This window comes from Eleutherodactylus coqui, chromosome 4 (genome assembly GCF_035609145.1).
Source record: "Eleutherodactylus coqui strain aEleCoq1 chromosome 4, aEleCoq1.hap1, whole genome shotgun sequence".
Classification (NCBI taxonomy): domain Eukaryota; kingdom Metazoa; phylum Chordata; class Amphibia; order Anura; family Eleutherodactylidae; genus Eleutherodactylus; species Eleutherodactylus coqui.
In genome coordinates, this window is record NC_089840.1 from 239,948,478 (window position 1) to 240,092,656 (window position 144,179).

Here is a 144,179-nt window from a genome sequence, read left to right on the forward strand (position 1 = left end):
ATTCTGGCCAACACGGATTACTGGATGTTCACCCTTCTCGACCCACGGTATAAGGAGAACCTTTCCATTCTCATTCCCGAAGAGGAAAGGAGTATGAGAGTGATGCAATACCACAAGGCCCTGGTGGAAAAGCTGATACTAAATTTCCCATTTGACAACGCTAGCGGTAGAGGATGTAGTTCAGCTGGCCAACTAGCAGGGGAGATGAGGGGAACAGGCAGCATGTCCAGCACAGGCAGGGGAACACTCTCCAAGGCCTTTGCCAGTTTTATGGAACCCCAGCCAGACTGTGTCACCACTCCCCAGTCTAGGCTGAGTAGAAGGGAACAGTGTAAAAAGATGGTGAGGGAGCACATAGCCGACAGTACCAATGTCCTCCGTGATCCCTCTGCTCCATACAACTATTGGGTGTCAAAGCTGAACATGTGGCACGAGCTTGCGCTGTACGCCTTGGAGGTGCTGGCCTGCCCTGCTGCTAGCGTGTTATTAGAGAGGGTGTTTAGTGCTGCTGGGGGGTTTATCATGGATAAGGGCACCCACCTGTCAACTGACAGTGCCGACAGGCTTAAACTTATTAGGATGGGGGGCGTGGCTAACCGGCAGCCGGAGCACACGCACTTAGCAGAGCTCCAGGCAGCAGGACCGCGCCGTCGGCTTTCTCGCCCGAATAAAGGCACCTACGATGCCGATAACGGCACCGCTGACACCGCCGGACCTAGAGCTTTCATTAGAGACCTCCCGCGGGTCTCTAGCTGGCGCCGCGATTTTGCAGCCTACAGGCCCGGGCGTAGCCTCGGACTAAATTAATACTCGCGGCCGACCGGAAGTGAAGGCCGGCCGCGGAAGACGGGAAAAAAAAAACGCAGCAAGGGAGCGGCGAGAGCGGAGGAGCAGCTGCTGGGGACCTGGATTATGCCGGGGAATGGGCAGAGGAACCAGCGGAGGCAGCTGCAGGCCTACAACAGTGAGTAGGCCCACAGCACTCCTTGACACTAGAGCAGGAGGGAGCTCCTGCCGGAGCGAAGCACATCCCCTCCCTCTCCCCACCTCACGGTGCTGTCGGTCAGAGGAGTGGGGAAACAGAGAAGTGGTCCGCAGCCCCTGCTCCCCCCTCCTCCCTGCAACCACCAACAGCCCGAAGGGCTACAAGCATCAGTGTGGGGACAGAATAAGGGGCAAGACGATCACTGCACTGAGCCCCCAAACCCCACGCAGAGGACCCCCGGCAGGACTAATTGCACAAAGTGGGACTAAAACCCCACTGGCAGGCAGCCTGCAGCCTGCACATCTACTGGGCAGTAACATTAGCGCCGCTAACAGAGGGCACCGGGACGGCACCAGAGTTTGGATGCCTGAGCGGACAACCGCCATATTTTCCTCCCTGGGAGAATCATCCCCTGAGTAACAACGTAACATAAACGCTGCCTCCCACCTGCCCCTCCCGAACAGCGGACGCTGCCAGACACAGAGAGCCGTCTCTCCCTAAGCACCGAGGTGCAACCAAGCAGAACGCCCAAACCGGGCAAGATGGGCATTTAACGTTCACCATGTAGAGAGAGACCCCCGGGACCCATGTAACCACTTCAAATCGAGCTGGACGGACCGCCGCGCAAACGAATAATTTCGAGTTAACAGTGTACAACACAATATCCCAATCTGATGACGCGCTATGGTGAAAATTGGGAGAGACAAAAGCAGGGAGCACGCGGAGGCGCCCAGGGTTAATAAAAGCCAAGCAGAGATGGATAAATTCCTAAAGAAAAAACACATCTCTCCGGCAGCACAGCGCCAGAGAGCACCAAAAGAATGCGCTACTGGCCAACACAGAGAGGACTCAGACATAGAAAGCACCTCTATTACTTCGGACCACAATGAGGACATGGACAGGGACCCGATCTCACGATCTTTCCTTAAAGAAATCCTGACTCAGACAATCTCTCCGGTAATGAAGGAGTTGGCGGACATAAAATCTGAAGTCAAGCAAATTGGCCATAGGGTAGAGGACTTGGAGAATGCACAACAAGAACTGATACAACATAATATAGCCCTCCAAGATTCCCTAACAGAGCAACAAGACCAATTGAACCATGCGATGCTCCTTATTGAGGACCAAGAGAACAGGAGCCGCAGGAAAAATATCCATTTTAGGGGGCTACCAGAATCAATAACCGCAGAAGCACTAAACTCGACTGCTATGCAAATATTCCAGTCCCTGCTAGGTGAAGATAGAACTGATAAAATCGTGATTGAGCAGATACATAGAACTCTGAGACCAAAACCAATGAACCCCCAAGGGACGTCGTCTGCGGTCTCCTGAGCTACGTAGACACCTCAGCAATCCTGCATAAGGCCAGAGAAACAAGTGAGATCCTCTTTGAAGACCATAAAATCCTTATTTTTCAAGATATCGCTCCCAGCACTCTGGCCAAAAGACGCTTACCTAAACCCCTGACGGAAGCCCTACGCATCAAAAAACTCACGGTCAGATGGCTTTTCCCGTTTGGTCTTGCGACCTTTAAAGATGGACAACAGATTACCATCAGATCACCAAAAGACCTCGAGAAGGCGTGGGAGAAGCTCGGAATAACACCTATTGCAAATCCTGGCTGCCATTCCAACCTAAAGCACGTTTGCCCCAATTGAAGGCTTCTGAGCAATGGACAATTAACAAGCCTCCGAAAATTCCTAGGCAAAAGAAAAAACAGCAGGCGGAGGCCTGAGATCGCCCCCCCTCTCTTCCTTTCTTCAGATGACTCGGAACGATATCTCTCTCATTCTCTCCCCCCCTCCCCCCCTCTTTACTTTTCCACCAGTTAAACAAGATAACGGACAGATTTATCGAGGAGATCGGAGGGGCCGGGATGCAGGAGTGAAGGAGGAGGCAACTAACTATTTCATGGTGAATATGCGGGGGTCTGGTCAGGTGGCGGGTGCTGGAGGCGGGGGGTGCGCTGGGGGGGACAGGGGGAGGGGAACTTCCCCCCACCCTTCCGCTCTCCCCTTATATGTTGTTTATATGCTGATTAGATACCGCAGCCCGGCCCTGCCGGCACTCCGCACGTTCGTTGCATGGCCTAGACCTACACAGATTGTTCTATGCGATGTAAATGTACACTGTAATTTTTTTCTCCCAAGGTGCGCTGATCCGTGTCCAGTCCAAAATGTTTGCCAGTTTTATAACTCAACAATGTCGTTACAGTTTGAAAATGTTTAACAAAATTTGAATGATTTAAGTTTGTGTGGTTACCGGGGGTCGCACCAAACCGACAAGGTGTGCGTCTACCCACCCCCCAAGTACGCGAGGGCTAGGAGAAGCCATGGGGTTCACGCCCTTCCCTTGACCCTGAGTGAGGAACAGGTTCAGGGTCCCTTTGGGAATGGCCCTCCCCCCACCTCGTGTCTAACAAATTTCCTCTTTTTCCCACTTTATGTGGAGTATGTTTTTACCCCCAGTTGGAACAGCAAGATGGTTAGCAAAATTTTAGATGTGAAAAAGGCAGACCCCCTACAGAAAATAGTTCCCTTATGGTCGACTAATGGCGGAAATTAAAATTGTCTCATTTAATGTTAGAGGCTGGAATAATCCCCAGAAGAGAACACAGACATTTATCCTTACTAAAAAACACAGCCCGGACGTGATGTTCCTACAGGAAACCCACTTCCGCCACAATCGCATAGCCAAACTCCCGACTTACAACTATAATCAATGGTTCCACAGCACGCATTCCTCAGCCTCAGGAGGGGTCTCCGTCGCGATCAGCAAAAATATTCCTTTTATTCTCACCAAGTCTGAATCAGACCCGGGCGGCAGATTCATATTCTTGAAAGGCACGGTGGCACACAGAGTGATCTCTCTCGCTAACCTGTACGCCCCAAACAAAAACCAGGCCCAGTGGCTAATACGCATTCTTTCTAAATTCAAAGAATTTGCCGAAGGCTTGGAAATAGTTGGAGGTGACTTTAACATAGCGTTAGACCAAACAATAGACACCACCTCGTGCGCTACGCAGACACCCAAGACGTTGACCCGCAGACTGAGAAGCCTACTAGCTGAATCAAATCTGCGTGACGCGTGGAGGCTGAGGAACCCCGGGCTCAGGGAATATACCTACTTCTCTCATATGCATACAACCTACCACAAAATTGACTACTTGTTGGTCTCAGGTAGATTTCTGCACGTGGTTACCTCAGCGGATATTGGCCCCATCACCATCTCAGATCATGCCCCTATCTTTCTCTCTCTGATTGTGGACAGCCTCTCGAGGAGGGAATGGAATTGGCCCCTCAATTGCACATTGATTAGTGGAAGGGACAATGTCACGAGCATCTCAGAGAAACTGGAGGAATTCTTCTGGATTAATGACTCCCCGGAGGTACCGGTTACCTTCATCTGGGAGGCCCATAAAGCTTACATTAGGGGGGAGCTGATATTCCTGGGCACCAGAGTCAAGCGGCGGAGGGAGGAGGAGGTCAATACCTTACTCACCCAAATCTCAGATAAAGAGGCACAACATAAAGATGGTCCCAATAACGACATACTAAAAGAACTTAAAGACCTGAGGGACAAATTGAAAAACACCTTAAATATCAAAGCAGCTAAAACTTTATTTACCTCCAAATACAAGATATATATACATGGCAACAGAGGTTCTAAAACGATGAAAAGATTAATCCAAAAACAACGAGAGAAACACTTTATTTCCCAGGTCAAGACATCGGCGGGAGTCACAGTAACATCTACGGAGGAGGTGGCTGCGGAATTTGAAAAATTCTACACCACCTTATATAACCTAGAGGGGGACACCGGGGCCCAACAGGACACCGCGCGCAACTTTCTAAATAATTTAAAATTACCGGGACTGACTGAGGAGGATGCCTCCTGGCTCTTAGACCCAGCTACTGAGAATGAAGTAGCCGAAGTCCTAGCCTCCATCCCGAACGGGAAAAGCCCGGGCCGGATGGGCTCCCCATTGCCTATTACAAAAAATTTGCCAATATACTTGTCCCACAACTGACCAAACTCTGCAATTCCCTTTTCTCAGGCTCAGCACTACCCAAGCAAGCCCAAGAGGCTTACATAGCGCTTATCCCCAAAGAGGGTAAGGACCCAGAATCCTGTGGAAATTACCGCCCCATCTCCCTACTGAATTTAGATATCAAACTTTAGGCGAAACTGCTCGCCCATAGGGTGGCTCCCCTGCTGACTAAATTGATAAGCCCAGACCAAGTAGGTTTTGTGCCAGGCAGGGAGGGGAAATTTAACACAACCCGAGCAATTCAGGCTATCCACTACGTGAAACACAATAAACGCCCACTGATCCTAATCTCCACAGATGCTGAGAAGGCCTTCGACAGGGTAAGCTGGAACTTCATCAATAGCACCCTGTCTAAATTTGGATTCCCCCCGCCGTTCATAAAAGCTATTTTCATCCTTTACTCTGAGCCGACGGCGAGAGTCCAGGTCAACGGCACGTTATCCAAACCCTTTCCCATCAGGAACAGCACTAGGCAAGGTTGCCCACTATCGCCCACTCTCTTCATCCTAGTGATGGAGACGTTACTTCAAGATATCAGACAGAACCCAGATATTGAGGGCCTCCAAATAGGAGATGCCAGCCACATCACCGCAGCCTACGCTGATGACCTCCTGGTGACCACTGGCCACCAATCCCAGGAGGGCCCTGCCGGCGCTTGTAGAAACGTTTGAACACTTCGGTAGGTTGTCCAACTTTAAAATTAATTATGATAAGTCGGAAATACTAAATATAACGGCTCCACCCCGCACAGTTAGCAACCTGATGGAACAGTTCGCATTCAAATGGCCCACATCAAAAATTAAATACCTAGGCATCACCTTGACGGCGAATCCCTCCCTCCTATATGACACAAACTATGCCCCGTTGATTAAAAAAGTGAAGAACCAGCTCGACCAACTAAAAATACCACTTATTTCCTGGCTAGGTAGAAAAAACCTTATTTCCACATATATTCTCCCGCCCATCATCTATATCTTGCACTCAGTGCCAATCGACCTACCCATCATCTTCTTCTCACAAATTATTCCGTGACTATATCTGGGGAGGGCATAACCCGAGACTGGCCTTTTTATTTCTGAGCCAAAAACGCCCCCAAGGAGGCACGGGACTCCCAGACCTCCAGCTATACCACAAGGCGATTCACATCGCCAGATGGATCCTCTTAATAGACAACACAATTACCTCCCCAACACTTTGTATGGACAGGACAATGCTTGGGAAGGATAACCAGGGTCCGCTCTGGGTCAATGGTCTCACACAAGATAAACATGTGCACCTTAACCCCATCACAAAATGCACTATCAAGGTACTGAAACATGCACGGATGGGAGTGACAAGTGCAAAGTCCCTCCCCCCCATGACACCAGCTTCTTTAATACCCTCTATTCTAGCCAATAAATCACGGGGAAGTGAAGGAATATGGGATAAACTCCAATCCACCACAATTTATGATATTCTTAAGGGCCCCACTTTGACAAACCCGATGCAGCTAGATAGCTGGCTCCCACAACCTCCCCGCAACTTCCTGGAAAGGGCTACTCTATATCGCTCACTGAGACAGTTCCAGTCCACCCACCTTGAGACCTTGAGAGACTCGACATGGTTTGAGACGTATACTTCCCTACCCTCTCGACCGAAGAAGTTGGTTACCCATCTTTATAAAGGACTTCTGTTGCAAAAAGCCTCGGAAAGGCCCTAGTTTTTGAGGGAATGGGAAAGAGAACTGGGACTTACTCTCAGTTGAGAAGATACCCTAAAAGTCCTGAAAAACTCCCACGGGTTCTCAAAATGCGTTCGCATACAAGAAAACTCTTACAAGTTGTTGACCAGGTGGTACAGAACCCCGGTCACAACTTCCAAAACGAACCCGACATCCCCAGATGTCTGCTGGAGATGTGAGGAAGAAAAAGGCACAGCCCTCCATATTTGGTGGGAATGTTCAAAAATTAAGCCCTACTGGCGGTCAGTCACCAACATTATCAATAAAATATGCCATACCTCATACTCCTTTAGACCAGAGGAGATACTTATCTGGCTCCCCACAAACCATTTCAAACCCTCAAAAAAAAGCCTGCCTACAATCCTTTTAACGGCAGCTAAGCTCCTGATACCCCTCTTCTGGAAAGAGAAAGAGATTCCACAAATCCGCAAGTGGTTAGACAGGATTTCGCAAATCTTCCGGTTTGAGGAAATCCTGGCGTGGGAGGCCAGCACCAGGGACGACTTCACGGCCCTTTGGACCCCATGGATTTGCTTTCAGGACAACCCAGATCTCGCCACAACCTAGAATTAATAATCTGCCTATGCTCACACCACAATATAAAGACAACATCTTGCTGTATGTTTTCCCAAACTGTTTTCCCAAATTGTTTTTCCTCAATCTACCCCACCTGATCACACCTGGTTCCCCTAGGTGTATTTCTTGTTACACCTCTCTCCCCCTGTTTACTCTTGGTAAACAAATGTTTCAGGGGTTCGCCGATACTCTTGGTAAACAAGTGTTTCAGGGGTACACCTATACTCTTGGTAAACAAATACCCTGCACTCTTGCTCAAAAAATCTTTCAGGTTCTCACCTGCAATGTTGGTAAAAAGAATTTCTTCTATTTAAAATGGGTTGTTTTCTTCATTAAAAATGTAGAAGTACTGGCCTCTGATTCCCCCCTATGCTGGCGTTTGGGGCTAATGAAATGCTGCGACGGAGGTGGCATGGGATGGCACTTACAATCATACATTAATTTGTCTGCAATTTGTCAGCTATGAAGCACAATTTTAAAAGGGTCACACGGCGTACGGAAACGAATCCCAGCGCGGTGTCCATCTTTGGCCACTAATTTCTTTACAATTCATGCTGTCTTTTCCTGGGGCACTGGTTAACAAGCCCCTTGGGGACAGGCAGGGGCTGGGACAGGCGGTAGCTTGTCTGTCGGTGGACTGCCACCTGGATCCCATTAAGCAAGTACGAGCTGTCGCTTTGAAAAATCTTTCAGGTTTTTACCTGCACTTTTGGTAAACAAATTTTTCAAGGGTGCACTTATACTCTTGGTAAACAAATCCTTTCAGGGGTTCACCTATACTCTTGGTACACAAATCTTTCAGGGTTTCACCTACACTCTCGGTAAACCAATCTTTCAGGGGTTCAACTACACTCATAATAAATCTTTTAAGGTTTCACCTATACTCTTGGTAAACAAATCTTTTAAGGGTACACCACTCTGGGTAAAAAAACCCTTTTGTTTTAGAATGGGTTGTTGAATTGTGGAGATGTGTAGAAGTACTGGCATCTGAGTCCCCTTTATGCCCACGTTTGTGGCTCATGAAGTTTTGTGACGAAGGTGGCATGGGATTGAAATTATGATCATACGTTAATTTATCAGCAATTCCCAAGGGAGGCGGCAGAGGGGAGGCTACGGTGCAGTGACTGAGTGCGTACCCGCTCCTTCTCAGCACTTTAAGGAAACTCTTTCCCATTAGCCCCGACAAGGTGTTCGTCATGACGTTTTGCGGGGCCTTATTTTTCCTCCGTCTGCGCTATCAGGGTAAACAAGCCTGCTCCTTCCGCCTTCCTGGAACCGGCGCTCGGCCTGGACCTGCCAGGATTTTCCTTATATCGGTTCTCTGACACCTTCTTAGCCTCGCCTCGCGGCCGGGGACACTCCGTCGAGATCGGCCTCCGCCGCCGCATTTTTGGGTTTGGTCCTTCCATGGGGTGTTAGGTGATTTTTTTTCTCTTTGCTCACTTCCTCAACCTGCAGAGGCATCTTTGTGTGCCCGGGCCGCTCGTAGTGGGTGCCCAGGTCAGACGGCTGCCCGACAGCTACCACAGCCGGACAGGCAGAGTGGGGACTTGGGGACTCCGTGGCTCTTCCCCAAAGGGAGGCGGCAGTGGGGCGGTGTGCACATCCCCACTCCTTCGCAGCGCTTTGAGAAAATAAGTCAAAGACTGCCAGCTCTCGCCCAGTACTTCCGGACAGAGGCGGGTTGACCCGAACCCTCAGGATGAGAGGAGAGGGCTACTCCTCTTTTGTGTGCCGCTCCATGCGGGGGCGGCGTTGGTCCGTCGGTTGTCAGGAGCCGGAAGCTCCCGTCGGCGAAGTAGGCGAAGGGGTACGCCTTACCCGGTCTGGAATGGGGACAGCTGGAAATAATTTCAGTATGCTATGGATGCAGGCTCATGCCTGCATCCTGGGGGGATTGGACAGCAATTCCAGCATATAACACAGGAGAAGAAGCAGTTGTGTCACCCGCGGGTGGTAATTGGCCTTCGTTGCACCTAGTGTGGTGCTTAGCTAAGATGTGCCAGTACGTGTGCCTTGCTGATTATGGTCTGGTACAACTAAATTGTTAGGGAGGTGACCACCTGGCTCTTGCCCCCAATTTGGCTTAATAGTGTGACCTGGGAGACTCACATGCATCCATGCATGCTGCCCCTGCTGTTCCCTATCCATTTCTGTGGTGTTTCCATCACTTTCTGATATTTTCAGGTGAATCACACACCCTCCCCTATGCAGAGCATGGGTCACCTTGAAAAATGCTCGAGTCTCCCATTGACTTCAATGGGGTTTGTTACTCGAAACAAGCTCTCAAGCATTACATAAAGCTCGGCTTGAGTAATGAGCACCTGAGCATTTTGGTGCTCTCGGATTTCTAATTTTTACCAAATCACTTCTCAATCATCCGTGTAAGTATATCCTTATTGTATCTTTTTTGCAAACAAGCAAACGCATGCTTGCCGGCAACACACCTCCACATGTAAGGGCCCTTTTACGCAAATTATTATCGTTCAAAAAATTGTTGGATTGTGTGAGACTGAACGATAATTATCATTCGGTGTAAACATGGGCAACAATTGAATAATGGATGATAATTCATTTGCTTTTCATTCGTTGTTCATTTTATCGCTCGTGTAAAAAGTGATCATTCAGTCGTTCCCAATTCCTGGCACACTCCACTGAAAATCCAACGTTTGAGAGAACAAGCGAATGGCGAAAAATGTAAATGATTATTTTCACATGTAAACTGATGGCATTTTTAAGCAAACGACTCTTTTGCTCATTCCAACGATTTCTCACCTGTGTTAAAAGACCCTAAGCGGGAGATGTGCAGCTGACAAATATGCACTTGTACTAACGATCATTTGTCCCCATACTAGCGGTCATCTGCCATATGTAAACGGCAATAACATGCACCGATTGACATGCTATATTGTAGATCGACGCTCGAATATCTATCTTCACTCTCCCCTGTCCTGATATATATATATATATATATATATATATATATATATATATATATATAAAGCAGTACTCATGCTGCTCTTACTAGCCAAATATTAGATAAGGAAGCTCAGATTACAGTTCTTCTAGACTAATTAGGTGATAAACCCTCCATTAAACAGCAATTATATAGAAATTCTAGATTATCAACACTTTGCATGCAGCTAATCCACGCTCAACCAGATTGTGTTGCTTTTTCTCAACTCTTCTCAATCTCTTTCAGTTTGATAGGGAGTTTGTGAAACCTGCTATATTCTGATTTATGTCTGGATGACTGCGTACTATCCCTATCAGTGAATTCCTCAGCCAGATTCCCATTTAGTACTTTAAGGTCAGACCTACAAAAAGTTATTTCCCACCCCCTTGTGTGCCCCAATTTTACGGTCCCACCTATATAAAGTGACTGATCTCCTGAAGGAGCTATTCCTTAACATGCGGGCTGTCCACAAACAGATGTGTTACGCAGAACACACACCATGTAAGAGCACAACCACATCTGTAACTTCTCTTTAAAGTCAGAAAACAAAATTCTTCATTATTGCAGTTTAGACCGCAAAAGTTGTAACCGTAAAACAAGGACCCTGTATAATCTGTAAAAACCTAAGAATAATATATAACAGCTACGGTATGTCAGAATGATGGTCCCACGGTAGTAGAGAAAGACGTCATGTAGTAAATGTAGATATAGAAGTAGAGTTTATTAAAGGGACTTGTGCAGGGTTTAAGGGAGGGGTTTAACATAGGGATTTCCTCTTTGATGGTCTTTGAATCTGTGTAAATAAGGGAGATGGAACAATACCTCTGTAGCGCTACCTATTGGAAGACAGCATCCCTGCCAGTCAATATTAGACTCTTTATACAAGTCTAACAAGAGTCTAACATTGACTTGCAGGAATGCTGCCATCCAATAGGTGGCGCTGCAGAGGTATTGTTCAATCTCCCTTATTTGCATATTACCCAGAGGAGCATGAATCTTCACTCACCTTCTTGGTGCTCTCCCTGAGGAGGAAAGATAGCGTTGCTGACTTGAATCTGTGTGTCATGCTCCACCCTCGTTGGTCCTGCTTTAGACATGACTAATATAGTATATTATTATGTAACAGGTAATCCTTGGAACATGATTGTTGCTGTGATATTTTTGACTGTAAAACTGGTTATTAAGCTACTGTCCAGCATCCAAGAGTAAAATAACATTTTTAAATTTATTAAATCATGTTAAAAAATCGCTGCCCATGTGCACACAGGTACCTGAAAATTGCTGACGCGTTTCGGCAGAATGTCTGCCTTAGTCATAGCATGTTAGATAAATGAACATCATGTCTATATATTAGCACAGGAAATGACATCATGTATGGAAATGACTCCCATCAGGTATGGATTTAACCCCTATATGTCATTCACAAAGAGAACAAACAATCAATGAATGTGAAGCAAAGCATAATTATAGAAAAGGCCCTTAGACGCGCTTATGTTTAATTAGTAGTAAAAGAAAACATTAACGATGTATGAGGATGACCCCCATAGAAGAAGATCCACCCCCACTATGTGTTCTAATGAATACAATAGGGAATTAATCTGTATGAAGCCAAACATTGTTGAAATATATACAGTATTACCACATTCAACCAGGGGCAAGGTGTCATAGTTTGTATGAATTGTTTCTATCAGGTGATTTTTCAGCAAGTATTCTTGTAATTTAAAAGAATACATTATTATGGTGACTTCTTTTTTTGTTATTGCAGAATTTATGGGGGTTCGACAAGAAATTTTACTTACAATTATGTGGATGCCCTATGAGCTTGGCCTTTTCGCCGTCTCTGGCTAATTGATATATTTTTTTCATTGGTACATGTGGAGTCCAGGGCTTCAGTCTTTTCTGTGCATCCGCTGTGGAATATACCTGTCCATTTTTCAAACATATACATAAGGTAAGCTAATTCTCTTTTCTTTGTGTTTTTTATCATTAAGCTACTGTGCCTTTAGGCATTCGCGGTGCCAATTCCCACTCTAGAGGAGAGCTTGTAGCTGTACATAAGGAGATAAAATTAGAAGCCTAGGAAGAAAGTACACAGAGAACAATGCTTTTAGCATTAGGTATTAGGGTGTACTGCTGAGATCTACTGTTTTATATGGGTTTCCAGCAGCGCAACACCACAGGTGGGGGTTGATTAAGCTGGCTGGGTGTGGATTTCTCCAGTCAGCCAATCCCCCAGGTCTGCTGCTCATATATACCAGCTCCTCTGGTAGAGGTTGCTGGGATTTCCTCTGTTTGTTCAGTGTGAACAGTGTCATGTTCCTACATGTCAGTGCATGTGCCGGACATTAGGTGTGAACAGTCCGGTTCAGGGTGCATGGTGTGCTGTGTTGTATGCAAATCCCTGGTGTGTTGGTGCTAGCTTTGTCAGTTCTGCTGTGTTTCGTTTGTCATCTAGGTCTAGGTAGGTCTTTAGGTTCTAGCGGACGTCCTTGTTGAGACAATCATCCCGCATGCAGGCAGGTTTCATGTGGAAGTTGTCTCGTTAGAGTAGCGACCAACGAGACAATGAGGACCCTTAATGTGGGCTTGCAAGCTTAAGAATCTTGGCCAAAATACGAAACAATACCTCGCATCTATTTAGATCTTTTCATGCATGCGATATGCTTGGTCGTGTTTTGGACGTTTGTCAGTCAGTGTGTTATGTCTGTCTGTGAGTTATGTCAGCTGTTTCCGAGTTCTGACGGAGTTTTGCCAGTTCGTGAGTGTGAATGACGTAACAGAATATACACGTATTCAGGTAGTAGTTACTAGATGTGACAGAATGTACACATTGTAGGTGGGAGGTATGTGTGTTGTTTGGGTCCCTCCTCTGTGTGTGTGTTATGTCTGTCCATGAGTCCAGTTCACAGTTCTCCGTGTTCCGTCTGAGTTCTTGTGTGAACTGGACATAAAAGAATGTACACATACTCATGTAGGAGTGACTAGACCTAACAGTAGGTGGCTGATGTAAAAAGATGCGGCTCCAATGGAGTAAAAGCAAACTCTACAAAGGAGGTCAGACAGAAAAGAAAGTGAGAGCACTAGAGATGAGCGAACGTACTCATCCGAGCTTGATACTCGTTCGAATATTAGCGTGTTCGAGATGCTCGTTACTCGAGACGAGTACCACGCGATGTTCGAGTTACTTTCACTTTCATCTCTGAGACGTTAGCGCACTTTTCTGGCCAATAGAAAGACAGGGAGGGCATTACAACTTCCCCCTGCGACGTTCAAGCCCTATACCACCCCCCTGCAGTGAGTGGCTGGCGAGATCAGGTGTCACCCGAGTATATAAATCGGCCCCTCCCGCGGCTCGCCACAGATGCATTCTGACATTGTTCATGGAAAGTGCTGTCTTGCTGGAGTTGCTATAGGGAGAGTGTTAGGAGTTATTTTAGGCTTCAAGAACCCCAACGGTCCTTCTTAGAGCCACATCTGACCGTGTGCAGTACTGTTGAGGCTGCTTTTTGCAGTGTTGCACTTTTTTTTTTTTTGTATATCGGCCGTGTAGAGCATTGCGTCCTGCAGTAATTTTACATAGTCCAGGGCCAGTAGTGTTGAGGCAGGGACAGATGACATATACAGTCTATATAGGCAGTGGGCTTTTCCAAAAAAATTTGGGAAAAAAAATCTATTTGGGCTGCCTGTGACCATCCTGAGTGTACTGCGTCTCTGCTGGGGGTAGTTGTCCTAATTCATACGCAGCCAGCTAAGTGTTACAGCAGGCTTGCGCAAAATTCTTTCCTGGCTCTGCGTTGCCCGTCACATCACCGCTGTATTCCTGTCCAGAGTGAAACAGTCTGCAGTAATTTTACATAGTCCAGGGCCAGTAGTGGTGGTGAGGCAGGGACAGAAGACATATACAGTCTATATAGGCAGTGGGCTTTTCCAAAAAAATTTGGGAAAAAAATCTATTTGGGCTGCCTGTGACCGTCCTGAGTGTACTGCGTCTCTGCTGGGGGTAGTTGTCCTAATTCATACGCAGCCAGCTAAGTGTTACAGCAGGCTTGCGCAAAATTCTTTCCTGGCTCTGCTGTGCGTTCCGTAAGCGAAGTCAGCCTCCAACCACAGGCCAATAAGCGGCACATTTAATTACAGCGTTCTGTTTTTGCACTACTGGTAATACAGCATGCTGAGGGGTAGGGGTAGGCCTAGAGGACGTGGACGCGGGCGAGGATGCGGAGGCCCAAGTCAGGGTGTGGGCACAGGCCGAGCTCCTGATGCAGGTGTATCGCAGCCGACTGCTGCGGGATTAGGAGAGAGGCACGTTTCTGGCGTCCCCACATTCATCTCACAATTAATGGGTCCACGCGGTAGACCTTTATTAGAAAATGAGCAGTGTGAGCAGGTCCTGTCGTGGATGGCAGAAAGTGCATCCAGCAATCTATCGACCACCCAGAGTTCTGCGCCGTCCACTGCTGCAACTCTGAATTCTCTGGCTGCTGCTCCTCCTTCCTCCCAGCCTCCTCACTCCATTACAATGACACATTCTGAGGAGCAGGCAGACTCCCAGGAACTGTTCTCGGGCCCCTGCCCAGAATGGGCAGCAATGGTGCCGAATCCTCTCCCACTGGAGGAGTTTGTCGTGACTGATGCCCAACCTTTGGAAAGTTCCCGGGGTCCGGGGGATGAGGCTGGGGACTTCCGGCAACTATCTCAAGAGCTTTCAGTGGGTGAGGAGGACGATGACGATGAGACACAATTGTCTATCACTCAGATAGTAGTAATTGCAGTAAGTCCATGGGAGGAGCGCACAGAGGATTCGGAGGAAGAGCAGCAGGACGATGAGGTGACTGACCCCACCTGGTTTGCTAAGCCTACTGAGGACAGGTCTTCAGAGGGGGAGGCAAGTGCAGCAGCAGGGCAGGTTGGAAGAGGCAGTGCGGTGGCCAGGGGTAGAGGCAGGGCCAGACCGAATAATCCACCAACTGTTTCCCAAAGTGCCCCCTCGCGCCATGCCACCCTGCAGAGGCCGAGGTGCTCAAAGGTCTGGCAGTTTTTCACTGAGAGTGCAGACGACCAACGAACAGTGGTGTGCAACCTTTGTCCCGCCAAGATCAGCCGGGGAGCCACCACCACCAGCCTCACCACCACCAGCATGCGCAGGCATATGATGGCCAAGCACCCCACAAGGTGGGACGAATGCCGTTCACCGCCTCCGGTTTGCACCACTGCCTCTCCCCCTGTGCCCCAATCTGCCACTGAGATACAACCCCCCTCTCAGGACACAGGCACTACCGTCTCCTGGCCTGCACCCACACCCTCACCTCCGCTGTCCTCGGCCCCATCCAGCAATGTCTCTCAGCGCAGCATCCAGACGTCGCTAGCGCAACTGTTTGAGCGCAAGCGCAAGTACGCCGCCATGCACCTGCACGCTCAAGCGTTAAACGTGCACATAGCCAAATTGATCAGCCTGGAGATCCTGCCGTACAGGCTTGTGGAAACGGAGGCTTTCAAAAACATGATGGCGGCGGCGGCCCCGCGCTACTCGGTTCCCAGTCGCCAGAATTTTTCCCGATGTGCCGTCCCAGCCCTGCACGACCACGTCTCCCGCAACATTGTACGCGCCCTCACCAACGCGGTTACTGCCAAGGTCCACTTAACAACAGACACGTGGACAAGCAAAGGCGGGCAGGGCCACTATATCTCCCTGACGGCACATTCGGTGAATTTAGTGGAGGCTGGGACAGAGTCAGAGCCTGGGACGCTCACGTCCTACCCACCCCCAGAATTGCGGGCCACAGCTCGGTGCTGGTATCTGCGGCGGTGTATGCTTCCTCCACTAAACCACCCTCCTCCTCCTCCTCCAACGCAACCTCTGTCTCACAATCAAGATGTGTCAGCAGCAGCAGCACGTCGCCAGCAGTCGGTGTCACGCGGCGTGGCAGCACAGCGGTGGGCAAGCGTCAGCAGGCTGTGCTGAAACTACTCAGCTTAGGAGAGAAGAGGCACACGGCCCACGAACTGCTGCAGGGTCTCACAGAGCAGACCGACCGCTGGCTTTCGCCACTGAGCCTCCAACCGGGCATGGTCGTGTGTGACAACGGCCGTAACCTGGTGGCGGCTCTGCAGCTCGGCAGCCTCACGCATGTGCCATGCCTGGCCCATGTCTTTAATTTGGTGGTTCAGCGCTTTTTGAAAAGCTACCCACACTTGTCAGACCTGCTCGGAAAGGTGCGCCGGGTCAGCGCACATTTCCGCAAGTCCAAGACGGACGCTGCCACCCTGCGGACCCTGCAACATCGGTTTAATCTGCCAGTGCACCGACTGCTGTGCGACGTGCCCACACGGTGGAACTCTACGCTCCACATGTTGGCCAGACTCTATGAGCAGCGTAGAGCTATAGTGGAATACCAACTCCAACATGGGCGCGCGTAGTGGGAGTCAGACTCCTCAATTCTTTACAGGAGAGTGGGCCTGGTTGGCAGCCATTTGCCAGGTCCTTGGAAACTTTGAGGAGTCTACCCAGATGGTGAGCGGGGATGCTGCAATCATTAGCGTCACCATTCCTCTGCTATGCCTCTTCAGAACTTCCCTGCAAACCATAAAGGCAGCCGCTTTGCGCTCGGAAACAGAGCCGGGGGAAGACAGTATGTCGCTGGATAGTCAGAGCACCCTCATGTCTATATCTCAGCGCGTTGAGGAGGAGGAGGAGGAGGTGGAGGAGCATGAGGAGGAGGGGGAAGAGACAGCTTGGCCCACTGCTGAGGGTACCCATGCTGCTTGCCTGTCATCCTTTCAGCGTGTATGGCCTGAGGAGGAGGAGGAGGATCCTGAAAGTGATCTTCCTAGTGAGGACAGCCATGTGTTGCGTACAGGTACCCTGGCACACATGGCTGACTTCATGTTAGGATGCCTTTCTCGTGACCCTCGCGTTACACGCATTCTGGCCACTACGGATTACTAGGTGTACACACTGCTCGACCCACGGTATAAGGAGAACCTTTCCACTCTCATACCCGAAGAGGAAAGGGGTTCGAGAGTGATGCTATACCACAGGACCCTGGCGGACAAACTGATGGTAACATTCCCATCCGACAGCGCTAGTGGCAGAAGGCGCAGTTCCGAGGGCCAGGTAGCAGGGGAGGCGCGGAGATCAGGCAGCATGTACATCGCAGGCAGGGAAACACTCTCCAAGGCCTTTGCCAGCTTTATGGCTCCCCAGCAAGACTGTGCCACCGCTCCCCAGTCAAGGCTGAGTCGGCGGGAGCACTATAAAAGGATGGTGAGGGAGTACGTAGCCGATCGCACGACCGTCCTCGGTGACGCCTGTGCCCCCTACAACTACTGGGTGTCGAAGCTGGACACGTGGCCTGAACTCGCGCTGTATGCCCTGGAGGTGCTTGCTTGTCCTGCGGCTAGCGTCTTGTCAGAGAGGGTGTTTAGTGTGGCTGGGGGAATCATCACGGATAAGCGTACCCGCCTGTCAACCGACAGTGCCGACAGGCTTACACTCATCAAGATGAACAAAGCCTGGATTTCCCCAGACTTCTCTTCTCCACCAGCGGACAGCAGCGATACCTAAGCAATACATAGGCTGCACCCGCCGATGGAAGCATCGTTCTCTATCACCATCAAAAACCGGGGACCTTTTAGCTTCATCAATCTGTGTATTCTATTCATCCTCCTCCTCCTGCTCCTCCTCCTGAAACCTGACGTAATCACGCCGAACGGGCAATTTTTCTTAGGCCCACAAGGCTCAGTCATATAATTTTTGTAAACAATTTTTATACATTTCAATGCATTAAAGCATTGAAACTTGCACCTGAACCAATTTTTATTTTAACTGGGCTGCCTTCAGCCCCAGTTACAAATTAAGCCACATTAACCAAAGCGATTAATGGGTTTCACCTGCCCTATTGGTTGGGCATGGGCAATTTTTCTGAGGTACATTAGTACTGTTGGTACACCAATTTTTTTGGGCCCTCGCCTACAGTGTAATCCAATTAATTTTTTGCCCACCTGCATTAAAGCTGACGTTACATCAGCTGTGCTGGGCACTGCAATGGGATATATTTATGTACCGCCGGTGGCTTCCTGGCACCCACCCATGCTGTTGGTCCACACGGAGTTGTAACTGCATGTGTCCACTTCTAAAGAACCCCAGTCTGACTGGGGCATGCAGTATGGGCCGAAGCCAACCTGCATTAAACATGACATTACCTCAGCTGTGCTGGGCACTGCAATGGGATATATTTATGTACCGCCGGTGGCTTCCTGGCACCGACCCATGCTGTCGGTCCACACGGAGTTGTAACTGCATGTGTCCACTTCTAAAGAACCCCAGTCTGACTGGGGCATGCAGTGTGGGCCCAAGCCCACCTGCATTAAACATGACATTACCTCAGCTGTGATGGGCAATGCAATGGGATATATTTATGTACCGCCGGTGGGTTCCAGGGAGCCACCCATGCTGTTGGTCCACACGTAGTTGTAACTGCATGTGTCCACTTGTAAAGAACCCCAGTCTGACTGGGGCATGCAGTGTGGGCCGAAGCCCACCTGCATTATACCTGACATTAGCTTTGCTGTCCAGGGCACTGCAATGGGATATATTTATGTACCGCCGGTGGGTTCCAGGGAGCCACCCATGCTGTTCGTCCACACGGACTTCACAATAGGGAGTTGTACCTGCCTGTGTCTACTTATAAAAAACCCCAGTCTGACTGGGGCATGCAGTGTGGGCCGAAGCCCACCTGCATTTAATCTGACGTTAGCTCTGCTGTCCAGGGCACTGCAGTGGGATACATATATATACAGCCGGTGGGTTCCAGGGAGCCACCCATGCTGTAGGTGCACACGGAATTCCCATTGCGGAGTTGTACCTGCCTGTGACTATTTATAAAAAAACGCGGTCTGACTGGGGCATGCAGACACCTTGACAGAATGAATAGTGTGTGGCACATAGGTTCCCCATTGCTATGCCCACGTGTGAAACTCCTGATGGCGGTGGCACAGGATTATATTTCTCACTGCTTCTGTACAGCATTGTGGGCTATCGTCCTGCCCCTTTTAAAGAGGGTCGCTGCCTAGCCGTGCCAACCCTCTGCAGTGTTTGCCTGCGGTTCCTCCTCATGGCAGACGCACTTATAAATAGACATGAGGGTGGCGTGGCATGAGGGCAGCTGAAGGCTGCGCAGGGACACTTTGGTGTGTTCTGTGGACACTGGGTCGTGCGCGGGGGGGGGGGGGGGTGTTGGGCAGCATGTAACCCAGGAGAAGTGGCAGCGGAGTGTCATGCAGGCAGTGATTGTGCTTTGTTGGAGGTAGTGTGGTGCTTAGCTAAGGTATGCATTGCTAATGAGGGCTTTTCAGAAGTAAAAATTATTGGGGGGGGCCACTCTTGCCGCTATTGTGGCTTAATAGTGGGACCTGGGAACTTGAGATGCAGCCCAACATGTAGCCCCTCGCCTGCCCTATCTGTTGCTGTGTCGTTCCCATCACTTTCTTGAATTGCCCAGATTTTCACAAATGGAAACCTTAGCGAGCATCGGCGATATACAAAAATGCTCGGGTCGCCCATTGACTTCAATGGGGTTCGTTATTCGAAACGTACCCTCGAGCATCGCGAAAATTTCGTCCCGAGTAACGAGCACCCGAGCATTTTGGTGCTCGCTCATCTCTAGAGAGCACTTATCATCTTTGACCCCTCTCAGCGAGACACCACGCACGGTCATCTGCAATACAGCAAAATAAGGTACAAAGGCTTCCCGCATGTGGAATCTGGTTCACCCATGTGAGCATGGCCTTAAAAAAAGCACTTAAAAATAAACCTTAAGGCCGCCTGCAGACGAGCGGGTCGAATCCGGTGGCGAGAATTCTCGCCGCGGGACCCGACCCGAGCGCCTGCAGGGATGAGCGCGTACTCACCCGCGCCCGGCGGCCCCGGCTCTTGCATGCGCAGACCGGAGCGGCCGGCTGCGTGAGTGACGTTTCTGTGCGAGGCTCTGCGAGCCCCGCACAAAAATAGGACATGCCGCGGTTTGTTTGCCGCGCGAGATTTTGCGCGGCCAAACAATGGCCGTCTGCATAGGATTTCGTTTGTTAACCTGCAGACGAGCGGGTTGGATCCGGCGGCGAGAATTCTCGCCGCGGGACCTGACCTGAGCGCCTGCAGAGACGAGCGCGTACTCACCCGCGCCCGCCGGCCCCGGCTCTTTCATGTGCCGGCTGCTGGGCAGCCAGCGCATGCGCAGACCGGAGCCGGCGGCCGGGTGTGTGACGTTACTGTGCGAGGCTCTGAGAGCCCCGCACAAAAATAGGATATGCCGTGGTTTGTTTGCCGCGCGATATTTCGCGCGGCCAAACCGCGGCCGTCTGCATAGGAGTGCGTATTGTAATGCACTCCCATGCAGGCTTTGAGCGGCGGAAATCCCGCGGGAAATCCCGCCGCGGGATTTCCGCCCGTGTGCAGGCGGCCTAAAGCTTCTAAACCTAAAGGGGTTGTCTGAGATATATTTCTTTTCAAAACCAGGTCACCTATGGCAGAAAATAAACAACCTTATATTCCTTGCTTCTGGAGCGCCATATGCCTCATGCTGATAGCTCCAGGTCTCCCCTGTGATGTCATGTTTTTAGGCTGCAGCAGCCTATATAGGGGACTTCACAAGCTGCAGCAGCCAATAACAGCCTCAGAAATATTGGTATGCTATATGTGGGGCCCGGGAGAGGGGAATATAAGGTTGCATTCATACATCGATGATTTGTTGCAGATTTTGGTGTGGCTCTGCAGCAGATTTCACCCTTTTCAATTGAAGTCAAATTGAGGATACTAAATTTGTACCAAAATCTGCATCAAATCAACAATGTATGAATGCATCCTAAGATTCTTTATTATTGTCTGTCATGAGGGACCTCTTTCTGAAAAAAAAAATCTCAGACAACCCCTTTAATTCTGAGAATTTCTTGGCTGCAGTCATGCTAATTGGTATAGAAATCTATCAGAGGGCAGCAAGCCAAAACTGACTACTTGGGAACTTGAAGTCAAAAGATGTATTATGAGTCATAAAATCTGTTGCAATATCATATACATAGTCAGGTAAAGCTGTCAAGTTACAGAATGTAAGACCTCATCAATTTCTTAAGGTTGTTTGCTTTATCTAGTTCAGAAATGTGCCAGTCATTTACACAGATGATAACTCATTAATTCCAGATCATTTACATTAGTTTTGGCAAGAGAGAAGAAACATATATGCTATAAAATACTTATGATCAGTTAATTTCTGGGGATCTTCATTAAGCTACATTCATCTTCAGAGTCAATCAGTAGTTATCTTGGGTTGCAAATAATTTCAGCAAATGTTTTGGCACTAGCTGAGAGCGACAACTTTATATCTAGACTGTCCAGTAGATATTCAGCATTGTCACTGAAAGGTAGTGAGCAAAGTAAGAATGGGATGCCTTGGCCATCATTGAAAGTAAGTGAGGCCCAACTAGTCTACTATTATTGCACCCACAGGTCATATCATTAATATGGACCAATGTGTTATTTTTGGAAAGCCCCCAAATCCCATAATCTGCTCAAATTTAATTTCCAAATGGGGATCTCCATTGCTGGGCCTTATAGTCTTATTATGGTTGGGCCTACAGGACTAGGATGGGTGAGTCCCACCATAGGTTGGGATGTGTATTAATATGCACCTTTAACACTGCTTGCATTAAGCCTCATGTCCACAGGCAAAAGAAGAATTAAAATCTGCAGCGGATTTTAACTCTTCTCCTGCCCGCGGATTCACATCCCATAGGGATGCATTGACCCCCCGCAGGTAGATAAATACCCGCGGATGGTCAATAAAAGTGATTTTAAAAAAAATGGAGCATGAAAAAATCTGGACCATGCTCCATTTTCGTGCGGGTCTCCCACGGGGACGGCTCCCCGGAATTTACTCACCCGCTCCGGTTTTTCCCTTCACCGCGGCTCCATCTTCTCTCCGTCGCGGCCGTATCTTTTTTCTTCGGGCCGGCGCATGCGCGGGGCACATCAGCCGGGCCGAAGACAGCAGATCCGGACGCGACGCAGAGAAGATGACGCCGCGGCGAAGGAAGGATCCGGAGCGGGCGAGAGGTAAGTTTATTCTGATTTATTCTTATTTTCAGCGCTCATGTCCGCGGGGCAGGAGGGACCCGCTACGGATTCTCCATGGAGAATCCGTAGCGGGCCTGATTTTCCCCGTAGACATGAGGCCTTAGAGTATGAAATAGGGCTAATAGTTTCCAGTGATGGAGTTTGAATAGTCAGCTATTTTTTTCATGATGAGAGAGAGTAGAATTGTCAGGGAGAAGTACTATCTCCCACCTAGCACTTGTTTAATTAATGGTAGTGTTCTTGTAATGACTGCTGCTCATGGCCGATGGCGTCTTTCACCTGTCGCAACCATGAGTCATAGCTGGCATCCAGTTCCCCAAGTGGCAGGTGATGCATCTTCTCTGTGCTCTTCCTAGCAGTCCTCTTGCCCGTAAGGAGCACATCTGCCTGGCCAGCCTCCAAAGGAGCCAGTGCATGCACCAAGCTTTCTTTTCCCCAACCTATCAGGATAGGTTCCAGACTACATAGGGCATCCTTCCCCACTGGAGGGTCCCTAAGTATTCAGTCTTTACTGTGCAAGTGCTAATAGTTTCCTATTCGATCTTCTGGTAATTGACCCGAAATGCAACAGTTAGAGCCTTTTCACATAGCTTTTTTCTATTTAGCACAGGCTTCATCTCAGGTTTTCATCTCCTATGCAGAAGATGGAACCAAGATGGAATCATAGGGTTCAATGCATGATAGAGAGACCTCTTTGGTCTCTAATTCACATGATTTCCATCTCTGTCAGTCTTTAAAGTTGGATAGAAAAGTGCCATCCTCTGTATCATTTCATTGGGTCTGCTGGAGATAGCCGAGTACTTGAACTAAGCTATCTCTGAAGTCCCATTTAAATAAATGAAGCTATGCTGCACCATGTGCGACTGCCACTCTGTTTATTCAGGGATGCTCCGGACCACTATTCTTGGAATTGGTGGGGCACCCAGTGGTTGGATAGCCATTAATTAGCTAGCTCTTATTCTTTTTATTAGTTTAGTTTATTTTGGCGGGATAACCCCTTTGTAAGTTTCAGAAATTACACCATAAGAAATTTGCAGACAAGTTTCACCGATTCTTCAACGCAGAATTTTGCCTCTACTTTTGCTACCTGCTTCTAGCTTTGCTACATGACCTCACTGCTGCCCACGGATGCTCCAATCACAGCCATTCATGGATGAATGGCTGTGATTGGAGCATCTAGCGCTAGCTGTGATTGGCTGAGTGGGCTATCACTCAGCCGACTCAGCCAATCAGAGCAATCTCTTGCTGGAGGCGGGGGATTTTAATCCCTGTCACTAACAAGATGCTCTTCTGGTTTGACAAGTGCCCAGCAGCCTGCAAAGAGGTCTGGAGAGCAGCCTCCGAGACACCAATGCCATCTGCAAGGTGAGTATTGATTTTATTTTCTCTCAGGCAGTGTAGCTAGGGCATTTAGCGCTGCCAAAAATGTGGTACCAAGTTGTGCTGCATTTTCGAAAGTGCTAAAACCGCGGCCCATTCATTTTAATGGGTGATGATTATGCAACGCTGTCAAAGCGCAGGTGCGCTTTGACACTTGTGTGAACAGCCCTATTAAAATGAATGGGAGCATTACACAGAGTTTAGCGCTGCGCTGAAAAGCAGTGCTAAACGCTGTATAAAAATGTGGTTTGGTGTCTTTTTTGGAATGTCTAGAACAAATTAATTGGATTTACTTTGATTCCTATGGAAATAATTGCCTCTAGTTTCATTGGTTTCAAGTTTAGCTGATTGCTAACGGATTACCAACTAAACTAGAGGTTTGACTGTATACAGGAATAGCAGGGAATGTGGTCAATAAACAGAAAAGTAGTTATATCTGCTCTCTGTGTGGGAGAGCAGAACAGATGTGGTTAGGGACATCTGCACATTGCGGTCTTAATTTCTATGGAGGGAAATATTTAAAAATCCAGGTAGGGTTTTTATAATCAGAGCCCAAGGGTGCAATGCCTTTAGAAATTTGTCATGAGATCTGTCATTCTAGCTGAAGAGTTCTGGTAGAAACTGGTCAACCTTTCACACCTAAGCCAACATTTACACCCCTTCCAACATTTTGGAAGGGGTGTAATAAACTAACACATTTAGGGCTTATTTTAATGGGCGTATGTGTAAAACGGAGAGCTGGCAGAGACTTAGTATGGGCTCAGTATGCACTGCGCATGTCCAGGAATCTGACGTCATGAACATGTGCAGTGAGATTTTTGTTTTCAAATTCACCGCTCTTGCAATGCTTGTGCAGGGGGCAGCTTTTCAATACGAAGCCCATAGAAGGGCTCCGTATCATATGCAGAGAAATAGGGCGTGCTGCGATTTATTTCTCTTGCCTATGTAAATGCTGTGTCCACATTCTGGTGTGCATGGAAGAATGACAGTCCATTGACTTTCATTGCCTCCAATCACCATGTATCACACATGCGTGCAATGCGCATGCAATATGTGGTGAAAAAACGCCCGTGGACATTAGCCCTTATTCTAAGTCAAGAGTCAAGCTTAGAGAAGGTGAACTCAACCAATTTCCAAAATTTGAATAAAACTGAGCAGTGCTACCAAAATGCTCTGGACAAAACAAAGTGCTTGGTACTGGCATTGGCACTACCTCAACTGTCATCTCTAGCTATAGGGTATATCTGTAAATACAGTATCCTACCAAAAGTAATTGGATACCTGAGCAAGAATCAAAAGTAGTTTTTATTTCCATATGTTAATACTATGTGTGGCCTCCTTTGACCCTAATGACATTGGATACTCTCAATGCTATACTTTCTACTAATGTCTGATACACTTCAGCTGGTATTTCCCTTAATTCATCCTGCAAATGTTTGTCGACATGGATGCTGTTCATATTTCCTGATTTGATGTTCCAGTTCATGCCGAAGATGTTCAGTAGGGTTCAGGTCGGAACTCTGTGCAGCCAGTCCAATCGTGGAACATCTCGAATATCTCGTACCAATGTAAAACAGTGTTGGATTTGTGGCAAGGTGAGCTGTCTTGTTGGAAGCATTGCTGACCATTCCCAGAGTATTGTCACATTGTCAGCAGCACATTATTGTCTAGCATGTCAGGGTACACCTCCATGTTCATGATTCTTTCCACTACAACCAATGCACTGAGACCGTGCCACATAAAACATCCCCAAACCTTAAAGCCACCTCCGCCATACTTAACTGTTGGCACAACACGCTTAGGCAAAAAGGCGATCCACAGACATCTTCCACACCAAGGTACATCCATCTGATCTGCAGATGGAATAACATGATTCATCACTCAATAGAATGTTCCTCTATTGCTCTACTGTCCAATGATGACGCTCCTTGTATCACTGTAATCAGGCATGATGGATGGCTTGTGTGCAGCGGCATATCCTGTATTTCCAAAAGCGTGTAGTTCCCGTCACAAACTCCAGCTGAGAACTCCAATGTTCGGCATTTTATATAGCGTGGTTTAGAACACGTGCCACGTTCATAAGACATGATCCATTCTACTGATAGGGGTGCCCAAATACTTTTGATAGGATAGTGTATGAGAGATTGTTTAAAGGTAATCCCTGTATGCTTTAGCTCTGTTGCTATGTTGCAAGTTGTTGGAAGAATACAAATATTTCATCTGACAATGTGTAGGAGTGATTTCAGTAGGTAAAAAAACCTAGAAAAATGTGATTAGGGAACGTGCCGACTAAATCCAGCTGTACGTTAAAATCGGAGCATGCCAAAGCTGTTAACTTATCAGTGCCTGAGATAGTTCTAAGTACCTGCTGGATGCAAAAAGCATTTGACAAGGTCAGCCAGAGACTTAGAAAAACAGAACTTAAAAATAGACCCAGGATTGTAGAATTTGATTTGAAGCAGCAGCATTGATTTAGTTATAATGCCAGAATTCTTTATTGGTTTCATGTAAGGCTGGTGCATTTTCTGAGAAAGTATGTGATAAGTCTGACTCTGTAAGAATAAACAGTAGCATGGGAGTCATTGTTTGTGCATGCGTTAGCAGGATGTTTAAGACCTGGCAAGTTGTGCCATTGCAAGTCTGCCCTCTAGTGGACATTATCTTTATTGACATTGCCATTGATTGGTCGGTGTATCATTTAGTGTTTCGTAATTGTAACAAAAAGTGGTTTTATGTAAATAAAGCGAAATCATTGTATGATGAAAAGTTATGCAATAGCTGTATACTTTCTGTATCATTTCTTCACTTTTTGGATTTTTACCGTTAGCAACTAACGTTGCAGTTCAGATCTAAGATGAAAAAAGAATATAACAGTATTTGGGGGACAACTGCAGGGTAAAAAGCATAGTATGCCCCTATATTTAATGGGGGTTTTTGTGACTCTAATATTAGTGACCTACCCTCTAGATAGGTAATTGATATCTGATTGGTGGGGGGTTGCCGCTCTCCAACCTTGCCAAACAGCTGTTTGAAGAGGCAGCAGAGCTCATGAGAGCGCTGCCTCCTATTCTCAGGCTTGTGATGTCACATGCATCAGTCACATAGCCTGAGAGCAGCTCAGTCCTTTTCAAGTGAATGGCACTTAGCTGCTATGCCAGGCTTAGCCACTACGAAATGTATGGCGCTGTGCCTAGTATGCAGACAGCTGATCATAGGGCTCCTGAGTGGTGGACCTACATCGACCTGATATTGATGACCTATTAGTCACCACTATATTAGTCTCAAAAAAAACCTTTAAAACACAGTTAAAGGGGTTGTCTCGCGGCGAAAGCGTTTTTTTTTTTTTTTTAAATGGACCCCTGCATTATGCCCTGTGAAAAAGAAAGCATGTGTTAGTTTTTAACAAGCACATTGCACTTACCTGCATCAGCGTTCTGCAGCTTCTTCTTTTCTTCTTTTAAAGATGGCGCCGCTGGTCTTTTCCCACGGTGCACCGCGGGTCTTCTCCCATGGTGCACCGGGGAGTTTCTTCTTCTGTCTTCCGCGTTCCACTGCCGATACAGCCACCTCATTGGCTGATCGGCACCACGTGACGGAGGCGGAGCTACGATGACAACGCGGTGACCAGCTCTCCGGCACGAGCGGCCTCATTCACCAGGCAGAAGACCGCACAGCGCAAGCGCGTCTAAAAAAGCAAGAAGCCAGCGAAATTAGACGGAGTCATGGAGACGGGGACGCTAGCAACGGAGCAGGTAAGTGAATAACTTCTGTATGGCTCATATTTAATGCACGATGTACATTACAAAGTGCATTAATATGGCCATACAGAAGTGTATAACCCCACTTGCTGGTGCGAGACAACCCCTTTAAGCATTTTTACAGGTTTTCTTGGTGCCTTAAATGGGTTTTCCTTAGAGATGAGCGAACACCAAAATGCTCGGGTGCTCGTTACTCGGCACGAAATTTTCGCAATGCTCGAGGGTTCGTTTCGAGTAACGAACCCCATTGAAGTCAATGGGCGACCGGAGCATTTTTGTATTTCGCCGATGCTCGCTAAGGTTTTCATGTGTGAAAATCTGGGCAATTCAAGAAAGTGATGGGAACGACACAGAAACGGATAGGGCAGGCGAGGGGCTATATGTTGGGCTGCATCTCAAGTTCACAGGTCCCACTATTAAGCCACAATAGCGGCAAATATATAACCCCTTCCCTGCAATTCATCCAGAAATGTGATACACTAAAAATATATACCGGCGTATAAGGCGATGGGGCGTATAAGACAACCCCCCAACTGTCACCTTATACGCCGGCAATACAGTGGAGCAAAGAATAAAAATCATTACTTACTTCTTCTGACGTTCTGCGCCGCTCCTGCAGACTGTCACTCCTTCCTGGTCCACGGACTAAAGCTTTCTCTATGAAAGGCTTGAAATCCCCGCCTCCAGAAACACAGCCAATCACAGCAATTCAATGACATCACTGTCATTGGCTGTGATTGGCTGAAGGCACGTGTGTTTCTGGAGGCGTGGATTTAAAGCCTTTCGTAGAGAAAGCAATGCTCTGCCGGGAACCAGGAGGGAGCAAGAGCCTGCAGGAGCACCGCAGAACACCAGGAAGGAGTGACAGTCTACAGGAGCGGCGCAGATCGTCTGAAGAAGTAAGTAATGATTTTTATTCTTTGCTCCACTGTATTACCGGCGTATAAGGTGACAGTTGGGGGGTCGTCTTATACGCCCCGTCGCCTTATACGCCGGTATATATTTTTAGTGTATCACATTTCTGGATGAATTGCAGGGAAGGGGTTATATATTTAACCCCTTCCCGACCATTCATCCTGCGATCGCCGGCAGCCCATTGCATTCAGTGGAACCTGCTGTATTGCTGGTTCCATTGAATTCAATGGGCAAACATCGTTCTTCTCTGCTACAGCTGTTACAGCTGTGGCAGAAAAGAAGGATTTGTCTTCTATATGTTCTCAATGGGGTCGGCGCTGCTGCCGCCGGCCCCACTGAGCGCATATAGAGACGATTTATGGCCTTTAGAAGGACCGTTGGGGTTCTTGAAGCCTACAATACACCTAACACTCTCCCTATAGCAGCTCCAACACGATACCACTTTCCCTGAACTAATGTCAGAATACATCCGTAGCGAGCCGCGGGAAGGGCAGATTTCAATTCTCGGGTGACACCTTATCTCCCCAGCCACTCACAGCAGGGGGGTGGTATAGGGCTTAAACGTTGCAGGGGGAAGTTGTAATGCCTTCCCTGTCTTTCAATTGGCCAGAAAAGCGCGCTAACGTCTCAGAGAGGAAAGTGAAAGTAACCCGAACACCGCGTGGTGCTCGTTAAGAGTAACGAGCATCCCGAACACCCTAATATTCGCACGAATATCAAGCTCGGACGAGTACGTTCGCTCATCTCTAGTTTTCCTATAGATATGCTATAAATCATGAGGAAAAACCTTTAAAATGGTTTAGGGAATTTCAGGGACTTTAATATTGATAGTCTCTCCATAAGAGAAGCCATCAACATTAGGTTAATGGTTGTCTGACTCCTGGTACCCCGACCACCAGTTGATTGAAGGGCCCATAACTATTAAAGGTATATGGACACCCATAGGATTTCTTGGGAGTGGAAGTCATCTCTAGGGAGTTCTCCAATGTTAATAAGTAATCAGTGCTCTAGATACATGGGCCAACAGTTGGTTTTTAGGTGAGCTGAAAATCAAGGGAGTCCAGCAAGTGGGTGATTACTGCCCACTTGCCCTGTCGGGTCCCATGTTTCATCCGTAATCGCTCTTTTGAGTGATTGCACAAATGACTGTCAGTCAGTGTAAAAGTACCCTAATGGCCCTTTTACACGGGAAGATTATTGTTCAGATTCCTGCGGAAGCATGGGAATCTGAACAATTCTGAACGATAATCATCACGTGTAAACGTGTGCAGTGACTGAACAATAATTCTTCAGTCATTTAGTTCCTGCATGGCGAATACTGAATAAGGTGTCATTCAGTGTAAACAGCAGTCATTCACTTTTGAGGGAACAGCACAGGGACGAGTGACGGGCATCGTTTGCCAACAACTCGTCCCATGTAAAAGGTCCACTAGACTGCAGTGTCTAAATACAGTGCAGCTATTAGAATCTGCAGAAGATAAATGGTGCAAAATTTTTAATTAAACCCTACTTCAAAAATGATTGTCAACCCAAAATACATGCGCTTAAGTGGAAAAAAAGCCCCACAAAGATATCCATAGACTTTAAATTAAAAAAAAAAAAAAAACTCTTAACTCATTGTTGTTAAGCCTTAAGAAACAGAAATGTTTCAGTATTACAAAAATTAAAGTTTTTGGGAAAAAAAAGAGGCCCTTTTACACGTAATGAGTGTCGGGCAAATGATGGAGTGCTTTCTCCCGCTGTCCCCTGCCCATCTCCATTCACTGTAAGCAGTGGCTGCTCAGTACTGAACGGCTGCTGTTTACACTGAACGATCATCTTTCAGGATTTTAGGCATGCTGAAAACTGAACGACTGGTGGATTCTCCTCCAGTCAATCACTTTCCGCGGGTTTTAGTACCGTTAGGCGGCCAGAAAAATAACTGCTGCATAACAAGATGAAACAAAACCACTGATTTCAGTGGTTCCTTCTCCACTATCAGTACTCTCGCCCATTAATACTACGCACGAGAAAAGAGAGAACTTGCCCTATCTTACTTGCATGTACTTAACCCTTTGCAATCCAATTTTGGATTCAGGGTTTCCTAGGGGGGTTTCTGTTTCTGCCATTATAGAGCCAGTATTGCAGTATTGGACATGCTGGAGAGGCCCCCCGACAACAGAGCAGACAGTAATATAGAGTAAGAGTACCCTGCCAGACATCTTCCAACATCGGAAACTGTACAGCCTTCAATCAGAATGTCTTTAGACATCAGACAGTGGATTGGAAATGGTTAATACTGTGTGTAAGAAAGATAGGGCAGGACCTATCTTCCTGCTTTTTTTTTTTAACTCGTGTGCACTAGCGCGGAGTTTGCATAGTCCAAACTAATACGTCTCATAGCATCAAGCGTATTAGTGCATGCCCCATGTGTTACTTCCCAAAGACTAGATACCCATATATCCCGCAATCCACTTTTTTTTCACTACCACTATAGACACCAGACAGAAACACAAAAAGGGCAGCAAAGTGACATTGGCTGTGTCCAGCTCAGGCATAAAAGAACTGACTGGATACCAATGGTGCATGGGAACTCGTCTTAAGTATGGTACATAGTGGTGAATATTTGATGAAATCAGCCACTTGTAGTAATAAAAACCACCTTACACAGAGAGCTGCAACCACGTAGTTGTGAACAGTGACACTTTGATTAATTTGTGCATGAAAGCTTCGTCCGAGAACAGCGCTTGCCGCAAACTTCCATCTATCAATCCTTGCAGAGTGAAATGATATATTGTATCCCACCTTTTGTATTGTTTGTTGTATATAGCTCCTTGAGACACATACCTGCCAGCTCCATTGAGAAACACCAACAGGTGATTTGTATACAAAGGCAGTGAGGCGTGCGCAAACAATGCAATGAATCATAAAGTAGAATCAGTGCAGATCAGTAAATTGTTACCCACTACAAACACAGCGGATTAGGTTTCCATTGACAATGCTTTGACTCTACTTTTATGGGCTATAAGCAAGGTATTTCCCCCCAAGCCATGTTGGACATTTATTAATTTCCATTTCATCATCTATACTTTTCTACATTATGATATATGTAAGTTGCTGGAACTTGTATCCGCTACCATTGTTCTAAAAAATGTATATACAGCAGTAAGGGAAGTGTATTAGCTGGAGGCACTGTCTGCTAGGTGTGTTTTGAATAGGCAAAGGTTTCATAGGTTTATTTTCTGAGTCTGATTATTCTGTGCATAGCCAAAACAGTGACGCAGTATGATATCCTTCCCCCCCTCCATGAAAAATATGGAGCCGGGGAGCTGTTGAGTTGGTTTGGCTACTATTTCTGCACCTCCTATAGTTTGGCACTGGCCAAAAGTTTTGACACCTGAACATCATTCTGTGCCTAGTTGAATATCTAATTCCATAACCATGAGCAAAACTTTTTATGAACCTCAGCTGGTGCACCTGCTGAAATAGTCAAAGACCTTTCCCAAACAGCCACTACAAAGTAGGAATATTTCTCTTTAAGGGCATCGAAAGCCAGCAAATTACCACTACTTCTCTATTTCCTAACATTAGTTGGCACTACTCATTGTGGACGTGTTTTAGCACCATCTGTCAGATCTTTCCTAGACTGGTTTGTCTTATTCTCTATCAGACGGGGAACTGTGATTCGAAACTCCTTGGAACACATTTCTACTAGTCCAGATTCTAGAGGTTGTGTGATTTCAACCATTTCAGCCAACCTTTGGCATTGGTTTTCTCTAAGTATGGTGTGTTTTCTGTTACTGCATTGTACTGTGATGTTCTAGAAGACTATGGCTTGGAAGAGGTTTTCCGCATCCACTGAATTTGACACAAGCAATGGAGGTGGAATAATGTTTTCTTGGTGCACCTCATGTCCAAAATTCCTGCAGAAAGACATTAACACTTAGTGGAATTTAAGTCACAATGAATAAGTGTGGTTCTGAAGGCCAAAGGAGATTCACCGTTTTACTAGATGGGTGTCACTAATAAAGTGACCATTCACTGTAAATGCTCATTTTACAATGCAGCATTCTATAGCCCCCATTTAAATGAGGGGAGATGGATTATTTTAAATGTGGTCACTAGTCATAAGCAAACTTTTGAAAAATCTGGTTTGCAAACAAATTTCATTCAGTCTAAATTAGTTCAAACTAAACCAGAAGTTCACAAATATCCCATAAAACTGGTGTATAACATTGTCTAAAAGCCATAAAAGTTGAGTTCTGCTGGGTCGGTTTGCTCAACATTAGTGTCATAATGGTCATACTTAGCTTAACCTAAATCAGAAAGATCTCAACTAGGAGACCTCTTTTACTAACTTGGTAGACACTAACAACAAATAGTGGATAATTCCTTTAAGCCAATTGTTGTGGCAGTTCTGGAATTGCTGCCTTGCTGAGAAGTTTGGTGCTGGTTATGAAGAGGTTTCTACATTTCTTGGCTCAGTGGGTGTAGTATTAGGTGTCACATGCGTAGTCGCATCTGTGGGTAATTACTAGGGCTATTTTACCTGGCCTGATACTGAGCTGAACTGCGGTTGATTTTCAGTCTCTGGCTGAGCTAGCACTCAGAGCCTTGGTCCTGGATCATTCAGTTACCTGCTGCAACTCAAGCTAAGTTCTGCACTTGTTTTCACTTCTAGTTTTTAGTTTTCTTGGGTTATTTCCCATTCCCATATTGGGTCAACTAGGGGACGAGGCATGCAGTCAGGGCTGTCCTTATTGGGGAGATCACCCTGCATGCAGACAGGGTCCTTCCCTGTGTTTGATTATATAGGAACAGTGTTTCCCATATTTTGGTTCCATCCCTGTTTTCTTATTTGTTCATTTGCATTTGTGTGAAATCTGTGGGTGACAGATCTAGCGCGTCCTGGTTGGACGTAACACCAATGCCCCATTGCAAAATTGCATTATAATATAAATACACAGTACATTCTGTAATAACATACCCTGCCATTACTCTTTCTATGCACTTTATTTACTTCAGCACCTTTGAACAGTAAAATATTTTATACAGTCTGCACATCTTGATAAATTATAGTAACGAGTCCAACAAGAGGATAACTCTTTAGTTGATTGGCAACACTTACTGTTTCTGTTTTTGTAACTTCTTTAATTATTTTTGTTCCACATTTCTGCTGCATTTTGCATGTGTTGTTTAAAAACAAATGTACTGTAGCTTGATAGGGACTCACGTTCCAAGTTATTGCATACCCAATTGTTGTCTTGGACAGAATGATTATTAACGATGTAGTATGAGGTTGTATAAATAACATCTGATCCAACATTTTGTTTCATGTTAGTTGCAAAATATTTGCTCTTTCTTCATTTAGGGCTCCTTCACACGAGCGTAAGTGTGTTGACACTCGCGAAAGGAGAACATGATTGCACTCTGAATGGAGTCCGATCCCATCCTATGTGATCCATGGTACTTATTGAACTTTGCCCCGCTGCTGGCCCTGTTCACATCAGCTCAGGCCACACCCGCGCCATGTTGGAACAGGTGGGGCAATTTAAAGATTAGGCGGGCTGATCTACTTAGTAGGCAGGCCAGCCTAATTAGTTGCTGGTCTTAGTAATTAACACAGCAAAACTGTGCAGGTATGAGCGTGATTTTGTGCACATGGGCGTGCATTTTGCCTATTGAGCCTCAGGTGTGCAAATTCACACAAAAAAGTACAGCATGTTGGATATTTTTGCCGCTGGCGAAAATGCATGCAGAAAATCGATTAATGTGAATCCATTGAAACCTATGGGCTTTAATGGTTGCGGTTCCTGGGGCCGAATTTCTGCATGTAAAACTGGGTGCAAAATCACCCATGTGAAGGAGCCCTAACTTTCATTTTGCTGGTGTATTAAAGCTTATCAGGCATCGTTTTAACGTACCTCTACACAGGGCGATTATCACCCCCAAAAATGATTGAAATAGCAATTTTTGCGATAGTCGTCCTGTGTGCACACAGCCATCGGCACTGAGCTAGAGATCATTCGGTAGTCACTTTGTTTCAGGTCAATGAAAGATTGTCACTCCTGTAAATAATCCCCTTTATATAGCACATTCATATTACACAGCATTTTAAATCACTTGATATTGGATTCTGTCTCTATTGAGGCTCACAATCTATATTCATCTATCTATATGTTTTTGGAGTACTGGAGGAAACCCATGCAAACACAGAGAGAACATACAAACTCCATGCAGCTGATGCACCCGACTGTTGTCCCATGTAAAGGTGCCTTTAGAAAACCACTTAATGTAACTTTTCTCTACTGAAATATCACGAGGACAATATTAGTTTCCTAAAACTGTGGATATTTACATATCATCACTTCCATTTACTCCTGAACTCACTTTACACTGGGAACAATTAATGAATATCTGATTCACAAAAATGGCCCTTATGTTCAAGTATCCACAAGGGTGGAAATGAATGGTCTACATAACTGTCATGAAAAGAGAGATCATTCCCATGTTCTTTGCATTTGTGACACAGGTGAGATGAGAAGGGCTTAAAGGGGTTGTCCCGCGCCGAAACGGTTTTTTTTTTTTTTCAATAGGCCCCCCGTTCGGCGTGAGACAAACACAAGGGATGGGTTAAAAAAAAAAAGTTTAGTACTTACCCGAATCCCCGCTCTGCGGCGACTTCTTTCTTACCTTAGCAAGATGGCCGCCGGGATCTTCACCCACGATGCACCGCGGGTCTTCTCCCATGGTGCACCGTGGGCTCTGTGCGGTCCATTGCCGATTCCAGCCTCCTGATTGGCTGGAATCGGCACATGTGACCGGGCGGAGCTACGAGGACCAGCTCTCCGGCACAAGCGGCCCCATTCACCAGGGAGAAGACCGGACTGCGCAAGCGCGTCTAATCGGGCGATTAGACGCTGAAATTAGACGGCACCATGGCAACGGGGACGCTAGCAACGGAACAGGTAAGTGAATAACTTCTGTATGGCTCATATTTAATGCACGATGTACATTACAAAGTGCATTAATATGGCCATACAGAAGTGCTGAACCCCACTTTCTTTCGCGGGACAACCCCTTTAAAGGCTAGCTAAACTTTTTACAAACTTCCATCACTCTTCCATTAAGAGTAATTTTCCATACCTTTAAAGTATAACTAAACTTTTTGCAAACTTCTAACATGTCGTCAAAAGTTTGCATTACTGGGGATCTGGGTACTGAGACCCTAACCAATTGCTAAAATGAATAAGCAGAAGGGCTCACGTTTATGGGAATGTGCACGCACAGCCTTTTCAAAAGAGTCAAGCTTACTGTGCGCAATGACTTTCCATTCCCCCTGAGGAAGATGCATGTAAAGGAGCAATACACCGTGGGACTGGGGTGCTACTAGAGGCATATATTTTGTGGCTATTTCAGAATGGATTTATCTACATTCACTTTCTGGAGCATGCATGGTATTTCAGACTTTTTTCTACTTTCCAATACCAGATCATTCTATTCAATTTGGAATTTTTCAATTCTGATTATCTAAGATGACCAGATGTCCCGATTTAGGCGGGACAGTCCCTCTTTGGGATCATGTATCCTGCTTTCCGCTGGGACCCAATCGGGACACCCATTTTTGCTTCTGTCCCACTTTTTATTGACGACTGGTCACCATTAAAGTGATTACCAGCTGGTCTGCCGTGGCTCCCTGGCTGGTAATCACTCTGCAGCGCCGCAGTCCTGGATACACACACTCATGGCAGTGTGTGCATCCGGGATCCTCCTCCTCTCACCTCTCTTCTTTGGTTATGCAAGAGAGGAGAAGGAAGAAGATGCTGCTGCGGGTGCACACACCCACACGCCGGCAGCAGCACTGAGAGGAGCGTTGGCGCTGAGAAGACTAGGAGGAGGGTAACTGTGGGTCACTGTGGGGGTCACTATTAATGCTGGGCTGGAATAAGGGCGCACTAATACAATGGGGCTACTGTGGGGGCTTCCAGTTCCTAGCTACCTGGTCAGGTGAGGCTGGTTAGGTGAGGTCACTACAGGCCACTGGGAATCAGAAGCCAGGTTGACAGCGGGAAGCCTACAGAGAAGGTGAGGGGGAGCACGACAGAGTATAAAATCAGCTGCGGATATGCGGCTGATTTCCAGTCAAAATCCGCACCAATGGTATGGATTTTTACTGGTTTTTGGATGCAGAAATACTGCAGAATTTGCTCCCTGTCTTTTTTTGAACCAACCCTGTACTTTTTATAATGACGGAGGTAAAATCATACATCGTGATAAGCCCGGCCCCTAACCACACCCCTCTGTCCTGCTTCCACCCTTGAAAAATCTGGTCACCTTAGATTATCTTATGCGCTTGCACTTTATTATACATTTTTGTCCTATTGCATTGGACTGTATATGCACTTTGATCATTATACTATGCTGCTCTTGTTAGGAGGTCTATCTTTCTCCTTGTAAGTTGCCAGTAATGACTGTTTGGCTTATTGTAGCATAAATGGTATGTCTGAATTTTTTAAGTGTTTTTAATGAGTATATTAAACTGAAAGTACATTGAACTGAGTACATTATCTAAAAAAAGTGGTCAAGGATAGGAAAGGATGGAGAACTAGGTTCCATAGAGTGACCGAAAGTTGGCCTCAATTGAACGGATCATCATCATCATCAATGAGTACATGTGTTTGCTTATTTTCTAAATAAAAGCCGTTCATTTTATTTTGAGCGTATTATAATTTCCTGGATCTGACGTCTTCTTGTGTCATGGTTATGTTCACATCCTTTTTCGCACCTCTCTTTTTCTCATAATTGCAGTGCCCGTCTGTTATAGATTACTGACTTTTCCGGGGGACACTACAGGAATAGGGGGAGTATGAAAAGAAGCTCCCCGGACTCCACGTCACCTAAACTATAAGCTCTATAACTTAGTTTATGGTGCTTCTAATTGATGACAGCTTCCCTTTAAGTCTAATCCACCACCATAGGATTATTTTAACAGCCTCATCTTAAATCTGACGTCAATGTAAAAAATAGATATTTAAATCTAAAAACCTGATTTGCTTTGATTACATTTGATTTTGCTATCTGAAAGTTCCTGAGAAAACGTCACAAATTAATATCCGGCTTGAGCATCCAACAATGAAGGCTGCTGACTTTAATTTGCACACCAAGCGGTAATCTTATGAACAACCAAAGCAATAACGGTCCAAAAAGATCTCATAAAGATAAGATAGCAAATGACAGATAAATTACACGAAGAACCTATTTAACCCTCTACACAAAACACACACATAATCCAAAAAATGAGTGTAGTATTGAAATAAACATAACTAGAATATACCTAAATACCTAATAGTGTAAAAAAGTTCTGTGCATGGACCGTTCCTGCAATGTAGCATAGACCCCTTTGTTACTGCAACACGTCTACTTCAAAGTTGGTCCTTTTATGTCAAGATTTCTACACACAGTTTGTTTTAATGCCTTTAATGTCATTAGGTACAAGTTTCTCACTGCAATAATTAGGAGAAAAGAAGCAAGAATTACAAAGATCAATGGCCTTCGAATTGGAAGGCATCACCCCTGAGTGACCTGGAACTGAGTCTTTTGTAGTCTGGTACTGATGCATACAAGGCCAGTTGGAAAATGCAAACTCATTTAGAAAATGTTGTATCCTAGTTGTATCTTGCTGCCAAGAGGATGCTACAAAGCACACGTGGGTGACATCAGAATAAACGGACGCGACATCTGACGTTACGTTTTTTTCTTATTTTCAGTTATAGTTGAAAGATGAAGTGATAAAAGCTACATAAGGAATAGAACTTGTGGCGCCACCATGGGTGGGTGCAGAGATTGCAGCCCCATTTGGTGCCATTAGATTACTGTGCCACATAAGAGAATAAGAGTCATATAAATTATGTATTAGTTTAATTAATAGTACATTTAGTCGTTTTAAAATGTTTACTTTCTTTATGTAAATTAAGTAAAATATACAGTTTGCTCTGAAGAGTAATGTATATTATGTAAATTAGACCACTGGATAGGTAGCTGTGCATAGATTTACAACTTGCTTACCACGAAGAGCCACCAATGATATACATATACTGAGAAAAAGAGTATATAAGAACATTTACACTGAACAGCCACTTTTACAATTAGAGCTCCCCCGTATGGAGGTTAGACCCGTGACTCTAAAGTGCTCATAGAATCAAGTGACCATTTTCCATGGATCACTTTCAGTGAGAATCCACGTTAGAATGGTTATTGGTGCTAGACTAGCTCGGGCCAGGGTTTCACTACCAACCTTGTGGTTTCTACTTGTGTAATGATGTGGAGAGTATACAGAGAATGGCATGATTGAGAAAAAGATCCAGCGAAAGGGGATTATGCAGATGTAAAGAATTTGATGGTGAAAGGGGTCAGTGGAGGACGTCAGGAATTGATGAACCCTGTCATGTGTCAACAATTGAGGCTGCTGGAGTTGGAGTAATGGTGTGGTAATCGTTTTCTTGGATTGGGAGGAGTACAGTTTTTCTTTGTGGAGACCACCTAGTAAATGTTAGGAGACTTAAAAGTCCATGCAATGCTCCTCTGGGAAATTTGGTATGCAAATGTGGGATGTTATGATGACTTTTGCAGTGACACCTATTAGGGGGTAGCTTTTCTACAAGTCAATGTCAGACCTTTTCACAAGCCTTGTAACATGACTGGGAATGTAAGACAAAGCCAGAATCTTCTCCATAAGGAAAAGATAGCCATGTACAGACAGACTGTTTGGGGTTTTTTGTTCCTCATCAATGTACAGTAGGTTTCTGGCTGGCTGGGTGAGCGGCCTATGATGTGGGTCAGAAGGGCAATCACCCTGAAACAGTCTGTCTGTACATGGTTATCTCTTCCTTCAGGTTTTGGCTTATATTCCCAGTCATGTTGCAAGGCTTGTTGAAAGGTCAAACATTGGGGTACATTTAGGGACCTTTTTGCGCCAGCTTCTGGCGTAAATAAGTTGCAAATTTTTGTGCAAGCGGGTATCTGCACAAAAATTTACTGACTTTTCTTCTTTCTGTGCTTACCCAGCCACATTTCCAAAATGTAGGCATGGCTTGTCAAGAGGGGGAGTGGCTGTCCAGACTGACAGATTTATGTGTCATTTACGCCAAAAGCTGGTGTAAATTATGCCAGAAATGTACGTCTGATCGAACCTGGCATAAATTTCTGAGGAGTTGTCGGGATGCACTTAATACATGAAGAGGCCTGTGCATATTCATGTATTAAGCACACTGTTTGCCATGGAAAATTTTACTAAGTCCAGCGTCAGAAATGCTGGGCTTAGTAATTTTCCCCATTAACTTTTAGGGGGTGCTGCAAAGGCATTGTAACATGTCCCTATTTGTATACCAAATTTCCCAGAGGAGTATTACATGCTACTAGGTGCTCTCCCCAAAGAGAAACTGTATCCCCCCAACCCACATCATAGGCCTCTCGCCCAGCCAGCCAGATACCAACTATACATTGTTGAAAAGCTAAAATCCCGAAACAGCAGTCTGTATGTGATTATTTTTCCTACTGAGGAAGACTTTAGTTTTGGCTTATATGCCATACTAAAAGGTCGGAAATTGACTTGTAGAGAAGCTACCTTATAACAGGTGGCACTGCCAAGACATTGTAACATTTCCTATTTTCAAACCAGTTGCTTTCTTGGTACACCTTGTGTCTTCTGATACCTGTGGATGAACACCACAACAAATTGCTGCAGTTTTGAAGGCCAAAGGAGGTCCAACGTGCTACTAGACGGGTCTCTATAATAAAGAAGCCATTTGATGTATGTAAACAGAGGTATAGCAAAAAGTTACAAAGCTGTTTGGAGTAAGCAAAAACTGAATTGGAATATTCATATAAATGTTCAAAAGGAACTCTGCACTTAATCATACATTGTAGTAAAAGACATCGCTTACTCCTCACCAGTGCTCTCGAAGAGAAATGTGCTGTAGTCCTGAAAATGATGGTTGTATATTGCAGTCATGTTGAGTAGACGGGCCACCCACCAAGTGTCTGAGCAAAAGCCAGATATAAAAGCAACACCTTGAAATGAAGAATACCTTGTAATGAAAAAGTAGGTGCTGGAATGACAAGAAACTCATCCTAATTGATGATTCTGACTCTGCCAGTTTCTCGACTTAATAAGATGAATAGCACTTGAGACTTGGGGACTGAATAGAGGAGAGGAGCACTGCCAAGGAAAATGGTAATAGATACCTCAGTATCACAAACATCTGGCTCACATCAATTCTTTCTAACCCTGAACGTTGCACACTGCACTTTGATGTTCCTTGTCTTGTTATGTAATTTAGTGTAAATTAATTTTAACTTGCTGGTAAAGTGTATTTTCTCCTCCTTGGTTGATGGTCATCATTACCTGCAGAGGTTTACTTTGGATGCGAATGTCTGAAGTTGACAAAGTGTAATTTACAGTGTATTTATTAATGTGGTTAACCCAATGGTTTGTCAAAATAATATGATCAGTATGAAGTATTGTTAAAGAAATTCAGTGTCTGAGTCATTCACTTAGGGTTTAAGTATGTTTTTTTAATATATGACAGACGGCTCTTCTGCAGTATAGAAAGCAATACTTGCGGACTGCATAGTGATTTGGAAATGTGATGGTGCCGCCTGCATACTACCAAGCCAGTTGCAACAACCTGAAATAGCATGAATTACAAATAGAGATGAGCGAACGTACTCGTAATGAGTACTTACGCACCCGAGTACCGCCATTTTCGAGTACTTCAGTACTCGCGCGTAAAGATTCGGGGGGCGCCGGGGGGCGGGGAGAGGCGCGGCGGTGCGGGGGGTAGCAGCGGGGAACAGGGGGGAGCCCTCTCTCTCTCCCTCTCCCCCCCACTCCCCGCTGCAACCCCCTGCGCCGCCACGGCGCCCCCCGAATTTTTTCGCCCGAGTACGGAAGTACTCGAAAATCGCGGTACTCGGGCGAAAAAGGGGCGGGGCCGAGCACGTTCGCTCATCTCTAATTACAAAGCCTTAGGGTATCCGATGAATAATGGGAAGTACTTTCTGTTAAATCAGAGTTTCCCTTTAAAGATGTCTGCACCTACAATGTCTACATGGGTACCATTAAAATAACCATAACATGTGGATTGGTGAAAGTATTCAGAACCATGAACTGGATTCAGGCTGAGCCTGGCTTCACTTGAGCTTTCATTCTTTTAGTGACTTAGCTATTAGTATATAGTGAGGTATGGGGCCATTTGCCACCTGCTGCCTGATCTTAATATATTAGTAAGATGTTAAATATTCTTGTATAAGAAATACTAAAATATTAAAGAGGTTATACCTTTATTGGCTATCCAGAAAAATTATATTTGCAAGCTTTTGAGGCTACTTAAGTCTCTTCGCCAGGCTATAGTACCTTAATGGGTTACCCCAGCCTGACAAAGAGGCCTAAGTAGTCTCAAAATCTTGCAAATATAATGTTTCTGGATAGCTAATAAAGGTATCATCACTATAATATGTTTGCCCTTTTTTAATACAAGAGTTTTCAGCATCACACAGATTTTTCTGGCTAAAACAATATATAATTTAGAACCCTTTACACGTAAAGATAATCTTTCAAACAACTGAAAGATTGAAGAGTTTAGTGATCTTTTTGCATAAAGTGTTAATGGCCATTAACACTTTATCCTCTTCATTTGCATGTAAAAGGGCCTCCAGGAGCTTTTTGCAGAGCCCAGCTTGTGATTAATTATACACCCAGTTGTGCACACAGCCGCATTGTTCTAAACATGGCTGCCTGCAAGTTACAATGTTATCTGCCGACTCCCCATGGAGATCACAGCTTGCGGTCTACTGAGAGATAAATGTGTTTGCTTTATCTCCATTAGCTGAACGATGGATTTTAAGTTCATCTTAAAATCATCGTTCAAACAAAAAGTGCACATTGCTCGCATTTACATGCAATGATTATCACTTGTTTTCGGAGTAAATGAGGCCTAAGGCCCCCCTCACACAAGCGCATTTTACCACAATCTGCACAGCGCTTTCGGCACCGCGCTAATCGCGGTACAACATTTCAATTTTCTTTATTGAGACTGCTCACAGAGCCACTTGAATGAGGTGCTTTTCAGCACTGCAATTTTTGAGCATTGCATGTTCTATTTTTCGTCGTTTCAGCATTTTTAAATGCTGTGCGTCGCCCATTGAAATGAATGGGCAGCATTTTCAGCGCTGCTCAAAACGTGGCACAACTTGGTACTGCATTTTTAACAGTGGTAAACACTCTAGCTACACTAACGGAGGGCAAAAAAGCAATACTCACCTAGCAGCCATCGTCCGGGTCCATCCCGCTGCTCTCTGGTGCTCCTGTAGGCTTCCCATGCACTTGTCAGAACCTACATTATCTAACGGTGATTGTAAAGCGTGCCTCCAGCAAAGAGATTGCTCTGAATGGTTCTTGAGTGCCGGCTCAGCCAATCAGAGCTGGTGCTCGATGCACCAATCACAGCAATTTAGAGCAATAGCTGCTCTGTCAGCGCTCATAAGTGCATGGGAAGCCTGCAGGAGTGCCGTAGAGCAGCGGGATGGACAAGTTTTTTTAAAATCGTATGCAAGGTATACGTTTTGATCCATTTTTTTAAATAAGTAAAAACATATATGCTTATCACTGTAAACTGTTTTTTTTTCTAATAAAGTTTTGTAGTTCCAAACTTTTTTCTCCCCCCTGATCACAAAAACATACATTAAGTGTATAGTAACATACAGCAATACACTTACATATGTTTTTAATTGACTGCAATGTTAAAACGTGTATGTTTCCATACGTTTTTTTTTGTGGGACAGAAAAACATAGCAGGCCATGCTTTTCAATCTCACAAATAAAATGCACAGAAACATATGCTAGGCTCAACGTAGTCAAACGTATGCATAGTTTGACTGCATTTAAACCATTATAGCCCATGGATCCGTGAAACGCTACGTTTTCATCAGCTTTTTGGACAAAAAATGTGTGTGCTTCACGGATGAATATATGCCAGTGTGGATGGCCCCTAACCAGGGAGTAACTAGTATGAACACTATATCCCACGGGAGCCAAGAGCAGCATGCCATGGCATTTTTAGTGCCCTTTATGTTGATTCCTGCCGTTTTGGCTTTCCGATAGTAAAACTGCAGCTACACGTGCCACCACCTCACAATGTTGTTGTCACTCCATTGCACCTGAAAATCACATTTCACTACACACCAATAAAAACGCAATGGGCCTCATTTATCAAAAGGATCAACAAGAATAACTGTCTTTGTTAGCCTTAGCAACCAATCGGAGCTCAGCTTTCATTCATTAAAGGCCCATTTAGACAGAATGAATTATTGCTCAAAATTCGCTCAAAAGCCATCTGTCATCTGCATATAGCAGGAGCCTTCATTTACACGCTAATGAACTCTTAAGTTGCTAATTAGCTACCTAAGAGTTTATGCAAAGTGATCACTCAAAACTGTCACTCAAACTGCCATTTGAGCGAATTTTGAGTGATCATCCTTCAGTGTAAATTGGCCTTAAAGGGGTTGTCCCGCGCCGAAACGGGTTTTTTTTTTTTTTTCAACAGCCCCCCCGTTCGGCCCGAGACAAACCCGATGCAGGGGTTAAAAAAGAACACCGCACAGCGCTTACCTGAATCCCCGCGCTCCAGTGACTTCTTACTTACCTGCTGAAGATGGCCGCCAGGATCTTCTCCCTCGGTGGACCGCAGGGCTTCTGTGCGGTCCATTGCCGATTCCAGCCTTCTGATTGGCTGGAATCAGCACGTGACGGGGCGGAGCTACCAGGACCCGGTCTCCAGCACGAGCGGCCCCATTCAGAAAACAAGAAGACCGGACTGCGCAAGCGCGTCTAATCCGGCGATTAGACGCTGAAAATTAGACGGCTCCATGGCAACGAGGACGCCAGCAACGGAACAGGTTAGTGAAAAACTTCTGATAACTTCTGTATGGCTCATAATTAATGCACAATGTACATTACAAAGTGCATTAATATGGCCATACAGAAGTGTATAGACCCACTTGCTTTCGCGGGACAACCCCTTTAACCTTCTCTGATAAAATGAAAGCTGCCCTGTGATTGGTTGCTATGAGCAACGAAGACAATTTTTCTTTTAGACACTTTTGCTAATTGAGGCCCATTGTTGTACATATACAGAGATATTTTCCTTTCTTTTACATCCCTTGCATACATTTTTAGGGTACATTTAGCAGAAATGGTGCAGATTTCCTCCTGCGGAAAGTTCACACAATAACCCACATAATTTCCATGTCAAAAATGGCATCAAAATTCACAACATTGGTCCAAATCTGATTTTGACATGGAAATTATGAGTATTTTGGTGTGAATTTTCCACCAAGGAAAATCTGCACCATTTCTGCTAAATGTGAACATACCCTTAAGATGGTTAACCATGCCCAGGCTGCATGCTTGCAGACTGCTCTATAATTTGTCTTATGAAGAGAGTGCAGCCAACAGTATCTGCATTGATTGTATCACTCTACCGTTTGTGGTTGGGGGATTGGCCACCTGTCTTCACCTTGCCTCTCCTTCGATCCACAGGGATAGTCACATGATTATCACCAATGATGTTTGTAATAGATGTCAGATCCCCAAACCACAAACAGAGTGATACACTCAATGCTGCCGCTATTGGCTGCATTCTCGTCGTGAGACAGACTATAGTATCCGTGCAACCAGTATTCCTCTATATTTGTATGTAAATGTAGTTTGATATCACAGTTATCTATCTGTTTCACAAAATATCCTCAAGGAATAAACTGTATTACTGAATAAAAAATGTGACAGATTGTACTGCACATGGCCAGACAGCCTAGCGGACATTTAAGAAGGATCTAGAAAGAAGAGGGTGGAGCTCTGTTCTGAGACAGCTGAGGTGATGTGGAAGGCACGTGTTGTCATGGTAATCTGCTCCTGCTCTAAGTAAGGACTAGGCCCTAGCAGAAAAAGCATTCCCAATGAGAAGGACTGAGACTTTTGGGAACCATTTTTGGTGCAGGCTGTGGCTCCAGGTCCCTCTGATAATGTATTGTTTACAAGCTGCAGTCAGCCTCCCATGTCCTGTAAACCTGCCACTACAGCCAAAGACAGCGATGATCGTTGAGCTCTCTCATTGGCTGCAGCAGCCTGTGTAGTGGCCTGGAGGGTCCTCTAGAATAGTCACACTGATTTGCCCTGTCACGCCTGTCTATGTGCTCCCAGGAGGCATAGAAGGTGTTGTACATTAGATAAACCTTGTTTGCCCCTTAGAGCTTAGAGCTGGCAACAGCTGGCTGCCTATTGGCTATATGTCATGCCTCCACTGATTGGTGGGAGAGCCCAGAGCGGGAAACAAGATAGTGAGTCTCTATGCAGAGGGGAAGGAGAGCAGAAAGTGTGGGAAGTGGAGGAGTTAGGAGTGAATCGTGAGAAGGGTCTGCAGCTAGTTGGAGGAGGTTGTGTTTTAGGAGTGCAGCAGAGCGTGGAGTGATTTACAAATCTTCAAGGGAAGTGAGGTCCTTTCCGCTTCCAAGCCTACCAGCAGTGAGGAGAAGAAAGTTTGAGGTCAACCTTCCACTTAAACAGTGAGTTAAACTACCCAGTGAATTCAAAGCCAGGAATAGTTCAGAGACCATTCAGACTCCAATCCAACACCTGCATCTTTCACTTCCAGTAAGCTCATTAGTTCACAAGTCCTGTGGGAATTCATTACTGAGTAACCTCTAGGAAAATAGAGAGAGAGAGCGTTGAAGAAAAGTGTATGTTATTTTCAAGTTTACTGCCTTCAACGTGTTTATCAACTGCATCATTATCAGTGGTGCTGAAACTTCTGTATTGCTGCATTATTGTAAAAAGGGGATTCTGTTCATTGAAAAGCTTAGGTAAGTCTGCATACTCCCAGTTTACTAGAAAAGCTAACTGGACTCTTGTCAAGTTATTTCACCCTCGTTCAACTTGGAGTACTGGCGTCACCGGTGAGAAAACTACCGTTCAGGTTTAACATATTTACTATCATTATTTTGCTACTGTACGAAAACCGAGTAGAGCACCATCACTGCCACTACCAGGAGAGATTGCAGAGCCACCCGTGACATCCATCTTGCAATCCCCGTGGTCTTCCCCACTTTGGTGCGCCATTGCACTTGTTTTTCAAGACAGCTCAGGCTGACTGCAGTATGTAAAAATAATGCGCTGCGGAGTTAGTTGGCGCTATACAAATAAAGATGATTATTATTTATTATTAATGTCTCCAGGACTCGTTGGAGAGGTGAGAATAAACGCTATTTTACGTTTTCTCCACAGTCTAAGCCCTTTTTAGATAAAACTGTTATCTTGGACAACCTCTTTAAGTTTGGTTACCGTTGTTGAAGAGAACAACAAAGTTGTACTGCAACTACATCATCTACTATCCCACCTCTCCTTCCACACTGAGGGTTGCATACGCCAAGAGGGGCAGGGCAGGAAAGACCATAAGTACTTCATATTTTATCCTCCAAATAAGTAAGATTAGGGAATGACTAGTCATCAAGTTTGCATTCTTGGAAGTCCATAATGTTCTATAAACATGCTTTTTAAAGAATCCATTATCCAGCTCATTATTGCGCTTTGTTGAAGAGCATTCTAAAGTAAGAAGCCGAGTTATCACACGTAAGGCCAGGTGTTTGACAGTACTGAAGTTAATTATGTAAAAGCAGCAGCTCACTTTATTGTGGCATTTATTTAGCTGGCGTTCGGCCCATTTTGTAAGCTACAAAATAAAAAAAAAAAGAATAAGGCTGGAATTTTTAAGTCCTTACAAGTTTTAGAAATGTTTGTACCAGTTTTGAAGCATTTTCTTTCCTGGTTATAAAGGATTTTTTTTAGCAGTCTGAAATTTTTTTAACACCTGGGATAGTTGGCATCAGATCTGGTCAGATGTTACATAAATAAAATTGAGTTTGAGGACTCAAGGACATTAGAGAAAATGAGAAGGAGAATAGTATATCCACCTCTGAAAACATTTCCACTCCACTTCTTTCAACACCCTCTGTTTGATCTTAACCTCAAAACATGTTATTAAAAATGGTGAACTCTTTTTCCAGGGTTGATTTTCGAGAACGCATTAAGCTTCATAGCTGAAGTCTAGCTTATTATATCCAACCTAATATTGCTGGATTTGCTTCATAAATTTATTGCTTTACGTCCATTTAAAATGTGAAATTAATACTGCATTATCAGCATTCTAGGGAGCATCTACTTATTTAACTAGTCAGTATATAAGACATACACGAAGGTCAATCAAAAAGTAATGCCTCCATGTCTGTAAATTTTAACTATTTGAGTGAGGCCGCACACGACAGAGTCGGATTCGGCATTCGGGATTCCGTTGCAGGATCATACACTGTGCCTGATGATGACCCCGCTTACCTGTCCGGATTCTTCTTTATCTGTACTGCCGAAGCGCCGTCACTAGGTGATGACGCGGATCCCGCGACCTGTCCGCAATGATAATTGCGGAAGAGCCGCAGGACAGATGGCTTCCATCGACTTCAATGGAAGCCGTCCAGGGGGAAACCGCATAGCATGCTGTGATTTTCCTGCCACAAGCAGAAATCGCAGTTGATTTCCACTCATGTGCAGGAAGCAGCGGTTCTCCATTGGAGGCTATGAACGGAATTTGCTGCGGAACCTGGGGCAGCCACCAGCCCCGGATTCCATAAATCAAATCCGCCCGTGTGCAGTAGCCCTGACTGTGAATGTTTATGAACAATGTTATATACAAATGTAGTAGCGCCATCTTTGTATGCTACATTTCAAGCACAGACCAACAAGCACCGCTATAATATTTGCATAATGTGGCAGCTACCATTCGGTCTAAATGGCGGCCATGCTTTGCAAATAGTGCAGCGTCACAAAGCCGAGCTTCATTACCTCAGTAGCGGCTAATATGAGATGCATCGGTTGATGTGCTTACATTACTAAGGTATGCTTTACTTTTTCAGACTCAATGATTTGAAATGATGGATCTGAGGCTAAAACAAAGAGCTGTCATTGAATTTCTTCAAAAGAGGGGTGTGCACCAAAGGAAATCCATAATCGGTTGAAGAATGTTTATGAGGACAAATGCAATGAACTTTGCTGTGTCTCTCACCTCGAATCAGCACATTGCTGGTTCTCATCGGTGACTGATGTTGACGGATGGCCAAACCTCGACTTATCTGCAATTTAAGTTTCTCCTACTTAAAACTTTGTCACCCAATGCCAAACAATGTAAATCTTTATTTTAGTGTCCCCATATGCATTCTTTAACCATTTAGGTTAAAGACCCCTTTTCACGAGAAATTCAATGATTTGCTCTTTTTCTTTAATTTCAGATCCATAGTTTTAATCACTCAGTTTGAAAAAGAAAAACTTAGGACCTACCGTTCTGTACATATTCACAAAAAAATCGGAATACAAATGTAAATATTAAAGGGGTTTCCTGGTTACTGGACAATCCCTTTGATATAATTAAAAGAATAAAGTGAACTATAGTTACTCCTTTGAAGCTGCCCGGATCCAGCGCTGCAGCCCCACTGTTGTCTCGGTGATTGCTGTGACAAATGGTGCCACAGGAAGTCAGGTGATCGGTGCAGGCAATGAAAGGCTGCTGCAACACCGCTCATTCTATTGGCCTTGGTGCTCATGTTGTGTCATGATGCCAGCAGAGTTCAGGAATGTGATGTTGCAGCGGTCATCTGATTTCCTGTGAACATTAGCTGTCACCACAATTACGAAGACCACAGTGTGGCTGCAGAGCTGGACCTCGGTGTCCGTAAAGGAGTAACTGTAGTACACTTTATTATTTTAATACAGGGGGTCCTACTGAAGCAGGGTTGTCCAGTAAGCGGGTAACCCCTTTAATATTTGTGTTTGTATTCTGCTTTTTTGTGAATATGTAGAGAACGGTAGGTTCTAGAGAGCTGAAACCTAGTCTAAAACCTTCAGAAGTGCCTGGTTTGTCTAGGTGGCAAATTTGGTGCATATAGAACAGATAACAGAAATTCATTTTTATATTTCTAAAGATATATAAAGATGTTCCCTAACCTGGATTTTACAGGCTGTTCTGGAACTTTGGGGTTTCTGGCTTTAAAAGGTGTTCAGCATGGGTGCACAATACATTCAACAAGTAGAACCATTAAAGGGGTTTTCTGAGATGATAAAAAATTAGGGTCAGATAACAGTTAAAGGGGTTGTCCCGCGAAACAAAGTGGGGGTATACACTTCTGTATGGCCATATTAATGCACTTTGTAATATACATCGTGCATTAATTATGAGCCATACAGAAGTTATTCACTTACCTGTTCCGTTGCTAGCGTCCCCGTCTCCATGGTGCCGTCTAATTTTTAGCGTCTAATCTCCCGATTAGACGCGCTTGCGCAGTCCGGTCTTCTCTGTGTTGAATGGGGCGCTCGTGCTGGAGAGCTGCTCCTCGTAGCTCCGCCCCGTCACGTGTGCCGATTCCAGCCAATCAGGAGGCTGGAATCGGCAATGGAACGCACAGAAGACCTGCGGTCCACCAAGGGTGAAGATCCCGGCGGCCATCTTCACAAGGTAAGTAAGAAGTCACCGGAGCGCGGGGATTCGGGTAAGTACTACCCGGTTTGTTTGTTTTTATCCCTGCATCGGGTTTGTCTCGCGCCGAACGGGGGGGCTATTGAAAAAAACAAAAAAAAACGTTTCGGCGCGGGACAACCCCTTTAATTAGAATTGAAAAAACTTCCCTTTTAAGTGGTTTCTCTAGTCTAATGCCTCTACTGTAGGCCCTGTCAGTGCTGTCCCAGAAGAGACTGCAGCCATGAAGTGTCATTCATTGCTCATAAGGTCACTCATACAATCAGTGGCCTTAGCGGTCATGTGCTGGTCATGCATGGATGCTGCTGAGGCCACTGATTGGCTGAGAGCTCGCGTGACCACTGGAGTAGCTTCTAGGACCAGACCAGAGGGAAAAGCCAGTGGGTTCATTTAAAAGGTAAGTCCTGGCTTGGAGGATATGGGGGATGATGAAGAATGTGGAGGATGCCAACTCCTCATCAACAGTGTCGACCCAAACCCTTTGGAGAGTTGGGTCATTTGCATATATGATGGAGGGCCCTACACCTTTTTAAATTACAGATATTTACAAAAATACTTACTAGAGATGAGCGAGCGTACTCGCTAAGGCAAATTACTTGAGCGAGTATTGCCATTTTCAAGTACGTCCCAAAAGATTCTGGGGCCGGTGGGGGGCGGCGGGGGAAAGTGGGGAGGAATGGGGGGGAGATCTCTCTCCCCCCCCCCCCCCCCCCGCTCACCCCTGCTCACTCCCGCAACTCACCACTCACCCCCGCCGGCCCCCGATTCTTTTTTCATGAGCGAGCATGTACTCGAAAATGGCAATGCTCGCTTGAGTAATTTGCCTTAGTGAGTACGCTTGCTCATCCCTAATACTTACGTTTTAGTGGGCTCTCAATTGTTTTTCCTAAAAGCAGACCTATTTTAAGTGCTAATACCAATACCCATTTTTTCTCATGAATTAAAAAAAGTGCTATGTATAAGTTCTTCTGCTTGCTTGCAAAAGTAAGTCACAGGGCAGATAGGTAACCCTACTCATAATATTATTGTTGAAAGACAGCATGCATGGCCATTGTGAATCAAAAGTCTACAGTTAGGGGAATCATGCATATAAGTTCAAAGCTCCAAATCAGTCCTAGAAATTGTATACAATAAAACTGACCTGACAATTGCCTGTAATTTGAATTAGAATATCACCATAAACACTTGGTGTATAGGTGTGAATTAAAGGGGAAGAACTTTCATGATTTTCCTGATGTGTAAGGTAGGAGGTCACAAGGTTACAGGAAGGTCCAGAGAAGTTTTTCAAATCTGTGCAAATTAACAAGCCAAAATGACAAACCATACTTGGCATCATTGTAATATAAGCTGCGGTCTCGGAGAACAAATCACTTCCACATATCCCATCATGAAGTAGTAGGAGCATTAATATTCATAACAACCTGAACTTGCTCCCTTTAAGAGCTGAAACAATCCGATATTCCTGTAACTCCATCAGCATAAATCCATCTATGCAGGAGCAGCCGGTTGTGTAACCCTTAAGGACCAGAGTGTTTTGAATCCTAAAGGACCAGATACTTTTTAGGGATTTTACCCATGTGGTGGTTTTACTTCCGTTGGAGATGTCAGTCATAGTTTGTAACGGGAACTGCACACTCTTGGATATACGGGTTATCCTGCTGCAAACAAGCCGTCCATCATGAAGCACACTGCAATGTCCCATCTACAATGGTGTAAGGAGCGTTGGCATTGGACAGTTACTCCATCTTCAAGTCACATGGACATACCTGGGTGTGGAGGATACCTGGGGAACGCCCTTTACCTGAGTTTGTTGTGCCAACAGTTAAGCACAGCAGAGGTTCCATTATGGCCTTGGGATGAATTACGTGGCATAGTCTCAGTCCATTGGTTATAGTGGCAAGAACCATGAATATGGAGGTGTACCTTGACATTCTAGACTATAATGTGCTCCCGGCAATGTGACAAAGCTCTAGGAAGAAGGCCGTAAGGCCAAAAACGTTGCTGCTTGAGTCTGTGATGGGGCAATAAACTATTTTTGTCTATTGCATCACTGTATGCTGCCACTGCTATTTCTTCACGTGGGCTTTCTATAGGAGTTTTCTGGTTTGAACTCCATTTCTGTCTGTTGCATTCAGTTGCCTGACCCAGTGTGGGACACTACTTGGTGCTGCTGGTACAAAACCTTTTTTTTACCCAAAGCTCTAGTAATGGTCAGCAATACTTCCAACAAGACTATGTGTCCCCTTACAAATCCACCTTTGCTTTACATCGGTTCAGGATATGGCTGTTCCTTACTGGACTGGCTGCACAGAATCCCAGCCTGAATCCTATGGAACATTTTTAGGATAAACTGGAACATTGGGTCAGGAAATATAACCAGCATCCATCTTTTTTGAGAATACGACAAATGAATGCAAGATGAATGGAGAGAAATGCGAACTGAAGTGTATCAGACATTAGTAGAATGTATGCCACAGAGAGTACCTAATGTCATTAGAGCCAAAGGAGGCCGACAAAGTATTAACATATGCAAATAAATACTACTTTTTATTCTTTCTTAGATGTCCAATTACTTTTGCTAGGATACTGTACATCCCATGCGAACATATATAGTACTAAAGGTAGTTTTACAAAAAAACAATATGTGTATGATAAAGGCACCACCCAGAAACGCATGTAAAAAACACATGAAATTCATTTTTTTCCAAGCCTCAAAAATGCCATAAAACTAGCCTTATTGAGTTTCTCCTTATAAAAGGTGATATTATGTTAATAGGAGTTTATTAAAGGAGTTTTCTAATTACATGAAATTGCTCCACAGCCACTTGTACTTCCTGGTTGCTGTTGACCAGGGCATGTGACTGTTGCAGCCAATCATGGGCTATAGAAGGTCAATGCTGTGACCAGTGATTGGCTGTAACAGTCACATGTCCTGGTAAACAGCAATCAGGAAATACAGAGTGGTTATGAAGAAAATTTAGATAGTGGAAAAACGCCTTTAAAGGACTACTCTTTATTCAATCTTTTAATTAGGCAAACTTTTCCCTTTAATGAACACTTTGCATTAGTCCTTGGCTTTTTATAAAAACTTATAAGACCTGAAAGAGGTCCTAGCAATTTATAGCGCTGAAACTGGGGCTACGGCTAGTTTCAGATGAGCATATAAAATCAAGTCCCTAATACGGATCCGTATTAGGGACGATTTTCAAAGGATATTAGTTAGATCTGTATGTCATTAACTTTTCATTAGCACTTGCTTCCGTATTTTAGTTATTTTCTATTGGGCAAATACTGGTCTGTATTTTCCAAATAGAAAAGAATACAAATACGGAGGTAAATATACAAAAATGGATCCGGCTTCATTTTTGAAAAGCGTCCGTAAAAAATAGGACAATGTGATTATAAATTCACATTAGCTCCATATTACAGCCCCCTCAACAGGGACCTAATGCAGAGCAAAAATAAGCTTGTTTGAAAGAGGACTAAATTATAATCTCGCAATTTATACAGGCCGACAATCCTTCAGATTCTCACTGGATCACAGGAATTTGAACAATTACAGCTCATTGCTAATGCATGCATGACTGAATGGCGAATGGATTTGTTTGGTTATCCTCCCAGATACAGATACAACATCTAAGACAAACACAAAAACAAACCAAAAACATACAAATATTTCAAATGTAAAGTACTGTATTCCTATTTAACATATAAACAAAAAGCAAAAAAAGGTCTTTGGAGAAAGGTTGATAGTGGCAATTAGTAAGGGCCTGAAGGCAATCTTAGTAGAACTACAGAGCATTGTTGTGAAGGCTGCAAGAAAGTGTGAGGTTAAAAGGGGGGGGGGGGGGGGGAAAGTGAGGCCTATTCATATTCACAGCCCTTATTTGGCTTTATGACTGCTTGGGGCAAATTTTCAGCTCTTTGCTATGTTACAAGTAATTGCGAATTAGCCTTCTTTGTTCTGAATTTCACAGGTTCCTTATGTGAGGCATTTGTGCCCCCCACCTTAATTCTTTTTTTTCTCAAAAACATCTTCGCACTGGTCTGCTTGATGTACACCTGCTGGGAGAGGGTCAATGGTAAGATGCAGTAAGACCCTTTTCGTGTTGTTTCAGAAACTAAACTTTCTAAGAACAAGAACAGCTGTCATTAGGTTTGCCAGGGTTCCTTTCATTTTGCCATGGGGTCCCATGAATTCTAGTTATGTTCTTCATTCCTGGAGGTGTGAAGCGAGAAGAACTTGTCCAAATGCACAACATTGAAAAAACAATTCTCAGAAGAAGTTCACATGAAGCAATATACGTCTGTCAGGTGTCTATCAATCCACAAAGTCTGAGTCACTAGAATATACAGTTTGATACTATCTGTCTTTTTGAAATGCTAAATAGTAGTTTTCAGAAACTTGGAGGTGACTTCAGAGTGGTCAGGTTGGTTATGTTAAATCCACCAGCATGTAAAAATGGTGGTCACTACTACATTTTCAGAGTTAAGGTGTCTAGCTTCTCTTTGATGCAATTCTTCACATACTTGTAAACTTAGTACTTATTTGGTACTACTTTTTGAAGGTCATTGAGTAAGGTGGGCATGAATATTTGTATTCTTTAATCCGAGTAGCTCATGGCCTTCTTTTACATTCTTCTCCTTTCCAGACATGCTTAGTCTGACAAATTCAATAATATTAAACTGTCCAAGCTGATATTTCTTAGAGAGACAGCATAGAAAGAAAAAGTCTGAGTCAACATCACATTTTCTATATAGCCAAGTGATTTGTGGTGTATGAAGTTCTGGAACAGTTCCCATCTGTAGTTAGACAAAATTTCTGCTGGCTGTTTTCAAAACAATGCCATGTACTCTATGGTAAGTTAGGCATGCTAGGTACCTGACTTTGAGTGTATGATAAATTCCTAAATGTGAATTGAATTTCTTGACGAAGGTCATCTGAGGACAACGGGTATGGTTGTGCTGGGTGATTTACCCTAGATGTTACAGGAATCCAAGTCCAAAAAGAAAAAATCTCTGCGTTTGTTTCGTCTGGGAATATGGTCACCACCAATATTCCGTAGTATACATTTATTAACCCTTTGCAATCCAATTTCGGATTCTGGGTTTCCAAGGGGTTTTTCTCTTTTTGCCATTATATAATAGCGCCATCTGCTGGCTAGAGCCAGTACTGCGGTATGGGACATGCTGGAGAGGCCCCGGACAATAGAGCGGCCAGTAATATACAGTAAGAATACCCTGCTGGATGTATTCCGACATCGGAGCTGTACAGCCTTCAATCAGAATGTCTGAAGAGGTCAGACAGTGGATTGGAAAGGGTTAAATTCCAAATGACAAGAATCAAACAATACAATGAGTTTTGATGCTGCCTAGCGACTTTTTCAAGAGTGAAATGAGCGCAGAGAATTTTTACTTTTTCGACTTGGATTCTTGTTTATGCCCACTATTATAGCGGGGATATATCTTCCAGTGACTCTCCTGGAATACCAGGATATGGGCTCGAAGGACAATAATTTATTTTAAAGGCGAACCAGGACTTCAGGGTGCTGGTGGGGGACCTTGTTATAGGACCCCACTGGTAAGTCCTTTCATATTATTTATGAAAATTCAGATGTTAATAGCATTGAATTACGAGGTGCTGTCCAAACTACAGTAGTGCCTAGCCATGCGAGTGCAATTTGTTTCGTGACGGAGCTCTTAACCCAAAACACTTGTATGTCTAATCACTTTTCCCCATTGAAAGGAATTGAAATGCCATTAATACGTTCCGGATTAATGGCGTTTCAATTCATTTCAATCGGGAAACTTACTACACCACATGTAAAAGAAACAAACATCAATACTCACCTACTGCCGGCGTTCCAGCCCTCGTGATGGTCTGCGGCTCTGCTGCCGGCTGCCGCGTCCTCCTTCCAGAGCATTTCTTCCTGGAAGCGGGGCTTGAATACCCTGCCTCCAGAAAGCTAATGCTCTGATTGGTTAATCCAGCACAGCGTCAGCCAATGAAAGCCAGCACTGGGTTAACCAATCACAGCCATTCATTGACATCTCCGGAGGTAGGTGAGTATTAAACCCCCTCCCCCAGAGCCTCAGCTTGCAAGCTTCTTAACTTGCGAGCAGGCTCGTAACCTGAGTTTTTATAATAAATAAATTACTCGAAAGCACTGAAGAATAAGATGGCGCTGTACAACAGGATTTATTTATCTATTTTTTTAATCCATGGTATTAAAAAAAAACTATTCTGCACAGTATTAGGCTAGGTTACATTAGGTACACTACACTAGATTATTCTGAGGGCCCATCGGTCAACTATACAGAACAGGTGCAGTAGTTATTCTCTGTCTATTGCATTGTAAACCATGTGATTTGCCTAACACATTTGTGTACAATTTATGCCAGAAACGAATGTAAATTTTACCAGAAATGTATGCAGACGTACATTTCTGTGTAGGTGTATGGAGGAACTAAGATGCACCTAATATCTGAAGAGGCATGCATATCATTTATAAGTTGCATTGTGCATCGGCAGGAATGATATTAAGACTGGCATTTTAAATTGAGGTCTTAACATATTTACCCCATGCATTTCTGCAAGCCCCTTTCAGATTAATGGGAGAGTCACAAAAATCTCTGCAACAAATCTGCCTCATGTGAATGCACAGTACCCTAGAAAGCCAATGCCAGAGGAAGGTGCATTTGTCAAAAATGTTAATAATTGAAGCTGATAGGCGCAGTAGGGTGTGGAAGAGGACAATGGTCTCCTAGCCTATTTTTGGTTTTACAGATGAGTAGCAGCTCAGGAAATGGCAGAAAATAATCAACCGATCTGATGTCATAGAGCTACACTGCCAAAATTTAAAAAGATAAAGTATTGTATTTTCTGTGCTTTTGGGAACGCATTGTATAAAAAAGTAGAAAAGTTGAAAGTTGCGAATAAATAAAAACTTATGCCCCACCCAAATCTCTTAAATCATACATGTTAATCACCAAAATTAAGGTATTGCAGAAAGAACTCCATTTTTGGAACTTTGTGCTAATATAAATTAAAGGGTTGTCTCATCACAGCTGCTACTGCAGTGGAAATGTAGTAGGTGTGTTACAATGATGACCATTCGGATGTATGGAATGTTGCACATGGACAGCTCAAAACCTTAAGTCCACAAGAATGGGAGCCACTCTTACAGAGGGTGTGTACCCCCTTCTATGAAGTTGATATGGTCTAAAAGATCTATGGAAAGGGGTTCTCATGATGAGGCAATCTTTGATAATATGCACTGTACAAGTACAGTGGATGTCCGGGGAATGATATGGTGTTGACTTAAAGGCTGAGCTTATTCCTTATGGGAAAGATGCCAACTGTGTTATACAGCTGATACCCACCTGCAGTGGCTGAGATTGAAGATAATTCCGATCCCAGTCATTTAATGCCTTAGATGTCATGGTCAGTAGCATCCATGGCATGCAGACAGAAGGAGGGGAATTCCTTTGTCACCCTGTCTGCAGAATTGCAAGCAGTTGTCATGGCAGCTGGCAGCATAGTGAAGGCCTCCAGACCTGCCATCATAGTACTTTAGCCCTAATACGACTAAAAAATGAAGGCAAAGTTTAGTACTTTTTTAAAGCATATCTATAAAAAAAAATACGAAAAAATTTTTCATCTTCCATGTAAAAAACCAAAACAATGGAAAAAAAGCCCAACCCAAATGGCATCACCACATGTTTAAAAGCGTGAACAATTAAAGTATCATACTATTTATCTTGCACGGTGAATGCCATACAAGGGGAAAAACAGGAGACGCCAGAATAGCTACTTTTTGACCAAACCAAAAAAAGCAATAGCCAAATTGCATTTTTTTTCTCCATTCCACCACATGGATATTTTTCTTACACGTTTCTCAATACATTACATTTTAACTAATTTCTCTTACATTAAAGTAGTTGTTCAGCTGTAAACTATTAATGTTCTATTCTCAGGATAAGGATAGTTGATCCGCAGGAGTCTGTCTCTCGAGAACCCTGATGACCAGCTGTTTGCTGTGCTAGTGCACTGAGCTGAATTCTGGAGGAAGCAGACAGCTCCATTTCAACTCCAGTGGCCAGGCTTGGTATTGCAGGCAGTGTTCCCAAGTGAATGGAAACTTTACCTCTAAAATCAAACATGACCACTGCAGTGGAAATGGAGCTGTCTGCATCCTGCGGAAATCAGTTCTGTGCATAAACACATGGGCATAGAGAACAGCTGAACTGCAGGAGTACCTGGCGATGGACTCCTGCCATCCTACTGTTGATAGCCTATCTTGAGAATAATCAATCAACACTTTACAATTGGGCAACGCCTTTAAACAGGGGAAAAAAAGCAACCAACTAAAAACGAGCCAACATACGGTTATATCAATGGAAAAATAAATGTTTGGCTCTTGGAAGAAGAGGATGAAAAAAGCAAAGGGGTTAAAGGATGAGGAAAAACATAACATCTTCTTCTCTTAATTTCTTTTTGTAAAACTTACCAACATCTTTCTCTATTGGTGTTTAAAAGGAAAGCAAAAAAAATATAGTAATTGTAAAAAAATTTTTTTTTACAAAGACTTATTTATTACAAAAATAGTGGCCGGAATGATTTGGATAGGCACTTTGTTTTTACTATAAATGTAACATAATCTTATTTTGGATTACTAAACTTTATTAACAACCCTCTTCTCATTAGGAGTCATGAGCGAAGTCTTTATAGTCATTATTTGGCATATAGGTTAATTGTCAACACCTGAACTAGAGCAACTTTACATGTTATGGTCTAAACTTCTCTGGGAAAAGCTGTGCCAATTGTGAAGTAGCATGGAGTGTTGAAAAGTTTCTACAGGATGTCATCAATCAGTCAGCCAAGAACTGTAAAATAACTACTTTTGTTTTTAACAAGATGTTAAGTAGTGCACTAATAGGTGTTAATCTTTAGATTACACCCGGAGAGATGTGCTGTTTTTCTCTTCTAGACCAAGAGCTGAAGAGGAACACTATGGGTTCATGTAAAAGCTGAAACCAACACCGTACACTGGAGGGACAAAATTATTTGTTGCCCCACTATCGCTGTGGTAGGTACTGTAACTCACATTAACTTTTTTTTTCTTTTCTACGGCACCAAAAATTTGTAAGAAGGATTAGATCATACTTGGAGATTAGACATCTCCAGCAATGTCTAGGAGGCTCCTGAAAAAAGGGGAGACCTCCTAGACTCCCAGAAGAGTTGGCAAGTGTCCCGGGTACTGTTGAAGGCTCCCGAAAAGCAGTGCTCTATTAACATCAACTGTGCATCGCGCCAGAATACTGTGTTACTAGACTCCATCAGAACCTCTAAACGTACACACAGATGGCTCGACATTTGTGAAAGGGGGTACAGCATTCAAAAAGGAGGCACAGGGTCAGAAACGCTATCTTTCTTCTTAGGGAGAGCACCTAGATGGTGAGTGAGGAGACTCAAAAGGCCATTCATGCTCTTCTGGGTAATATGCAAATAAGGGAGATGGAATAATACCTCCACAGTGCCACCTATTGGAAGGCAGCATTCCTTCAAGCCAAAGTTAAACTCTTTATACAAGCCTTGTAACAATGACTGAGAATTAAAGGAAGCACTGGACTCTTAAGTCTCCATGGGCAAGATTTCACAAACGTGGCAAGTTTTGGTTAGATAGGCATATGTTGTGAGATTAATTTATCAGAGTGATGCACCATTCCTCAGATTAGATCTATCAATCACTTTATAGCCAAAGTTGCCACAATGTAATTATGGACCACTCTTGTGTCCAGGGCAAATAAGTGTCTAGGATTGAGTAAGACAGTACTAGCTCTCCACTACATACTTTAAATGGGTTGTGCAGGATTATATAAACATGTCTGCTTTCTTCTAGAAATGCATTCATGGATTGTGTCAGCTGCATTGAAGTAAATTGGGCTCAGCTGCAATACCATAGACGACCTGTTGAAAGGTATGGCACTATTTTAGGGAGAAACCAATTTTTCTAATCTTGGACAATTACTTTATCTTAATGGCTGTCTACATTTTAGTTCCTGTCTTCCTGTTAGAGTACTAAAGAACAATATAGGATCATTAAAGGAATGAGTTGGTGGCGTTATTCTTATGTGAAACATTGAATGAGCGATGTTTAAATGGCACAATAATTGCCTGAGCCGTTGCTGATTTTTATGCCAGCTGAAATTGAATGACAAACGAGACCCTCACGATTCTTGCTCGTCGTTTGGCCGCGCATAAACCAAACAATTATCGTTCAGTTTAATTCTATCTAAACGGAGTATAATTTCAATTTTCTGGTGTTCTTGTTTCTTACCAGAAATATAAACCTGATGGCAGAATAAAGAGCCAGTAGATCAAATGGCTATTCCTTTTCCCTCTTTCATTTCCGTAGACTTCTATGGGCAGCATGAGACAGCAACACCTACTTCCTGTAATCTGTCTCAGAATTTCTGTTACTAGAGACTGACTTCCTATTACAACAGGCAGTGGACAGCAAATTAGAAGGAAGCAAGACCTCTAGTGGCCAGGACGTTAGATTAATTTGTCAGTAAAAAATTGTCATTTTAGGTAAGCAAAGTGATTTTGCACTTTTTCTAGTTATCACATTGGCTATCACATAAGCACAAGTCTGTTGAAAAGTTGTTATTTATATATACCCTATTCATACAAACATTGAATAGGATTCTCCAGCCAGAATGCTTTCCTGAAATATACACTAATGTGTCCATAGATTTTAATAACCAAACTCATGCCAAAATGGTGTCTTTTTGGCATGCATTGTGCCTGTGTAGGTCAGGATCATGCAACCTTAACTGTGTAGTCGACTGCACTTTTAATACTGCTGTATAAAAAGAGCCCATTATAAGAAAGAAGTTCTAGATATGATATTGATACGATTATGCCAAAAAATACCCCAAACCAAAAACCAGTCAGGAATGTCCTGATTATATTTTTAACTAAATCCCATTTAAAAAATAGTAATATGTACAATGGGGACCGTACATTCTGCTAATGATATACAGTATATACTGCAATGATCCACTTTATAACTCTGAGGCCTTAGTCAGACGGGCGTTTTTAGCCGCGATTTGCGCATGCGCATGCGTCCGGCGATTTTTTAAAACCATTGCTTTGCAATGGTATCGGACACATGAGCGCTTTTTATGCGCTCGTTCGATAAATTATAGAACAAAAAATCGCAGATCGCACCTATCTGCGATTCCTGTTCTCTTCTGTATATGCGCTCAATGGGGCCGGCGGCAGCAGCGCCGACCCCATTGAGAACATATGGAAGACAAATCATTCTTCTCTGCCACAGCTGTAACAGCTGTGGTAGAGAAGAACGATGTTTGCCCATTGAATTCAATGGAGCGGCAATACAGCCGCCTCCATTGAAAGCAATGGGCTGCCGGCGTGCGCGGGGTTAATTGTCGGGAAGGGCTTAAATATATAAGCCCTTCCCTGCAATTCATCCTAAAATGTGTTAAAATAAAAAAAAAATTGTATACTCACCTTTCCGCTGCAGCCGGAGTCCAGCCGCGGCCGCTGTCAGTTCTCCTGAACTGCTTCTCGGCACTATCAGCCGGCGGGGCTTTAAAATCACCGCCTGCTGAATGATCTGCCTCTGATTGGTCACAGCCCTGACCAATCAGAGGCTGAAAACACTCACACACCCATTCATGAATTCATGAATGGGTGAGTGACTGCTGCCTCTCAGCGCTGAGCCAATCAGGGGCAGGTCTGACTCACATCCATTCATGAATTCATGAATGGGTGTGAGTGAGGCATGCCTCTGATTGGCTCAGCGCTGAGCCAATCAGGGGGCAGGTCTGACTCACACCCCCTTCACACCCACTGCAGGACGGCCAGAAGGTGAGTATACAATTTTTTTTTATTTTCACACATTTTAGGATGCATTGCAGGTAAGGGCTTATATATTTAAGCCCTTACCGACAATTCATCCCGGGCTCACCCGCAGCGCATTGCTTTCAGTGGAGACGGCTGTATTGCCGTCTCCATTGAATGCAATGCGCTGGACAGCTCCGGCCCGTTTCTAATGAAACGCGGCTAGGAGCAGATTTTCGGGCGATTTGCGGGCGACTTGCTCGCACCGGTCACGCGATTTGCAGATGCGCATCCGTCATGCGATCCGCAAATCGCGCGAAAAAACGCCCGTCTGACTAAGGCCTCAAGATGCAACTTTCCATAATAACCAGCAGGTGGTGTAAGTCCTACATATATAAAACGTAATATACAGCAGTAGCCAAAGTTCTCATAGTAATATACTTTGATAGAAAACTACCATATACTACCATATATGATTTGTAAGGATATTCATACCATGGTTCAGTGCGTCTCAAATCCAGTCCACAGGTCAGGATTTGAGGATATCCGATAGAACTAGGGAAATCCTGAAAACATGACCTGTTGGGTGTACTTGAGGACAAGTACTGTGTTCAGAAAGCCCATGTAGCTGCTATGATGGGGCAAATTCAGCCCCTGTTGTATATGAACCTGCAAAGGGCACTACCTCTCCACCACCATAGCGAACAAGAAACAGCCAGAGGTTCATGCCACCCTTCTCTCCAGCAAGGGATTAATGTATGTGGACGATCAGCTCTGTCCCTATTGTCCTGCATTGGAGTTTGTGCCGAACTATTAGCATCAGGAATATGCATCTACTCTATGAAATATGCATAAGAAATTGTAATATTATTATTGTTCATAAACTCCCCTCTTCAGTTGAAAATTTTATTGCATTTCTTTTTCTTTAACTAACTCTAATTGGATTGCGCACTCCACAAAAATGTATGGAGAAAGGATATGAACTAAAGGATTCTAGTGCCCTCTAGTGGTGGACAGATTTTCTTTTGTTGACTGTTCCATTAAGCAATAGGATAGACAGCGTTCTGAGCAAACAGATACACGTTCCAGTCTTCACTGAATATTCCTGCCGTAGTTATAAATTAAACAGGATGGAAGTATATTCAGCCACTGCACAATGTGATGCTCTGAAGTAGCATAGATCGTAACATACATATATCTCTATTAGATTCAATAGTACAAAAGACCAAAGCAAAAAACAGGAAAGAAACCCTTATAGTGAAAGGCCGGGTAAACACTTCCCAAGAGGCTTAGACACAACTCCCATTGGACAGCACTACGGTTGCCAACCGGCTGGTTACTCACTGGCCCGGCCAGTAATTATGTCCGAAGGCTGGTGCCAGGATTTATTTTTTAGGGGCCATCTTAATGGACGATAAAAAAATAATTGTCAGCTGGGAGCAGAGACAGCAACCCTACAGCATCTAGTATTTCACTAACTGTCTCTTTATTTAACTCTCATCCGGCCGCCATAATCAGAGCTGTGACCCCAGACTCGGAGAGATGAGGTCAGGGCTCATAGCTCTGATTATAGTGGCCAGACCGGAGCTAAAGAGAGAAATACTAGATATGGCATGGCCACAGGTTCAGGGCATGGAGGGAACCCTATTACTATTGAGGCCACTAACAAAGTCACTATTACTATGGGGGTCACAACTGCGGGCACTATTACTGTATCAAGACCGGAGTAGTACCATTGGACTGGCGCATTGCCAACGTGGTCCCAATTTACAAAAAAGGGAGCAAAAGTGAGCCTGGTAACTACAGGCCAGTAAGTCTCACTTCAGTAACGGGAAAAATTTTCGAGGGGATTCTGAGAGACGCAATCGATGAGTACCTCAAGGAGATTAAGGGAATAACTCCTCACCAACATGGATTCATGAAGGGTCGCTCATGTCAGACAAATCTGATCTTTTTCTACGATGAAGTAAGCTCTAAGCTGGACCAGGGAGAATCTATTGATCTTGTATATCTGGACTTCTCTAAAGCCTTTGACACCGTGCCACATAATAGGCTAATATACAAAATGAGGCAGCTCGGACTGGGCGAAAACGTGTGTAAGTGGGTAAAAAATTGGCTCAACGATAGAAAGCAGAGGGTGGTAATAAATGGTTCGTACTCTGATTGGACCACAGTCGCTAGCGGGGTGCCACAGGGTTCAGTATTAGGCCCCACTCTGTTCAACATATTTATCAATGACCTGATAGAGGGGCTGCACAGCAAAATATCAATATTTGCAGATGACACAAAATTATACAATATAATTAATGCAACGGAGGACAATGTGTGGCTACAAACGGACCTGGATAAGCTGGGGGCTTGGGCAGAAAAATGGCAAATGAAGTTCAATGTTGAAAAATGTAAGACTATGCACATGGGCAGGAGAAACGGATGTCACCAATATTCACTTAATGGGGTACCACTAGGGAAAAGTGATATGGAAAAGGATCTGGGGGTACTAGTGGATAATAGACTAAACTGGAGTAACCAATGCAAGTCAGCCGCTGCAAAGGCAAATAAAGTCTTGGGGTGCATCAAAAGAGGTATAGGGGCGAAGGACGAGAACATTATCCTTCCATTATATAAGGCACTTGTCAGACCTCACATGGAATACTGCGTACACAATTCTGGACACCGGTGCTCAGGAAAGATGTCACAGTGCTTGAGGGGGTTCAAAGAAGAGCGACTAAACTAATACATGGAATGACGGGACTGGAATACCCAGAGAGGCTGTCCAAATTGGGACTATTTACTCTAGAAAAAAGAAGGTTAAGAGGCGACCAAATAACCATGTATAAGTACATGAGGGGACAACACATGGATCTCTCCCGCGATCTGTTTACACCCAGGACAAGAGGACATCCGCTACGATTAGAGGAAAGTAGGTTTCATCACCAACACAGAAAGGGGTTCTTTACTGTAAGAGCAGTTAGACTGTGGAACTCTCTACCGGAGGAAGTGGTGATGGCAAAATCCATAGAGAAGTTTAAAAGGGGACTTGATGTCTTTCTGGAGAAGGATATTACAGGATATAAATTTTAGTTTAAGTGTCAATCCTGGTATATAGGCAGGTAGGAACTATTAGGGGTTGATCCAGGGAACAGTCTGATTGCCATTAGGGAGTCGGGAAGGAATTTTTTCCCCAAAAGAGCCAATTGACTTCTGGCCTTGGGGTTTTTTGCCTTCCTCTGGATCAACACAGTAGGATAGACAGGCTGGACTAGATGGACAATGTCTTCATTCGGCCTTACATACTATGTTACTATGTTACTATGTTACTATGTATTGGGGCCACTACTAGAGGCACTATTACTATTGGGGTCACAAGTGTGGGCACTATTACTATATTGGGGCCACTACTAGAGGCACTCTCACTATTGAGGCCACTAAGGGGTGCGCAATTACTATTAAGGCCATTACTAAGGGCACTATTACTATTGGGCAACTACTGTGAGCATTATTAATACTGGGGGCACCGTTACTATTGGGACCATTACTGGGGGCACTATTACTATTGGGGCCCTTACTAAGGGCACTATTACTATTGGGGCAACTATTTTGAGCATTATTACTACTGGGGGCACTATTACTGTCGGGATCATTACTATTGGAGCCATTACTGCCATTACAGCCACTAGAATAACTGAGGTAAAAACATATGTTGTGATAAGCCATGCGCTAACCACACTCCTTTTATATTGCCCAGTAATTTTTTGTGGCAACACGTCTTTAATTGTAAAGAGGTTTTTGCACAATTTCATATCAGACTAAATCTAATTTTTCAAAAATCAGCACTAGAGATGAGTGAGTATACTCGCTAAGGCTAACTACTCGAGCAAGTAGTGCCTTAGCCGAGTATCCTCCCGCTCGTCTCTAAAGATTCGGGGGCCGCTGGGGCGCGGGGAGCGGCGGGGGAGAGCGGGGAGGAACGGAGGGGAGATCTCTCTCTCCCTCTCCCCCCCCCCCCCTCACCCCCTGCTCACCGCCGCAACTCACCTGTCACCCACACCAGCAGCCGAATCTTTACAGACGAGCGGGGAGATACTCGGCTAAGGCACTACTCGCTCGAGTAGTTAGCCTTAGTGAGTATACTCGCTCATCTCTAATCAGCACCATTTTATTGCCCAGCCGATCACGATGCATAATGGCCCATTTACACATGATTATCGCTCAAAATTCATTCAAATGAATGCAATAAAATTGCTCACTTTTCATTCACAGGTTGTAAAGCTGACTTTTCAAAAGGGCTGTAACACTACTGAGTAGTAGTTATATTTGTGCAGCAGCTTAGGGAAAGGGACTTATTCCGCAGCGCTTTCAGGTAATTTATTTATTTATTACCTCTCACCAAGCTGGGTACTCATTTTACCGACCTCGGAAGGATGGAAGGAGTCGACCTTGAGACGGTTACCTGAACCAACCTTCAAGTCGTGAGCGAGAGCTTAGGACTGCATACTGCTGCCTTAACACTCTGTGTCATACGAGGCTTAGCATTATATGATAATGTAAATGACAAACAATACTTTTGGGGAGACTCACAGTTGTTGATATTAAAGATGATGAAGTTCTGGAAGATCTGAAAGGCAGCTGCCGCTCTGATGGGCACTCTAACGAGCTCTGAGAGTCATTTACCCCTCTGTGCCAGAATCGAAGGTCTCACCCATGTTGTGACGTGGGTAATGAAACAGCTAGTGCGTGACCAGCCTAGAAGATAAGGGAAGTTGTAGGTAAGTGCTACCCTGCCATCTGGCGATGTGGCTAGCATTTCACCAATGGTGTCTAGAAAGGCGGAAGTTGCTCCCTCCAGCTAGCACAAGAGAGAGTAAGACCCATGTGCATGCATGCTGACAAGGGTCCACATAAGGGTCTGTCTAAAGTCAGCTGCCGTCAGAGTGAAATGTTCACATAAGAGAAAGAGAGAACCAGTAAACCAGAACCAAGAGAAAAAGACTAATGTTAGTGCTGTGGGGTCAACTGAAGTATACGTTATTGCTGCCAATGAGAGACAAGTTACCGTCAGGTTGAAATAAAACCAAAGTCAGACCAGTAAGCAATGACTGAGTGATAAATGTTCCCATGTACAAGACTGAAAGCAAGGAAAGCAAGTCAGAGAACATGTGTTTAAGTGGAGGAGGACTGAAGGGGAGAACCAGTCAGATACCATGTGTGCAAGTGGAAGAAAGCTGGTATGTAAGGGAGAGGCATTTATCTCTCGCTCCTCCTTCCAAGATTCAGCAGCAGCCATTTGGATCAGGTCCCCAGTGGCTGTCAGGAGTTGGTTGCACCCTTTTGTCCAAGATTTATTAGAAGAATAAAGATTCACTATTGTTATGGCATGGTGCCCTAGCTCCGGTTTAAGAAATAAGTATCTCCCCTCGGGATTTATTCTTGATGCTACAACCTGGTGTGGGAGGCTTCTATGAATTGCCACTGGCACACCACAAATTATTTTCTCAGGGTGAGCACTATGAAACCATTTGGTAAAATATTTATTCGATCCTTTGGGGAAGTGGTTGCATTTTTAGTGCATTTTCTGGAAAAGAGCAATTAAAACACGCTTTTTATGCATGTGTGCCAAAATCTGGCCCCTTTTAGCCGGGCTATTCAGGCCTCTCGCATTAAAGATGCAAAACGAGAGGTTGATCATGGTGGAAACTGACAACTACAGCTATTAACACTGGGGTGGTCAAGGCCAGAGGCATCAAGAAAAAAAAAAGAAAAAAAAAAAAAGAGGGAACAAAAAAAAAATAGACAGAAAAGAGAAAATTCTATCGATTGGGATTTAAGAGCCCAATCTTCCAGAGTCGGGTCCTGACCACAGTCAGGAACAGAGCACCACATTGTGGCGTCAACCCACCAGGGCAAAAAAGGTAAAAAAGAAAAAAACTATGGCTGTCAAGCATTCTAACACCAACACCATTCAAGTCAATATCAATAAATTATTAAGCAAACAACCTATCTAGAAGAAAGATTGAGGGGAAAAAAATAGGCAAAGTTACAAAAATCAGAAACCCCATAATGATTAAGCTCCCAATTAATAACTAAACCTAAACATAGTAAGACATAGAAAAACATGCTATAGAATATTATTAAACGCGCTTACACCTCTAGGAAATGCACCACATAGATACAGAAAATAATCATAAAATATCTTAATAGTGAGCAACTATGCATAGAAAGAGCAATTCCTCATGTGGAAGGGGGAGCGGCGTCGCCTTTATTATTTTGACCCCTTGGTTTAGCCTCCTGTCATTTCTCTCTGGATGTCATAGTGGGGAGCATTTGTATATTTGGCCAATCTGGTATTGCCATCGATGGAATATCCAGGGTTCCAAGGAACTTAGATAAGTCAGCTGAGGTTCTGAATATCGCTGTTCTACCCTTTCTCGATGCCACAAGCTGAAAAGGGTATCCCCATCTATAATTTATGTTGTGAGCACAGAGGACTTCTAAAATTGGCTTCACTGCTTTGCGCAGCTGTAGTGTGTGCCTTGCTAAATCCGTAAAGCTTCCTCCTGACTACTCTCCGATGCCGCACGGCTACTTTACCCATGGCTCCAACCTAGCGGCTGAAATGCTACAAAATAATCGTGCCCACAATGGAGTTCATAGTACCCACCCTGAAGAAACAAGTTACAGAGCTCTAAGAGTTTTGTGCCCCTATCAGGAAAAGTTTGCTGCTCTGCAGACACTGGTGCTGGAGCAACAGAAGGAGATAATCAGCTTACAGAGACAGCTTCTGGATTTGCATCACTCAGGCTCTGATGTCCGCATGCCACTGCCTGCAAAATTTGGTGGAGATTGTCAGCAATATAGAGGTTTCCTTAAACACTGCTGGATTTATTTCCAGATGCAGCCACTTTGTTTACCAACAGGAAGAAGGCGTGTTTTTCATCATTTAACTTGTCAGGATTCGAACTCCTGCACCCCAAGTGGCAGCCCTTCATACTGAGCTATTCAGCATGCTGGATAGCGCCCTCTGATTCTTAGTCTCATGTTTCTTGTCCATCTATCCTGTTCTTTGTTCCTGGTTCCATGTCTTCCCTGTCTAGTCCACACTGTCTTGTTCCTTCTACAATTAGCCCTATATATAAACCTGGCCCTGCAACTCTCTCCTTGCGTGAGGATTCTGTTTCACAATACTATTTGGTCAAGCTTCACATTACCTGCTCCTCCAGTATTTCTGCAAGACTACCCGATAACGACTCCTGGCTTTCATCTGACTATGCTTTCCACCTCATCCATTGAATTGCAACTGTGACTACCTGCTGACGATGTCCAGCTTCCTCCTGACTACTCTCCAATCCCACACGGCTACTACACCCGTAACTCCTATCTAGTGCCAGTAAAACATTAAAAACCTCCTCACTGATGAGGCACTCACATGGGCCTCACTTCACATAGAGACCAACAGTAATTTCCTTGTTATCCTTACTGCCTTCATGCCCTATGGACTAAATGTTTGAAAATCCCAATCACTGTACTACAACTGAAGGTAGGTTACACAACCTACGACAAGGGCGATGTTCCATTGCAGAGTACACAGTGTAATTTTGTCACTGGGCAAATGATACCACCTTTAAAAAAGCAGCACAACAGAGCCCATTCCATCGAGGATTATCTGAGTGGGTAAAGGATGAACATGCTAGAGTGGAGACCATTGATAACTTGAAATATTTCATTCAGCTATGCATCAGAATTGACCAGAGGCTTTCTTCGTGGCAAAAGGAGAAACCCTACCTATCCTTTAGTTGGTCCTCCTTGACCCCTCAATCAACCCCTTCAGTCAATCCACATTGAGTCCCTAGTTGAGGGCTGAACCTGCACCAAAACCAATGCAGGGTAATGAAATCTGTAAACCCTTCTCCACCACTGAAAAAGATAAGCACCGTGCTGAAAATCTGTGCCCTTACTGTGGAAGCTCGGGACATTATGCCTTAAACTGTCCAAATAATTCCCAAAGGACTCTCCCTAACATCAAGACTGTGACCAATCCAAGAATATTGGATTCAGAGGAAAAGTGGGACTTGTTATTTGTATAATACCAACTTATTCCACAGTGCTTTCAGGTTTATCCCCCCCCCCCCAGCAAGCTGGGTACTCATTTTACTGACCTTGGAAGGATGGAAGACTGAATCAACATTGAGCTGGCTACCTGAACCAAAGAGGGGTGGAACCTGCAACCTTCAGCTGTTAAGTGAGAGCTTAGGACAGCATTCTGCTGCCTTAACACTCTGCGCCACACAAGGAAGTTTCATAGACTTAAGATTTTTTCTTGACAAAAACATCACAAGCAGACTCAAACCAATACTAATTGATATGGAAACAAACAATGGGTCAACCTTGTCTTCAGGACCAGTCACACAGGAGACAATTGAGTTGGAATTCTACATATGACCTGACCATAAAGAAATAATCAGCTTCCAGTCTATCTCATCCGCTAAATTTCCAGTGATCCTTGGAATCCCCTGGTGTTCTACTCATAACGCCTTCCTCAACAGGGGAATCAAGGACCATTGCCTACTCTTTATAGTACTGTGGAGAAAACTGTAAGATAGCTCCATCCGCCCCCAGATCACCACAAGACTTTGGGGGCTCTCAGCAGAACTTTGAGAAGTTACCGGCTCCATACCAAATGTTCAGGGGTATTTGCAGCAAGAAGAAAGCAGACCAACTACCACCTCATTGGCCATATGATTGCTCAGTGGAATGGCTCTCCGGGGCTTCTTTTCCATTCAGATGGATCTACAACCTTTTGGAACCAGAATTAAAGCATGAAAACATGAAAAAGGGGTTTATTTGACCCTCTTCTTCTTAGGCGGGGGCACCCATATTTTTCTCAGAAACGAGTAACTCAACCATGCGACCATGTATCAATTACAGGGAGTTAAATAAAATTATGGTAAAGTATTGCTCCCCCCTTCCCTTGATTCCACTTAGAATCTAATAGCCTGTCAGCGAGGGGAATATCAGAACAGGTATCTTCAAAAAGCGCATCAATGGAGGTATAGTTATGGAGCTTAGTGACAGATAGGGAAATAAGTTGCCCTTACCTAATGAGGCAATTTATTGAATAAGAAGATATCTAGTACAATGTAACTGACCAAATGAGGTTGTATTATAAGCTGTCTTTTCAAATATAATGCCTATCTATTTTGAATGGACTGAGAGACGCTTACAGGGTGGTGTCATACGACTAGAATCTCGCCTTCCATATCGTTACTATGTACCACCTCATGTTGGGACAGAAAATATAACAATATAGGAATTAGTTTATTGGGGTGTGAAAAGCATGAATTGTGGTTTACAGGACCACTCATGTCCTATGTATTGAGGCATATCTAGGTCCCTGAAGATCTCCTGAGTGGAGTGAAACGCGTCGGTCCAGACCTATTTAATACTTTAGCAGAGTTTTTCTGTTACGGTGATTGTTAGACCTAGACCTGACTGACAGTTTTGCAGAAAAAAAAATATTTTCTGTTGGAGTGATTGTCAACACAAACTCCCTTGTGCCTCAGGGAGTTATAAGATCAATCATCTATTTTTCTTCTGATCCTTAATAACCTATAGTGGCACCCAATATAATCAGATAAACCTGAAAAATCAGTTCATACATAAACTGATTAAAATTACTCCATACTTTTATCTCTATGTACTATGTGTGTCCGGTAAGTCTTTGTTTTAATTTTAACTATCCTATTAAAAGATATGTTTCATTGTCCAAATCAGTGAAAAGGTTCTGAAATTAAATTTGGACTATTCTTGCCCCAGTAAAAGATACTCCTCTCCTGCAAACCGTGACTACCTGTTAACAACCTCTGGATTTCTGCCTGGGAATGCTACCTGCCTCCTCTGTTGTACTGCAAGCTGTGACTACCTGTTAATGACCTACAGCTTCCTCCTGACTACTCTCTGGTCACGCCTGGCTACTACAGTGGTGGCTCCAACTTAGCACCTGAAATGCTTCATTTTTATTAATGGCAACAGCAGAGAAGAAGAACTCGGTATCAAACTTTGATAGTCCACAATCGATAGCACTTGGAATGTCAGTGCTGGAGCATGCTTTCACAGGTACTGTCTCATGGAATACTTTTACAAACCACTTGTTTAGCAGCTTCTCTAAACCATGTTCAGCTTGTCATGCTGGGCGAGATAGACTCTATCACTGTGCTACAATCTGTTCTGCTGCATCACAGTCAGCCACACAACTTAGCTGTGTTTGATATTGGCTCTAATTCTAACAGAACATTGCTTTTGGGGGGCATATTTTGAAAACTCTGCTTTTGGCACTAAAAGACCATGTTCTATCCTTGCTGCTACCATTGTTACACTAATTTAACTTTTCCTTTCCATCCCATCAATAGATTGTTAGAGGTTGAAAACACCCCTTTAATTCCTCCTTCTGGAGATTATACCTGCTACAAAGTGTTACCAAAATCCAGCTTAGCTGCCATAGTTGGGTTACATGTTATGCATTAAGGGGTACTCCAAACCAGATAACCTCTTTATGCTAAGATCAACAGGAATTCTCCTACTGTATTGTCATCTTCTCTATGCTAGTCTGTTATTGGAGCTGTTGCTATATAACTTTCCCACAGCTAATTCATTAGTGTGTGTCAGATGATCACACTGCTGCAGTCTAGGCTTGTTTGGAGAGTAGTTCCTGATTGGCTAGGTTCTCTTCAAGTATTCCTGGCTTCTGTAATAGGTTGCCATTTATAATGCCAGCTATGGGCATTTGAATCCATTATTCCTGTGTTGCTTCTTGTATATCGTTCCTAGTCTACTTTGCTACTTGCCAGCATTCTAATGGTTATGTCCAGTCCAGTAATCACGTCTTAGCCTTGTAGTTTTTGTTTTGCTCTTCACCTGTTTATACCTACCTTTTCTTCCATAATTCAGTTTTGCTCAAGTTCAGTTTTCTTGTCTTTGTGTTTTAGTGTCCTCTATTTGTCAATGTGCCAGATATGGTTTCCATTTAGGTTACCTTTAGGGATACTCAGGGACAGTGGTGTCTGGTGTTAGGGTCAATGTCAGGAATAGATTAGGGGAAGATTTAGGGAAAGTTAGAGTTAGGGTCAGTTATTGTCAGCTTGTTATTATCTCTTCACCATCATCATTTGTTCCATTGTCTGATACCATCAACATCATAATGATCAGCTGATTATCATCACCATTCTGTTCCTTTTCATCTATTAATGAGTTCCTAGTTTTGTATTTTTGTTACCTACTAGTGTTGTTACACACTCCAAATTATTGGTCATTTGACTGCCTGATAGTCGCATAATTTAGCCTTACTGTAAGTCCTAGGTGTATTTGAGTGCTGAGAGACACTGTTGTAACCTGGAAAAGGTGACCTTTGTAGATAAGGTCCAGTTCTGCCAACTTGTGGCCAGCTGGTGTCATTACACTTGTTAAGTGAATAAAAATGGGGATATTTTTGAAAGCTGGATATATGACTTTGAAGTGGGCCATTGGCCTGTTATTGGAACTTACATTTAAGATGTGTATAACTAGGTCTGATTTCCAGACGGCATTGAATTGGGATGTGTTTTTCCATTAATTTACTATACTAATATTTGCCATAGAGGTATAGTATCGTGGGATTAATTTCTGCATAATATGAGAATCAACAAGCAGCTTCAATTCTGTAAGGACTTACTCCAATGAGAAATGCAATGAGTATTTATGTTAGCTTATACCATCTCATTCCAATCCACTGCCATCACCGTAAAATCAATTTGTGATGTTTTTCCAAGTTCAGTATTACCAAATAAATGTGATATTTTTTCACTTTTCATGTTCTGTTTATTAAACTAAAATTTAACCAAATTTTTAAAACAAGTACAAAATTATCTAAGAAATCACAAACCAGCTCTAAAAGTTTATAGTGCAGGTGGAAGCCATTGAACAACTAATCACTATCATCAATGCAAATTCCTGTATAGCTGTAGATTGCCATTTTGGCAATTGCTGAATTGTGATGATGCTTCATCTTAATATTTTCTTTTTTTTTTTTACATAGAAAAATATACCAGAACAGATGATATTGGAGTTCCAATCTACACACACCGCAGACCCCCAAAGGTATAGTACTGTGCAAAGTTTTAGGCAGGTGTGGAAAAAATGCTGCGAGTCAAGTTTTTCTTTTTTAAATAGAAGGCGTCGTTTTTGCTCCAAATTTATTCTGCAACGACCCTGAACATACAGCCAATGTTATTAAGAACTATCTTCAGGGGGCACATGGGCGGAAATTCCGCGGCGGGATTTCCCACAGAATTTCCACTCGAGCCCACTGCCATAGGATTGCATTAGATAACGCAGTCCTAGGCAGACCGACGTGATTTGTCCATGTGAAAACAAACGCAGAAAACAAATCGTGGCATGTCCTATTTCTGTGCGGGTCTCGCAGAGGCCCGCACAGAAATGTCAGTGGTGACGGGCCGGCTACTCACTGCGCATGTGCCGGCGGGGCGGCAGCCGTCACACAGCGCAGAGAGGGGACGCCGGGAGCGGGTGAGCCACAGGGCTGTGTTGAGGCACGAGTCCGCATCCCACTGTTAGAATTCGACCGGGCCGTCTGCAGACGGCCTAAAGAGAAGGAAGAAGTCCTTGAACTGATGATAAGGCACTAACAGAACCCTGATCTCATCATCATTGAGTGTGTCTGGGATTACATGAAGAGACAGAAGGATTTGGGCTGCCTACATCCACAGAAGATCTGTGCTTAGTTCTCCAAGATGTTTAAATGACCTCCCTGTCGAGTTTCTACAAAAAACATATGAAAAGTTTTCAGTTTTTTGTTATAAAAAAGAGCTTTTCTTTTGTTTTTTTAACTTTAAGGAAGCAGAAACATTAAGAACATTGAATTTAGTAACATAGAGGCACGTTTATTCAGAATGACATTTCATGCACCTGTCGTAATAAACAATGCACTGGAGAAAGATGCACCTATTGTAAAGTGTTAAGAGATGCCTGATGAATTAGGTGCATATCTGGCCTCCTGGGCACCTCAAAGTCAAATCTATGGCAGTTATGTGCTAGCATGGATTTCCACTATGTTACACCAGTTTCTGACAAGTTATAGTAAATCTGATGGACCGCGAGAGGTCACACTCCTCTCACTAACAAACGTCCCCATTTCTAGCTACTTTTTAAGGGCTCAGTCACACGGGCATTTTTTTGACCGATTTGTAGATGCGCTTGCGATCTACGTCTATATATACCCAATTCTTTGCAATGGGATCGGTCACATGTCCATTTTCTATGCAAATGTGCCAAAAATTATATGACACAACGATTTGCAGAACGCATTTAACTGAGTTCTGCGCAAATCGTTGTTCTGGTACATGCGCTCAATGGGGCTGCGGCAGCAGCCCCGACCCCATTGAGAACATATACTGAAGATCATTCTCCTCTGCCACAGCTGTAACAGCTGTGCCAGAGAGGAACGATGTTCACCCATTGAATTCAATGGAACCGGCAATACAGCCGGCTCCATTGAAAGCAATGGGCTGCCGGCAAGCGCCGTATTCATTTTCAAATATAAGCCCTTCCCTGAAAAGCATCCAAAAAAAGTGTAAAAAAAACCCAATAAAATATACTCACCTTTTTGCAGCTGCCGGAGATCAGCCGCGTCCAGCCTGCTCTTCTCCTGAACTGCTTTCTGTAGTATTCACCAGGCGGGGATTAAAAATCCCCGCCTGCTGAATGGGCTGCCTCTGATTGGTCACAGCCCTCAGCCAATCAGAAGCAGCACTCACTCGCCCATTCATGAATTCATGAACATTTAACCAAGTATATATAGACGCAGATTGCAAGCGCATCTGCAAATCGGTCAAAAAAACGTCCGTGTGACAGCCCAAAAAGTGCTGAGAAAAGGTAAAGGTTGCAACTATTTTACACCAGAGACAGTCTGCTAAATTTGCACCACAATGCTTACATTAATTTGGCTCTTTGTCACATTAGTAGGATCTAGCTGTCACCATGACAGGCCCAGTAACTGTAGTGGTATTAAAATCAGTCTGCCCTCAAACTGCTGACTTAAATATAGAGAATGACGATTTGACAGCAGAGCCCTAGTTAGGCTTTTCTCTACAATGGATCATTTCACTGCCATAATCCAGTATTGAAATGTCAAGGAAAAGAACTTGTCTGACACCTAGCTTCTGGGAAAAAAATACCCCAGTAGTTCCCCTAGGTACTCCTTTGCTCTAGGGGGCTAATGTGCAAACTTTGACAAGACCTTTAACCCCTTAAGGACATCGCCTATTTTCGCCCAAAGGATGCAACAATTTTGGGAGGATTTTCTTTTACGCTTTCAAAAAGCCATCATTTTTTTTTCTTTCGCCGTGGCCATGTGAGGGCTTGTTTTTTGCATGGCAAACTGTAATTTTTTTTATTGGTATCATTTTTGTGTACATATAACCTACTGTAAAACTTATATTTTTTTTGGAGCAGGGAGAGAAAACATATGAATACTGCCATAGTTTTTTTTTTTTTTTCTTTACAGCGTTAATCATTCATGCAGCATAAATGACACAATACATTTCTTTCTGCAGGTCATTACGATGACGACATCACCAAAATTATTATTTCTTCAGGTTTTTCCACTTTTGCACAATAAAACCCCTTTTTGGAAATTATTATTTTTTCTACATCATTGCATTCAAAGACCCATAACTGCTTTATTTTTACATGGATGGAGCTCTGAGAGGGATTGTTTTTTGTGTGATGATTTGTTGTTTAATTGGTACTATTTTGGGGTACATACTGTTTTTTTGATCAACTGTATTGCGTTTTTGGGAGACAAAAAAACGAAATAAGCATTTTACCTGTTTTTTAGTCCCCCCCCCCCCCCCAGTTTTTGCCATGCAGGGTAAATAGTGTCTTCAATTTATTGTACAGGTCATTATGGATATGACGATACCAAATATGTGGGATTTTTCAATTTTTTTATACAAATAAGGGAAAGCGTGCAAAGAAAGTTTTTTTTTCAGTCTATTTTTTTACATGCTTTTTTTTAACACTATTTTAATGTTTTTTTTTATGTTCCTGTACGGGACTTGAAACATAACAGCTCTGACCTCTATAATGCATTGCAGGACTTCTGTATCCTTCAGCCAAGACGTAAACTTATAAACTTACGTCATATAACATATAAGGGGGTACATGTAATTTCTGTGTCCCGTTGCTGTATTTCTTATGACTGTTGCTATTATTCGTTCATCAGTGATGGAAAGAAGACCATAACATGGCATACACATCACAGTATGCTTCTATGAGCTTAAAAATTCAGTTCACTTTTACAGCTTTGTGCTTAAATACCCTGTAGAAGCTGAGTGGCTTGGTAGCGCCTCTCTGGCAGGAAGTGTGCAATATCAGATATTTAGCTAAGAAAGTACTAAGCAGGATAAAAATGGAGAATTTGATTCACCTGCTATTTGCGCATCTTATATAATGATAACTTTGATATACTAAGTGGACCTGACAGACTTCAAGTCTCCTGCTCTGCAATTAATCAGAGCAGGAACGGGTTATCAGCTGTTACAGCTGATAACCCGGAGTAGAAGGCAGGAGGGGTTTCTGCCTTTCTGCCTTCTGCTTCCCCAATATACAGTGCTCAATGAGCACTGTGTGGGGAAAGGGAAAGTAACATGCACTTTCACTATGGGAGCCCGGGGGGTTGGGGGAAGGGGGGGTCATGTGACCTCCTGGGATTCCCTGTTACTGCAGAGCTGGAGGGTCAGACTAGACCCTGGCAGCTCTGCAAGCGACTAATGTCACTACAGGGGTTGCTTTCCCCTGTAACTGGGGCTCCTATATACGCCCCAGCTACAGTGGGAAAGTGTCAAATAAAGAAAAAAAAATGTGAATGTCCCCCAGAGGTCTTACATGACGTCATGGGGGACATAGATAGTAAAAAACACAATTACATAAATAAGTAAAAGAAAATGACAGAATAAAACAACAATACATACATAAGAAAGAGAATAACACAAAGCAGACGCCAACAAAAACCGTCACCGTATGCGCCCTGTAAACCAAAACCATACATGCTATATATCAAAACGTCCGAAAAAAAAATAGAGAAACCCATTCCCTTACTTTATTTTAGTATAAATATAAAGATAATTTAAAAAAAACTATAAATGTTAAAAAAAACAACTTTTTTTTTAGCTTTTTACCCCCAATAAAACTAAAAAAACGGAAAAAAAAATTGTCCTATATGTCATGGAAACAAAACGCAGCAAAAATAATTTTGGTAGGTAAAGGAAAAAAAAAATAGAGCAGTAAAACCGCCACATGGGTAAAATCCCTAAAAAGTGTCTGGTCCTTAAGGTACAAAACATCCGGGTCCTCAAGGGGTTAAATTAAGTAAAACAATGGGAATGATAATTACTGATAACATCTAACCAATGTACTGTATGTAGATGTCTAAAATCTTGACATAAAATAATTTCCCTTTCTATAGGAGACCATGAATACATCGGCATTAAGGAATGAGTCTCATGCAGTGCAATTTATAATTCTATGTTTCTCTGATCTTCCTCACCTTCAAGTTCCTCTCTTCTTAATATTTTTATCTATCTACATTAGCATAATCTTTGGAAATGCTGCCGTTCTCTTGTCAATTGTCTTTGATTCTCACCTGCACACTCCTATGTTTATGTTTTTGAGTAATCTTTCAGTACTGGATATTTCGTATACTTCGACTACTCTACCCAAGCTTCTTTTCATGCTTTCTACTCAAGACAGGATTATGTCATTTGTTGGATGTATAGCACAGATGTATTTCTTTCTTTGCTTTGCTTGCACAGAAATGATCCTTCTTGCAGTTATGGCATATGACCGCTATGTGGCAGTCTGCCGTCCACTGCACTATACCCTAATCATGAGTCCAAGAAACTGTCTTGCTGTGGTCATATCAGTATGGATTGCTGCTATGTTAGAACCAGTTTCATTTACGGTTTTAGTAGCTAATTTGTCATTTTGTTCATCCAACCAAATTGATCATTTTTTTTGTGATGCATCTCCATTGCTAAAGATTTCCTGCACTGATACCACTCATGTTAATATGACAACTTACATTTTAGGTGCGCTGGTTGGCATGAGCACATTCATACTGACTTTGGTTTCTTATGTTTATATTGTATTTAATATCATGAATGTTCACTCTACAGTTGGGAGAAGCAAAACGTTCTCAACCTGTGTTTCCCACCTCACCTCTGTACTTCTATTCTATGGCACTACTCTGTCTTTGTATATGAGACCCACATCAATGTATTCTCCAAAACAGGATAAGTTTTTCTCCCTTCTATATATCATACTGATCCCATTGCTCAATCCTGTTATCTACACTTTGAAGAATAAGCAATTTAAAGATGCTTTTAAAAAATTGATAAGTGTGTTATGCCCTTTGAAAAAAAATGAACCCTAAACGGGACATTATTTTGAGATGTCACTAGAGATGAGTGAGCATACTCGCTAAGGCAAACTACTCGAGCGAGTAGTGCCTTATGCGAGTTCCTGCCCGCTCGTCTCTAAAGATTCGGGTGCCGGCGGGGGGCGGGGAGCGGCGGGGAGGAACAGGAGGGAGATTTCTCTCACACTCTCTCCCCCCCGCTCACCCCTGCTCACTCCCTCAACTCACCGCTCTGCCCTGCCAGCACCCGAATCTTTAGAGACGAGCGGGCAGGTACTCGCATAAGGCACTACTCGCTCAAGTAGTTTGCCTTAGCGAGTATGCTCGCTCATCTCTAGATGTCACCTGTTCATTGCATGTAAAAATATAGAAAAGGATTACCACAAAAAGTGAACATTGTGTGTAGAGATGGGTGAACCGAACCTGTTGAACCCCAAGTTGCGCCAAAATTTGCTTAAAATTTGGTTCAACCAGAACCCGAACCTCAAGTAGTTCGTTTTTTCTGAACCAGAAGTTTATAAAAACCCCTAAAACGAGTGGTTGTCCTTTGAATATAAATATGAATATGGCTCATTGATTAGCACTATTGCCTTGCAGTGCTGGGATACTAGGTTCAAATCTGACAAAGGACATGTGTGTCCCATGGAGAGGTTATTGTCTGGTTAAATTAGAACCTAGGACTCTAGTACTGCAAGGCAACAGTGCAAACCACTATACCATTGTGCTGTGTTTCCTTCTCTAGAGGAGAATTAGAAGTAAAATAAAGAGAGCTTAAAACAGATTTTGTTCGATGACTCAAGCATTGTAAGGCAACAGTGCTAACTAGAGATGAGCGAGTATACTCGCTAAAGGCAATTGCTCAAGCGAGCATTGCCTTTAGCAAGTACCTGCCCGCTCGAGACGGAAGGTTCAGGTGCCGGCGTGAGAGTAGCGGCTGTCAGCAGGAGGGAGCGGGGGGGGGGGGGGGGGGGGAGAGGGAGAGAGAGAGATTTTTCGAAAAAGGAAAACAGAAAGATTGTTGCTCAGATTCCTGTAATGCATCGAGAATCTGAATGATTATAACTATCATTCAGTGTAAATGCATGAAGCGACTGAACAATAAATGAGAAGTCTGCATGTAGAATATTGAATCACATATCATTTTGTGTAAGCAGGCAGTCATTCACTAATGAATGACTGCCTCCTTACTATGAATGGAGGCAGGCTGAGCTGGAACAATCTCTGATCCGCTCTGCCTTCATTCACCAATGATGCTTGTACCTGTGTAAATGCACAGGTGCGATTATACTTGTAAGGCCTGTCAGGCAGCTGTTGCCGAATAGATCATCCTTTGCAAAAGCACTTTTACTGTTCATTGAGTAAGCATCAACACTGAAGGGAGAGATAAAGTGGAACCTTTGTGTTAATTGGTTATCCAAGAGCTAATTATCAAAACGTGTGTCAGTTAAGGAGATTAGATTGGAAGTGCAGGGTTCACAGGTTCTTTGCCCATTAAATAAGGGGACACAAAGTCTGTGTTACGATCGTGTGGGCAACTAAGCACGGGGCCCACACGATTGCGACCAAAGGAGGACTGGGTACGCACACGGGTCGCACAGATTTCAAGCAACTGACCCTGTGCTACAAGGGGGATGACAGTGCCCTACCTAAGCGGGGACATTGCCCCAATAAGGGCAGCCCAGGGGTCTTCGGATCTGGGCCCTAGCTGATCCTAGGAGCCACGTAACAGTACAGGATGCATTCACATGCCACATGACAGGGACTGAACAACAGGACACACAGTCAGAATACACAGCATACAGCAGCCACAATGTAAACACTAATAGCAGATGATAAGCTGAATATAAATGCGAGGTGTTAGTTCGTACATTGGCCAATGAACTCAAGCCGCAAGCCCCGGCAAGGCCCCTCGTATCTTGCAGTCCCTACACTAGCAAGACACATCTACTAGAGGGCCCTAGGGGCCAACCTAGCGCAGACATAGCAAACAAACTCAGCAGACCAAACTGACACAAAATAAACGTACAAACGGACATGAACCGCAAGGCACAGATCACACAGCAGCCTAGGGGCCATACAGAGACTGACCAGGAGCTGGGTTTAAATATGAGAGCAGACCCAGGAGATTGGCTAGCAGGAAGAACCACACCCAGCCAGCTCAATCAATTAACCCTGTGAGGGCTGTGCTGCTAGGATGCTTAGAACTACAGATCCTAGCAGCCCACATAACAGCCTGGTTACTGACAAATCTGTTCTTCTTAAGAAAAATTGCAAACAACATTCAGAAGACCTCAGAACACATGTGTGTAGAGATGCATAAAGGTGAAAAAGATTACAAAAGCATTGCTAAAGACCTACGTGTACACCAAACAATAAATCCTTCTTCGGGATTGCTAAAAAGAACTATATAAATAAAGTAATATGAAAAATCAGTAAAGAGCAAAACAGACATGAATACACTTTTTTTCAATAAATACGTATTAATAAATATAAGAGGTAAAGCAAAAAATAACATTGACTTATTTAGTATTTTCATGTAAGTAACAAGCTGTACAGTAAACTTATAACATCATTTATGATGAACACTGCTATGAAAAAAAAGAGAAATATATATATTTATTACACTGGTTTGAATTTTGGTGCATGGTCTAGGGTTTGAATTATGGGATATTGGGTCTGAATTACCCAAGATCTGTCATCTAGGGCGTGTACTATAGGAGCTAGTTTGAAGTCTGAATTATGAGGTCTGGTCTATAAAAACTTGCAACTTTTTTAATATGATAACTTTAATGCTTACAGCAGTTTGTCATATGAGGTGAAAGTAAAGGAACATCACGTACAATTAAACAAAAAATAAACAGTGAAAAAGAAAAATCATAATATCTCTCTGATTTGTGTCAAAATTTGACCCCTCACCCCCTTCTTAAATATTGATTTAGGGCAGGCACCCAGTATTAATGCAAGTGCTGGAAAATGATGTGCCCTAAGAAACTGGGAGAAACAAAGTTACTATTACTAAGTATTCTTGAAAAACATTTCTGCATAAAATTTTGAATAGAAATTTCCTTCCACACCTGCTGGAAACTCCAAACAGCTATTAGACCATCAAGGCCTACTTTCCAGATCCATGCTTTTTGCTTCATACATTTTATTTTCTTCATTTATGCATTGTACAATGTTTCTCAGAACTGAAACCGTATCCTCCAAACCGTCAAATTTTTGCATCAAACCAAAAATATCACTAAAGGGCAAAATCATCAAACAGTGGCTCTATTTTTTTGGACTAACTCACTGGAAACAGTACTGATGCTTGACAAGATCAGTGGTAAGAGAAAATCAGGATGACAAAGAACAAGATAGCTAGATACAATCAAAGCCACCACAAACATGTCAATCACTGAATTGAAAGAAGCTGTGAAAGACAGAAATGAATGGAGAACATTGCTCAATGGATTGACCAACAATCGAATGCGAATGAACGGATAATCATCATCATCTTCCAACCATGCAACTCTCTCCTCAGCCGCACACAATCTTTCTCTATGTTTGCCCATAAAAGTTTAAATGACCCCCTCAAAGTCCCAACTTGTGATGAGAGAGCACTGATGGCTGTATTGCACTGCTGGATGGCTTTAAACTCTTAATAATCATTTTCCGTAAATATGCATCAGACGGTGGGTGGTATATGGAGCAGGCTCGGAAGGTGGCAGCTGTTTTTGACAGTTGACACCTGCCTGAAACTGCAACAATTGAAGCTAGCTCTTATGCCATTAATCTCTTCAGTGGCACGCCAGTAAATTTTCCGGGACAGGCTCCACTGCCCATAGTGATATAGCCCAGAAGATTTCCGGGCTATGTATCACTATGGGACCTGCAGAGCACAATGCCATAAGCTGTGACAGTGTGCTCTGCCTGCACAGACCCACAGAGAACAGTGCAGGACTTTACAAAAAGAAGCAGGAAGATAGAACCAATCTGCTGGCAACTTCCCGCTTTTTTTTTAACTCCTGCAATGTTTTGTTTACAGGTTGCCACAGAGACCATCGGCTTGTCAGAAGTCCCCGTGGCAGAGAGAGCTGGTGCTCGGCTGTCAGAGCATAGCCAGGCACCAGCTCTTACAGCAGATAATGAAGAAAATTTCCGATCTCTTCTGTTTAACCCTTTACATGCCACGGTCTGTGCGACCACAGCATGTAAAGGGCTGTTACCATCAGACCCCCGCAATGTGATCAGGGGGTCCTAATGGGTCTCTGTGGAAGTCCCCTAGAGGGACAAAAATGTTAAAAAAGTTTTTTTTAAAAATTGTAAAAAAAATTATAAAAAAATAAAAACGCCAAAACACCACCTTTCTCCCTTTACTTTGTAAAAAATTTAAAATTAAATTACACATTTTATTTTGCAAAACTGTCTAACAGTAAGACCGTCCTTGTTATCAACCAATCACAGTACATTGTTCATTTCTCAGGCTGCTGAAGTACAATGAAAGCTATATTGTGATTGGTTGCTATGAGCAACAAGGACGGTCTTAAGGCTCCTGCACACTGGTGAGGGCAATATCGGATTGTGATTCACAGCCTGATATTGCCCTCACTGGATGTGAGGCATTTTCACATGGAAACAGCCTTGCATCCCTGTGGGGCTGAAGGAATCCCCCATAGCGAGGTAAGAGCGGGAAAGCTACAGGGTAACTCCTAGAGATCTCACAATATTTGTAGAGACGGAAATTTGGATATTTGGATTCCTCTCTAACCTCTCCATGTGAATAGGCAAATGAACACATAAAATATTTGCTACTGGTCCAACACAAAACTGCACTAGACAGATCCCTCCAAAATGGGTGGCGCACAGAAAGTTATTGTGTGGGTGTTGGGTACTAAGATTGTGGGCCCTTTTTTCATTGTCGGTAACCTGACTGCTGCCGAATATCTGCAATTGTTATGTGATGAGCTGCTCTGTGCAGCGAAGTTGGCACATTCCTATTGTTCTTTCAGCAGGATGGAGTCCCCAACATTATGGATGTGATGTCTGTTAGTTTTTGGATCAGCAGTTTTCGAGGAAGTGGACTGTGCATTGTGGCCTGGTGGAGTGACCACTATGCTCACTGGATCTCACCCCCTTAGACTTCTACAAGTGGGGTGATGTCAAGTCCATTGTTTATGCATTTAAAAAAAAACGAGTGTGGCGCACATGAAACAGCGGATCCTGGACATCTGTGCAAGCATTTCTGCTGAAGTGTTGCTCTCAATGCATTGTGAATGGGAGAAGAGGATAGCCTTGATAATTCAAAGCAACGGAGAGCACATCAAGCATATCCTGTAGTGGATTGTCGTCATGTTCAATGTCACGGAAAAAGTGTTAATAACTTTGACAGTAATAAAGGTACAAGACATTTAAGTACATATTTGGATTCCTCATCAAATTGTCTATCCGCTACATATGAATATATAAGAGCAGAGACATGATGTGATTTATTTGTTAGCCACTAAAGGGTAAGATACTGCCAAGATGATTTTGTTTCTCTCACTAAAAACAATGACATTTTGTTCTACTGGTAAAACTAGTACCCAACTTGTTTCTTTTTGTCAGACAAAACATAACTGGTAATTACTTTTTAAAAGTTTTATTTAGAAAATAAGAATATGTGTTGAGGGTATCAATATGGCAGACTGTATTGTCTTCACTATTGACAGAGCACACCAGAATAAGGAAATTAAACCCTATCAGTACAATCACGTTATAATAGTAATAGTATGATACAAGGCTTGTGTGGCGTAGAGTGTTAAGGCAGCAGAAATGCAGTCATAAGCTCTCACTCACGACCTGAAGGTTGAAAATTCAATCCCTGCATGATTCAAGTAGCTGGCTCAAAGTTGACTCAGCCTTCCATTCTTCTGAGGTCAGTAAAATGACTACCTAGCTTGGTGGGGGTTAATAAATAAATTACCTGAAAGCACTGCGAAATACCAAGATTTTTCACAAGCAGCAGTCCTCAGAGAATCTTTGTTGTACTATTACATTGCTCTGATCACATGGATACTACTATTGTGCTTGATATACCTACGCTAGGATTGATGAGATGTCAGAAACCATTATCGTTACTTTACCAAATTCTGTCAAACCTTGCTCCAATTTTGTTTAAGAGGTATTCTTGGGTTTTACTATTGATAACTTATCCTCAGAATAGATCATCAATAGCTGATTGGCAGTGGACCACCGCTCGGAATTCCCGCTGATCAGCTGATCTCTCAGCCCACTAGCAGTGCAGTAGGGACATATGTTGTCATCATTGGGGGTAAGGGCCAGAAGTGTAATAGATGGCTCCACTCCCATTGAAATCAATGGGAGTGAAGCTATCTATTACACTTCTAGCCCTGACTACCAATGATGACGTACAGCTCTACTGCACTGAAAGCAGGCTGGAAGATAAGGTATTGGCTGGGATTCTAAACAATGAATTTCCCTCCAATTAACTATTGATGACTTATCTTGAGGGTAGGTCATTAATAGAGATGAGCAAGCACCAAAATGCTCGGGTGCTCGTTGCTCGAGTCGAACTTTCCGCGATGCTCGAGGGTTCGTTTCGAGTAACGAACCCCATTGAAGTCAATGGGCGACTCGAGCATTTTTGTATATCGCCGATGCTCGCTAAGGTTTTCATTTGTGAAAATCTGGGAAATTCAAGAAAGTGATGGGAACGACACAGAAACGGATAGGGCAGGCGAGGGGCTACATGTTGGGCTGCATCTCAAGTTCCCAGGTCCCACTATTAAGCCACAATAGCGGCAAGAGTGGGCCCCCCCCAATAATTTTACTTCTGAAAAACCCTCATTAGCAAGGCATACCTTAGCTAAGCACCACACTACCTCCAACAAAGCACAATCACTGCCTGCATGACACTCCACTGCCACTTCTCCTGGGTTACATATTTTTATAAATAGTCACAGGCAGGTACAACTCCGCAATGGGAATTCCGTGTGCCCCCGACAGCATGGGTGGCTCCCTGGAACCCACCGGCGGTACATAAACAAATCCCATCGCAGTGCCCAACACAGCTGAGGTAACGTCACATTAAATGCAGGTGGGCTTCGGCCCACACTGCATGCCCCAGTCAGACTGGGGTTCTTTATAAGTAGACACATGCAGTTACAACTCCGTGTCGACCGACAGCATAGGTGGGTCCCAGGAAGTCACTGGCGGTACATAAATAAATCCCATTGCATAGCCCAGCACAGCTGAGGTAACGTCAGATGAAATGCAGGTGGGCTTCGGCCCACAATGCATGCCCCAGTCAGACCGGGGTTTTTAATACATAGACACAGGCAGGTACAACTCCCTAATGTGAAGTCCATGTGGACCCAAAGCATGGGTGGCTCCCTGGAACCCACCGGCGGTACATAAACAAATCCCATTGCAGTGCCCTGGACAGCAGAGCTAACGTCAGATTAAATACAGGTGGGCTTCGGCCCACACTGCATGCCCCAGTCAGACTGGGGTTCTTTATAAGTAGACACAGGCAGGTACAACTCTGTGTGGACCGACAGCATGGGTGGGTCCCAGGAAGCCACCGGCGTTACATAAATAAATCCCATTGCATTGCCCAGCACAGCTGAGGTAACGTCAGATTAAATGCAGGTGGGCTTCGGCCCACACTGCATGCCCCAGTCTGACCGGGGTTTTTAATACATAGACACTGGCAGGTACAAATCCGTAATGTGAAGTCCCTGTGGACCCACAGCATGGGTGGCTCCCTGGAACCCATCGGCAGTACATAAATGTATCCCATTGCAGTGCCCTGCTCAGCAGAGCTAACGTCACATACAATACAGGTGGGCTTCGGCCCACAGTGCATGCCCCAGTCAGACTGGTAATATGTACCTTAACAGTAACCGCGTTGGTGGGAAATGGCCTCGCCACCATCGTGTCTTTGGGAAGCCTCCGTTTCCACACCACAGTGACATAGCATTAGCAGCGGTATAGTCAGAGCCCAGAATTAGTAACATTTCAGCGGTAGCATTAGGGACAGGCCCCAGTAACATATCACTAGCAGCAGTATAGGGGGAGCACAGTCTTAGATCCATTTCTGTTGTAGTAGCAGTCAAGACAGGCCACAGTAACATTCCCGTTGCAGCAGTTTAGGGAGATAACAGTCTCTTTCACATTTCAGTAGTTGCAGTATAGACAAGGCCCCAGTTACATTTATGTAGCAAAAGTGTAGGCCAACCCCACACACCTTGCTGTAGCATGAGTGCAGGCGAAGCCCATAAAAATTACCAGGATTACACTGTAGGCGAGGGCCCAAAAAAATTGGTGTACCAACAGTACTAATGTACCTCAGAAAAATTGCCCATGGCCAACGAAGAGGGCAGGTGAAACCCATTAATCGCTTTGGTTACTGTGGCTTAATTTGTAACTAGGCCTGGAGGCAGCCCAGTTAAAATAAAAATTGGTTCAGGTGCAAGTTTCAACGCTTTAATGAGAAATGAAACGTAAAAACATTGTTTACAAAAGTCGTATGACTGAGCCTTGTGGGCCTAAGAAAAATTGCCCGTTCGGCGTGATTACGTGAGGTTTCAGGAGGAGGAGCAGGAGGAGGAGGATGAACATAATACACAGATTGATGAAGCTAAAAGGTCCCCGTCTTTTATGGTGATAGAGAACGATGCTTCCATCCGCGGGTGCAGCCTACGTATTGTTTAGGTACCGCTGCTGTCCGCTGGTGGAGAAGAGAAGTCTGGGGAAATCCAGGCTTTGTTCATCTTGATGAGTGTAAGCCTGTCAGCACTGTCGGTTGACAGGCAGGTACGCTTATCCATGATGATTCCCCCAGCCGCACTAAACACCCTCTCTGACAAGACGCTAGCTGCAGGGCAAGCAAGCACCTCCAGGGCATACAGCGCGAGTTCAGGCCACGTGTCCAGCTTCGACACCCAGTAGTTGTAGGGAGCAGAGGCATCACGGAGGATGGTCGTGCGATCGGCTACGTACTACCTCACCATCCTTTTACAGTGCTCCGGCCGACTCAGCCTTGACTGGGGAGCGGTGACACAGTCTTGCTGGGAAGCCATAAAGCTGGCAAAGGCCTTGGAGAGTGTTCCCACGCCTGCGCTGTATATGCTGCCTGATCTCCCCGCCTCCCCTGCTACCTGGCCCTCGGAACTGCGCCTTCTGCCACTAGCGCTGTCGGATGGGAATTTTACCATCAGTTTGTCCACCAGGGTCCTGTGGTATAGCATCACTCTCGAACCCCTTTCCTCTTCGGGTATGAGAGTGGAAAGGTTCTCCTTATACCGTGGGTCGAGCAGTGTGTACACCCAGTAATCCGTAGTGGCCAGAATGCGTGTAACGCGAGGGTCACAAGAAAGGCATCCTAACATGAAGTCCGCCATGTGTGCCAGGGTACATGTACGCAACACATGGCTGTCCTCACTAGGAAGATCACTTTCAGGATCCTCCTCCTCCTCCTCAGGCCATACACGCTGAAAGGATGACAGGCAAGCAGCATGGGTACCTTCAGCAGTGGGCCAAGCTGTCTCTTCCCCCTCCTCCTCATGCTCCTCCCCCTCCTCCTCCTCCTCCTCAACGCGCTGAGATATAGACATGAGGGTGCTCTGACTATCCAGCGACATACTGTCTTCCCCCGCCTCCGTTTCCGATCGCAAAGCGTCTGCCTTTATGCTTTGCAGGGAACTTCTCAAGAGGCATAGCAGAGGAATGGTGATGCTAATGATTGCAGCATCACCGCTCACCATCTGGGTAGACTCCTCAAAGTTTCCAAGGACCTGGCAGATGTCTGCCAACCAGGCCCACTCTTCTGTAAAGAATTGAGGAGACTGACTCCCACTACGCTGCCCATGTTGGAGTTGGTATTCCACTATAGCTCAACGCTGCTCATAGAGCCTGGCCAACATGTGGAGCGTAGAGTTGCACCGTGTGGGCACGTCGCACAGCAGTCGGTGCACTGGCAGATTAAACCAATGTTGCAGGGTGCGCAGGGTGGCAGCGTCCGTCTTGGACTTGCGGAAATGTGCGCTGAGCCGGCGCACCTTTCCGAGCAGGTCTGACAAGCGTGGGTAGCTTTTCAGAAAGCGCTGAACCACCAAATTAAAGACGTGGGCCAGGCATGGCACGTGCGTGAGGCTGCCGAGCTGCAGAGCCGCCACCAGGTTACGGCCATTGTCACACACGACCATGCCCGGTTGGAGGCTCAGCGGCGAAAGCCAGTGGTCGGTCTGCTCTGTCAGACCCTGCAGCAGTTCGTGGGCCGTGTGCCTCTTCTCTCCTAAGCTGAGTAGTTTCAGCACGGCCTGGTGACGCTTGGCCACCGCTGTGCTGCCACGCCGCGCGACACCGACTGCTGGCGACGTGCTGCTGCTGACACATCTTGATTGCGAGACAGAGGTTGCGTAGGAGGAGGAGGAGGAGGGTGGTTTAGTGGAGGAAGCATACACCGCCGCAGATACCAGCACCGAGCTGGGGCCCGCCATTCTTGGGGTGGGTAGGACGTGAGCGGTCCCAGGCTCTGACTCGGTCCCAGCCTCCACTAAATTCACCCAATGTGCTGTCAGGGAGATATAGTGGCCCTGCCCGCCTGTGCTTGTCCACGTGTCCGTTGTTAAGTGGACCTTGGCAGTAACCCCGTTGGTGAGGGCGCGTACAATGTTGCGGGAGACGTAGTCGTGCAGGGCTGGGACGGCACATCAGGAAAAGTAGTGGCGACTGGGAACCGAGTAGCGCAGGGCCGCTACCGCCATCATGTTTTTGAAAGCCTCCGTTTCCACAAGCCTATACGGCAGCATCTCCAGGCTGATCAATTTGGCTATGTGCACGTTTAACGCTTGAGCGTGCGGGTGCGTGGTGGCGTACTTGCGCTTGCGCTCAAACACTTGTGCTAGCGACGGCTGGACGCTGCGCTGAGAGACATTGCTGAATGGGGCCGAGGACAGCGGAGGTGAGCGTGTGGGTGCAGGCCGGGAGATGGTCGTGCCTGTGTCCTGAGAGGGGGGTTGGATCTCAGTGGCAGGTTGGGGCGCAGGGGGAGAGGCAGTGGTGCAAACCGGAGGCGGTGAACGGCCTTCGTCCCACCTTGTGGGGTGCTTGGCCATCATATGCCTGCGCATGCTGGTGGTGGTGAGGCTGGTGGTGGTGGCTCCCCGGCTGATCTTGGCGCGACAAACCTTGCACACCACTGTTCGTCGGTCGTCAGGCGTCTCTGTGAAAAACTGCCAGACCTTAGAGCACCTCGGCCTCTGCAGGGTGGCATGGCGCGAGGGTGCGCTTTGGGAAACAGTTGGTGGATTATTCGGTCTGGCCCTGCCTCTACCCCTGGACACCGCACTGCCTCTTGCAACCTGCCCTGCTGCTGCCCTTGCCTCCCCCTCTGAAGACTGGTCCTCAGTTGGCTTATCACACCAGGTGGGGTCAGTCACCTCATCGTGCAGCGGCTCTTCCTCCGAATCCTCTGTGCGCTCCTCCCTGGGACTTACTGCCCTTACTACTACCTCACTGATAGACAACTGTGTCTCATCATCATCGTCCTCCTCACCCACTGAAAGCTCTTGAGACAGTTGCCGGAAGTCCCCAGCCTCATCACCCGGACCCCGGGAACTTTCCAAAGGTTGGGCATCGGTCACGAAAAACTCCTCAGGTGGGAGAGGAACCATTGTTGGCCAATCTGGGCAGGGGCCCGAGAACAGTTCCTGGGAGTCTGCCTGCTCCACAGAATGTGTCATTTTCATGGAGTGAGGAGGCTGGGAGGAGGGAGGAGCAGCAGCCAGAGGATTCAGAGTTGCAGCTGTGGACGGCGTAGAAGACTGGTTGGTCGATAGATTGCTGGATGCACTTTCTGCCATCCACGACAGGAGCTGCTCACACCGCTCAGTTTCTAATAAAGGTCTACCGCGTGGACCCATTAATTGTGAGATGTATTTTGCCTCAATTTTTTAAAATGGTGAGGTGAAAAACCAGAGACACCGCATGCAGCGGATATAATGTGTACTGTTTCCCTGTGGCGGGATGACGGCGGTCATGTAATGGGCGCAGCAGAGCCAGGAAACAATTATGCGCAAGCCTGCTGTAACGCTTAGCTGGGTATTAATTAGCAACTACTACCACCAGCAGACACCGTATGCAGCGTATATTATGTATACTGTTTCCTTCTGGCGGGATGACGGCGGTCATGTAACGGGCGCAGCAGAGCCAGGAAACAATTATGTGCAAGCCTGTAGTGAGACCTAGGTGCGTATGACTGAGCTTCTGCAATTCACAGTGCAGAACCAGTGAAGTGGACAAAGCCCAGTGGTAGGCCTTAAGTATTTTGCCTCAATTTTTTTAAATGGTGAGGTGAAAAACCAGACAGACACCGCATGCAGCGGATATAATGTGTACTGTTTCCCTGTGGCGGGATAACGGCGGTCATGTAATGGGCGCAGCAGAGCCAGGAAACAATTATGCGCAAGCCTGTAATGAGAGCTAGGTGCGTATGACTGAGCTGCTGCAATTCACAGCGCAGAACCAGTGAAGTGGACAAAGCCCAGTGGTAGGCCTTACGTATTTTGCCTCAATTTTTTAAAATAGTGAGGTGAAAAACCAGAGACACCGCCTGCAGCGGATATAATGTGTACTGTTTCCTGTGGCGAGATGACGGCGGTCATGTAACGGGCACAGCAGAGCCAGGAAACAATTATGCGCAAGCCTGCTGTAACGCTTAGCTGGGTATTAATTAGCAACTACTACCCCCAGCAGACACCGTATGCAGCGTATATTATGTATACTGTTTCCCTCTGGCGGGATGACGGCGGTCATGTAACGGGCACAGCAGAGCCAGGAAACAATTATGCGCAAGCCTACTGTAACGCTTAGCTGGGTATTAATTAGCAACTACTACCCCCAGCAGACACGCAGTAAACTGAAGACAGTCACAGGCAGCCCAAATATAGTATTTTTCCCCAATTTTTTTGAAAAAGCCCACTGCCTATATAGCCAGTATACCTCTTTCCCTGTACCACTGTCCCTGCCTCACCAGTACTGCCCCTATACTATGTAAAATGACTGCAGACTGAGGACGCTATGGTCTGCACGCCCGATATACAAAAAAAAAAATGTGCAACAGTACTGCACACGATCAGATGTGGCCCTAAGAAGGACCGTTGGGGTTCTTGAAGACGAATATAACACCTAACACTCTCCCTATAGCAGCTACAGCAAGACAGCACTTTCCCTGATCTCTGTCACCATGCATCTGTGCCGAGCCGCGGGCAGGGCAGATTTAAATACTCGGATGTCATCTGATCTCCCCAGCCACTCACTGCAGGGGGGTGGGATAGGGCTGGAACGTCACAGGAGGAAGTTGTAATGCCTTCCCTGTGCTTCTATTGGCCAGAAAAGCGCGCACATTTCTCAGGGAAGGAAATATAATGCAGTCGAGCACCGCGTGGTGCTCGTCTCGAGTAACGAGCATCTCGAACACCCTAATACTCGAACGAGTATCAAGCTCGGACGAGTACGCTCGCTCATCTCTAGTCATTAATAGTAAAAGCCAAGAATACTCATTTAATTAATGGTGACCCATTAATAAAAGTAAACAAACTAAATTTGGTTTGGGGAAGGACCCAGATCACACTGGGATATAATTGTTATGTGTCGTGGCTTGTCGGTCATGACAGGGTCGTGGTATGGTGGACTCAACGCAGGCCAAGACCTGGCGCCTTGTTATGCAGGACAAGAGTTAATGCACCATGCGCAGAAACTGCTGGTTGCTGTCTCTCTATGCTGCATGGGTGCTTTCTAACTATTAGACATTCCTGGGAGAAGGTTGGGGGTGTGGTTCTCTAGTTGCTCTCCAATTCTTAGGTGTAGGAGAGCTTTATATTCTTACCCCTCCCTTTGCTCACCCCTGCTTATTCAGTTTCATAGAAGAGTAGTTGGAGAGTGGTGTTCCTCTGTGCTGGGTGAATTGCTTGTTATCCAGATAAGTGTTGCGATTTCCTATTCAGTTGTTTTTCTGTTTTCATTTTTATATTGCTTTGCTGTGTCAGTTCATCTCTCCAGGGGCTCCTATATGGACAATCAGGTCCCAGTAAGAAGACAGCGCGACCGCCTTTATCAAGGCGATGACTCTGCTTTTAGGCAGGGACCCTTCACCTCCCTGCTAGGTTAGGGCTAGGCTTCCTTCTCCCTTAAGTGGTGCTACTGATCTGCAAAGCGTGGTGTTCTACTATTTCCAGCAGTGTGCATTATCTTGTGCACAAAAACAATAATTTTATTCTAAAATATCAGTACTACATGATGAGGATAGAGACCCAATAGTAATCCACAGGATAAACAATAAATACTTAATAGCTATGGCTCTCATCTCTGAAACCCTCACATATTCTTTAACTTGGGGTCTCAGCTTTTGCATTCTTTGTACACTTCAGTAGAGATGTGGCCATGCACTAAATACTATAAGAGTAATAGAATGAGTCAAATGCTGCTTCTTTGGTTCTTCCTATACCGTTTGTAGACTTCAATGAAGAAAGCCACAGACAAGCACAACCACCTTTCCAATGAACTGTATGGAGAATGCAGCAGTTAAGAATTGGCAAATGACAATACCCCAGTCTTGATGGGATGAAGTTTGAATACATGTTGGCTCAGTGCTACACACTAAACTCCATCAGTTTTTTTTTTGCTGCAGGGAAAAAGGCAAATTGCCACAGAACCTTCGAGATGCAGTCACCCTTTCTATATAAGAATAAAGGGAAGGAGTTGGACTGTTCCAACTATCGGAGGATAACTCTGCTTTCCATCACAGGAAAAAACCTTGCAAGGGTTCTCCTGAATAGATTGGTCCCCATCATCGCAGAAAAAATCTTTCTAGAAATCTAGTATGGCTTCAAAACTGATAAGATATCACTGAGGTACTATTTGTTCTTCAAAAGCGTCAAGAGAAATGTAGTGAACAAAACAAAGGGCTGTATGTGACTTTTGTTGACCTCACTAAAGTGTTTGCCACCATTAGCAGGAAAGGCCTTTGGCAAATTTTGGCACAATTGGGATATGCTTAAAAATTCCTCAATATGATCATCCAACTGCATGAAGGCCAGTGTGGTCAAGTCAGTTACAATAATGAATAGAGATGAGCGAGCGTACTCGTTCGAGTATTAGGGTGTTCGAGATGCTCGTTACTCGAGACGAGCACCACGCAGTGTTCGAGTCACTTCCATTTTCTTCCCAGAAAATTTTGCGCCGTTTTCTGGCCAATAGAAACACAGGGAAGGCATTACAACTTCCTCCTGTGAAGTTCCAGCCCTATCCCACCCCCCTGCAGTGAGTGGCTGAGGAGATCAGGTGACACCCGAGTACAGAAACTGGGGCAGGCCGTGGCTCGCCACAGATGCACGCTGAGAGACATTAGGGAAAGTGCTGTCTTGCTATAGCTGCTATAGGGAGAGTGTTAGGCTGTTATCTTCATCTTCAAGAAACCCAACGGTCCTTCTTAGGGCCACATCTGACCGTGTGCAGTACTGTTGAGGCTGCTTTTAGCAGTTTTGCAAATTTTTTTTTTTTTGTATATCGGGCGTGCAGACCATAGCGTCCTCAGTCTGCAGTCATTTTACATAGTATAGGGGCAGTACTGGTGAGGCACGGAAAGTGGTACAGGGAAAGAGATATACTGGCTATATAGGCAGTGGGCTTTTTCCCAAAAATTGGAAAAAAATACTATATTCGGGCTGCCTGTGACAGTCTTCAGTTTACTGCGTGTCTGCTGGGGGTAGTAGTCGCTCATTAATACCCAGCCTTGCGCATAATTTTTTCTGGCTGCACTGGCCCTGCCAACCCTCTGCAGTGTGTGCCTCCGGTTCCTCCTCATCACAGAGGCAATTATAAATTGACATGAGGGTGGTGTGGCTATGAAGTGAGCGTGTGGCATGGTGGCAGCTGTAGGGAGCGCAGTGACACTTTTGTGTGTGCAGCAGACGCTGGGTCGTGTGGGGTGGTTGGGCAGCATGTTACCCAGGAGAAGTGGCAGCGGAGTGTCATGCAGGCAGTGATTGTGCTATGTTGGAGGTAGTGTGGTGCTTAGCTAAGGTGTGCCTTGCTAATGAGGGTTTTTCAGAAGTAAAAATTGTTGGGGGGGGGGCACTCTTGCCGCTATTGTGGCTTAATAGTGGGACCTGGGAACTTGAGATGCAGCCCAACATGTAGCCCCTTGCCTGCCCTATCCGTTTCTGTGTCGTTCCCATCACTTTCTTGAATTTCCCAGATTTTCACAAATGAAAACCTTAGCGAGCATCGGCGATATACAAAAATGCTCGGGTCGCCCATTGACTTCAATGGGGTTCGTTACTCGAAACGAACCCTCGAGCATCGCGAAAAGTTTTGGTGCTCGCTTATCTCTATTAAGCTTCTTAAGTTTGCAAGTTTGCTGTTCTGTGAATTGTGGCTTGTTACTAGAAATATTTTGCATCATTATTATATTCCCTGAAGATTGTGGCTGTGAAGCTTTAGTATAAGTACTGCCTAATCTTCACACAGCCTTCTACCAACCGCTCTAACAAGCGACCTTGCAATTTGCCAACCAAGGTATGCATAAAATATAAGACTGTGGGAATGTCTAACTAATTCAAGTAAGTATTCTCATTTTCTGCCAAATTTCTACCATATGTAATGCTGCCCTATCTACATCTATCTGTGAAAGACCAAATAGATGTCATATACTGTAAATATAATACAATCTCATAGATGTGACAGATCTGAGATTTGTGATTGTGCTCAGTAAGAGAAACCGAGTAATCTTGTATATGATGGCTAACATGATATTATAGGGTTCTGCGTAGGTTTAAAGGCTTCCTATAACATCATGTATTTTTGTTAGCCATTAAAAGGTATCATATCAACAAGATCACTTGGTTTCTCTTACTGAGAATAATCACATTTTGCTCTACTGGCAAACACCGTACTAAACTTTATTTGTTTTAGATCTGAGATTGTTATTTGACACAACTCATTGTGGTATCAAAATAGTTAAGCTGTGTATAATTTTTAGTCAAAACTACTAAATAAATTGCTGTGCAATTACAGTTCACAAAACAATGCAACATTAATAAAAATGCTAATTAACTAAATAAATACATACATAAGGCTGCATTTATCAAAACGTTTTAACAAGAAAAATGTACATATGTAAGTATACAGTACCAGCCATAAAGGGGTGTTCTGCTTTTGGCAAATAAATATACCGGTATATATTTTTTTATAACCAAAAATTGTACGAGTTCCCAAGTAAGCAGAGGTTTAGAAAAACATGAGGAATAGGTATGGGGAGGATATTGGTGAACTGCATTATAGAAAGAATAACCCTTATGCACATTCATACATATACCGGTATATATATATATATATATATATATATATATATATATATATATATATATATATATATATATATATATTTTTTTTTTTTTTTTTTTTCCATTTTATATATATATACACTTACTGAATACCTCCTCTCTCCAGATGCTTCTGTGTATGCGGAGAGACCTACATTTAGCAACTGGAGGGAGAAGCAGGGCAGGGAGCATATATATGAATGTACAAGAATTTCATTAGGCTAATCTGCAGTCCAGCCCTGCATAGTTTCAAAAGTAAGATTTGCAAAACCACTAAACTAATCGGTATGAGTGATAGTGTCCACATCCATATAGTCTCCATCACTATACCCTGCTGCTTGCAGTTCGGGCAGCTAAGGGAAACTTATGGGTTCCCTTCAGGCCTCAAACGCACTAGGTTTTTTTAAAATCTGTGTGTGGGACATAAAAAAATCGGATGACACACGGACAGGATACAGACCCGTAATATTTAGTGAGGCAGCACACAATAGCAACTTTTTTCATGGAGACATGGACTGTGTGAAAAAACTCATCATTTGCTTTTGCAGCAGCTGACTGGCATTGATTGCTCTGGTTAAATCTGCAGTCCACTAGTACCCCCAGGTCTTTTTCCATATCACTTTTCCCTATTTAGCGTATATTGCTGACATCCGTTCCTCCTTGCAATGTGCATTACCTTACATTTATCAATATTGAACTTCATTTGCAATCTTTCTGTCCAAGCCCAAAACTTATCCAGGTCAATTTGTAGCCGTACATTGTCCTTTGTTGTATTAATTGTCTTGTATAATTTTGTACATCTGCAAATATTGATATTTTACTGTGCAGTCCCTCTATCAGGTTGTTGATAAATATGTTGAACAGAATGGGGCCTAATACTGAACCCTGTAGCACCCCACTGGTGACGGTGGCCCAATCAGAGTTCGAACCATTTATTACCACCTTCTGCTTTCTATCTCTGAGCCAGTTCTTTACCCACACATTTTTGCCCAGTCCGAGGTGCCCCATTTTATATATCAACCTATTATACGGCACAGTGTCAAATGCTTTAGAGCAATCCAGATACACGAGATCAATAGACTCTCCCAGGTCCAACCTAGAGCTTATTTCATCGTAGAAGCTGATCAGATTGGTCTGACATGATCGATCCCTCATAAACCCATGCTGATGAGCAGTTATTTGTTCTTCTTGAGGTATTCTAGGATGGCATCTCTCAGAAGCACCTCAAATATTTTTCCAGTTATTGAAGTAAGACTTACCGGCCTGTAGTTACCAGGCTCTCTTTCAGACCCCGTATTGTATATTTGAACTACATTGGCAATGTGTCAATCCAGTGGTACAACCCCGGTCTTGATAGTATCCATAAATATTAGAAATAGCAGCCAAGCTATCACATCACTTAGTTCCCTTAGAACCCTTGCGTGTATTCCATCTGGGCCCAGCGATTTATCGAATTTAATTTTCTTTAACCAGTTCTGCATTTCCTCCAGTTCTGCATTTCCCCTGCATCTCGTGTCACATTTCATTTTCGTTCATGAATATACTTGAAAAGAAACTATTTAATAGATTTGCCTTCCCCCATCGTCTTCTATGATCTCTCCTGTATTACTTGTTAAAGGGCCAGTGCAGTCCAGCCCTGCATAGTTTTAAAAGTAAGATTTGCAAAACCACTAAACTATTTGGTATGAGTGATAGTGTCCATCCATATAGTCTCCATCACTATACCCTGCTGCTTGCAGTTCGGGCAACTAAGGGAAGCTTACGGGTTCCCTTCAGGCCTCAAACACACTAGGTTTTTTTAATCTGTGTGTGGGACATAAAAAAACGGATGACACACGGACAGGATACAGACCCATAATATTTAGTGAGGCAGCACACAATACCAACTTTTTTCATGGAGACAGACTGTGTGAAAAAACTCATCACATGTCCTATTCTTGACTACATCATGGACGAGAATTAGGACATGCAAATGCATGACAATGTGCAGGCAGTCTGTGTATTGAATAGCACATGGTCAAGTACCCATGCAAATTGCATTCAAGCCCCTCAGATACAGCTCAGGAACACGGCAAGTGTGTTGGGGGACTAAACCTCAAAACTAATGTGACATGAGTAATTTGAGGCAGGATAGTTACTGTGGATGCCTGGCAATCTGATATTAAAAAAGTGTAATTGTTATGCTGCATTTTCCTAAGCATAATAGAACTTTACTGTTTAGCTCAAAGTTGAATGTGAGCTGTGAAGATAAATGAGGGTACTGCCGATATCTAAAGGGGATATCTCAGGCTGATTCTGATGGGTCTAAACTTCTGTAGGATAAATGCAATATATGGTGACCTAACCAATTAAATCCAATACATGGATAGTTTAAGTATACTGGAATAAAAACCGCTATTAAGGCCTTATGCAGGTGAGCATGACTGATTTTGGACTAAAAAAGGGCAAATTGCAAACCGTGCATAAGTCTATGTGCCAACCTTATAGACAAAAAAGCAGAAGTAGGGTCAATTTTTTCTAGCATTGCTTAGCAACGATCCATGGTAAATGAAGCACACAGATGTGATCCATGTGTACTTTTTTGTGCACATATGGAGAATGGGTGGCTGTCATGAGAAATTGGATCAGAATAGTACATACTGTGAACTTTTCACATGGACCATTGATCTGGGTTAAAAAAAATGTTTAAATAATTTCATTGATTGTATTGGGTCTGTGTGCTGAGATGATCCCTTGTATGCCATACCACTGGCCTGTAAGCTTTGAAAAATCTAATTAGCAATGTCAAGATGGGAAGTGCTTTAAAGGAAACGATGCCCGACAATCCTCCCTGAGTGTCCTCGCTCCCGTGCTGTTGCATGGGAGCAAGTAGAGCTGGCTCGCTCACAGAGCGGCCAGCAGAGGGAGTGGGCGGCTTCAGGAGATTTCTCTCCTTGCTCTCCCCCGCCCCTCCTTCCCTATTGACTTAACATAGCGGCCGTTCAGAACTGAACTGCTGCTATTTACACTGAGTGATGAGCAATCAGGATATCGTCCATCATTTATGCTGCATCTCCTCCGGCCTCCCCACTGTGATCCAGCGATACTAGCTCCTGTGTAGCAGTACGGGAGCGAGTATGTACAAGAACGAGTGTTGGGCATCGCTTGCCCGACATTTGTCCCATCTAAATGGGGCTTTAAGAGCTGAAAACCAAGAAGTCTAGCCAACTCCAATGAGGGATTTCCTATTGCAACTCATGATGGCCTTACGTATTACATAGAAGTAAGTTGATAACTGAAGAAACCATTGAATAAATGGATCATCACCAGGTGAATGGACAGTTTGTGGACGAAACAATTGTTTGCTGATGACTTTCAGCTGATAAATAATTGTTTTGGTTGAAATTGTCCAGTTTTATCAACTTTAGTTTAATATGTATGGGCACTAGAGATGAGCGAGCACACTTGTTTAAGGCTGATGCTCAATCAAGCATCAGCATCAACTAATTACTCGACCGAGCACCATGCGGAGGGGGGGGGGGCAGCAGGGGGCAGCGGGAGGAGATCTCTCTCATTCTCCCCCCCTCACCCCCCCTCCCCCGCATGGTGCTCGGTCGAGCAATCAGTTACTCGACAATACCGATGCTCGATTGAGCATCAGCCTTAAACGAGCGTGCTCGCTCATCTCTAATGAGCATCATTAGGCTGTGGTTGTTGTATACAAGGGTTTATATATATATATATATATATATATATATATATATATATAATGGAAAGACTTTGGTACGGTGTTAGCCAGTAGAGCAAAATGTGATTGTTCCCAGCAAGAAAAGCCAAGTAATCTTGTAAATATGATACCTTTTAATGGCTAACAAAAATACATGATTTTATAGTGAGCTTTCCAACATCTCAGGATTCTTCCTCAGGCATAATGAAACAGATTCAAAGAGGCATGAACATATATACACATACTTATGACAAAGCAGACATGGGTGGGATTAATTTACACTTAAAAGGATACTACAATAGGATGAATAGAGAAGTAAAAACATACTTAAATAGTCCACTATTGAAGGTTTCATGGTCCCTGAATTAGTTTTAGGAGGTCATCAGAATAGCAGTGTTATCTGTGCTATAGAAGTTTCATACTTCCCAGTCAGTCACACATGCTGAGATGATCCCTTGCATGCGTGACTGGGAATTATATATATAGTAATTGTAATAGTGCTGCTAAAAGAATATTTATACTGTAAGTAAGATTTTATGAATAAACTCCCGAGTAACAATCAAGTTTTTCTGGCAGGTTTTTCATATCTTAGGATCTGCTGCATCATTCTAAGCTCTCTTACTTTATTGGCTTGAAATATTATTTTTCAAAACTAAAACCAGTAGAATGCTATTTAATTTGAGTGTGAAGAGTCAATCCAACGTGATAGAATTTACAGTTGAATGTTTTCCGGACATCTCTCAATATCAGATACATCTCTTTGTAATATTTCTAATCATTTATCTTAGCATCGTATTTGGGAATATAACAGTGTTTGTATGCATTACTTTGGACTCCCATCTGCACACTCCAATGTATATTTTCTTGGCCAGTCTATCCATTGTGGACATTTTATCCACCTCAGATATCTTGCCGAAGCTCCTCTCCATGCTCTTTACTCAACAGAAGACCATAACTTTTAATGGGTGTATGGCTCAATTGTATTTCTTCATCTACTTTACTTGCACTGAATTCTTCCTTCTTGCAGTCATGGCTTACGACCGTTATGTGGCCATCAGTCATCCCCTTCATTATGCCCTGTTTATGAGTATGAAACATTGCTTTTCGCTCTTAGTAGGAGTGTGGACTGCTGCTGCTCTGGAACCAGTTTTACATACAGTTTTCATAGCCAACTTGTCATTTTGTTCATCCCACCGGATCAGTCATTTCTTCTGTGACATTTCTCCTTTGTTAAAGCTTTCATGCAATGATACTATTCATGTAGAGATTGCAACATACATATTGGGAGCAATTGTAGGACTGAGTGCTTTCACACTGACATTATTGTCCTATGTATTTATTATCAACACCATTTTGAATATTCAGTCTGCAGATGGGAGAAGGAAAGCCTTCTTTACCTGTGCTTCCCACCTGACATCTGTTGTTATATTTTATGGGACTTCCCTCTCTTTGCATGTTAGACCCACAACAACTTATGCCCCAGTGCAGGACACACTTTTTTCCCTTTTGTACATTATACTGATCCCAATACTGAACCCCCTTATTTATACCATAAAGAATAAGCAGTTTAAAGAAGCATTTAGAAGGCTAAGTAGATTTCTGTAAAGGAAAAAGTAAAAGGTTATCACTAGTTTCTAGTCATAAATTTTGCATTATAAAAACCTTGAACCCCCTAGTGACTGACCCATTTTACGCCTTAATGACCAAGCAATTTTTTCCTGATTTAAAGTTTATTTCTTTATACAGTTTTTAAGTCCTTCAAGTGGACCTTAAAAGGGTATTCCCATGTTGGCTTTTCATAGTTGAGATAGAAAACCAATGCCATGGCTACCGGCCACCTAGTCAGAGCCTACAATAAGAGTTGAGTGCTTAGCGCTGCGCTCTTTCTGTAGCTCTTCTTGAAGTAAATGGGAGCTATGGAAACAGCATAGCAAAGCACGTTAACTGTTTTCGTAACTTGGGGAGTTTCAGAAACAACGTAGCACTCTGTGCTATGCTATTTCTGTAGCTACCATTCCTTTTAATGAAAGCTATTGAAAGAGTGCAGTGCAAAGTGTTTGGCTTTTTCTGGCACATCATCAGAACAGCGCTTTTGGGTTTTCCCATCTTGGCTATGAAAAGCCAATTTTTCTACACTGATAGACAATGAACTAACTGTTTTACATAGTAACATAGTATATTAGGCTGGATGAAGACAATGTCCATCTAGTTCAGCCTGTTTCAGCCTCCTTGTTGATCCACAGGAAGGCAAAACCCCCAAGAGGAAGGCAAAAGCCAATTAGCCCATTCGGGGGAAAAATTCCTTCCCGACTACAGAATAGCAGTCAGAATAATCCCTGGTTCAACCTCTGATAGTTCCTACCTGTCTGTGAGAGCCGTATCAACAACCCACTGGTCACTTAATGTCTATATCCTGTAATATCATAGCGCTCTAGAAAGACATCTAGTCCCCTCTTAAACTCATCTATGGATTTTACCATCACCACATTCTCAGGCAGAGAGTTCCACAGTCTCACTGCTCTTTGGGCGCCCACCCACTGGCGTTTGCGATTTTCGTGCGTGAAAAACGCAGCGTTTTCCGCGCCTTTTTGGCGCGTTTTCCGTGCGTTTTTCGCGGCATTTTCACAGCTTTTTCACGCCTTTTCCGTTAATTTCCATTGACATTCATGGGTGCATTAAGAGAAAAATAAGGACACATATGCAACTGACAGTTCCTATGTTAAAAATTGCAACGGACCGAAAAAAAAAAACGCAAGTGGACAGGAACACATTCAATTCTAATTGCTCTTGAGAAAAAACGCAAAATGCAAAGGAAAAAAAATCGCCAGTGGGTGGGAGCCCTTACAGTAAAGAACCCCCTTCTGTGTTGGTGATGAAGCTTGCTTTCTTCTAGATGTAGCAGATTCCCTCTTGTTACAGACGCAGTCCTGGGTATAAACAGATAATCGCAGAGATCCTTGTATTGTCCCTTCATGTATTTATACATAGTTATTTGATCACCCCTTAGCCGTCTTTTTCCAAGGTAAATAATCCCAATTTTGATAAATTCTCTGGGTATTCCAGTTCCCTCATTCCATGTATTAGTTAAGTTGCCCTTCTTTTGACCCCCTCAAGCACTGCTACATCTTTCCTGAGCACCGGTGTGCAGAACTATACACGGTATTCCATGTGGGGCCGGACAAGTGCCTTATATAGTGGACGAATAATTTTCTCGTCCCTTGCCCCTATACCTCTTCTAATCCACCCCAAGACTTTATTTGCTTTTGCAGCAGCTGACTGGCATTGATTGCTCTGGTTAAATCTGCAGGCCACTAGTACCTCCAGGTCTTTTTCCATATCACTTTTCTCTAGTTAGCGTATATTGCTGACATCCGTTCCTCCTTCCAATGTGCATTACCTTACATTTATGAATATTGAACTTCATTTGCAATCTTTCTCTCCAAGCCCCCAACTTATCCAGGTCCATTTGTAGCCGTACATTGTCCTCCGTTGTATTAATTGTCTTGTATAATTTTGTACATCTGCAAATATTAATATTTTACTGTGCAGTCCCTCTATCAGGTCGTTGATAAATAAGTTGAACAGAATGGGGCCTAATACTGAACCCTGTGGCACCCCACTGGCGACAGTGGCCCAATCAGAGTTCGAACCATTTATTACCACCTTCTGCTTTCCATCTCTGAGCCAGTTCTTTACCCAGATACACACGTTTTTGCCCAGTCCGAGGTGCCCCATTTTATATATCAACTTATTATGTGGCACAGTGTCAAATGCTTTAGAGAAATCCAGATATACGAGATCAATAGACTCTCCCAGGTCCAGCCTAGAGTTTACTTCATCGTAGAAGCTGATCAGATTGGTCTGAGATGATCGACCCCTCATAAACCCATACTGATGAGGAGTTATTCCGTTGTTCTCCTTGAGGCATCTCTCAGAAGCCCCACAAATATTTTTCCATTTATTGAAGTAAGACTTACCGGCTTGTAGTTACCAGGCTCTCTTTCGGACCCCGTATTGTATATTTGAACTACATTAGCAATGTGCCAATCCAGTGGTACAACCCCGGTCTTGATAGTATCCATAAATATTAGAAATAGCAGCCTAGCTATCACATCACTCAGTTCCCTTAGAACCCTTGGGTGTATTCCATCTGGGCCCAGCGATTTATCGAATTTAATCCTCTTTAACCAGTTCTGCACTTCCTCCTGTGTTAGGTATGTGATATTTTGCGGGGGGTTATTTTTATTCCCCTGCATCTCGTGTGACATTTCATTTTCGTTCATGAATATACTTGAAAAGAAACTATTTAATAGATTTGCCTTCCCCAATCGTCTTCTATGATCTCTCCTGTATTATTTGTTAAAGGGCCAGTGCTCTCAGTGAAAATCCTTTTACTGTTAATATAGTAGAAGAATAGTTTAGGGTTGTTTTTGCTCTCTTTGGCGATCAGTCTTTCTACCTCCTCCTTAGCAATTTTAATCTTTTCTTTACATATTTTGTTTTTTTCCCTGTATGATTTTAGTGCTTCTTTGCTGCCTTCTTGTAGTTTAAACGCTTTCTTTTTTTTTTGTTTATTGCCCCCCTTACAGTCTTGTCAAGCCACATTGGTTTCCTTCTACTTGTAGTTCTTTTATTTTTAAAGGGTATGAACTGCTCACATGAGGTAATTAGGATGTTTTTAAACTTTTCCCATTTGTCATCTGTATGGTTATTTTTGAGGATGTTGTTACTGATAGTAGCTCTGAGCTGATCAAATTTTGTTTTACTAAAGTTTAGTTTATTTGTCGCTCCCTGATAAGTTTTCCTATTGAATGAAAGCTGGAAATTAATTATATTGTGATTACTCTTCCCCAAGTGTCCCTCCACCTGCAACCCCATTATTCGGTCCAGTTTGTTAGTTAATACTAAGTTCAGAGTGGCCCTCCCTCTAGTTGGCTCCTGCACAAGTTGGGTAAGGTAGTTATCTTTGATTGTTCTCAAGAACTTATCACCCCTGTGAGATTTGCAGGTCTCGTCATCCCATATTATATCCAGATAATTAAATTCCCCTATAATAATTACTTTGTTGCGGTTTGACACCTCTCCTATCTGCCTTAATAGTAAGGTTTCAGTTACTTCTGTTGCTTTTGGTGGCCTATAGAAAACCCCTATCAGTATTTTGTTATTTTTTTCTCCCTATAGTTCTACCCACAGAGATTCCACGTGTCCATCACCTGCCACTATATACTCCCGTAGCCTCGGCATTAAGTAGGATTTAACGTACAGACATACCCATCCCCTTTCTGGTTTCCACGGTCTCTTCTGAAGATCTTGTAACCTTGTGAATTCACCGCCCAATCGCACTTACCATCAAGCCATGTTTCCGTTATTCCAGCTATATCGTAGTTTTCATCAGTCATTCACGCTTCGAGCTCGCCCACTTTACCGATCAGACTTTTTGCATTCATTGTCATACAATTTATACGGGTGTTTTTGTTCCTTAAATTTATTTTGCTACTAATGGTACTATTAGCTGTTCTGTCAGTTCTAACTGTACTAACCCTACCCCCTGCTCAATCCCCATTCCCATTACTTGGCCCCAGGTCGCTAACTACTCTGACTACCCTCCTCCCCAGTCCCTAGTTTAAACACTCCTCCAGCCTTCTTACCATCTTTTCCCCCAGCACAGCTGCACCCTCCCCATTAAGATGCAGCCTGTCCCTACAGTAGAGCCAGTAGCCGGCTGCAAAGTCAGCCCAGTTCACCAGGAATCCAAACCCCTCCTTCCTACACCAACTCTGGAGCCACTTGTTTACCTCCCTAAGATCCTGCTGCCTTTCTAGTGTGGCTCATGGTACAGGTAGTATTTCCGAGAAAACTACTCTGGAGATCCTCACCCTAAGCTTGGATCCTAGGTCCCTGAAATTATTTTGAGGGCCCTCTAGTGACATCTAATTTGTTCATTGGTGCCAATGTGCACCATGACCGCTGGATCCTCACCAGCCCCTCCCAGTAATCTGTCAATCCGATCTGCGATGTGTTGAACTTGAGCGCCAGGAAGCCAACTAACCATTTGACGATCCCGGTCTTTATGGCAGATTGCCCTCTTATAATTGAGTCCCCCACCACTAGGATCTGTCTATCCTGCCCTGCGCTTCCTGTCTTCTTCTCACTGGAGCAGTCATCTCCATGGCATTTAGAGGGCATGTTGTGCTGCAGCGGTGCTGGCTCTGTAATGGCATCCCCCTCATCTGCCAATATTGCAAACTTGTTGGGTTGTGCCAGTTCAGGACTAGCCTCCCTGATTCTCTTTTCCCCTCTACCCTTTCTAACTGTCAACCAGCTAGCTGCCTGCTCCCCCTGCTCTTCTGTACTACCATGTGCACCCGCCTCTATCCCAGCGAGTGCCTGCTCAGTGAGCAACAAACTCCTTTCCTTGATGCCAATGGATCTCAGTGTTGCCAGTCACTCATTTAGATCCATGATTTGGGCTTCTAAATGTGTGATAAGCATGTATCTTGCGCAACAGTATGCATCCTCGATCGTCTGATCAAGGACTGCATACATTGCACAAGTAGCACACTGGACAACATTGTCAGGCATGGAGCTCATCCTAATGGGGATCTACAAATTTACTCACAGAAGTAGAAAAGATTGATTAGATCACACTCCAAACATGCCTCTGCCCATGCGCAACCACTCACACTCCTCCGCTCATGCGCAACCACTCACACTCCTCCGCTCATGCGCAACCACTCACACTCCTCTGCCAATGCGCAACCGCTCACACTCCTCCGCTAATGCGCAACAGCTCACACTCCTCCGCCAATGCGCAACCGCTCACACTCCTCCATCGGTGCACAACCACTCACACTTCTCCACCAGTGCACAACCACTCATACTTCTCTGCCCGTGCACAACTGCTCACACTTTTTCTTAAAATAACGCTCACAGACCTACTATTTACTTTCACTCAATCACCCAATCCTGCTTCACTTACACCTTACACACAGACACTTGATTTTCTTCACTCACATGCTCACACTCTAATACCCCTCACTTAGTCACAGACACACACACACACACACTTAGACACGCATTATAAGACATTCCATACAATTTGCCATGGAGCCTCAATGTAACAGCTCACACACATGCACATCTTAAAGTTGTGTGCATAAAGCTTGTACAGCAGTGCAGAGAGGCCAGTAAGCTTCCTGATTGGTCTCCCTTGCATTAGACTCTCCCCTCCCCAATCCATCCTGAATGCGGCAGCCAGGCTCATCTTCCTGTCTAGTCGCTACTCGGACACCTCTGCCCTGTTCCAGTCATTGCACTGGCTGCCTTTTAAATATAGAAATTAATTCAAACTCACTACCTTCACCCATAAAGCTCTCCATAGCACCGCGCCACCCTACATTGCTTTCCTCACCTCAATCCACCACCCAGTCCACGCCCTCTGCTCTGCTAATGAAATCAGATTAAGATTCCCTTTGATTTGAGCCTCTCATTTCCACCTCAAAGACTTCCTCAGAGCAGCACTGGTTCTCTGGAACACGCTACCCCAAACTATCCAGGCAATTCGTGACTCACACAACTTCAGACGTGCCCTACAAAAGCACCTCTTCAGGGAGGCATACCATATCCCCTAAACCAACCCCTATGTACTCCACCTGATAACATGTCCTACTGACTGTAATCCCTGCTAGCTGCAATCAACTGACCCCTGCAGTCATACTGATTCAGCCGCTACATGGCCTGACCATTGTCTATGTGTATAGCATCCCTCACTCTCCACCTCGTCACACCTAACACATCTCCAGCCCCTTCACCTTCTGTAACACCCCATTATCTGTAGTATGTAAGCTCGTTGGAGCAGGACCCTCCCCCCTTCTGTCTCCATCAATCGATTATTAATGTAACAGTGGTTTTTGTATCTTTGTTTTTTGTATCTGTTCTCCCCCAGCTGTGTAAGTGCTGCGTAATATGTGGACGCTATATAAATAAAGATTATTATTAGTAAAAAAATAGAGAGTTGCACAATTCCCAATGCTATGCACTAGGAGATACAGTATTCTCCCTGAGCAGGAGTGCTTTTCGGGGAAAATGCATCCATACATATGAGTGTGATCGAGCAGAAACATTTTTTCTGTCTACTTCATACAAAATGAAGCTGTACAGAGTTGCGATCTCAACATACCCCTCAGCCCTTATACTGTTTAATTATTTTCAAAAGTATGTGAATAGATTTACTTTTCTACCACTAGATGACAATATACCACCACAAGAAAACCTTGAGGAAAACACATTTAGTTGGAAAGTTTGTAAGACACATGATAGATAGTGATAAAGTAAGCCATGAGTATGTTTGAAAATCAAACATATTTACAAGACTCTGCCTTATTAACCCCTTAGTGACCAAGCTTGTTTACGCCTTAATGACTAGGCCAAATTTTGCAAATCTGACACGTGTCACATTAGCATGGAAAAAGACCAGAAAGGTTTTGCATATCCAAGCGATTCTGACATTGTTTTATCGCCACATGTTGTACTTCATTTAGGTGGAAAAAAAAGACCGATAGAATTTGTGTTTATTTATTAAAAGCGCCAAAATTCGGAAAATTTTGAAAAAATCGTCATTTTTTCACATTTCCAACTGCAATATCTCAAATATGTGCAAACATAATATAGAAATTTTTGCTAAGATTTATATTTCCATCCGTTTACTTTATTTTGGGCGCACATTGGAAAAACTTTGGGTTTTTTTTAACCATTTAGGAGACGTACAAATGTAACATTACTTTTCAGCATTTTGAGGAACACTTTGTTTTCCTACACCAATCCAAATGATAGATACCCCCACAAGTGACCCCATTTTAAAAACTACACCCTTTAACGTATTCACTGAGGGGTGTCATGAGTATTTTAACCCCACAGTTTTTTTTCAGGAGTCAATGCAATTTAGAAGAGAAAAACAAAAATTTCATATTTTTGCAAATATGTCATTTTAAAGACAGGACTTTTTTCTATAGTACACATGAAAATTAGGATTTGCACCCCAGAATGGATACCCCTGTTTGTCCCGTGCTCAGAAACATACCCATTGTGGCCCTAATCTTACGTTTGGATGCACAATGGGGCCCAAAATGAAAGGAGCAATCGGTGGCTTTCGGAACAGAAATTTTGCTTGAAGGAGATTTAGGCCCCATTGCCCACTTGTAGAGCCATTGAGTGACCAAAACTATGGAGAACCCGCACAAGTGACCCCATTTTTAAAAGTAGACCCCTTAACGAATTTATCTAGGGGTACGATGACTTTTTTGACTTCACAGTTTTTGAATGAATCTAAGCCAAGCCGAAGGAAAAAAAATTACAATTTTCATTTTTTTGGTAATTCTGTCATTTTAAAAGCAGTTTTTTTGTACAGCACATATATGAATAAAGACTTGCACCCTAAAATGGATACCCCTGTTTCTCCCGTGCTCAGAAACATACCCATTGTGGCCCTAATCATATGTCTGGATGCACAATGGGGCCCAAAATGAAAGGAGCAACTGGTGGCTTTCGGAACAGAAATTTTGCTTGAAGGAGATTTAGTCCCCATTGCCCACTTGTAGAGCCCTTGAGTGACCAAAACGATGGAGAACGCCCACAAGTGACCCCATTTTGAAAAGTAGACCCCTTAACGAATTTATCTAGGGGTACGATGACTTTTTTGACTTCACAGTTTTTGAATGAATCTAAGCCAAGCCGAAGGAAAAAAATTACGATTTTCATTTTTTTGGTAATTCTGTCATTTTAAAAGCAGTTTTTTTGTACAGCACATATATGAATGAAGACTTGCACCCCAAAATGGATACCCCTATTTCTCCGGTGCTCAGAAACATACCCATTGTGGCCCTAATCATATGTCTGGATGCACAATGGGGCCCAAAATGAAAGGAGCAAGCGGTGGCTTTCGGAACAGAAATTTTGCTTGAAGGAGATTTAGTCCCCATTGCCCACTTGTAGAGCCCTTGAGTGACCAAAACAATGGAGATCCCCCACAAGTTACCCCATTTTGAAAAGTAGACCCCTTAACGAATTTATCTAGGGGTACGATGACTTTTTTGACTTCACAGTTTTTGAATGAATCTAAGCCAAGCCGAAGGAAAAAAAATACGATTTTCATTTTTTTGGTAATTCTGTCATTTCAAAAGCAGTTTTTTTTGTACCGCACATATATGAATGAAGACTTGCACCTCAAAATGGATACCCCTGTTTGTCCTGTGCTCAGAAACATACCCATTGTGGCCCTAGTATTATGTCTATATGCACAATGGGGCCCAAAATGAAAGGAGCAACCGGTGGCTTTCGGAACAGAAATTTTGCTTGAAGGAGATTTAGTCCCCATTGCCCACTTGTAGAGCCATTGAGTGACCAAAACGATGGAGAACCCCCACAAGTGACCCCATTTTGAAAAGTAGACCCCCTAAAGAATTTATCTAGGGGTATGATGACTTTTTTGACTTCACAGTTTTTGAATGAATCTAAGCCAAGCAGAAGGAAAAAATTACGATTTTCATTTTTTTGGCAATTGTGTCAATTTAAAAACTGTTTTTTTTGGAAAGTGTACATAGGAATGAAGACTTTCGCCTCAAAATGGATACCCCCATTTGTCCCGTGTTCAGAAACATACCCATTGTGGCCCTAATCTACTTAAAGGAAACATAGCTAGGCCTATAATGGAAGGAGCACCCGTTGGATTTCAGGGTACAATGGAATAAATTCCAGTCCCCATTGCCCACATGTAGAGCCATTGAGCGTCCAAAACGATAGAGAACCCCCACAAATGACCCCATTTTAAAAACTAGACCCCTTAACAAATTCATCTAGGGGTGTACTGCATATTTTGACCCCAAAGTATTCGAATGAATCTAAGCAAAGCAAAAGGAAAAAATTACGATTTTCATTTGTTTGGCAATTTTGTCAATTTAAAAACTGGTTTTTTTGTACAGTGTACATAGGAATGAAGACTTTCACCCCAAAATGGATACCCCTGTTTGTCCCGTGTTCAGAAACCTACCCATTGTGGCCCTAATCTACTTACAGGACACATAGCTAGGCCCATAATGGAGGGAATGCCCGCTGGATTTCAGGGCAGAACTGAATAAATTCCAGGCCCCATTGCCCACTTATACGGAAAAAAATTTGACTTCCTAAAAATAATCCCCCCCCCCGCCATCCCCATTTTTTGGCATTCCCTAAATATTAGATAAAGGTAATAATATAAACTGCGTTTTATGTCCGAAGACAGGGGTAATTACGGAGGCTGGTTGGGCTGGGCACATGGGGCAAGAAAACCGGGTATCCCCCCTCTCCTCTCATGTATTTTGGGGGGTATTTCGTAACCTCAGCAGCGGGGATGGGGTGTAGAAAGTGGCGCTGTGAGGCTGTGTAATCTTGCTGCGGTGCAGCGGTCTCACAGAGAAGGCGCTCAACAAGCTGCTCCTGGAACTGCTGGAAGGCGAGCGTTCCCGGGGCTTCTCGTAAATTATGGATTACAGGTAGCGGTCTGAATAACGCCGGGCTCACGTAGCCATAGGCGGAATCCGCTTGCCGAGGCCTGCAGCGGATTCCAGCTGTGAGCCCAGCTGTGACCCAGCGTATGGTTGCGTAATGTACTGCGCATAACTGCCTACTCACACAGGCGGTTTTTTGTTTGCATTTCCCGCGCCGTCGCTTAGAGATGACTCGGGTACCCGCAGCCCGTACACAATGTGTTTGCATATGGGGTGCGAGTATATCCGCGGTCATAGAGCACAAAGGGCTCTAGGTCGCAGATATTCGTGGTAAAATATAGCATGCTGTGTTCTGTTTCTGCGAGTGGATTACGTAATTCCGACCTGCTAATAGGGGGGAATTGTGTAATCCAATGCATGCGATTGATCCGTGGATTACCGCTGATCAAGCGCATGCAGAACCTGTAATTCCTCTCTGGTCATGTGTGACCGGCCTAATGTTAGTTCGCTACTTTATCATGTGACCGGGGACCGCTCAGCGAGGCCACCGGTCACTGCTCCAAGCACTCAGCAACCGTTGGTCGCTGGGAGCAAGGAGATTTAAAATTTCCTGGGCTTCCCGACTCCTGCGAATGTGTCCGGCATTTTGCCGGCGGGCGCATGCGCAGCAGCCGGAAGGGTCCATGGAGGATAATCGCATCTGGATTCAAATGCGGAAGCCTCCGAGAAGATGTTTCATCTCCCCCCACCGATCGCATCGGTGAGGGAAGATGAAACTGCCACTTTTTTAAGAACTTTTACATGATCGTCATTATGCATTGGATAACGGCGATCACGTGACCAGTAACCGCATACCGCGGCTCCCCGTGACATCTCCAGGCTCTTGGCTACCTTTGGTAGCCAGCAGCAGGGAGATTTTATATTTCTTGGGCAATCTTTCACTTTTGTGCATGCGTCCGCCATCATGCTGACGGGCGCATGCGCCGAAAGCTGGGGTAAGATCTGCGGATCAACATCCCACCAGGGAACAAATCCGGGACCTTGGGTACGTAATTTAATCCCCCCTAAACGGATACGATCCATAAGGGGAGATGAAACTTTAACTTTTTTAACTTTTTTTTACTTTTAACTTTTTTTTTTTTTTACTTTTTAACTTTATATGATCACCGTTATCTGATGGATAACGGTGATCATATGACTGGAAACCACATACAGCAGTCTCCAGTCATATCTCCCTGCACTCGGCTATCTGTGACAGCCGGGTGCAGGGAAATTTTGAATTTGCCGGGCTCGCCGGCTTCTGCGCATGCGCGCCGCATCGGCACATCGCAGAAGCCAGCGGGGGGTCCCGACACCGGCCGGAGGACATCGGCGGACCTGAGGTGAGTATTTTTACCTCCCCTCATGGATCCGATCCATGAGGGGAGGTGAAACTTTTCTTTTTTTACACTTTTTTGCACTTTTCCGCGATCGTCGTTATCCGTTGTATAACGGCGATCGCAGTACCGGGGACCGCTCACCGCAGTCCCCGCTGACATCTCCTGCCTCCCGGCTACCTACAGGAGCCAGGAGCCAGGAGCCAGGAGATTTTAAGTCTCCCGCGCCGCCGGGCCTTCTGCGCATGCGGCTGACGTAATGCCGCCTGGCGCGCATGCGCAGAAGGACGGCTACGGCGCCCGGAGCATCGGGACAGCTGGGAGTCGTGCGGCGGACATCGGTGAGTAATTTCAGCTGCTCCGATGGATCCGATCCATCAGAGCAGCTGAATCTTTAACTTTTATTGCACTTTTATTTACTTTTCTGCGATCGGTGCTATCCATTGCATAGCGCCGATCGCAATCCTGGGGGGGGGGGCTCCGAACAGCCCGGGATGACAGCTCCATGCTGTCAGCTACCTGCGGACACTGACAGCATGGAGCTGTCACGTCCACAGCCCGAGGGGCATTATTCTCTGCAGGAAGCATGTTTTTACGTCCTCAGAGAATAAAGCCCACTTCGGGAGTACGTAAAAACACTATGGGCTGGTCGTTAAGGGGTTAAATGTGATGTTCACTTAGGATAAAAAGTTTTTTACTCATGAAAAGTTGAAACTCTATGCTTCCCGATAAATTAAAGGGAATGTATCAGCTATATGTTTTACTCAAACCAAATAGTGAAACAGTTTTTATTTTTCTAATCTATTTTAATTTTCTAATTGTAGATTTTTCTATTTTCTGTACATGACCATGGAGGCAACCATCTTGCCTGAGCTGGAGTCAACAGCATTTAGAGATTTGCTTTGCAGCAGCCTCATGGATCATAGACACAATGGATATGTGCAGACCAACAAACTATGTTTTGGCGTAAGGAATATTGCAGTTCTCTGTTTGTGGCCTTAGATGTCATTCAATGTCGCTAGTCTGGCCACTACAAATGATTTGCAGACCTAATGCAGCTAGCAGTGGGGATTGTGGAATTCAATTACGCTGCACCAAACAGGGACTGCTCCAAAAGTACAAACTATACTCTGTGGTCTTCTTTTTTCACACATTGTGCCTCCCAGTGATTGTAACCTCTTTAGTTGCCTCTTTAGTTGGCAGCGTTTTTTTGTTAAAGGGGTTGTCCCGCGCCGAAACGGGTTTTTTTTTTTTAACCCTCCCCTACCCCCCCGTTCGGCGCGAGACAACCCCGATGCAGGGGTTAAAAAAACAACCCGCACAGCGCTTACCTGAATCCCGGCGGTCCGGCGTCTTCATACTCACCTGCTGAAGATGGCCGCCGGGATCCTCTGTCTCCATGGACCGCAGGGCTTCTGTGCGGTCCATTGCCGATTACAGCCTCCTGATTGGCTGGAATCGGCACGTGACGGGGCGGAGCTACACGGAGCTACACGGAGCCCCATTCAGAATAGAAGAAGACCCGGACTGCGCAAGCGCGGCTAATTTGGCCATCGGAGGGCGAAAATTAGTCGGCACCATGGAGACGAGGACGCCAGCAACGGAGCAGGTAAGTATAAAACTTTTTATAACTTCTGTATGGCTCATAATTAATGCACAATGTACATTACAAAGTGCATTAATATGGCCATACAGAAGTGTATAGACCCACTTGCTGCCGCGGGACAACCCCTTTAACATAGAAGAAGGTCAAACAGGAAAACAGCAAACACACACAGTGCATGTCAGTAGCTTCAATCATTGTTCAAAGCCACTAGGAATTATTTGCAGGTATTATTTAGCTAGCAATGGTTTTCTGCAAGCAACAAAGTTAGCTGATAAGATACATAAAACTACACTAAAAAGTAAACAAGAAAAAAGGCCTCTCTTCTACATATAGGGAGCCCAGTACTATGAATAAAGCATTGTAGTTGGGGGCCCTATTATAAGTTTTGCATTGGGGCCCAGAAGCTTCGAATAACGCCTCTGGTCTGAGATACCTCACAATGCTTTCTAAATGACCAGCACTAATCAGGGCACTGCTCCCATCTTACTAGACTGCAAAGGGGTTTAGGAACTGGCAGATTTATGGTAGAACCCTGCAAATAAACGGTGGTAAGTAATATAACTTTCCATGGTTCCCAGGACAATTTTTTCTGAGATTGTAAGGTTGCTTTTGAGTTCTCAAATAAAAGTAGCATGTATTGGATGAATAACACTTCCATAGAGTTGACTAAATAATAGAGATGAGCGAGCACCAAGAGCTCGTTTCGAGTAACGAACCCCATTGAAGTCAATGGGCGACTCGAGCATTTTTGTATATGACCGTTCCTCGCATAGGTCTTCACTTGTGAAACTCTGGAAAGCATCCGAAAGTCATGGAAACACCACAGAAACAGATAGTGAAGGGCAGGGGCAGCATGCATGGCTGCATCTCAGGCTCCCAGGTCCCACTATTAAGCCACAATGGGGGCAAAAGTCTGCCCTCCCCCCAACAATTTTTACTTCGGACAAACCCTCATTAGCAAGGCACACCTTAGCTAAGCACCACACTACCTGCAACCAAGGACAATCACTGCCTGCGGGTCACACCGCTGCCTCTTCTCCTGGGTTACATGCTGCCCAACCCCCCGTACGACCCTGCGTCCAAAGCGCACACAAAAGTTTCCCTGCGCAGCCTTCAGCTGCCCTCATGCCACATGCTCGCTTCATAGCTACACCACCCTAATGTCTATTTATAAGTGCGTCTGCGATGAGCAGGAACCTGAGGCACACACTGCAGAGGGTTGGCATGGCCGGGCAGCGACCCTCTTTGAAAGGGGGGGGGGGTGATAGCCCACAATGCTGTTGAGAATCGACGATGAATTGACGTACGATCATCATTCCAATCCTGTGCCACTTCCGTTGCAAAATTGTCACGAGCCGCAAACGTGGGCACAAAGGGGACTCAGGTGCCAGCCCAGCACTTCTACACATCTCCACAATGCAGCAATACTCTGTGTGGGAAGTATGTGAGCGGGCCCTGGGTCAGGCTCGGTCCCAGCCTCCATCTTGTGTGACCCAAGGTGCCGCGAATGACATAGCAATGGGGAATCCATGTGTCCACACACTACTCATTCTGTTTGGGTGCCGGATACCTCATCAACAACGCAAGGGGAAAGCTATCTACACTCTGCACCCTACCCAAGTCAGTCAGTGTCTTTGTGCCAGACAGGTAAAACACCGCAATGGGAAGTCTGTGTGCATCCACAGCATAGGTGAGTCCAAGGAACCCTAAGACATGAACAATTAAGAAATCAGAGTGCCCAAACATGGTAGACTTTCACTGCGCCCAGGACCTAGGCCTCTGCACAAACCCTCAGCAATCGCTGGCATAGAGCGGACTCCTATGCTAGTGCAGTTGTGAACGTCTCATTTGTGCAGTATCGCTCCTCTTGTTTGGCCCAAACCAGTGCCGCGGATAACTGTGGTAACACAAGAGAAAATACATGTTGCCCAGTGCTGATCCTATGACCCCAAGCTGGGGGAGGAAGTGGAATTACAAGGCCAAGAAACCATGACCAGGACCCGCTATAGTCTGTGTGGGAAGTATGTGAGCGGGCCCTGGGTCAGGCTCGGTCCCAGCAAACACCTTGTGTGGCCCAAGGTGCCACGAGTGACATAGCAATGGGGAATCCATGTGTCCATACACTACTCATTCTGTTTGGGTGCCGGATACCTCATCGACTACGCAAAGGGGAAAGCCATCTGCACTCTGCATCCTACCCAAGTCAGTCAGTGTCTTTATGCCAGACAGGTAAAACACCACGTTGGGAAGTCTGTGTGCACCCACAGCATAGGTGGGTCCTAGGAAACCCAGGACATGAACCATGAAGAAATCAGAGTGCCCAAACATGACAGACTTTCACTGTGCCGAGGACATAGGCCTCTGCACAAACCCTCAGCAATCGCTGGCATAGAGCGGACTCCGATGCTAGTGCAGCTGTGAACATCTCATTTGTGCAGTATCGCTCCTCTTGTTTGGCCCAAACCAGTGCCGCGGATAACTGTGGTAACACGAGAGAAAATACACGTTGCCCAGTGCTGATCCCATGACCCTAAGCTGGAGGAGGAAGTGGAATTACAAGGCCAAGAAACCATGACCAGGACCCGCTATAGTCTGTGTGGGAAGTATGTGAGCGGGCCCTGGGTCCGGCTCGGTCCCAGCTGTGAACGTCTCATTTGTGCAGTATCGCTCCTCTTGTTTGGCCCAAACCAATGCCGCGGATAATTGTGGTAACGCAAGAGAAAATACATGTTGGCCTCGGCCCACAATTCATGCCCTAGTCAGTCAGTGTTTTTGGGCCAGATAGGTAAAACACAGCGATGGGAAGACTTTGTGCACCCATAGTCTAGACAGACCCCTGTAACATTCCAGTAGCAAAGGTATAAGCAGACCCCAGTAACATTTCCGTAGCAGAAGTATAGGCAGATCCCTGTAACATTTCTGTAGCACAAGTATAGGCAGACCCCAGTAACATTTCTGTAGTAGCAGTATAGGCAAACCCCAGTAACATTTCTGTAGTAACAGTATAGGCAGACCGCAGTAACATTTCTGTAGTAGAAGTATAGGCAGACCCCTGTAACATTTCTGTTGCAGCAGTATAGGCAGACCCTTGTAACATTTCTGTAGCAGAAGTATAGGCAGACCCCTGTAACATTTCTGTAGCAGCAGTATAGGCAGACCCCTGTAACATTTCTGTAGCAGCAGTATAGGCAGACCCCAGTACCATTTCTGTAGTAGAAGTATAGGCAGACCCCAGTAACATTTCTGTAGTACAAGTATAGGCAGACCTCTGCAACATTTCTGTAGTAGCAGTATAGGCAGACCCCTGTAACATTTCTGTAGCAGAAGCAGAAGCAGAAAAATTGGCAGTTCAGCGTGATGTCAAGTTGTTTCAGGAGGAGGAGGACTAATATCCGAGAGTGATTGACAAACCTAATTCCCCCTTTTTTCCAGTGATAGAGAATGCTTTTTTATCCGGTTGCAGCGAAAAGAATCTTTAGGTATCACTGCTTTCCACCGGTGGAGAAGCGAAGTCTGGGGAAATCCAGGCTTTGTTCATCTTTATGAGTGTAAGCCTGTCGGCACTGTCGGTTGACAGGTGGGTACGCTTATCCGTGATGATTCCCCCAGCCACACTAAACACACCCTCTGACAAGACGCTAGCCGCAGGACAAGCAAGCACCTCCAGGGCATACAGCGCGAGTTCAGGCCACGTGTCCAGCTTCGACACCCAGTAGTTGTAGGTGGCAGAGGCGTCACGGAGGACGGTTGTGCGATCGGCTACGTACTCCCTCACCATCCTTTTACAGTGCTCCCGCAGACTCAGCCTTGACTGGGGAGCGGTAACACAGTGTCGGCACCACTGGCAGTAGACAGGCGGGTACGCTTATCCGTTATGATTCCCCCAGCTGCACTAAACACCTTCTCTGACAAGATGCTAGTGGCAGGGCAAGCCAGCACCTCCAGGGCGTACAGTGCAAGTTCGTGCCACGTGTCCAGCTTTGACACCCAATAGTTGTATGGAGCAGAGGCATCACGTAGGATGGTGGTATGATCAGCTACGTACTTCCTCACCATCTTTTTACAGTGCTCCCTCCGACAGCCTTGACTGTGAAGTGGTGACACAGTCTTGCTGGGGAGCCATAAAGCTGGCAAAGGCCTTGAAGAGTGTTCCCCTGCCTGCGCTGTACATGCTGCCTGATCTCCGCGCCTCCCCTGCTACTTAGCCCTCGGAACTGCGCCTTCTGCCGCTAGCGCTGTCAGATGGGAAGTTTAGCATCACTTTTTCCACCAGGGCCCTGTGGTATTGCATCACTCTTGTACCCCTTTCCTCTTCGGGAATGAGAGTGGAAAGGTTCTCCTTGTACCGTGGGTCGAGAAGGGTGTACACCCAGTAATCCATGTTGGCCAGAATGCGTCTAACACGAGGGTCACGAGAAAAGCAGCCTAACCTGAAGTGAGCCATGTGTGCCAGGGTACCAGTACGCAAGACATGGCTGTCCTCACTAGGAAGATGACTTTTAGGATCCTCCTCCTCCTCCACAGCATGGGTACCATCTGCAGTGTGCCCAGCTGTCTCTTCCCCTCCTCCTCCTGCCCCTCCCCCTCCTCCTCCTCCTCCTCCTCCTCCAAAACGCGCTGAGATATAGACATGAGGGTGGTCTGGCTATCAAGCGACATACTGTAATCCCCCGTTTCCTGTTACAACCGCAAAGCGTTGGCCTTTATGCTTTGCAGCGAACTTCTCAGCAGGCATAGCAGCGGAATGGTAACGCTAATGACTGCAGCATCGCCGCTCACCATCTGGGTAGACTCCTCAAAGTTTCCGAGTACCTGGCAGATGTCTGCCATCCAGGCCTACTCCTTGGTAAAGAATTGGGGAGGCTGACTACCACTACGCCGCCCATGTTGGAGTTGGTATTCCACTATTGCTCTACGCTGCTCATAGAGCCTGGCCAACATGTGCAGCGTAGAATTCAACCATGTGGGCACGTCGCACAGCAGTCGGTGCTCTGGCAGATTAAACCGATGTTGCAGGGTCCTCAGGATGGCAGCGTCCGTGGTGGACTTGCAGAAATGTGTGCAGACGCGGCTCACCTTGCCGAGCAGGGCAGACAAGTGCGGGTAGTTTTTCAGAAACCGCTGAACCACCAGATTGAAGACATGGGCCAGGCATGGCACGTGTGTGAGGCTGCCGAGCTGCAGAGCCGCCACCAGGTTACGGTTGTTGTCACACATGACCATGCCCGGTTGGAGCCTCAGCCGTGAAGGTCAGAGATCGATCTGCTTTGTCAGACCCTGCAACAGTACAGGGGCCGTGTGCCTCTTGTCATCTAAGCTGAGTAGTTTCAGCACGGCCTGCTGACGCTTGCCCACCGCTGTGCTGCCGTGCTGCGACACACTGACTGCTGGCAACGTGCTGCTCACACTTCTTAATTGAGAGGTAGAGGTTGCGTAGGAGGAGGAGGAGGGGGAGGGTTTAGAGGAGGTGGCATAAACAGCCTCAGATACCAGCACCGAGGTAGGACCCGCTATTCTGGGTGTAGGTAGGACGTGAGCGGTCCCAGGCTCTGACTCGGTCCCAGACTCCACCAAGTTCACCCAATGTGCCGTCAGGGAGATATAGTGACCCTGCCCGCCTGTGCTTGTCCCCGTGTCCGTTGTTAAGTGGACCTTGCCAGTAACCGCGTTGGTGAGGGCACGATTTATGTTGCGGGAGACGTGCAAGGGTAGGGATGGGACGGCACACCGGGAAAAATAGTGGCGAATGGGGACCGAGTAGCGCGGGACCGCCGCCGCCATCATGTTTTTGAAAGCCTCCGTTTCTACAAGCCTGTACGGAAGCACCTCCAGGCTGATTTATTTGGCAATGTGCACATTTAAAGCTTGTGCGTGCGGGTGCGTGGCGGCGTATTTGCGCTTTCGCTCCAACGCTTGTGCTAACGACAGCTGAATGCTGCGCTGAGAGACATTGCTGGATGGGGTGGAGGACAGTGGAGGTGAGGGTGTGGGTGCAGGCTGGGAGGCGCTCGTGCCTGTGTCCTGAGAGGCGGGTTGGATCTGAGTGGCCGGTTGGGGCACAGGGGGAGAGGCAATGGTGCAAACCGGAGGCGGTGAACGGCCTTCGTCCCACCTTGTGGGGTGCTTGGCCATCATATGCCTGCGCATGCTGGCGGTGGTGAGGCTGGTAGTGGTGGCTCCCCGACTGATCTTGGTGCGACACAGGTTGCACACCACTGTTCGTCGGTCGTCCGCGCTCTCGCTGAAAAACATCCACACCTTTGAACACCTAGCCCTCTGCACGGAGGCTTCGCGCGAGGGTGTACTTTGGGAAACAGTTGGGGGATTCTTGACTCTGGCCCTGCCTCTACCCGTGGCCATTCCACTGCCAACCTGTCCTGCTGCTGCACTTGCCTCCCCCTCTGAAGACTGGTCCTCAGTAGGCTTAGCAAACCAGGTGGGGTCAGTCACCTCATCGTCCAGCTGCTCTTCCTCTGAATCCTCTGTGCGCTCCTCCCTTGGACTTACTGCCCTAACTATTACCTCACTGATAGACAACTGTGTCTCATGATCATCATCATCCTCACCCACTGAAAGATTTTGAGACAGTTGCTGGAAGTCCCCAGCCTCATCACCTGGACCCCGGGAACTTTCCAAAGGTTGGGCATCGGTCACGACAAACTCCTCAGGTGAGAGAGGAACCATTTTTTCCAACTCATGGCAGGGACCCGAGAACAGTTCCTGGGAGTCTGCCTGCTCATCAGAATATGTCATTTTCATGGAGTGAGGAGGCTGGGAGGAAGGAGGAGCAGCAGCCAGAGGATTCAGAGTTGCAGTCCCTATACCGGGAGTAGTGGACTGCTTAGAAGACTGGGTGGTCGATACATTGCTTGATGCATTTTTTGCCATCCACGACAGGACCTGCTCACACTTCTCTGTTTGTAATAAAGGTCTACCACGTGGACCAATAAATTGTGATATGAAGCTGGGGACCCCAGAAACTTGCCTCTCTCCTAATCACGCAGCAGCCGGCTGTGATTAACCTGGACCAGGAACTCGGCCTGTGCCCACACCCTCACTTGGATGTCCGCGTCCACGTCCTTGACCCTTACCCCTACTCTTCATCGTGGCGGATTACGAATAGAGCAGGGGCCAAATAAATTACCCCATTGTACAGCACTGACAACTGGGCCTTAATTCACCGCGCACAGAAATTTGTAGATAGCGGAGGCTCTATGCTGTGACTAGAAAAAAGTAACCCGCTGTCTTGCGCTGATACCTATGGGTAATTTACTGCTCGCAGAGACTTGTAGATTATAGAGGCTATGTGGAGTGGAAGAAGACTCTAAAGCCAGTGGATAGTGCTGGTAACTGCGGCGATCTCAACCCCACCAACGGAAATGGTATTGTGAGACGCTCTGCACAGCGGCTGAGCTTAAATACTTTGCAGTGGCCCCGGTAATATTACAGTACTATTCATCAGTGAGAGCGGTATTTTAACGCACACTCCAGCCAGAAAAAAATATTACGCAAGGCTGCAAACAGGCCTAGCTGCGTAATACAAAAATGGAAGCACTACAACTCCCAGCAGCCACCCAGTAAAATGCACACGGTCAGATGTTGCCCAACAAAGGAGCTTTTGGGGTTTTTTTTGCACAGAGGATACAGGCTGTATAGTGTATATCACTTTGCCTCTAGAAGTGGCTGTGGCCCTACGCTGTGCGTCTAATTCACTGCAGACACAGAACGGTATAAATAAGTATGGAATTATTTACGTGCACTTTCGCGCTGAGAGCGGTATTTTAACGCACACTTCAGCGAGAAAAAAATATTACGGAAGGCTGCAAACAGGCCTAGCTGCATAATACTAAAATGGAAGCACTACAACTCCCAGTAGCCACCCAGTAAAATGCACACGGTCAGATGTAGCCCAACGAAGGAGCTTTTGGTTTTTATTTTGCACAGAGGATACAGGCTGTATAGTGTATATCACCTTCCCTCTAGTAGCGGCTGTGGCCCTACGCTGTGCATCTAATTCACTGCAGACACAGAACGGTATAAATAAGTATGGAATTATTTGCGTGCACTTTCACGCTGAGAGCGGCATTTTAACGCACACTTCAGCCAGAAAAAAATATTACAGAAGGCTGCAAACAGACCTAGCTGCGTAATACTAAAATGGAAGCACTACAACTCCCAGCCTCCACCCAGTAAAATGCACACAGTCAGATGTAGCCCTAAGAAGGACCGTTGGGGTTCTTGAAGACAGGATCCTACACTACCACTTTCCCTATCTCAGCAGCACTTTCCCTGTACTCTGTATAATAGTGTTACGGCACTCTGACCCCCCCAGCGCCAGGTGGGGTGCTCTGACTTCCCGCACCCCACTGTCCCTGCCTACTTGCCTCGGCCCTGGCTAACCCCAGGCGGACAGCTGGATGGCGATCCCTGCACTGACTAGGGACCTGGCGACTGACAAGATGACCTCAGGTGCCGCACATGTGAATCCCAGTCAGGCGAGTACACCAGAATGTCATCAAGATAGATGACCAGAAATACCCCCAGGAAGTCGTGAAAGACCGCGTTCATAAAACCCTGAAACACAGCGGGGGAGTTACAAGGCCCGAAAGGCATGACCAGACATTCAAAATGTCCTAATGGGGTGTTGAACGCCGTCTTCCATTCATCTCCCTCTCTAATGCGAATTAAATTGTAACTTTCCAAAGGTTGGGCATCGGTCACGACAAACTCCTCAGGTGAGAGAGGAACCATTTTTTCCAACTCATGGCAGGGACCCGAGAACAGTTCCTGGGAGTCTGCCTGCTCATCAGAATATGTCATTTTCATGGAGTGAGGAGGCTGGGAGGAAGGAGGAGCAGCAGCCAGAGGATTCAGAGTTGCAGTCCCTATACCGGGAGTAGTGGACTGCTTAGAAGACTGGGTGGTCGATACATTGCTTGATGCATTTTTTGCCATCCACGACAGGACCTGCTCACACTTCTCTGTTTGTAATAAAGGTCTACCACGTGGACCAATAAATTGTGATATGAAGCTGGGGACCCCAGAAACTTGCCTCTCTCCTAATCACGCAGCAGCCGGCTGTGATTAACCTGGACCAGGAACTCGGCCTGTGCCCACACCCTCACTTGGATGTCCGCGTCCACGTCCTTGACCCTTACCCCTACTCTTCATCGTGGCGGATTACGAATAGAGCAGGGGCCAAATAAATTACCCCATTGTACAGCACTGACAACTGGGCCTTAATTCACCGCGCACAGAAATTTGTAGATAGCGGAGGCTCTATGCTGTGACTAGAAAAAAGTAACCCGCTGTCTTGCGCTGATACCTATGGGTAATTTACTGCTCGCAGAGACTTGTAGATTATAGAGGCTATGTGGAGTGGAAGAAGACTCTAAAGCCAGTGGATAGTGCTGGTAACTGCGGCGATCTCAACCCCACCAACGGAAATGGTATTGTGAGACGCTCTGCACAGCGGCTGAGCTTAAATACTTTGCAGTGGCCCCGGTAATATTACAGTACTATTCATCAGTGAGAGCGGTATTTTAACGCACACTCCAGCCAGAAAAAAATATTACGCAAGGCTGCAAACAGGCCTAGCTGCGTAATACAAAAATGGAAGCACTACAACTCCCAGCAGCCACCCAGTAAAATGCACACGGTCAGATGTTGCCCAACAAAGGAGCTTTTGGGGTTTTTTTTGCACAGAGGATACAGGCTGTATAGTGTATATCACTTTGCCTCTAGAAGTGGCTGTGGCCCTACGCTGTGCGTCTAATTCACTGCAGACACAGAACGGTATAAATAAGTATGGAATTATTTACGTGCACTTTCGCGCTGAGAGCGGTATTTTAACGCACACTTCAGCGAGAAAAAAATATTACGGAAGGCTGCAAACAGGCCTAGCTGCATAATACTAAAATGGAAGCACTACAACTCCCAGTAGCCACCCAGTAAAATGCACACGGTCAGATGTAGCCCAACGAAGGAGCTTTTGGTTTTTATTTTGCACAGAGGATACAGGCTGTATAGTGTATATCACCTTCCCTCTAGTAGCGGCTGTGGCCCTACGCTGTGCATCTAATTCACTGCAGACACAGAACGGTATAAATAAGTATGGAATTATTTGCGTGCACTTTCACGCTGAGAGCGGCATTTTAACGCACACTTCAGCCAGAAAAAAATATTACAGAAGGCTGCAAACAGACCTAGCTGCGTAATACTAAAATGGAAGCACTACAACTCCCAGCCTCCACCCAGTAAAATGCACACAGTCAGATGTAGCCCTAAGAAGGACCGTTGGGGTTCTTGAAGACAGGATCCTACACTACCACTTTCCCTATCTCAGCAGCACTTTCCCTGTACTCTGTATAATAGTGTTACGGCACTCTGACCCCCCCAGCGCCAGGTGGGGTGCTCTGACTTCCCGCACCCCACTGTCCCTGCCTACTTGCCTCGGCCCTGGCTAACCCCAGGCGGACAGCTGGATGGCGATCCCTGCACTGACTAGGGACCTGGCGACTGACAAGATGACCTCAGGTGCCGCACATGTGAATCCCAGTCAGGCGAGTACACCAGAATGTCATCAAGATAGATGACCAGAAATACCCCCAGGAAGTCGTGAAAGACCGCGTTCATAAAACCCTGAAACACAGCGGGGGAGTTACAAGGCCCGAAAGGCATGACCAGACATTCAAAATGTCCTAATGGGGTGTTGAACGCCGTCTTCCATTCATCTCCCTCTCTAATGCGAATTAAATTGTAACTTTCCAAAGGTTGGGCATCGGTCACGACAAACTCCTCAGGTGAGAGAGGAACCATTTTTTCCAACTCATGGCAGGGACCCGAGAACAGTTCCTGGGAGTCTGCCTGCTCATCAGAATATGTCATTTTCATGGAGTGAGGAGGCTGGGAGGAAGGAGGAGCAGCAGCCAGAGGATTCAGAGTTGCAGTCCCTATACCGGGAGTAGTGGACTGCTTAGAAGACTGGGTGGTCGATACATTGCTTGATGCATTTTTTGCCATCCACGACAGGACCTGCTCACACTTCTCTGTTTGTAATAAAGGTCTACCACGTGGACCAATAAATTGTGATATGAAGCTGGGGACCCCAGAAACTTGCCTCTCTCCTAATCACGCAGCAGCCGGCTGTGATTAACCTGGACCAGGAACTCGGCCTGTGCCCACACCCTCACTTGGATGTCCGCGTCCACGTCCTTGACCCTTACCCCTACTCTTCATCGTGGCGGATTACGAATAGAGCAGGGGCCAAATAAATTACCCCATTGTACAGCACTGACAACTGGGCCTTAATTCACCGCGCACAGAAATTTGTAGATAGCGGAGGCTCTATGCTGTGACTAGAAAAAAGTAACCCGCTGTCTTGCGCTGATACCTATGGGTAATTTACTGCTCGCAGAGACTTGTAGATTATAGAGGCTATGTGGAGTGGAAGAAGACTCTAAAGCCAGTGGATAGTGCTGGTAACTGCGGCGATCTCAACCCCACCAACGGAAATGGTATTGTGAGACGCTCTGCACAGCGGCTGAGCTTAAATACTTTGCAGTGGCCCCGGTAATATTACAGTACTATTCATCAGTGAGAGCGGTATTTTAACGCACACTCCAGCCAGAAAAAAATATTACGCAAGGCTGCAAACAGGCCTAGCTGCGTAATACAAAAATGGAAGCACTACAACTCCCAGCAGCCACCCAGTAAAATGCACACGGTCAGATGTTGCCCAACAAAGGAGCTTTTGGGGGTTTTTTTGCACAGAGGATACAGGCTGTATAGTGTATATCACTTTGCCTCTAGAAGTGGCTGTGGCCCTACGCTGTGCGTCTAATTCACTGCAGACACAGAACGGTATAAATAAGTATGGAATTATTTACGTGCACTTTCGCGCTGAGAGCGGTATTTTAACGCACACTTCAGCGAGAAAAAAATATTACGGAAGGCTGCAAACAGGCCTAGCTGCATAATACTAAAATGGAAGCACTACAACTCCCAGCAGCCACCCAGTAAAATGCACACGGTCAGATGTAGCCCAACGAAGGAGCTTTTGGTTTTTATTTTGCACAGAGGATACAGGCTGTATAGTGTATATCACCTTCCCTCTAGTAGCGGCTGTGGCCCTACGCTGTGCATCTAATTCACTGCAGACACAGAACGGTATAAATAAGTATGGAATTATTTGCGTGCACTTTCACGCTGAGAGCGGCATTTTAACGCACACTTCAGCCAGAAAAAAATATTACAGAAGGCTGCAAACAGACCTAGCTGCGTAATACTAAAATGGAAGCACTACAACTCCCAGCCTCCACCCAGTAAAATGCACACAGTCAGATGTAGCCCTAAGAAGGACCGTTGGGGTTCTTGAAGACAGGATCCTACACTACCACTTTCCCTATCTCAGCAGCACTTTCCCTGTACTCTGTATAATAGTGTTACGGCACTCTGACCCCCCCAGCGCCAGGTGGGGTGCTCTGACTTCCCGCACCCCACTGTCCCTGCCTACTTGCCTCGGCCCTGGCTAACCCCAGGCGGACAGCTGGATGGCGATCCCTGCACTGACTAGGGACCTGGCGACTGACAAGATGACCTCAGGTGCCGCACATGTGAATCCCAGTCAGGCGAGTACACCAGAATGTCATCAAGATAGATGACCAGAAATACCCCCAGGAAGTCGTGAAAGACCGCGTTCATAAAACCCTGAAACACAGCGGGGGAGTTACAAGGCCCGAAAGGCATGACCAGACATTCAAAATGTCCTAATGGGGTGTTGAACGCCGTCTTCCATTCATCTCCCTCTCTAATGCGAATTAAATTGTAACTTTCCAAAGGTTGGGCATCGGTCACGACAAACTCCTCAGGTGAGAGAGGAACCATTTTTTCCAACTCATGGCAGGGACCCGAGAACAGTTCCTGGGAGTCTGCCTGCTCATCAGAATATGTCATTTTCATGGAGTGAGGAGGCTGGGAGGAAGGAGGAGCAGCAGCCAGAGGATTCAGAGTTGCAGTCCCTATACCGGGAGTAGTGGACTGCTTAGAAGACTGGGTGGTCGATACATTGCTTGATGCATTTTTTGCCATCCACGACAGGACCTGCTCACACTTCTCTGTTTGTAATAAAGGTCTACCACGTGGACCAATAAATTGTGATATGAAGCTGGGGACCCCAGAAACTTGCCTCTCTCCTAATCACGCAGCAGCCGGCTGTGATTAACCTGGACCAGGAACTCGGCCTGTGCCCACACCCTCACTTGGATGTCCGCGTCCACGTCCTTGACCCTTACCCCTACTCTTCATCGTGGCGGATTACGAATAGAGCAGGGGCCAAATAAATTACCCCATTGTACAGCACTGACAACTGGGCCTTAATTCACCGCGCACAGAAATTTGTAGATAGCGGAGGCTCTATGCTGTGACTAGAAAAAAGTAACCCGCTGTCTTGCGCTGATACCTATGGGTAATTTACTGCTCGCAGAGACTTGTAGATTATAGAGGCTATGTGGAGTGGAAGAAGACTCTAAAGCCAGTGGATAGTGCTGGTAACTGCGGCGATCTCAACCCCACCAACGGAAATGGTATTGTGAGACGCTCTGCACAGCGGCTGAGCTTAAATACTTTGCAGTGGCCCCGGTAATATTACAGTACTATTCATCAGTGAGAGCGGTATTTTAACGCACACTCCAGCCAGAAAAAAATATTACAGAAGGCTGCAAACAGGCCTAGCTGCGTAATACAAAAATGGAAGCACTACAACTCCCAGCAGCCACCCAGTAAAATGCACACGGTCAGATGTTGCCCAACAAAGGAGCTTTTGGGTTTTTTTTTGCACAGAGGATACAGGCTGTATAGTGTATATCACTTTGCCTCTAGAAGTGGCTGTGGCCCTACGCTGTGCGTCTAATTCACTGCAGACACAGAACGGTATAAATAAGTATGGAATTATTTGCGTGCACTTTCGCGCTGAGAGCGGTATTTTAACGCACACTTCAGCGAGAAAAAAATATTACGGAAGGCTGCAAACAGGCCTAGCTGCATAATACTAAAATGGAAGCACTACAACTCCCAGCAGCCACCCAGTAAAATGCACACGGTCAGATGTAGCCCAACGAAGGAGCTTTTGGTTTTTATTTTGCACAGAGGATACAGGCTGTATAGTGTATATCACCTTCCCTCTAGTAGCGGCTGTGGCCCTACGCTGTGCATCTAATTCACTGCAGACACAGAACGGTATAAATAAGTATGGAATTATTTGCGTGCACTTTCACGCTGAGAGCGGCATTTTAACGCACACTTCAGCCAGAAAAAAATATTACAGAAGGCTGCAAACAGACCTAGCTGCGTAATACTAAAATGGAAGCACTACAACTCCCAGCCTCCACCCAGTAAAATGCACACAGTCAGATGTAGCCCTAAGAAGGACCGTTGGGGTTCTTGAAGACAGGATCCTACACTACCACTTTCCCTATCTCAGCAGCACTTTCCCTGTACTCTGTATAATAGTGTTACGGCACTCTGACCCCCCCAGCGCCAGGTGGGGTGCTCTGACTTCCCGCACCCCACTGTCCCTGCCTACTTGCCTCGGCCCTGGCTAACCCCAGGCGGACAGCTGGATGGCGATCCCTGCACTGACTAGGGACCTGGCGACTGACAAGATGACCTCAGGTGCCGCACATGTGAATCCCAGTCAGGCGAGTACACCAGAATGTCATCAAGATAGATGACCAGAAATACCCCCAGGAAGTCGTGAAAGACCGCGTTCATAAAACCCTGAAACACAGCGGGGGAGTTACAAGGCCCGAAAGGCATGACCAGACATTCAAAATGTCCTAATGGGGTGTTGAACGCCGTCTTCCATTCATCTCCCTCTCTAATGCGAATTAAATTGTAACTTTCCAAAGGTTGGGCATCGGTCACGACAAACTCCTCAGGTGAGAGAGGAACCATTTTTTCCAACTCATGGCAGGGACCCGAGAACAGTTCCTGGGAGTCTGCCTGCTCATCAGAATATGTCATTTTCATGGAGTGAGGAGGCTGGGAGGAAGGAGGAGCAGCAGCCAGAGGATTCAGAGTTGCAGTCCCTATACCGGGAGTAGTGGACTGCTTAGAAGACTGGGTGGTCGATACATTGCTTGATGCATTTTTTGCCATCCACGACAGGACCTGCTCACACTTCTCTGTTTGTAATAAAGGTCTACCACGTGGACCAATAAATTGTGATATGAAGCTGGGGACCCCAGAAACTTGCCTCTCTCCTAATCACGCAGCAGCCGGCTGTGATTAACCTGGACCAGGAACTCGGCCTGTGCCCACACCCTCACTTGGATGTCCGCGTCCACGTCCTTGACCCTTACCCCTACTCTTCATCGTGGCGGATTACGAATAGAGCAGGGGCCAAATAAATTACCCCATTGTACAGCACTGACAACTGGGCCTTAATTCACCGCGCACAGAAATTTGTAGATAGCGGAGGCTCTATGCTGTGACTAGAAAAAAGTAACCCGCTGTCTTGCGCTGATACCTATGGGTAATTTACTGCTCGCAGAGACTTGTAGATTATAGAGGCTATGTGGAGTGGAAGAAGACTCTAAAGCCAGTGGATAGTGCTGGTAACTGCGGCGATCTCAACCCCACCAACGGAAATGGTATTGTGAGACGCTCTGCACAGCGGCTGAGCTTAAATACTTTGCAGTGGCCCCGGTAATATTACAGTACTATTCATCAGTGAGAGCGGTATTTTAACGCACACTCCAGCCAGAAAAAAATATTACGCAAGGCTGCAAACAGGCCTAGCTGCGTAATACAAAAATGGAAGCACTACAACTCCCAGCAGCCACCCAGTAAAATGCACACGGTCAGATGTTGCCCAACAAAGGAGCTTTTGGGGGTTTTTTTGCACAGAGGATACAGGCTGTATAGTGTATATCACTTTGCCTCTAGAAGTGGCTGTGGCCCTACGCTGTGCGTCTAATTCACTGCAGACACAGAACGGTATAAATAAGTATGGAATTATTTACGTGCACTTTCGCGCTGAGAGCGGTATTTTAACGCACACTTCAGCGAGAAAAAAATATTACGGAAGGCTGCAAACAGGCCTAGCTGCATAATACTAAAATGGAAGCACTACAACTCCCAGCAGCCACCCAGTAAAATGCACACGGTCAGATGTAGCCCAACGAAGGAGCTTTTGGTTTTTATTTTGCACAGAGGATACAGGCTGTATAGTGTATATCACCTTCCCTCTAGTAGCGGCTGTGGCCCTACGCTGTGCATCTAATTCACTGCAGACACAGAACGGTATAAATAAGAATGGAATTATTTGCGTGCACTTTCACGCTGAGAGCGGCATTTTAACGCACACTTCAGCCAGAAAAAAATATTACAGAAGGCTGCAAACAGACCTAGCTGCGTAATACTAAAATGGAAGCACTACAACTCCCAGCCTCCACCCAGTAAAATGCACACAGTCAGATGTAGCCCTAAGAAGGACCGTTGGGGTTCTTGAAGACAGGATCCTACACTACCACTTTCCCTATCTCAGCAGCACTTTCCCTGTACTCTGTATAATAGTGTTACGGCACTCTGACCCCCCCAGCACCAGGTGGGGTGCTCTGACTTCCCGCACCCCACTGTCCCTGCCTACTTGCCTCGGCCCTGGCTAACCCCAGGCGGACAGCTGGATGGCGATCCCTGCACTGACTAGGGACCTGGCGACTGACAAGATGACCTCAGGTGCCGCACATGTGAATCCCAGTCAGGCGAGTACACCAGAATGTCATCAAGATAGATGACCAGAAATACCCCCAGGAAGTCGTGAAAGACCGCGTTCATAAAACCCTGAAACACAGCGGGGGAGTTACAAGGCCCGAAAGGCATGACCAGACATTCAAAATGTCCTAATGGGGTGTTGAACGCCGTCTTCCATTCATCTCCCTCTCTAATGCGAATTAAATTGTAACTTTCCAAAGGTTGGGCATCGGTCACGACAAACTCCTCAGGTGAGAGAGGAACCATTTTTTCCAACTCATGGCAGGGACCCGAGAACAGTTCCTGGGAGTCTGCCTGCTCATCAGAATATGTCATTTTCATGGAGTGAGGAGGCTGGGAGGAAGGAGGAGCAGCAGCCAGAGGATTCAGAGTTGCAGTCCCTATACCGGGAGTAGTGGACTGCTTAGAAGACTGGGTGGTCGATACATTGCTTGATGCATTTTTTGCCATCCACGACAGGACCTGCTCACACTTCTCTGTTTGTAATAAAGGTCTACCACGTGGACCAATAAATTGTGATATGAAGCTGGGGACCCCAGAAACTTGCCTCTCTCCTAATCACGCAGCAGCCGGCTGTGATTAACCTGGACCAGGAACTCGGCCTGTGCCCACACCCTCACTTGGATGTCCGCGTCCACGTCCTTGACCCTTACCCCTACTCTTCATCGTGGCGGATTACGAATAGAGCAGGGGCCAAATAAATTACCCCATTGTACAGCACTGACAACTGGGCCTTAATTCACCGCGCACAGAAATTTGTAGATAGCGGAGGCTCTATGCTGTGACTAGAAAAAAGTAACCCGCTGTCTTGCGCTGATACCTATGGGTAATTTACTGCTCGCAGAGACTTGTAGATTATAGAGGCTATGTGGAGTGGAAAAAGACTCTAAAGCCAGTGGATAGTGCTGGTAACTGCGGCGATCTCAACCCCACCAACGGAAATGGTATTGTGAGACGCTCTGCACAGCGGCTGAGCTTAAATACTTTGCAGTGGCCCCGGTAATATTACAGTACTATTCATCAGTGAGAGCGGTATTTTAACGCACACTCCAGCCAGAAAAAAATATTACGCAAGGCTGCAAACAGGCCTAGCTGCGTAATACAAAAATGGAAGCACTACAACTCCCAGCAGCCACCCAGTAAAATGCACACGGTCAGATGTTGCCCAACAAAGGAGCTTTTGGGGTTTTTTTTGCACAGAGGATACAGGCTGTATAGTGTATATCACTTTGCCTCTAGAAGTGGCTGTGGCCCTACGCTGTGCGTCTAATTCACTGCAGACACAGAACGGTATAAATAAGTATGGAATTATTTGCGTGCACTTTCGCGCTGAGAGCGGTATTTTAACGCACACTTCAGCGAGAAAAAAATATTACGGAAGGCTGCAAACAGGCCTAGCTGCATAATACTAAAATGGAAGCACTACAACTCCCAGTAGCCACCCAGTAAAATGCACACGGTCAGATGTAGCCCAACGAAGGAGCTTTTGGTTTTTATTTTGCACAGAGGATACAGGCTGTATAGTGTATATCACCTTCCCTCTAGTAGCGGCTGTGGCCCTACGCTGTGCATCTAATTCACTGCAGACACAGAACGGTATAAATAAGTATGGAATTATTTGCGTGCACTTTCACGCTGAGAGCGGCATTTTAACGCACACTTCAGCCAGAAAAAAATATTACAGAAGGCTGCAAACAGACCTAGCTGCGTAATACTAAAATGGAAGCACTACAACTCCCAGCCTCCACCCAGTAAAATGCACACAGTCAGATGTAGCCCTAAGAAGGACCGTTGGGGTTCTTGAAGACAGGATCCTACACTACCACTTTCCCTATCTCAGCAGCACTTTCCCTGTACTCTGTATAATAGTGTTACGGCACTGTGACCCCCCCAGCGCCAGGTGGGGTGCTCTGACTTCCCGCACCCCACTGTCCCTGCCTACTTGCCTCGGCCCTGGCTAACCCCAGGCGGACAGCTGGATGGCGATCCCTGCACTGACTAGGGACCTGGCGACTGACAAGATGACCTCAGGTGCCGCACATGTGAATCCCAGTCAGGCGAGTACACCAGAATGTCATCAAGATAGATGACCAGAAATACCCCCAGGAAGTCGTGAAAGACCGTGTTCATAAAACCCTGAAACACAGCGGGGGAGTTACAAGGCCCGAAAGGCATGACCAGACATTCAAAATGTCCTAATGGGGTGTTGAACGCCGTCTTCCATTCATCTCCCTCTCTAATGCGAATTAAATTGTAACTTTCCAAAGGTTGGGCATCGGTCACGACAAACTCCTCAGGTGAGAGAGGAACCATTTTTTCCAACTCATGGCAGGGACCCGAGAACAGTTCCTGGGAGTCTGCCTGCTCATCAGAATATGTCATTTTCATGGAGTGAGGAGGCTGGGAGGAAGGAGGAGCAGCAGCCAGAGGATTCAGAGTTGCAGTCCCTATACCGGGAGTAGTGGACTGCTTAGAAGACTGGGTGGTCGATACATTGCTTGATGCATTTTTTGCCATCCACGACAGGACCTGCTCACACTTCTCTGTTTGTAATAAAGGTCTACCACGTGGACCAATAAATTGTGATATGAAGCTGGGGACCCCAGAAACTTGCCTCTCTCCTAATCACGCAGCAGCCGGCTGTGATTAACCTGGACCAGGAACTCGGCCTGTGCCCACACCCTCACTTGGATGTCCGCGTCCACGTCCTTGACCCTTACCCCTACTCTTCATCGTGGCGGATTACGAATAGAGCAGGGGCCAAATAAATTACCCCATTGTACAGCACTGACAACTGGGCCTTAATTCACCGCGCACAGAAATTTGTAGATAGCGGAGGCTCTATGCTGTGACTAGAAAAAAGTAACCCGCTGTCTTGCGCTGATACCTATGGGTAATTTACTGCTCGCAGAGACTTGTAGATTATAGAGGCTATGTGGAGTGGAAGAAGACTCTAAAGCCAGTGGATAGTGCTGGTAACTGCGGCGATCTCAACCCCACCAACGGAAATGGTATTGTGAGACGCTCTGCACAGCGGCTGAGCTTAAATACTTTGCAGTGGCCCCGGTAATATTACAGTACTATTCATCAGTGAGAGCGGTATTTTAACGCACACTCCAGCCAGAAAAAAATATTACGCAAGGCTGCAAACAGGCCTAGCTGCGTAATACAAAAATGGAAGCACTACAACTCCCAGCAGCCACCCAGTAAAATGCACACGGTCAGATGTTGCCCAACAAAGGAGCTTTTGGGGGTTTTTTTGCACAGAGGATACAGGCTGTATAGTGTATATCACTTTGCCTCTAGAAGTGGCTGTGGCCCTACGCTGTGCGTCTAATTCACTGCAGACACAGAACGGTATAAATAAGTATGGAATTATTTACGTGCACTTTCGCGCTGAGAGCGGTATTTTAACGCACACTTCAGCGAGAAAAAAATATTACGGAAGGCTGCAAACAGGCCTAGCTGCATAATACTAAAATGGAAGCACTACAACTCCCAGCAGCCACCCAGTAAAATGCACACGGTCAGATGTAGCCCAACGAAGGAGCTTTTGGTTTTTATTTTGCACAGAGGATACAGGCTGTATAGTGTATATCACCTTCCCTCTAGTAGCGGCTGTGGCCCTACGCTGTGCATCTAATTCACTGCAGACACAGAACGGTATAAATAAGTATGGAATTATTTGCGTGCACTTTCACGCTGAGAGCGGCATTTTAACGCACACTTCAGCCAGAAAAAAATATTACAGAAGGCTGCAAACAGACCTAGCTGCGTAATACTAAAATGGAAGCACTACAACTCCCAGCCTCCACCCAGTAAAATGCACACAGTCAGATGTAGCCCTAAGAAGGACCGTTGGGGTTCTTGAAGACAGGATCCTACACTACCACTTTCCCTATCTCAGCAGCACTTTCCCTGTACTCTGTATAATAGTGTTACGGCACTCTGACCCCCCCAGCGCCAGGTGGGGTGCTCTGACTTCCCGCACCCCACTGTCCCTGCCTACTTGCCTCGGCCCTGGCTAACCCCAGGCGGACAGCTGGATGGCGATCCCTGCACTGACTAGGGACCTGGCGACTGACAAGATGACCTCAGGTGCCGCACATGTGAATCCCAGTCAGGCGAGTACACCAGAATGTCATCAAGATAGATGACCAGAAATACCCCCAGGAAGTCGTGAAAGACCGCGTTCATAAAACCCTGAAACACAGCGGGGGAGTTACAAGGCCCGAAAGGCATGACCAGACATTCAAAATGTCCTAATGGGGTGTTGAACGCCGTCTTCCATTCATCTCCCTCTCTAATGCGAATTAAATTGTAACTTTCCAAAGGTTGGGCATCGGTCACGACAAACTCCTCAGGTGAGAGAGGAACCATTTTTTCCAACTCATGGCAGGGACCCGAGAACAGTTCCTGGGAGTCTGCCTGCTCATCAGAATATGTCATTTTCATGGAGTGAGGAGGCTGGGAGGAAGGAGGAGCAGCAGCCAGAGGATTCAGAGTTGCAGTCCCTATACCGGGAGTAGTGGACTGCTTAGAAGACTGGGTGGTCGATACATTGCTTGATGCATTTTTTGCCATCCACGACAGGACCTGCTCACACTTCTCTGTTTGTAATAAAGGTCTACCACGTGGACCAATAAATTGTGATATGAAGCTGGGGACCCCAGAAACTTGCCTCTCTCCTAATCACGCAGCAGCCGGCTGTGATTAACCTGGACCAGGAACTCGGCCTGTGCCCACACCCTCACTTGGATGTCCGCGTCCACGTCCTTGACCCTTACCCCTACTCTTCATCGTGGCGGATTACGAATAGAGCAGGGGCCAAATAAATTACCCCATTGTACAGCACTGACAACTGGGCCTTAATTCACCGCGCACAGAAATTTGTAGATAGCGGAGGCTCTATGCTGTGACTAGAAAAAAGTAACCCGCTGTCTTGCGCTGATACCTATGGGTAATTTACTGCTCGCAGAGACTTGTAGATTATAGAGGCTATGTGGAGTGGAAGAAGACTCTAAAGCCAGTGGATAGTGCTGGTAACTGCGGCGATCTCAACCCCACCAACGGAAATGGTATTGTGAGATGCTCTGCACAGCGGCTGAGCTTAAATACTTTGCAGTGGCCCCGGTAATATTACAGTACTATTCATCAGTGAGAGCGGTATTTTAACGCACACTCCAGCCAGAAAAAAATATTACGCAAGGCTGCAAACAGGCCTAGCTGCGTAATACAAAAATGGAAGCACTACAACTCCCAGCAGCCACCCAGTAAAATGCACACGGTCAGATGTTGCCCAACAAAGGAGCTTTTGGGGTTTTTTTTGCACAGAGGATACAGGCTGTATAGTGTATATCACTTTGCCTCTAGAAGTGGCTGTGGCCCTACGCTGTGCGTCTAATTCACTGCAGACACAGAACGGTATAAATAAGTATGGAATTATTTGCGTGCACTTTCGCGCTGAGAGCGGTATTTTAACGCACACTTCAGCGAGAAAAAAATATTACGGAAGGCTGCAAACAGGCCTAGCTGCATAATACTAAAATGGAAGCACTACAACTCCCAGCAGCCACCCAGTAAAATGCACACGGTCAGATGTAGCCCAACGAAGGAGCTTTTGGTTTTTATTTTGCACAGAGGATACAGGCTGTATAGTGTATATCACCTTCCCTCTAGTAGCGGCTGTGGCCCTACGCTGTGCATCTAATTCACTGCAGACACAGAACGGTATAAATAAGTATGGAATTATTTGCGTGCACTTTCACGCTGAGAGCGGCATTTTAACGCACACTTCAGGGACAAACGCACCGAAGAGACAAACGATTTCAATAACGACTTATGGAACACCCTGTGAACCCTCCAAGTAGCTGGCAAACCCAGTTCGTAGGCGAGCGGGTTCACCACACGCGTGCTGACAAACGGACCCACGTAACATGGCGCCAGCTTCAGGGACGGGACCCTTAATTTGAGATTTTTAGAAGACAGGTATACCTTCTGTCCCACCTTGTAAGGTTCAGATACAGACAGACTCTTCCCACTACGCAACTGCATACGAGTTCCCGCTGCTTCCAAGTTTCTCTGTACCTCTTTCCATACTCCCCGAAGAGTATCTGTGGTGACATCAGCAGCAGGACAGACCGAAGGAGTAGGGATTGCTGTAAGGAAGTGAGGATGCTGACCGTATACACAAAAAAATGGAGATACCCCAGTGGAAGAACAAGGGCGGTTGTTTAGTGCAAACTCTGCCAACAGCAGGAACTCTGCCCACTGATGAGCCTTTTCGCTAGCAAACAACCGTAAATATTGCACTAAATCTTGGTTCTTCCGCTCCGTCTGACCATTAGTTTGCGGGTGGAATGCCGAAGAGAAGGACAGTGACGTTCCCAAGTTTCTGCAGAAGGCACGCCAAAACTGCGACACAAACTGAACCCCGCGATCAGATACAATATTTTGGGGAACCCCATGTAGGCGAATTATTTCTTTTACAAAAATCTTGGCAAATTCTTTTGCCAAAGGTAGCTTCTTTAACGCCACAAAATGTGCCATCTTTGAGAACCGGTCGACCACCACTAAGATAGTGGTGCACTTCTGGGATTCTGGTAGATCAGTAATGAAATCTACCGATAAGTGTGACCATGGGCTGGAAGGAATCGGTAGTGGTCTCAGAGAACCCTCCGGAGGACGCCGCTGACTCTTATTGCGAGCACAGACCGAGCGTCCCCTAACAAAGTTGCGGATCTCCTGAGACATGCCTGGCCACCAGAAGTATCTGGAGCAAAGATCCAGGGTCCCCTGAAACCCTGGATGCCCGTCGAGAACCGACGAGTGAGATTCATCCATGACTCTAGGACGTAGGGTCTCTGGCACAAACCATCTGCCCTCTGGCACCCCCGAAGGAGCGTCCTGCTGAGCATCCTGTAGTTGAGGGACGAAGTTAGACTCTACAGCTGCCACTACCACGCCAGTAGCTAAGATATTCTCGGGGGTCATAGTCTCACTATCTGGCACCCCGAAACTCTGTGACAGAGCGTCCGCCTTCACGTTCTTCTCTCCTGGGATATATGTCACGACGAAATTGAACCTGGCGAAGAACAACGCCCACCTGGCTTGACGAGCTGTGAGTCTTTTAGCATTGGCGAGATATACCAGATTCTTGTGATCAGTATACACGGTAATTGGGTGTCTAGCACCCTCAAGATGGTGTCACCACTCTTCCAGAGCCCATTTGATAGCCAATAATTCACGGTTACCGACGTCGTAGTTGCGTTCTGCTGAATTAAACTTCCGCGAAAAGAACGCACATGGGCTATACCCGGATCTCCCACTGACTTCCTGCGACAATAGTGCTCCTGTCCCCACTTCAGACGCATCTACCTCAATGAAAAAGGGTAGTCGTGCGTCCGGCTGTATTAGCACCGGGGCAGCCGTAAATGCCCTCTTTAGATGACTAAAGGCCTCAAGGGCTGCAGCTGACCATTTTACCAAGTCAGCCCCCTTCTTAGTCAGGTCAGTCAGGGGTTGAGCAATAACCGAGTAATTCCTAATGAATTTGCGGTAAAAATTTGCAAAACCTAAGAACCGCTGGAGAGCCTTGAGGTTGTCTGGTCTGACCCATTGGGAGATTGCTGCTACTTTATCAGACTCCATCTGAATCTCCGTGGGTGAGATTACATAACCAAGGAAAGATACTTGTTTAGAACCAAATGTGCATTTCTCTAACTTGACAAAAAGTTGATACTCGCGCAAACGGGTCAGGACCAACCTCAGGTGCCGCACATGTGAATCCCAGTCAGGCGAGTACACCAGAATGTCATCAAGATAGATGACCAGAAATACCCCCAGGAAGTCGTGAAAGACCACGTTCATAAAACCCTGAAACACAGCGGGGGCGTTACAAGGCCCGAAAGGCATGACCAGACATTCAAAATGTCCTAATGGGGTGTTGAACGCCGTCTTCCATTCATCTCCCTCTCTAATGCGAATTAAATTGTAAGCCCCTCCCAAAAGGCCAGTTTGGAGAACCAGTGGGCCCCTACCACCTGATTCAACAAGTCAGGAATTAGGGGAAAGGAGCACTGGTTCTTTACTGTGATTTTATTCAAGGCCCGATAATCCACACAAGGCCTTAGTGTCCCGTCCTTCTTCTCTACAAAGAAGAGACCTGCCCCAGCAGGGGACCTCGACTGCCGGATATGTCGGTTGGCCAGAGCCTCCGAGATATAGGACTTGAGGGCCTCATGCACACGGCCTGACAAATTGAAAATGGCTCCCTTAGGGATGGGACTGTCGGGAATCAGATCAATACCACAGTCCCACTCCCTATGAGGAGGCAGAGCCTTAGACAGTTTTTTGGAGAATACATCCTGAAAGTCTGACAAATACTCCGGAATGAGCACAGTATCTGCGGAGCACACAGCTATGGTAGACAGGTGACTATGACAGGATGATCCCCAATGAGTCAATTCCCGAGTGGACCAATCAAATTGGGGATTGTGCAGTGCCAACCAGGGCATACCAAGCACCACATCAACCGACATTTTTTCCATAACCAGAAAAGACAGCTCTTCCGAGTGGAGGATCCCCACCGTGAACTGTAATCCTAGGGTCCTCCATTGTACCAGACCTGTAGAGAGAGGCGTAGCATCAATACTGGTAAAATGAATTGGCGTCTTCAGCGCCACAAATTCAGCCGTCAGGGATTGGACAAAACACAGGCTTATCAAGTTAGCGGCAGCTCCGGAATTAATAAACGCCTGTCCTGATCGGGAAAAATCCCGGACTCTGACCTGACACGGTACCAAAAGCTTAGGAAGTACCTGAAGTCCTAGGCGATCCTCCCAACGATCGCCTAGGACTCAGAGTTTTCCGCCGGTTCCGGCTGCGAGCGTTGAGACCTCAGTGGGCAGGTTATCACCCGATGTCCAGCTTTCCCGCAGTAGAGGCAGATACGATGCAACAATCGGATCCGGCTTCGCTCTTTGGGGTCCAGCGGATCCACCTCCATCGGCTCGGGAACAGAGACAGGTAAGGAAGAAGAGGGACCAGGACAAACGACCTTCCTGACTCTATGGGCCTGCCGGTCTTGCTTCCTAGCCCTGAGCCTCCTATCTGCCTTCACCGCTAGCTCCATAGCCTCCCTTAAAGACCCGGGAACGGGATGGGAAATTAACAGGTCTTTAACTGCGTCCGAGAGGCCCTGCAGAAAAACGTCTTTCAGAGCGCTATCGTTCCATGCCGTATCCCCCGCATAGCGTCTGAAATTGGAGCAATAATCCTCCACACAAAACGACCCCTGATGCAGCGCCAACAGCTGCGAAACCGCCAACCCCTCTCGGTCCGGTTCGTCGAAGATACCCCCGAGTTCCTGGAAAAAGGAGTCCACGGACTGCAGGCAGGAGGAACCCTCGGGGATGGAAAAAGCCCAGGTTTGGGCAGAGCCCCGCAGCAGGGACATTATAAGCCCGACCCTCTGGGCTTCCGACCCAGGAGAACGGGGGCGCATCCGAAAAAATAAGCGACACGCCTGTTGGAAAACAAAAAATTTGTTCCTCTCCCCAGAGAACACCTCGGGAAGAGGGCACTTAGGTTCTGGGCTGGTTGAGTCGTCCGGACCCTGCGGCGACCCCCGCTGCTCCTGGGCTGCCATACGGGCGGATAAATCCTGGACCACCGACACCAGGGCTTGCAGCTGGTTCACAAGGGCGCTGATCGCCTCCATGAAAATGGTTTAAAGGGCCAGTTATTATGTTACGGCACTCTGACCCCCCGAGCGCCAGGTGGGGTGCCCTGATCTTCCCGCACCCCACTGTCCCTGCCTACTTGCCTCGGCCCTGGCTAACCCCAGGCGGACAACTGGACGGCGGTCCCTGCACTGACTAGGGACCTGGTGACTGACAAGATGTGACAAACTAATGGGGGGGGGACAGAGTGCCGACAGAGAAGGCAGATGGAGTACCAACAGGAAGAAGATTGAGCAAGCAAGGCAAGAAAGGACGCTGACAGGCAACTAGGAACTGGCAGAGACAGGCTGCAGACAGAACTCACTAGGGGCTGACAGAACCAATAACTGGCAGTGAGCTCAGGCCACTGCCAGCCTTATAACAGCAAGACTCCGCCCAGGGGCAGAGAGTGGGAGGAGCCGACTCTCCCACTGCTGCATAAGAAAGGTGGAGGAGTGCGGCGGCACTCTACGGGCGGACACGCCCATGCCGCCACACACTGGCTGCCCCACGCCGCCGGGAGAGCCCCGACTCCAGAGCTCCAGGACGCCGGAGCCGACACCGGAGCGGCATGCGCTGACCGCGGGACCCTGCGCCGCCCTGCATGGTAACAAATAGACTGCAGACTAAGAACACTATAGCTGTAACGCCTACACAGCCCGAGATAAGAAAAAAAAAATTGTGCAAAACTGCTCCCAGCCAGCCACAACAGTAATGCACACGGTCAGATGTGGCCCTATGAAGGACCGTTGGGGTTCTTGAGGACAGGATCCTACACTAACACTTTCCCTATAGTAGCAGCAGCACTTTCCCTATACTCTCCCAGTGTGTGTCTGAGGCGAGCCGCGGGCGGGACCGCTTTAAGTACTCAGGGGTCACTTGATCTCCTCAGCCACTCACTGCAGGGGGGTGGGATAGGGCTCCTCACAGGAGGAAGTGGTAATGCCTTCCCTGCATGTCTATTGGCTAGAAAATGGTGCTAAACACGTGGGAAAGGAAATGGAATTAACTCGAGTACCGCGTGGTACTCGTCTCGAGTAACGAGCATCTCGAGTACCCTAATGAGTGTGCTCGCTCATCTCTACTAAATAACCATCTTAATCACTGCTACCACATTACTACATTTTTTCTCAAGGATTCTGTATGGTTGCCTGCAAAAAACTTCCATATACCTCTGTGTAAACTTAAAGGCCCATAGAGATACAATATAGATCCACAGAAAGCGATGAGGATTGTATTATGGATTTGTAGAATACCAGTATTTATTTGGCAAGTAAACATATTATAACAAATCCAAAAAGACAATTAAGCAACTCAGTCCAAAAAATACAAATAAAGTAGACACGTTTTTAACCCCTTCACGACCAAGGACGTACCGGTACGTCCTGTGGCCGCAGGGTATGTATGAAAAGAGGTTGCGATGCAACCTCTCTTCATACAGTGCGGGCATCAGCTGTTTATAACAGCTGACACCTGCGGGGCAATACCAGCGAGCGGCCGCACGGCCAATCGCGGCTATTAACCATTTAAATGCCGCTGTCAATTCTGACAGCGGCATTTAAATCCCCCGAACGATGTTCGCGGGTCCCGCACGGCCCCCCCGTGGTGAGATCGGGGGAGCCATGCAGGTGTCATGGCAGCCGGGGGCCTAATGAAAGGCCCCAGGGCTGCCTTAACAGACTGCCTATCAAGCCATCCACACAGGGTGGCTTGATAGACTGCCTGTCAAAAAGCAGTATGACGTAATGCTGTAGCATTACGTCATACTGCAGGAGCGATCAAAGCATCGCATCTTAAAGTCCCCCAGGAGGACTTCAAAGTAATGTAAAAAAAAATCAATAAAGGTTTTTCTAATTGAAAAAAAAAAAGTTGTAAAAGTTTAAATCACCCCCCTTTTGCCATATTTATTATTAAAAAATCTAAATAATAAATTAAAAATATGTATTTGGTATCGCCGCGTCCGTAAAAGTCCGAACTATCAAAGTAGTGCATTATTTTTCCCGCACGGTGAACGTCAACCGAAAACAAAAATAAAGAACACCAGAAATGCACTTTTTTAGTTACCCTGTCTCCCAGAAAAAACGCAATAAAAAGCGATCAAAAAGTTGTATGTATTCCAAAATGGTACTATCAGAAACTACAGGACATACTGCAAAAAATGAGCCCTTGCTCAACTACGTCGACGGAAAAATAAACGAAATGACGGCAGAAAATAATTGAAAAAAATTTAATGTCTTTGAAAAAAAAAAAAGAGGAGTATAGTAAAAAAAAAACTATACAACTTTGGTATCGTAGTAATCGTACCGACCCATAGAATAAAGTTATCATGTCGTTTTTGTTGCCGTTTGTGCGCCGTAGAAGCAAGACGCACTAAAAATGGCGAAATGTCGTTTTGTTTTTCATTTTACTCCACTTAGAATTTTTAAAAAGTTTTTCAGTACATTATATGGTACTTTAAATGGCACCATTAAAAAGGACAACACGTCCCACAAAAAACAAGCCCTCATACAGCGACGTCGATGGATAAATAAAGGAGTTACGATTTTTTTAAAGGGGGCAGGAAAAAACGAAAATGGAAAAAGAAAAATGCAGCGTCATTAAGGGGTTAAAGTAATAGGAGCATATAAAAGATAAAGGAGAATGAACAAGCGGTTGTAGATATGTGTCAGATGAAACAATATTCTCTTACAGCATGCATTCTATGTAATAGTAGATTGACCTAAACTTACTTTATCAAG

General features: G+C 45.4%; 2 protein-coding genes across 2 annotated transcripts; both read left to right on the top strand.

Annotated features, from left to right (window-relative positions):
• Window positions 1-22,351: 22,351 nt before the first annotated feature.
• Window positions 22,352-79,424, top strand: LOC136626643 (olfactory receptor 5AR1-like). The gene is made up of 4 exons (XM_066601663.1): window positions 22,352-22,391; window positions 23,716-23,777; window positions 25,274-25,387; window positions 78,459-79,424. The coding sequence occupies exons 1-4, from the start codon at window positions 22,352-22,354 to the stop codon at window positions 79,422-79,424; spliced, it is 1,182 nt and encodes a 393-aa protein (XP_066457760.1).
• Window positions 79,425-101,150: 21,726 nt separating this feature from the next.
• On the top strand, window positions 101,151-102,089 carry LOC136626644 (olfactory receptor 1G1-like). Its single transcript, XM_066601664.1, has one exon. It carries the CDS (start codon window positions 101,151-101,153, stop codon window positions 102,087-102,089), a length of 939 nt encoding a protein of 312 aa, XP_066457761.1.
• Window positions 102,090-144,179: the final 42,090 nt, after the last annotated feature.

What these genes read in the sequence shown, in the direction of transcription:
- LOC136626643 (XM_066601663.1), top strand. Translation starts at nt 22,352, where the DNA reads ATGACGCCGCGGCGAAGGAAGGATCCGGAGCGGGCGAGAG. An exon ending in GGATCCGGAGCGGGCGAGAG is followed by an intron (nt 22,392 to 23,715) that starts GTAAGTTTATTC and finishes TGGTTTGACAAG; the next exon opens with TGCCCAGCAGCCTGCAAAGA. An exon ending in ACACCAATGCCATCTGCAAG is followed by an intron (nt 23,778 to 25,273) that starts GTGAGTATTGAT and finishes TTGATGTTCCAG; the next exon opens with TTCATGCCGAAGATGTTCAG.
- LOC136626644 (XM_066601664.1), top strand. Translation starts at nt 101,151, where the DNA reads ATGCTATTTAATTTGAGTGTGAAGAGTCAATCCAACGTGATAGAATTT.